At 39.4% G+C, this 120,949-nt stretch overlaps 1 protein-coding gene across 2 annotated transcripts; it reads right to left on the bottom strand.

Moving 5' to 3' along the window:
* Positions 1-46,514: 46,514 nt before the first annotated feature.
* Positions 46,515-105,982, bottom strand: LOC139465032 (probable G-protein coupled receptor 139). Of its 2 annotated transcripts, XM_071246707.1 has the most exons (3): positions 105,839-105,982; positions 52,791-53,004; positions 46,515-50,396 (listed from the first exon to the last, which is right to left on the bottom strand). In XM_071246707.1, the coding sequence occupies exon 3, from the start codon at positions 49,692-49,694 to the stop codon at positions 48,633-48,635; it is 1,062 nt and encodes a 353-aa protein (XP_071102808.1). In that variant the 5' UTR covers positions 49,695-50,396; positions 52,791-53,004; positions 105,839-105,982; the 3' UTR covers positions 46,515-48,632. The 2 variants fall into 2 exon arrangements, with proteins under 2 accessions (XP_071102808.1, XP_071102807.1); XM_071246706.1 differs by having other exon boundaries at positions 49,702-53,004.
* Positions 105,983-120,949: the final 14,967 nt, after the last annotated feature.

The raw sequence follows: 120,949 nt of genomic DNA, 5'->3' as shown, positions 1-120,949 counted from the left end.
CTTGCACATTTTAAAACACGTATCATGAGTGTTGTATTCATGTGTAGGGGGTGATATTTCATTAATGGGCCCCATCTGAGGATTCCGGGAATGATAATGCTGAATCACTGGTACAATTCAGTTAGCGAGCACATGTCTTGTAAGTCGGCTGCGGCGGCGCTGTAGTGAACCACAATAGAGGGTTTCACTGACGAAGATGCGATACCATCGTCACAGCGATATTTGTATTTATCCCAGGAAAAAGAAGGGATTTATTTGTACGTCTTTGTATAGCGTATCGATGACGATGGAGTTCCAGCGCGTACTGAGAAACGTTTTACTGACCCTGAAGGTGATGGCATTAACAGAAGTGACGATGAATTGGTTTATATAAGATCCCAAACTTAAGAGTTGGACAATGCGATTGAAAACCCGGAAGCGTTTTGGGAATGAAAGAGTGATGAAATGGATCTGTGTACTGCATCTCAAGAGATAGAAAATGAGTACGCAAAGAAATCTGGAACAGAACGCTTTCATGAACCACCGAGTGACGACAAAGTTGAATAAATGGCTTAGAAAAGTTTACCTACAAAGACACGGAAATCTATAAGCTGGGCATGTCGGTTTTTTGAAGAGTGGATGATTTGCAGGAATTGTAGAATAAGAATCGCTGGTACTGGCGGCCAAAGGCTAAGTTTGATTTGTCATAAGCCGAGTGATCTCAATGACGATGAACTTAATTACTGTTTGTGTTGATTCATAATGGATGTACAGAAAGAAGATGAGAGCGATTATACGCCTAAAACCCTACGACACCTAGTATTGCTCATTCAGAACGCTTAATTAATTAATCAACACCGGCAGAGAGATTCAATTCTTATCTGATGCTGTGTATGCCGAACTCCGAAGCACACTGCATAATGTCTTGAAGGCAGGTGCCAGGAATGGACTGGGTTTACGTGTCCGTCATTTCTATTGAACACGAAAGAATACTGTTCTCGGATCGTCAGGCCCACAGAACCTGCTTGATACTGTGGTGTTTCTAATTGGATTGAATTGCGCATTACGTAGAGGCGATGAACACAGGATTCTCGTCGTAGAGCAATTTGAAACTGGGACAAATGAGCGTGGGAGATACTTACGCTATATGGAGAATATAAGCAAGTGCTTTCAAAGGGGCCTTAATGATTATAAAGTTCAACCGTCAGACATCGCATATTCCACTGAGAACAAGAATAGATATATTGTGAATGTGTTTGAGAAGTACTGCAGTACTAGTCTAAGCACCGCTGACGCTCAATCTGCACTACATCTGCGCCCACTGGTAAAGCCACGCCCAAAACGGTGGTATTCGAAGAGTACCATTGGTCAAAATAATTTGTCGAAAGACCTTATCGAAGTTGTGTTCAGTTACATTAAAGGTAAGATGAATATTTCTAAAATACGTTTCCGTAAGAATTCCTTTCACCCCCAACACCCCGAAATGGAATATTATATATTCAGATTATAAACAAACCAGTAATCAATGGATATGTCAACAACTAAAACGCCAAATTAGATCTAATAAAACATATATATCCCCGCCCCTGTTGCAGAATTTATGACATAATTAAATCTAAAAAAACACAAACCTTTTTTAACCGAGGTGGAACTTGTCACGGAAATTGGAAAAAAAATAAGAGTTTGGAACCTAAGTCCATCTTGTTGCTATGGAAACGTAAAAAGTAAAGATTTCTGAAATTTCTAAATAGCAAAAGGCAACAGTTCAGCATGTACCTGACAAAAGTTTGATGAAAAAGTATGGAACGGTTTATGAGTTATGCTCCGGAAAAGAACCCTATCCTCACAGAACCTAAGTCCACCTTGCTGCCATGGAAACGTAAAAATTTTTTTCTAAAATTTCTAAATAGCAAAAGGCACCAGTTCAGCATGTACTTGACAGACCTGCAAAGTTTCATGGAAAAATATTGAACGGTTTATGACTTATGCTCCGGAAACGAACCCTATCCTCACCCTGTCCATCTTGCTGCCATGGAAAGTAAAAACATAAAAAATTCTAAAATGTCTAAATAGCAAAAGGCACCAGTTGTACTTGACAGACCTGCAAAGTATGATGAAAAAAATATTGAACGGTTTCTGAGTTATGCTCCGGAAACGAAACGTGACGGACGGATAGAGCCCGTTTCTATAATATATTCACCGTAGCAATGCTGTCTTCCATTATAAGAGAATATGTCCAAAGCAGGAGTCGGCTATCAGTAAGATTGTCCAGGGACACACGTCACCTCTTTCTCGAGTTATCTCACGCAAATGAGGTGGGACACCCAAGTAGGAAGCAATAAACTACACGAATTGAAACCAACAATCGGTCATACGCCGTGATATTGCTGGAATATTGCTAAAAACGGCGTAAAACCATACTCACTCACTCACTTGACTGTGTGGACTTTGCAATCGCAAGGGATTCACATTATCAAAGTGTAAATCTAAAAGATCTCTTCTCCCATCTCATCATAAATGTCTTGAAGCAAATCTGTCTGTATAATAAATTTTAAATATGTATGTGAATAATTACATGCTTGTTTTTAACTTCGGTCATTATTGAAGGCTCTGTCCAGGAGGTTAAAGTACCGTAAATCAAATCATAATCAATGTAACTATCATCAACCAGTGTTTTTAAGCCAAGTAATTGATAAGTATTTTAAATATTGGCTAGGATTGTGCACAACCGCCAGTGGCTAAAGTGATGACGTAAATCCTGCTGGGGTTTCATGCAGGAAGCAGAGGTACTGTAAGTCCCCATGATCCCCAGCGAGGTGGCCTAGCTTTGGTTACTGGTGGCCTATAGCCCGTGTTTTAAAACTGTACGTCATCACTTTAGCTACTGGTGGTTGTGCACATAGCTAGCCAATAATAAATAATACTCGAAATTGAGTTGGCTTTAAAACACTCAGTCTGGTTGATGATAGTTACATCGATTATGATAGGATTACGTGTCACACAGGAGATCTTTCAGATTTAAGCAATGTAGGCTTGACGGAGAACCTTTCATCACAAGGGATACACTTAGGAGGGGCGTCCTCGTCTGTCTTAAGCAGTTATTCGTGGGTAAACCGACTGTGACCAATATGACATTGTCGTAAAATGACCTCGTCATGTCTTGACTGACAACCCAAGTTAGTATGACTGAGTGTAGGTTTTAATTCGTGATGTTTATTGCTTCCTACATGGGTGTCCCACCTCTTTTGCATGAGATCCCGAGTATAACTCTTAAAGGTTGGTTTGAAATCACTGTACGGGATAAGTAGTGGAGATAATGGTTTGACAAGGGCCGGGCATCGGCTTTCGAGTTAACTGTTACGCCTACATGACTTGGTAACCAGCAAAAGACGATGTCACATTGGCCGTAGAAAGATCATCATAGTTCTAAAATGTCAAGGATAATAGGGTGATATGATGAGACACTTTTAAGTGCCTGAAGGCAAGACAACGTATCAAAGAAGATGATGACTCTTTCATCTTCATCCGATGGAATAGAAGCATCGGTCGATGAAACAGAAGCATTGGTTAAACGATTACGTACCACGCACGGACCGCTCGACATTTCCTTGAATATTAAAATCGCCTCTTGTAATTCAAAAGATTCTCGATTGCCTTGTTCGGTGTCTCGCGGTATGAACATCGAAAACAGTAATAAAACGGTCTGTTCATCTTTATTTTCTCAAATATTGCGAATATGCTGCTGATGATGTCTATGGCTTTGAGGAAGATGTGTATGCTTGTTGTTTAAAGCCGCACTCAGCAACATTCGAGCGTTATGACGGCGGTCTGTAAATAATCGAGTCTGGACCAGACAATCCAGTGATTGACATCATGAGCATCTATCTAAGCAATTGTTGAAAGAAACGTTAAGAGTCCTCCCAAAACTATTTCCGGCCGTGGTCTAACTAACATTTAGGTTAGTTAGTTAGGAGTTATGGTTTAAAGCGGCGTTAAACCCAATTTACCCTCTCTCTCTCCCTCTCTCTTACACACACACACACTCGTGTATGGGAATCTTTCCATTCTCGTAAAAGAATTTAGCTATCGTTTAGGCCAGTCACCATTCGAATATGACGACATAATCTTTGATGTGATGTCGCTTGTTGGTGTGTCCGATATTTTTTTAGATTGATGGTCAAGCTTCAAGTCTGTATTTCTGTACTGAGGTCACAGGCCGATGGTACATACTATTATTATGCGATCTCAGTGCTTGAGTTCATTACCTTCCACAAACAGATTTGTAATTAGCTGATGACTTTAACGAGAAGAGAGCAACGTAAGACCTTTAAGTGAATATGTATGGTTTAGCGCTCTTGAAAGTATGCAAGTTGTGTGGAATACACATTGTAAATGGTTGGAGAAAAGGTGATGTGACTGGTTCATGATCAATCGCGTGTACTACAAGTTATGGATCAAGACTAGTTGATTCTCTACCAGCAACTACTAACTGTTTCCAATCTTTTATAAATATCAGTGTTTATTCCAGAACGGACTCGGATCATATTCCTGCTGCAGGTTTTTACAAGATAAAATCAAATTTAAGTGCCGTCAATGTTATAAATGATGTCGGTGTAATATGTGACGATGTGTTCAAATATAAATTGGCTGATTTAGGACGTTGATGTTTCAAGGGAAGCTGAAATATCTGAAGTTTGGAGTAACATTTGAATGAATTTCTACAAATACTATATTTCAATGTTAATGCTGCCACTGAGAGGCTAGTGGGGCTCTTGCAACATATGGGGAATCATCTTTAAGTTAACTGTAACAATTGACAGGGTTTAAAGCGTGAACAACCTAAATGTTCAAAGAGAACGAAATTTTGTCATCAAAATACGTTTCGTAGATGGCCAACAAATGATATATAATGTGACTAGGTACGTATATTCAGTCTTAGGTACACTTCGTATTTTGTGTAAAGAGAAATGCAAACATTTCAACAATGCGATCCCTGACGATATCGTAAGGAGTTTTGGTTTTAAATAAAGGCACTACTGCAGAACCGTAATTAGAAGATGCATATCTTGTCATAAAAGCGGTTTATCTATTTTAAAGATTTACTGCACCCGACTCGTTGTTACAGTAGTGATGGGTTTGATGATACTATACTGTCAATGATTATATGACGCATCATGATGATGAATGTAGATATTGTAAGTTTGTATAATCTGTCTGTTTGTTTGTTTGTTGCTTAACGCCGCACTCAGCAATATTCCAGCTATATGACAGCGGTCTGTAAAATAATCAACTCTGGACCTGACAATCCAGTGATTGACATCGATCATGAGCATCGATCTACGCAAATGCTTGGTATCAGCGAGCCTGTCTACCCGATCCCGTTAGTCGCCTTTTACGACAAGCATAGTCGCCTTTTACGGCAAGTATGGGTTGCTGAAGACCTTTCTACCCTGAAATCTTCTAACATGCTTATTCACTTATTCCATATTTAGAAATATTATTCATTGATGTATTGGATAGCGGTGTTTTTTACCGATAGTTGGAATGTCGGCATGATTATCCAATTCCATGAAAACGGGGATGTTCATGATCTAAATAATAACGTGTTATTTCTTTGTTAAACATACTGGACAACATATGCACATCTAAAAATATTTGAGAAAACTAAAACACAAATTCTACACAGCTTTCGTAGATATTCGTAAGGTTTTGAATTTGTTGAAAGAAATAAGTTATTGTGCAAACTTCTTATGGAAGGTGTACATGAAAATATGTTTAGGTGGCAACTTGTGTTAGAATCGGAAGTTCGAAAACTGAAATATTCAGATCATTTGGATTAAGCGAAGATTGTATGTTGAATCCTGTTTAAGTTATGTTTTTTATGAATGAGCTAGTGGATGAAATGAAGAAATGTGAACTGAGAAGTGTTTTTGTCAGAGAAGGACTAAACAATATAATGCTGCTGTTATTTGCAGATAACGTAACATTGATTGATGACACCGTAATAGGTCTACAACCAAACCTTGAATTGCTAAAATACTATTGTAACAAATGGGGCCCATGTATTGTTGTTTTCAGAAATGGTGGATACCTAAGAAATACAGAAAAAATGAAGTCATTAGAGTAAACATATGAAAGTAGTATCCCACTAGGAATATCAAGGTATGGTCTTACAACCAGATTAATTTGGTCAAAAGCGTGTGAAACATTAACACTACACGCTAAAAAGGCTTCGTTTCCTCTTCTAACCTTGTTAAAGGATTATACAAATATTTCTCTAAAAGTAGCGTTTACAATATTTGACAAAACAATAGCTTCCATTGTTATATGGTTATATGAGTTTTTACTTAAAACGATATTATGTATTAATAATACATCTCCCAATGCCGCACCAGGCGAAGTACATGTATTTAGAACCTACTTATGTGTTAATTATGTTAGGCGTTGCATAAAGTTTTGATGCATACCGTTGTATACGAATAATTATCGATAACCAAAACCATGTGATGATTTGTTTAATATCACAGGATGAAAGCAGCGGCCACAACTGGGTAACGGACGTTTGTTTACTGCTATTGGAAACTGAATTTACATGTGTTTGGATCGCAGAGGATTGCGACAATATATCCAATTTTATAGAATGTTTTAAGCAAAGATGTAAACATATAGCGATTCAGAATTGGCAGGATGATTTTTTCTGCATCATTTCTAAACCATTATTCTACATATAAGTCTGTACTCGAACCAGAGATATATTATATTGAATTATGTCCAAATAAATATCTTATATGCATCTTATGTCGGAGCCATAAATTGGGTACTATTTAACAGTTTCATTACAAAGTTAATACTGATTTATTTAGGTGCAATACATGTAATCGTAATATAATTGAAGATGAAGACCATCTCTTTTACATTATATTTTTAAAAATGAAGTACGGTTCTTTTGATGATATAATATCGCTAACTTAAGATATTTTCAATTGAACAGGAAACATATGATAAAATCAACTAACAGGTATAATTTCCCTTTCTCCTCAAGTAACTTAAACACTGTCAGGAGCAGTGAAAATAGTCGTTTATACAAATCTTGTGTTTCAACAAATTTCAGGTTCAAATTATATTAGAGAACGAGAACTTGTAAATTTACACAACTATTGTGTCCCAGTTTACGCTCCATTCCCAATAACTTCCCCTAAGGGTTGACAATCAGAAACTTCAGAACTAACTGGGCATAACTCTGATCACTTCGTTTCGTGACAGAGATATATCTTCGGAAAGTTACTTCTCCATCTAATCGGAATGAGATTTATTTGTCATATAATGTCCACTGGTTCCAGCTGGCACCGAACGATTATCAAAAGACTGCCACTACTACCTGCTAACCTAACAATCTGTTCCTGTTTGTGTAAAATATGTTTCCTACTTGAAATTAGGTTAATAGTTCCCCACATTAAGAGAACGTTTACTCAGTCAATAAGAATAACAAGAGTCATCAGAAAGATGACATATCACCCCCCCCCCCCCAAATATCAAATGGCACCAGCTCAGTATGTATTTTATATATAGACATGCAATGTTTGGCAAGGAAACATTTAACAGTTTATTTGTTATACTCCATAAGTGAACCCACCCTATATTAAAACTTAAATCCAACTTGTTACCATGGAAACGTAAAAAGTAAAAATTTATAAAATTCCTAATTAGCAAAAGGCACAACTTCAGTTTGTGACTGATAGATTTGCCAAGTTTCGATCAAATACACTGAATTGTTTTCAGTTTGAGTTCTGCCCCGGAAAAGCAAATGATTACGGACGGACAGACAGACTGGCTGATCGCTATATCCCCCGCATTATATGCCGGGGGGATAAAAATGGAACAAACCCAAGGCCACAAAAATATAGAGTTTAGACAAGGGCCAAATAAATCGACCTTATCTAACCTCGGAATGTGTACATTAACAATCTATATGGACTATACAGACCACTGCTCCAAGACAAACTGTAGAAATTGGCATGACTCAGCCATTTCACTCTTTGCACGTATGGCTGTACCTGCTACTCGTTATGTCAAGTGTATTATCAGCATTTGTGACATCAATGTTTATTGGATGCCAAAAAATAGCTCGAAAGGGTTATTCTGACATATATCAACACCAGTAACGAATATGTCGTATACCCAAGAGAAGAGAAATTAACTGTAATGCAGTGTCCTAAAGTGACGAAACTGGCACAAGTCACGAGAGGATTCCGGGTTTGAATGGGTCCCAAGCAGCCTATGCTGACCGTAAGAGGTCACTTCATGAATAGGGCGGTCAGGCCCCGAGAGTTGGTTGGTAGCGTGTAATCGTACTCTGGCGGCGTGAATTGTCTAGTCCTGACTCGATTATTTATCAGAAATAACAGACTGGATGATTTACAGTGCACCATGAAATAACTTGAATATTGCTAATGCAGCTTCCTAAAATGAAGAAAGTGGAAAGTACGTTTAATAAGTCAAAAATTAATTCATGGCTTAAACGGGGACTTGGCGTCGTCAATTTGCCAGTCCTAGCAAATTTGATTAAAATTGTACCACACCACTGTCACTATTCAGCTTAAACATTATCTAGACCATTCCGGCAGTTGAATATGTCCCTAATTACATACAAACGATGTCTACTTTCCACATAGGGTACAACGTTTGGAATAGGATCTTGTGATCACATTTTTTTCCGTATACGACGCAACAAACCAACCAAACCAACCAACCTTCTTTCAACAGATATCATATACGGAACTATGCTCACGTGCACTGGATGATTACGAAACATTCTCGGCATTATTTAAGTTAGATATGTTTTGTACTTTTCAAGTAGTTAGGTTAAACCACAGAAGAAAAAACAACAACATTGCAGTTCCATAAAAAATGGGATCAGTTTCATCACATTGATACGTCATTATTTAAGATCAAAGAATTGTCTAAATCTGCAATATAAGAGAAAATCTTTGCGTCCTATGGTATCTGTGTTTTGAAAAGAAATGCGTATCCTCCATGCATGGCTCAAGAGGATTATCGATACAAATACCACCACTAAGACGCTCCACATGAAAGCAACTGAAGGCAAGCCATTTTCATGTTAAATAAACATTTTATGGTTTGTCAAATAAGATTTTTATTTATAAACAGTTTGGTTGTTATATTGTATAACGCCGCACTTAGCAATATTACAGCTATATGACGGCGGTCTGTAAATAATCAGAATCTGGACTAGACAGTCCAGTCATTAACATCATGAGCACCGATCCACGCAATTGGGATCGATGACATGCATCAACCAAGTCAGCGAGCCTGACCACCCGATCTCGTTAGTCGCCTCTTACGGCAAACATGGGTTGCTGAAGACCTATTCTAGCCCGGATCTTCACGGGTCATTTATTAACCACTATCAAATAACTACATACACATAGCCTTGTATTGGTCAAGTACGTGAGCATTTGATCAATATACCGATGACTGTAAGCCGAATCTTCATGGATGTGCTAAAAGTAACCATCGAACGGCTTGCGTGTATCTTTGTGTTAAATGTTCTATATACTGTTCACCAAATAAATAGCTGCTGACGTATAGTTCCAGAGGTTCACACATAACCCACGTGTTACTTTAGATCTTTCAGACGGTAAGTATGTCTCGATGACTATCTTTAAGTGTTTCTGCATCGTGAATAAATGGCAGGTATTTCCATCGCATGTGATCATTCCGAGCCAGTGATCAGGTGAAATCTTCAGACCCGGCGATAGAAGGCCCTAACTAGAAGCAAATTAACAGATGTAACTATTTCTATTATACTGGTAAATAAGACAAGACATCCCAATTATGGTGTGTTTAAGTTACGACTGAGAAGTAAAGATGTTTCCAGTATTGTTGCTATTCCCAGTGCTTAATATACGTGCTTAATGTCAGTCACGACTATTACGAACTGTTATGAATAGCTTTGAGGGGACGAAGCATGTGTGCTTTTGGGGTGTATGGATGAAAGAAGATAAAAAACCTTATTAGAACAGATATAGTTCTATATATACTGTCCATAAAACAAGATATACGTTCCAGTCTCAATCGTTTGGTTTGGTCTGTTGTTTAACGCCGCATTCATCAATATTCCAGCTGTATGATGACAGTCTGTAAATATTCGAATCTGGACCAGACAATGCAGTGATCGATATCATGCGAATCGATCCACTCAATTGGGATACGATGACATGCATCAACCACGTCAGCGAGCCTGACCACCCGATCTCTTTAGTCGCCTCTTGCGACAAGCATAGTCGCCTATCACAGCAAGAATGTGTTGCTGCCCCGGATCTTCATGGGTCTAAAACGTTTCATACTACTTATCAAAATTATTGTTTATGAAAGGACAAGCTTAATGGCAATACTGTCCCTTTGTCCACAAGGTCTGGATGATTGAACAAAATATGCATCTAAATCTTTATTTAGGTTATCAGACGTGCTCATGGCTAAACAGTGTGAAAAGGTCATATCTGAAGTTTTTTCAGGAATTGATTTTTGAACATTTGTACTTGACAAAGTCTTTAAACACAGCTGATCTGTTTTTAGAATGTCTTGATACATTTACCCCTTAAAGTTATGTTATGTTTTTCATTTTGAAGCCTTTCAGGTCCCGTTAGCCTACATATTTTTATGTACTTGATCGTGTCAGAAGCCCGAAACATGCTTGCGTAAGGAAGATAGCAAATGGCTAGTTGTCACTCATATGAACTGAATTGAAATATTCCAACCAAAACTTGTAAAAAATGTCATTTTTCCAGTTTTATATAAAAATGTATCATTGCTCACGAAGAGGTTACTAATAAGAGGATGCATATGCATATTAGGTCAGGCTCGTTGACTTGGTTGATGCATGTCATCGTATCACAATTGAATGGATCGATGCTCATGATATTAATCACTGAATTGTCTGGTCCCGACCCTAATATTTACAGACCGCCGTCATATAGCTTGAATTTTTGCTGAGTGCGGCGTAAAACAACAAACAAACAACAACAACTACATCGAGTCTGAATGTGGTTTATTTATCATATATTGTACACTGGTTCCTGGCACTGAACGAAAAGCCCAGTGATATTCATTATGCTAACGCTTGTTACATCCACCACTACTTGCTTAAAAATTGCTCCTGTTTGTGTGAAATATGTCTCCTGCTTCAGATTAGGTTAATTGTTCCCAAAACTAAGAAAAACGTTCAGTCGGTAAAACAAAATCAAAATGTAACCAACCCATGTAAAAAAACAAGGTTGCATATGAACAGATGGTAATGAAGGTATACTGGTTTCAATAACACTGCTATCCACCCTGAATTATTAGTAGAGATAATAGCTCACAATTATGAAGATACTGCTTCGTGAGCTCGCTGGAAATAAGATGTGAGAAAAAGAGACATTTTCACAAGTATTCCAGGGTTTAGACAATGGCCAAAATGTCGACTTTATCTTGTTTGTTTGAATGCTGTTTAACGCAGTACTCAGCATTTTTCCGGCTACATTACGGCGATCTGTATGTAATCGAGTCTGGGCCACACAAATAACACAATCATGTAATTGATATAATGAGCATCGTTCTACACAACGGGGATACGATGTCATGCATCAACCAAGCCAGCGAGCCTGACCACCCGATCCCGTTATCAACATATGTGAGAGCCTGGCATATCAGTGTATCTAGTTCAATTGTTTCATATATGCTTCGTGATATTGCTTATACATCATGGGTTTCTGGAGACGTATTCTAAACATTCTGAAACATTGGAACATCTGGCTTTACCTGCTTCTCGTAATGTCAAGTGTAATATTAGCATTTGTGACATCAATAATTTATTGGCTTCCAATATAAGCTCGAAAGGGTCACTGTGACATAAATCAACGCGAGTAATATGTCGTATACCCAAGTGAAGAGAAAGTATCTGTAATGCAGTTTCCTAAAGTAAAGAAAGTGGCACAAGCCCCGTGAGGATTCCGGGTGAGTCCCCAGCAGCACTTCATGAATTGGGCGGTCGGGCCCGAGAGTTGGTTGGTAGCGTGTAATCGTACTCTGACGGCGTGAATTGTCTAGTCCTGACTCTATTATTTTTCAGAAATCACAGACTCGATGATTTATAGTTCCCCATCAAAATACTTGGATATTGCTTAGCGCGGCGTTAAACAACACACACACACAAAGAGCACTAATTACAACGTCTAGACCTAGACAGAAAATATGCACTAGGCCGTGGAGTACAGTCGTCGTTTAAGACGCATCCACTCAAGCTTTCTTCATGAATAGTATACTCTGAAGATATTCTAGACTGATAACGTACAGAATGATTCCGCTGTGCGTTCTCTCTAACATCTTTCTGATTTTCTGAATAGATATGGTTCAAACGTATGGTATTCTTTGCTTCAAAGAATTGCTCATATAATTCCTCTTGATGTTTTAGCCATATCTTCGTCAGAATCAAATCAGATGTCCTATAGGTGTCAATGTGTCAACGCTGACCATTCCAACGGACCAGGAACGGTCAATTTTGCATTCCTGACCCCTCAGGGGTATACAGAAATACATCAATTCTATAGTACTAATGAGCTCTAGAAATGGTCGATTAGGTCTAAACACGTTGAAAGATCATTTCCTTGCGACTATTGACGCTGTCCCGGGGCGCCAAGAAAATAGTAAGAGACAGAAGCAAGGTGATGGGTCGTACATTTGTCCTCAGAAAGACGTTTATGTTACTATCTTTCGAGGCTTTGTCTGCACTTCTTGCTTCATATCCTGTCTTGTCCTTGATGTGACGACAGTTCAAATGGTACCGATAATGCTGGTCGATTTTTATCGAAGTATTTATTGTGGATCAAAGAAATGTCTAAATCCCCAAAACAAGAAAAGTCAATGCATTGTATGGCGTCACATCAAAGCAAACGGAGGCTGGCCATCTTCATGTACAATAGACATTTTATGGTTTCAGTCAAATACGAAAATGTTTATTGAAAGAAACAAACTAACTATGTCCCAGTTTTGCGTTCACAATTATTTTCCCGCAGGGCTTACAAAGTAAATCAGAAACGTCTGAACTTGACTCTAATTAGGCATAACTCTGACTTCGATTCGTGTCGTGGACATTTGTTCGTAAAGTTACTTTTACATCGAGTCTGAATGTGGTTGATTTATCATAAACCCGTGAAGAAAAGGTCTTCAATAGCAAGACGACTCACGTGATCGGGTGGTCAGGCTCGCCGACTTGGTTGATGCATGTCATCGATCCCAATTTCGTGGATCGATGCTCATGATATTAATCACTGGATTGTCTGGTCCAGACTTGATTATTTACAGACTGTCGTCATATAGCTGGAATATTGCTGAGTGCGGCGTTAAACAACAAACCAACCAACTAAACAAGCATGCAAGCACATGGCATGTTCTATTAGTGATATTACGTTTCCTGTCTAAGTTTCCGTTTAATTTTAATTCTAAAAATAACATCATTATTCATAAACATACCTCAACTTAAGCGACTTTTGACTATTTGTTGTTACGCAAAAAAATGATTTTAAACACACATTGAAGGGGAAGGGGGATATAGGAATAGGTGCTGTCTGTCCGTCCTTCCATCCATCACGTTTCGTTTCCGGAGCAGAACTCAAAAACCATAGGAGATATCTTAACTTATCTTGATAGGTCTAGTGGTAAACTGGTGCCTTTTGATAGTTTGGGATCTTTGAAAAATTTATTGTTCGAGATTCCATGTCAGCAACTTTGATTTAGAGTGAAAATTGCGACATTGTCCGTTTCCGGGGCAGATCTTGAAAACCATACAATATATGAAACACAGAAGCCGCTGAGCCGAGCTGCGTCCTTAGAGTGGGCCTAAAACCTCGATCCTAGCTTTTTCAGAAACTTACGCCGTGCTCGTCTTTTTTCACCAAAGTGGAAAACGCCTAAGACTTTTTCCTACTACACCCAGGTGACCCGCTAAGATACAGGAAGCAGTAATGTTGAAATTGACATCTCAGTCACTCACTCACTCCTTTGTCGTTGGGCTTTTCTGGCCCATCGGATCTTTGTGTGCTTAGGTCTATTTCCTATTTAGCTGATGTTAAATGTTAGACTTAATGCAAAAATTTTGTTGATTGAAAATTGATGAGTGAGTGAGTGAGTGGGTTAATATGCAACGAGTAAACAACATAAAAGAGGAAAAGACCCAACCATTTTTCAGTACTGAAAGAAATTGACGAATTGAGTTTGTCTCACAAGGCACTGAACAGTAGTTCAGTGCTATATATATCACTGCGTGTAAGCTTGATGTTGTAAGTCGTACTCCATTGATGAAGTCATGACCACGAGTTTGGGTTGGTGCTGACAAACTACGAACCATAATCTGGAAATCGAATCCACAACCACAGGATTTTGTTATGCGTCGGGCACAACTGAGCACAACAAATTACGGCGCCTCGAGCAACTTTGCAACTGATGCCCTTGCATATGGATGCAGTATGGTGAGGTCGAAAACACCATTTGTTCTGGCTTTGTGACGACTGTCATAATCCCAGACAAAACGCCTGAAGAGAGTCCTTCATATCGCCCGTGCAAGGTCAAATAAGACACTTCTGGCATATCCATTTGCCACGAGCTGTGGTGTTCGTTAAGCGAATAACAACTTCTGTCAAATCCAGCAAGAAGGACACACTATGTCTCATACTTACATGCAAGTGATATGACAAGTTGTCAGTGTACAGATAGTTGGTGAAGACATGTATTCGGGGACTGTCTGTTGGTGTGTGACAACTTATGTTTCCCGCGAAATGAGCTATATTAACATAGTCTGTGATCTGACACATCTAGTCGTTTCTAACACAACACAGTTCTTTCTCCTAAATGTGTTTAAAACAATGACCCAGACGTACCTATTTATACAATCTAGATTTGTTTTGATCAAGTTAATGCCGATATTCCACAGTCGTGGTGCAGGACAACAAATGAACCCTAGTTCTAGTGTTTCCGTAATGCTTGGTTGGTTGGTTTGTTGTTAAACGCCGCACCCAGCAATATTCCAGCTATATGACGGCGGTCTGTTAAATAATCGAGCCTGGACCAGACAATTCAGTGATTGATATCATGAGCATCGGCCCACGCAATTGGGATCGATGGCATGCATCAAATCAAGTCAGCGAGCCTGACTACTAGATCCCGTTAGTCGCCTTTTACGACAAGCATAGTCACCTTTTACGGCAAACATAGCAACATATATCCTTGACTTTTGGTATTTTAATTGGGAAACAGTAAGTATAGTATACATTGTAAAGTCAATGAACATTATTATTTAATATTTATGACCTAATTTTAGAATTGAAAAAAACCTTGTCTCTTCTGATATATTATTATTGTTTTTGAGAACATACAAATGCATTATCTACAATATGTCAACTATGTCATATCATCCTGTAAATTATTGACATTATTGGCATACCAGGGGTTGACTGTATTGGCAAAGATTGGCGCGATATTCTGTTCACCCGATTAATTGTTGCTGATGTATGAAGAAAGATGAATCCATTGGTCTACATTTATGCAACGTGTCACGTTAGGTCTTCCATAAGGTAAGTGTGTCTCCATGACTATCTTTACGTGTTCATGCATGTAATGTGTAACTGGCAGGTATTTCCATCGCATATGATGATACCTAGCCAGTGATCCGGTGAAATCGTCAAACCCGGCGATAGAAGGCCAGAAATAGAAGCCAATTAACAGATTTATATATAATTAATTATGGTGCTTCTAAGTTACGACAGAGAAGTAACAATGATCCCAGAAGTGTCGCGATTATTACCGACTGTTATGAAAATCTTTGTGGGACGGAGCATGTGTGTTTTCTGGAGCTATGGACAATAGATTGAAACCTAATCAGAACAGACGAAGCTCTCCACATACTGTCCACGAACGAGATATTTACGTTCCAGTCTCAATGGTAAAATGATGTAATCATGGACTGTTTTCCATTTCGTTTTCTTTCATATGATATACATGTATGGTACTAATTAATTAGCGTGTATAAGTATCTCCAAATGTATTTTTCTCATTGATGAAAAGGGTTAACAATTTCTATCAGAATAGGAAATGACGACGTCAAAGTCTCTGCTTCAACAAGCAACCTTTGGGCTTCCGTTCTATCGAAAGTCACTCGAGGAACATATCAAAACCCTCTGCAAATCATGTTTCTTTTACATTTATAACGATCTTAGAGATATGGCTGTTATAGCGCTCATGTTCCAACATAGACTTACTATCGTCTTGCAACAAGATTGCTTTGTTGAACACTTCTCGAATCTGGTACAGCCTACAAAAGTTCCGTATATGCTTTTTTGCCTGAAATGCAAACATCTCTCGTTGAAACCCGCCAATGCAACGTTTTGCTAAACGATTTCCTGCGAAATACAAAGAAAAGGAATTTAAGAGGCATATGTAAAATCCACTCCCGTGGCAGTTTTTGTGCATGAACTGTTGATCTTATGCAGCAGAGGGCCCTTTCAAACAGCAATTCATGTGATCAATCATCAGGTCTTCTGGGTCATTTAGGTATTTGTCGCCGAGGGAGGATAAGCTGTAGATCCCTGCTGGCCCATAAAGGGACAATGTGACAAGCCGTCTAATGATTACCGTCAGTAGAGATACGCCTTGGTTCCTCACATGTTACAACTTCCCGGCGTGAGCCCGATTAACGTCTGATCTAACGCAGAGATTTGATTATGACCTCCCTGTTCTGTCGAAGAAGTGCATTCCATGTGAACCATGAAGTTCTTTGTGAAGCAGCTGGAATACTGCTGAAGCATGCATGAAAATAATAATTAGGGTTAATAATTTAAAGGTTGTCTTCGATTTTCGTGTACATGGCAAAACACACTATGCTCACAGCAGGCATGTACGTCAATGCTTTGTAGGTAATTCCAGAAATGTTATGGAAGTAGACATTCTTTAGGTATTTCACAAATTCGACAACAAGCACGATACTATCCCATTCTTTGTCCTTTTCACACCTCCTGACATACTGCAACTCATTTCAGCTCACCTTGGCCGAAGCCTGAATGCTTGTGGGTGAGATGGTCAAGCAAGGTAGTATATACCAAATCGCAAATCAAATATGGCAGCCAGTGGCCATATTGGAAAATCCAAAAAATTCTTTTTCTCTCAAACCTATCTTCTTATTGGAAACCACTGCACCAATGTAGCTAAAACTACACATGCCTGTTCGCATCAATGATGACCCATACATTTATGTCAAGATGATCGAATACGATTTTCAATATTGATCTTGTTTTGACCATGCACTTCAATTCTCTCATGAAACACACTTAGCTTTGTATACTTCTTCCTTAAAATTGCAAGACAGACGGAGATGACAATAGTCCTCAGTATTCATTAAGAAAATACTTGAATGTAAATGTTGACAGCAGCTTCTTATAAGTGACATCTCAGTAATATCCACAATTGACTTTATACTTATTCCAGGATACATGCGAGGTTGTATGGAGGACAATCGAACTGAACAGAATGTTACATTTGAAATATCAGACCACGATCCAATTCAGAGCAATATTCACGTTCTTCAAAATAGACTAAACTATCCTTGCATAAAAGACAGGAAAACAGCTATCAAATGGTCCAAAGCGGGCCAGGATGATATCAAAATGCACAACTCTATGAACTATATAGATACAATTCTAGTATTTGAGGTTGATTCTGAGACCAGTGGAAATACGGAAACATATGTATATTGACTTATACCGTAGGAGTAAGACGGCGACACAGACGCTGTCAATTTACGATGTTATGTGTCGATCAGCTCTGACTACAATACCTGAATTGTTTGACTGCTCTCTTATCCTTCCAAAAATAACTGTTCATATACCATGTAAAATAGCTATAGCCTATGTTCATCACCAATTCCAATTAAAATTAGCATCTGTTAGCATGAAAATATGTGACAGACATTGTGCATTTTGTAACAAATACGCGCAAAACTGTGAAACACCCAATTCAGACAGGAATAGTGTCTTCCTGGCACTGGTAAATCCTATCAGCACAGAATACTGTCACGAGGAAATCACGAACTTTATATTAATTGTGGAACTTAATCACTTGGACTGTCAGGTTTTGATTCAAGTCATTTTAAAACTATCTGGATTCATACACAAATGTAGGGCATAAATATGTCCAGACCTCAACCTGTCGTCTTACCAGTATCATGTACATATAGAAAAGTTGATATATGTAGTATATTTGATCATACCAGCTTTATCACTGACTGATTATTTTGTATTTCGTGTTGATGATGTTGTGTACTGCCCTTCGTGACAATGGAGGAAATAAAGTATGTATTATATGTATCAACAAGTGTCCATATTTCAAAGCCTTCTATGATTAACAAATTTGGCAATTCCAGTGGACCATCAACGGTCACATTTTATTCATGATGCATCTGGGTGTACATCAATTCTTTACTGTTAATGAGCCGTAGAAAAGGTCTTTAGGTCAAGACACGTAGGAAGATAATTTCCTTTCGACTATTGGCGCTGTCCGGGGCGCCAAGAAAATAGTAGAACACACACACAAACACCAGGCGATGGGTCGTACATCTGTAATTAAAAAGACAGTTATTCTAGGACGCAGACTGTTTCGAGGCATTGTCTGCGCGTTTTGCTGATATCCAGATTGGTTGATGAAACTTTGACATACCTTGTCAGTGTATCAGTGACTTGGTATTCATTGTGTGGTGTTTCATGTCTGTGAGGACAGTTAAAATGATTCCGAAAATGCTGGTACATTGCAACAAAGGCGGCTGTGCAATGTACATGTACGTACCCCGCACTAAGACATCGAACATTTAATGTATCCGGGGAGGGTGTGAGTGAAAATATTGCTTAAAATAAGTTGGTATAATGCACGTGTAGAATCCTTGAAAGTAACCAAGGCCAAGAAATGGGGGAACGCATGTGCATTTCAATTTGCACGGAACTCACGGGCATCGGGTTACTATGGCCGTTGCCGTGATGCGTTCGGGCGATCGGTTTTATTGTCATCTGCTTTGTCTTTTTATCATCAAATTTCATTTTTCCGGACAAAATAATTATAAAAATTCAGAAACTTTGACAAAAATTACCCAGATATTTAAATGACAACTTTTCATGCAATGTTACATTTCTTTTGCGGTTCAGTATATATACGTTAATTGTAGTCCACATTTCCATATGCATGTACAAGCGAATGAAACTGTAATATCCGTACATTATGCAACAGACCTCTTGTTTTTCTTTGAACAGATGTCAGCTTCGGAACACTGCCCTCGCCCATTGGATTGTTACTAAACATGGTCGGTATACATTTATGTCAGATAAGTCTTGTAAGTGTAAGGTGGCTAATTACCTAAGTCATCCTCAACCACATGTGAAGTATTACACAGAAGAAAAAACATTGCAGCTCTTCATTTCCGACACATAGACATGTCATTTGTAAAGTGCTGTTTGTCAAGTGTATCATGGACAAAGAAGCATTAGTATTTACTTTAGATCAAAGAATTGTCTAATCCCCAACATAAGAAAATTCAATGCATTGTATGGTATCGGTTTTTGGTGAAGAATGCCTTTCCTCCATGCGTTCAATGATGTCTCAAGAAACTTCTCGATTTAAATACCATCACAAAGACTCTCCATATCAAAGTAAACGTAGGCCGCCCAACTTCATATTCAATCATTGTTTTTACGGTTCCTGTCAAATAAAATAGGCATATAACAGTTAAAAAAAAGTTTTTTAAGATCTGGAGAACTGAATGTATTGAACAATATGGAATGACTTTTGTTGCAGGAGAATAGCGGCAATTTCAAACTGTGTCTTACATAAACATCTGCATCCTTCTTCTCGATTTAAATACCAACAAAAAGATGCTCCACATCAAAGCAAACGGTGGCTGTGGACGTTCATATTCAATGAGAATTTCCACGGTTCCTGTCAAATAAACTACGGCAACGTAGAACTATAAAACTGGCATAAGTCAGGACAACTACAAGCAACCAGACACATGTGTATGTACGTCGCAATAAAAGTGCAATAATCCCCATTTCACTTCACCTCAAACAGCAAGGGGATGGAGGCTTTGTAAGTTGACTTTTGTCAGAGTGATGCAGATGCTCTGTTTGAGATTGCTCTAATCTGAGCACAAATCATATGCATCAATAACATCACAAGTGCTCGGTCATGACATGCAAGAACTGCTTTTGACACCATGTTAATTAATTTGCATAGAAAACAGATCAAGTGTCCTTATCTGTTCTTTAAGAGTGTTTACACCATGCAGGTACATGTACATGGCTCATCAACCCGAGAGTTGTTGTATTATAACTGTTTACAAACATCTTTATCCATAAACATACCTCGATTTAGGCGACTTTTGTCTAATTGAGTGAGTGAGTGAGTTAAGATTTAACGTCACATCGGCAGTATTTCAGCCATATCGTGACGAGAGAAGTACATTAAAAATACATATATTTAGACCTGACGACGATGGACAGTAAAATAACGAGAATTATCCCAGATTATATTTAAAACTAGTAGATAACCATAAAAATGTAACACCACATGTAACAATATAAGATAAGAATGAACTATAGATCGCCAGCCACTGAAGAGAGATCACCATGCTAAGCTCCATGGGGACTTAAAGTACTTTTGCTACCTGCGTGGGCCCCAGTCGGATTTACATCATCCCTTCAGCTGTTGGCGATTATGAACAAATTTAGAAAACATTAAAACAACACATATGCTACGATCAAAAAAGTGGTACAAACAAATATACTTTGAAAGAAGTGATCTTACATACCCTCTCAGGGGGACAATAATTTTACACTACTTTAACCCCCTTCGAGGATACAGCCACTAACAATCTCAGTTATTAAAATTTTTTCAACCAATTCTAAAAACACTGATTATATACAGAATATATCATTCAAAATTTATGTAATAATTCCATTTCCTTTAAAAACCGATGAATAAATGAGAACTAAGATTAAAAAGATCCTTTAAAAAAATGATACTTTGAAAGAGTTATCACTTGTGATGGAAAAATCAATACAGTTAAGCAGGACATGCTTGACTGTGATTCTTTCATCACAAGGGACGCAAAACGGAGGATCTGCACCTTTCAACAAATACTCGTGTGTAATATCTGCTATGGCCAATACGACATCATCGCATAATGACCTCTTCAAATCTGTACTGACAACTCAAGTAGATGTAACTGATATTTGGTTTAATTTCAAGTAATTTATTGATACCTACATTTACATGTACCTAGGTGTCCCACTTCTTTTGCATTAGATCTCGGATGTAACATCTAATACTAGTATTATAATCACTGTATGGGATCAGAAGTGGTGTCACAGATTTGTTTTGCGCCAGCATCGGCCATTGTGTTACCAATGATACCGACAAGGCTGGGTAGCCAGTAGCTTGGCCAGTAGCAAGATCAATGAATAATTCAAGAATTTGGATTAAAAGTGGGTGCTTAAATGACATATTGATAATTGTCTGAGGGCACGAAAGAGTATCTGAAAAAATAAATAAACTGTTTATATGTAGATTGGTTGTTGATATTTTTAGTGCAGTAAAAATGGATTTCGCTTCTGCTGTAAAGATGGAACTGTTATCAGGTAATCGTGAGCACCACCATCCTTGGAATAATCAGTAAATATAGATTTATAAGTGTCATAATTGTCTCGTAATTGATTGTATTCTTGTTGGTAAATTAGTTAATGTCTGATTTCTTTAACTTGGTTAATGTGAGGTCTACCTGTAGTCTTACCAATTGCCAAGGAAGTGATGAAACAGTTGAGAGGGAGCTATATCTTGCAGGTTAGTATTAGCAGCAGACATGGCAGACTGGATTCTGCTTCCAAGTGGTGGAACAAGAGATGATTTTTTGTTGTAAATATCTTGGTAAAGAGGATTAAAGACGCAATTTAAAGCTGGATTTGACTGATTAGAGTATAAGTTAGTGATGTATTGGAAAGATAATTTCAGACAGCGGTGTTTAAGAGAACGTTCATCCGCTTCTTCACACAGACAGTGAATGGGAGTCGCTCTAAAGGCTCCAAGGCGAAGCCTCGGACCCTGATGATGGATAGATAGTATCTAGTTTTTTAAAATTACTTTTGCAGGCTCCACCATAGACGATGGAGCCGTAATCGAGTTTTGAACGGATGAGTGACCTGTACAAGTCTAAGAGGGTTGTTTGATCTCCTTCCCACTCTGAATTAGAAACTACTTTCAATAAATCGCCCTCAGACATTTATTTAGCTTTAGGGTATTTAATATGTGGAAGGAAAGTTAAATGGCTATCGAAAATAAGGCCCAAGAACTTGGCCTCCTTTTCAATTTTGATAGGGGTGCCATTTAAAAAATAGTTCAGGGTCCTTATGCGGCTTATGTTTTCTGCAGAAATGTAGACAGTTACCTTTTGATTTGGAAAGTTTAAACCCGTTTTCAAGGGACCATTGAAATTTTTTATTAAGACTGATTTGTAACTGCCTCTCAATTGTATGCATATATTTTCCACGACAAGAAACATTAAAATCAAAAAGTGATCCATCTACTGAATCACTTAAAACCTTTGAAAGACTCTTTATTTTTATACTAAATAAATTGACAGACAAAATACTGCCTTGTGGGACACCCTGATTCTGATGATAATGATCAGACAGGGTAGAACCAACGTTAACGCACACCTGAAAACTTGGATATTAATTGTGGAAAACGGCCTCGCAATCCAAATTTTTTTAAATCCTTTAAAATCTCGTGTTTCCACGGAGTGTCATACGCTTTTTCTAACCCGTAAATGATAGACAATGTAAGCTGGTTATTAATTATTGCATTTTTCAAAAATGATTCGAGCCAAGCCGAACCAAATGGTCAACAGTACTTCGATTCTTACGAAAGCCACACTGAATATTTGTAAATAAAAATTATTTGATTACAAGTACCATGTTAATCTATTGTTGACCATGCGTTACATGTTTTTGCAACTGGTAAATGAAATAGGTCTATAATTTGAGGGATCATTGTGATCCCGTCCACGTTTCTGTATGGTTACAACTATGGCATCACGCCAGGAAAAAGGCAATTTACCTGATGTCCAGATATCATCAGAAATTAACAAAAGGGTTTCTAAACACGGTTCTGATAGGTGCTTCAGGAATTGATAGTGTCTATTACCAGCTCCTGTAGCAGTATCATGAGCTTGTCCAAGAGCAGTATGAAGTTCATGGATCGAATATATTTCATTATAATCTTCCCCATTATCTGATTTAAAATGTATAGTTTTCTTTTCTTCTTGTTTTTGAAATTGAGGGACATAAGTTGAGGAAGAATAGTGTTTGGCTAACGTTTCACCTAGTTTATTTGAAATATACGATAGATTAGTTAATAGTTCATCCCCATTCTTAAGGTGATGGATGCTACATTTAGAGCCCTTACCTTTAATTTTCTGTATCATGTTCCATTCCATGGGCGTTCGTGAGTTTATTTTGGAAACATTATGTTGCCAATATTGGCGTTTATTTTGTTCAAACGTACGCCTGGCTTTAGCATTTAAGATTTTATATTTATTCAAATTATGGACCATGGGATGGCGACGGAAATAGTGCTCAGCCTTTTTCCTTGCCTTCCTAACCTGTTTGCAGTCATTGTTAAACCATGGTTTATGTATGTATGGATTTGTAGAGGACTTTGGAATACATTCATCAGCGATTTTGTTTAATTCATCAGAAAATAATTGTACAGGGTCAGTAGCGTCAAGAAACAGATCAGGTTTTAATTTATTGGATGCAAGCATTTCAAATAAAGTCCAGTTGGCTTTAGTGAAGTTCCATCTTTTTTAAGGAGGAACATCTGAAGGTAAGATGGGTTTTAAACTGGTTGGGAAATGATCACGGCCACAGAGGTCTTCGTGGACGGACCATTCAAATTCGTTTAATAAATCATAGTGAGTGAGTGAGTGATAAATCAAGAGCAGAGTAGGAACCTGTACCGGGATGCAGATATGTGTTTGAACCATCATTATGGATAATTAACAAGTCGTTGTTCGAAATGAAATCTTCCAAAACTTTATCCTTGTTATTTGTCTGAACACTACCCCAGAGCGGATTGTGCCCATTTAAATCGCCCATAATACAGGGCTTGGGGAGTTGATCACAAAGAGCTTGAAGTTCAGACTGTTGAAGGGAAGACGATGGTGGAATATTGTGAGAGTGAGTGAGCAGTTGGGTTTAACGCCGCTTTCAACAGTATTCCAGTTATGTCGCGGCGTCAGCTTAATGTGGGAGGAAAGCCTGAAGTGATGCAGGTCTCGGACGTTTACCACTTCGGTGAAACCCACGAGCACGGGTATGGTGCTGACAAACCTAGAAACATAATCGGGGCGAACCGGGATTCGAACCCACAGTCATAGGTTTCTGGCGTGCCCAAGTGACACAACTCTGCACAGCGAATTGCGGCGCCTTAGACGACTGGGCCACCCGTGCCCCCGGTGGAATATAGAGCAAGCACAAAGTAAAAGCTATGTGTAAGGTTACACGGGCGGCATCAGCTTTCAGATGAGTAGCAAGAAATATTGAAGAACCTCCAGTGGCTTTTGCACCTGAAGGTGAAAAGACATTGTTGGAGGTATAACCTCTTATATCGAATTGATCAGTGTCTTTGTAATATGTTTCTTGTAGTCATATCGCCGATGGTTTGAAATCCTGAATTAAAAGTTGTAAATCATTATAATTATTCTTAAATCCTTTACAGTTTCATTGTATTAAATGTGATGATGGAGTCACGATGGATCAGTGGGCGAGCTGTCACGTGAACATGAGGAAGAAGAACTCCTACTGCTTCTATCTGACGATGGAGTCACATCCATGTCTAAAGCACCTAAGGAGTTGTGGAGAGATACTTTCGCAAGGAGACGGGGTACTGAGCATCTGATTTCTAGTTTCTTTTTCGTTTTTCTTTTGTTTTTGTGATAATTGGCGGTGCAGAACAACTGGTTCTTCAGGAGGAGTCTGAACACTATCGGATTGACTGTCAGTTTCAACGCGTTGAACAGAAGTGACGTATGTCAAATCGGTTTGACACTGAACAGATGAAGTTGTTTTAACAGGCTTTGAAACAGCAGCAGAGTAACTAAGAGTTGAAGGGGATCTTGACTGATTGACAAGCTTCCTTGCATCTGTAAAAAGATATGTATTTTTTCACACTTTAGTTTCAGAATTTGTGTTTCCGTTTGATACACAGGGCAGGATTTGGAATAGGCCATGAGTTGGCCTTTTACAGTTGATACACTTTAGATCTAGACTACAGTCTGTGATGTCATGGATGCCACAACAGCGATCACAAACGATAGAGCGTGTACAAGTTTTCAAACCAAGTCCAAACTTTTGACACTTAAAGCATCGGAGTGGATTGGGGACATACATCTCAACTCCGATGTTGAAATGACCAGCTTTAATTGAGTTCGGAACCGTTGGACGGTCAAAAGTGAACAAATATGTGTTCGTGTTAACGATATGTGGTTTTTCATCCTTTCGGGTGAAACGTTTGACTGACTGAACTCCTTGATTTTGAAGTTCTGAAACAATTTCAGATTCTGACATATCAGACAGTGAACGTGTCCTGACACGGACAATGCCACGCAAGAGTTCAGAGTCCGATGTGCAGAAACCTTCACATTAGCAAACTGGGTGATTGATAATAAATTGATAAATCGCGCACATTCCACGAAAAGAGATCCACTGCGCAAACGTGTCACGTTTGTTACATCACGGCAATAGCCATGAACAGCTTTAGAGAAAGCGAAAGGGTTCGATTTGATTGGTTCATGATTTGCAGCTTCGATCACAGGGAATCGAGCCAAGGAATCAACGTGTGTATCAGTCGCAGACGAACTTGTAATCTAAATGCCTTCGTTTAGAACCAGAATGATTTTGAGCCATGGTGAAAGAAATTAATTCAGCAACCCTGCTCCTACCCACCATGGAGTGTCAACGAGGACATTGTTAGATTGCATGGGATCTCCAGGATGCAAACTCCAGGAATACCGTGCTGTTAGTTAAACGCCAGGGAATATGACACAAATAATAATATTTGCATACCAAATTAAATGCCAGGCCGGTTCTGCCCATGACAAGAAAATGGATACATTTTGAATTTGGAGGTCAACAATACCAGATTGGCCCATGAGCTACCGCCTTCCGGCATTGGACTCTAGACAAAAAATAATATCCTAACCTTTTCATTAACAACATTCAATTGCAGCAATCAAATAACGCAGAATTTCAACATGGATGTTTCCCATACACAGGGCATGGCGTGACCAGCCGATTGATAAAACTGGGCCCATTCTACCACCCGTCTAGGTGAAGTTAGGGTCGAAGTGGTGTGTTGGGCAAAAGAAACACCGGTTCCTGGCTCCAGTGCCCTCAACCACCAGAATCTCTTCCTCCACCGACACAGGGGCGCAACCCACGGCAAACACGTAGCCCAATTTTATCGCCTCTTACGACAAGCAATGGGGTGCTGAGGACACATTCTATCCCGGGTCCCCGGGAAGAGCTAATAGCGTTACCCAGCACTCACGACGGCGAGGTTGCTCTTCACGAGTGCCTTTCACGAGTGCCTTTGACTAATTGTTTCGACGCAAAAGCTGAAAATCAACACTCAATTTAACGTCAGCGTGGGAAGTGGAAGAGACATCAATTAGAAAAGCATTAATTTTACATGCTAAGTTTTACAAGTTGAGTCACTGAGTCTCCTGGCACATTCAAGTGTAATTTCTCACAATCGTAATTGTTCAGGTGATATGACGGCACTCTTTTTATTTATAATCTTCTTTAGGGTTTTGCAGGAGCTCTTTTCGTGCTGTAGGCTATAGCTAAAAGTAGAAATCCATCTTCAAAATAAACTGAATTAAAATCGTTATAGCTCCTGAAGCAAACTTTCGTTTGGCGCTGAGTGTGTGATTAGACGATATTTATAATTTTAATGGCAAAGCGTCTTTTTGCAAAACGTCCATGTTGGTTCCAGCGTTCCTAGGAGTGTAGGCTCTATCGTCAGATTGTTTCTGGTGGTTAAGTGTGATTTAACCTTCCCTGAATAAGAACATTTTTTAACTCTTGTCATGTGGTCAAACGTGTTATTTCTTAGTTTTGTGTTTTGTGATGATGTATCAAGATTCACCTACAGTACATTATGTACGATTTATTAATATATGTGTACGACAGAATATTTCGTGAGGCAGAGGTTCGTCGTTTTGTGCGTTTTGTGGGTTTGAATCCAATATTTTCTCTGATTTTGTTTCTTGGTTTTTCAGCACTATTACCGTGCTCGTTGGATTCAAAGTGGTAAACACCTAACACCTGCATTGTTTTTGCTTTCCTTCGATATTAAGCAGACACGTCAAGATACGACCAGCTCGCTCAATCCTGCATTTCGGATCTTGATATGCGCGGTGAGTAGGTCTACTTCCGATCGAGCTGACATTTAATGTTTAAATTACCGCAAAAATGTAAATCAGGATTGCATATTGAGGAGTGAGTTGATATTTAACATCACATTGGCATTATTTCAGTAAGTGAGTGAGTGAGTTGGGTTCAACGCCGCTTTTAACAGTATTACAGTTATATCACGGCGTGGCAGCTTAATGTGGGAGGAAAGCCCGAAGTGATGCGAGTCTCAGACGTTTACCACTCCGGTGAAACCCACGAGCACGGGTCTGGTGCTGACAAACCTAGAAACATAATTGGGTCGAACCGGGATTCGAACCAACAATCATAACCCACAATCATAGGTTTCTGGCGTGCCCAAGGGACGAAACTCTGCAAATCGCGGCGCCTTAGACGACTGGGCCAACCGTGCCCCCGGCAATATTTCAGCCAAATCGCGTAGAACTATCAGTAATGTATCACAGGCCGAAGAACAGTAGTTCAGTCGAATCTCGGCTTGTCAGCTTGACGATGAACGAAAGTTCTAAGTCGAGCAGGTCTCAGACGTTTACTCCTTTGGTAAAACCCACGAGCATTGGTTTGATGCTGACAAACTAAGAATCATAATCTGGAATTCGAGTCCACAATCATAGGATTTTGTCACGCATCAGGGACACAACTGGGCATAGCAAATGACGGCGCCTTAGGCAGCTTGGCAATTGATGACCTGGCGTATTGATGCACTGTGCTGAGGTCGAAAACTTTTGTTCTGGCTGTATAATCCCAGACATCTCGCCCGAAGAGAGTCTTCAATATCGCCCGTATAATTTGCCACGGACTATGGTGTTCGTCAAGCGAATAACAACTTCTGCCAAACACAACAAGGAGGACACACGTGGTTTCATTGTGACATGTTGTCAATGTACACATAGTTCGTGTAGACATATATTCGAGAACTGTCTATTGATGACTACTTACATTCCTTATGAAGTAGCACATGATATATATTCACACTATGAAATCGTTCTTACACAATACATTTCTTTCTTCTAAATTTGTTGAATTCAGCTACCTGGACGTAGATATTTATATTGTATACATTTGTTTGGTCAACTTAATGCAGATATTCCACTGTCATGGTACAGGAGTACAAAAGAGCCCTTTTAAAGTTTAGTATATTTCCGTAAAACTTATATGAATGTCACAAACAACAAACATATCTCCTGACTGTAGATAGTTAGTAGACGCGTGAAGATTCCGGGGTAGAATAGGTCTTCAGCAAACCATGCTTGCCGTAAAAGTCGACTATGCTTGTCGTAAAAGGCGACTAACAGGATCGGGTGGTAAGGCTCGCTGACTTGGTTGATGCATGTCATTGATCCCAATTGCGTGGGTCGATGCTCATGACATTAATCACTGGATTGTCTGGTCCAGACTCAATTATTTACAGACCGCCGTCATATAGCTGGAATATTGGTAAAAGCGGCGTTAAACAAGAAACAACTAAACAAAAACAAAGATAGTTAGTATTGCAAATTGGGAACCATTATGTAAAGTATATATGCACATTGTAAAGTCAATGAACATGATAATTAATAATTATGATTTAATTGAGATTAAAACAACTTTATGTCTTCTAATAGTATATTACAATTATCATTGTTGTTAAGATCATGCACATGTATTATCTACAATATGTCAGCTATATCACGCCATACTGTAAATAACTGAACCTCGTCCCGGCACACCAGCTGTTTGATATATGGGCAAAGATCCACACCGAAGGGGCACGGTGACAATCAGCAAGGCCATTCATTCAAAGCATCCAGTCACTTCCGTCGGCTCTTACACAAGCACAGGAGAACTAGACAATTCCTATTCCTGAATTCACAATTAATGTTTACTAACTGAAATGCATCCAGGCTAAAAGATAATCACATTAAACAGCCTGGCATTGGTCAATTAGGTGAGGCTTTGATAAATATACCGATAACTGTAAGATCAATCTGCACCCGTGTGTTAAAGATAGCTATCGAACGGCCACTTCACAAACGGCTTGAGTGTGGCTTTTTGTAACATACACACATGGTTCTATACCCTGTTTACCATATAAATAGCTGCTAACGAGTGTAGAAAGAGGACTCCGTTGTGCCTCACTTAAACCATGTGTTACTTCAGGTCTTCTAGACAATATGTATCTTTACATATCTTTCGTCACTCGGGTATAGCTGGTAGATATTTCCATTGCCCAGGATCATTCCTCGCCAGTGATCAGGTGGAAACGTCGTCAAACTCTGGCTGATTATGAACGTTAGTTAGAGACACGCGACGGTATATGTCGATTGGAGGCTCGAAAGAGAAGCAAATTAACAGATATAGCTACCACTTTTATTCTGGTATGTAAGACAGTCTTCCTAATTACCGTGTTTCTCAGTTACGGCTGGAAAGTAATGAATGTTCCCAGTATTGTTGCTGTTCCAAATATGTTTACGTTCATAAATACAGCAAATTAGATTTTCACGATCTGTTATGAATATCTTTGTGGAACAAGCATGTGTGTTTGGTGATGGTATGGATATAAGAAGATGGAAACCTTGTTAGAACAGATGTACATGTTCCATGTATACATTGTACTGTCCGTAAAAAAGATAATTCTGTCCCATTGGTAATAAGATGTAATCACGGAATGTTTTCTCATCTTGTTTTTTTCATGCAAATAAAGAAATAATGAAATAATCAACATGAAGATTTATCTCCAAATATGTATAGGCCATTGATAAAGATTCTCCTTTTATGTCAAAATAGGAAATGACGACATCAAAGTTTCTGCTTTAGAAATGCACCTTGGGGTTATCTTTCAATCCAACGTTACTTGAAAAATACGTCAATTTACTCCGGAAAACAAATTTTTTTCACATCCATAACATCAGCAAAGTCCGTAGAACTTCTTGTCCAAACACAAATTATTTCAAGACTAAAATGGGGGCACGGGTGGCCCAGTCGTCTAAGGCGCCGCGATTCGCTGTGCAGAGTTGCGTCCCTTGGGCACGCCAGAAACCTATGATTGTGGGTTCGAATCCCGGTTCGCCCCGATTATGTTTCTAGGTTTGTCAGCACCATACCCGTGCTCGTGAGTTTCACCGAAGTGGTAAACGTCTGAGACTTGCATCACTTGGGGCTTTCCTCCCACATTAAGCTGCCACGCCGTGATATAACTGGAATAATGTTAAAAGCGGCGTTAAACCCATCTCACTCACTCACTCAAGACTATAATATGCAATTCACTCCTTTTCAACATCTCTAAACCACTTTCAGAAAATTCCGAACTCAGCAGCTGGTGTTGTCTCTAAAACTCGAACTGAACATATCTCTACGATTCCTTCATTGGCTTTCAGTGAAGAAGAAAATTGACTTCCAGCAACTTCTTCTGGCGCATAATTGTATATTTGTTTATAAAGCATCAGATTGTCTCAGAAATTCCCGCGCAATGGAGCTAACGATTGTGTTAAATCAAATTAAATCTGAACAACTAAACATGACTCAATTTTTAACTTATGACGCTTAACGTGTAATCTATTTGTGGTGTGAAAAGTATGGACGATTAAATATGGACTAAACTTGATTCTCGTATGTATATGGATTAATATAAAAAGAACAATCTTGATGAAAGGGTAAAGTAAATGCCTGATACTATCTGACTGTGTGAAACTGGCCATCTAACACCTACGGCTGTCTGAGGCTAACTTTAATCGTTTGCCATCTTCCTAAACCTGGCAAATAGTCTCGCATTTCATGATCATGTGCAGTCCTAGGTCATGCAATGGCGCACTCTAGCAACCCAATTTATAAATAGGATGTGTTTTGGGGGACAGTTTTAAAAGTAAAACCAAGCAATGGCTCCAGAACATGTCCCAAATCGCTCACTTCAATGAGTATACTCGTAAGACAGCCAATAAGAGCTAGAACCATAATGGGAAACAGTGCTTTCACTGTCAACTCTAGTGAACAATCTTCCTCTTTCCACCACGACAATACCCTCACGGGGAGCTTTCAAGACAGCACTAACGAACCCATCTCTTAATGATTTTTCTGCTGGAATGGTACATTATCACGTTTCACTGCATGTTCATTGGTTGACATGTGTGATCACAGCGATTCCTGATCACCAGCACCGAAGTGTAAACATGTTTAGTATATCCTCTTTTCTGTATACATATTGTACATCTTGTCAGCGCCGTTGGAGACCAAAGAATAGAAACTAGGCGCTATATATATAAAAATCACTTATTATTTGTCATATTATTATTTCGTACCGACAAATGGGATGTTAATGCATACAAATTTAATGCCTACAAATATTCGGAGGTTCTGAAGTTTGGAAAAAGTCAAGGTCACAAAGTTCAGCATGTTTTTGTGAACGAATATTGATAGATTTATTGTAGTCAAGGGAGCAATAATGCATATAGATCTGTTTGTGTCACACCTAAGTTACAACATAAAATGTTTTCGACCATGTTGTAATTCGTGAGTGATGGTAATGTCATTATATTTATTACTTTTCGTTCTCCGTGCGTTACTACTGATGTTTTTTGTCAACATTATAATATGAATCATATTCATGGATCGCAGTGTGATTCAAAATATGGGATATTGCGATGACCTAATTTTTTGACTGGTTTATTTGAAAGGAGAAGATAGGATATGGGTCCTTTTCTGCCCACCAGAAATGTGAAATCCTAAAGTGAAAATATTGGTATGAAGGCTTTCAGAAATGTTTAAATGACTGACAACTAGACATTATTCTTTCTTCCACTTACCACGTTTGACCTTCTGGCGTGGTCAAATACATGAATATGATTAACTGTTCACCCACTCACTTACTTTATCGGTTAGTTAAGGAATGGCAGAATAGTAGAAACTCATTTATGCTGATAGGGCACAACCTCAGTGTCCCTTCTTGGATGTTTGGTTTCTTGGTTTCTTGCCAAGTACTAATATTCGATATGTTGTCAAATACGGTTATCGCATTACAACTCACATCAGAGTCATGTACAACAAAGGTGTAATAGAACAGTCTGGTCAAATAATGTGTAAATAAAAGCGACAAAAAACTTAATATGTGATGATACCATGTGTTGGTGGAAAGGTCAGCGTATCCTCCCCTACTGGTGGCATCACACACACATGCAACGGCACGTCATTTCTTTACCTTCAAAAACACGGGAACACATGGTACAAGTCAAACTAAGAAATTGCACTGGGCATCATTTCTGTCACTGATGCATCGAATTTTGAAATGTCCAAAAGTCCACATGTCTACCATAAAAATTGTTTGAAGGTTTATTGAGGCCTTGAATATTGGAACCCTGATCAAACACCTTATAAGCAAGAGACGTATGACGCTCTTTGAATTCATCGTAGCAAGATCATGCTCGATTTTAATTCGAAAACTGTGAAATGTAGACACCAAAAGGTTGAGCTGCTAAGATATTGCTCCGCGTGAAAGGACAGTTGATAGCTTGACAGATAACGTCCTCCCTCATGTCAAACAGTCTTGTGGATATTTTTTGGAACTCGGAATGTTTATACACACATGTCGATTTAAATATGAAACTGATGAGGTGGTGTCACTGGTCTCTTTTATTTCTAGCTCTAGCAGGTAAATCAGTAGAAGGGAATTTTCTATTTGACCATTATTGAATGATATCGGATCATCAATATACGATATATGATATACCATATACGAAAATGAAATTGTGAGAAACAGATCAGAAACGAGGGAATGCCGGAAGCACAATTGGTGTCCATTGGGGTTCCTTTTTTGCCTTAATTTCCTATCCCTAAATTTCACATGATTTTTATCTATGAGGAAGCCCAGCATTTAACATATTGTTTAAAACTTCAGACAATTTGTCTTTCATTTTTGACAAATTGTCCTGAATCTTTGAAGAGTGTAACTATATCTACGATCACCACCTTTATTGACAATTCTACGATGAATTTGAAATTTACTCGATTCTGATTGGTCAATCAGAGGCTATCAAATCACAATATACCCCCTCTGATTGAAACAGATGGTTTGACGGCCGCATCACCGAGGAAGCAAATAGTCATAGAATAGTACTATTTTCAGTCATTGCCGGTAGGCATATTTAAATAATTATATCTACAATACAGGTTACAAAATGCACAGATGCGGTTACTTCAATATTCAAAGGATGTGAGGCAATACATTTCGTGCAAAACACACGATAGAAATCTACAAAGGGACTGGACTCAAACCATGCCGCTTCACTCAGTATATTTGCTAACACCAAGGAGTTCGCGTTTTATTTAGTCATGGTAGAATGGAGATGAACATACTGTGTTTTCAATGTAGAGCTAGGTTAACCGCACTAAATTTAACACTTGAAAAATTCAGTCTCCTAAATATCCAATGGATAAAAAAACCGAAGTTTTTTCATACGTGTATCGTGTGGGACAAGTGGTGTACAAAGTTGAGATTGCAAATTTGGTTTTGTGAATCCAATGGTATTAATTCCACATGTCTCAAATTCTCTCTGTGAATAGAAATATATACGTTCTTCCTTGATTGTAGTAAAGAGCGTGGTTAACAGAGTACGGATGCATGGTTTGGCAGTTTTCTTTCTCAGCTTAATAACATACTAGCCTTTACATGTGGCATTATCTGTGGAATGGGGTTATTCTTATTCTTTTTTTTTCTCTTTTTCCAGTTTGAACATTCTACTCATGACAACATCACGCACTGAGTTTAAACGTCACCGTCAGTGTATAACCGGTCTCGAAATAACCCTCTAAAATATATTCAACAGATTCATCTTCTCTTTTGGCCCATTTTGGGCCATTATTTAAAAGCTTCCAATTATAGCAGGCTGTTATATTTTTGTCAACGGACGAAGGTTGTTCGTCAACAATAGAGTTAGTAGCAGTACGATGAGTCTTGGCAGCCACAAATAGTGGAAAGTATGGGCTGATATCGGAGAATGAATCGTGAAATGCCTGAGCTCTATTTCAAAACCCTGTATTAACCTTAGCACATGTTAACTGATTTACAGCATGTTCGGTACCATGCTTTACCTTGGTTGCACAAATCTATTGAACCCCTGGGTTGCGGTATTCTGGTTAGCAGCCTCCAAGTGACGTCATCGTTAATGCTAGTTAGCTTCATTTATTGATTCAATCATGAATAATTGTACGCATATTCTCATTCGGAGGATATTCATTGTTGCTATTTCAGCACTCATCCAGATCAGGAACTATTACATGATATTTAACGTTCATCATATAATTTCTTCATTAGCTCAAGACTACGAACCTCTAATGCTCATTTGTCTGAAGACTTAGGGCGTGTTTAACTGAGACATTACTCTTGCTTCCTAGTCGTAATTCATGCTTTTAGAATGGAATATTTCAGTGAGTAAGATGCAAATAGGAATTTTCTAAGAAATAAAACATGAAGTGTATTATTATTAAACTTAAAAGTGTTGCAATATATTTGGTCAAGAAACTGTTCGCAAAGGGTGAAAGTAAAGTGCGCATGACATGTGACGAGTATTTCGCTAAAGAAACAATTGAACGCTTTTAAGAAACCTGCCAAATGTCACCTTGAAGATAAATCAAAGGAATACTTGATTTTTTACAGTGTTTCGCTTTCCTGTCAACGCATCCATTTCTAATGAACTAGAGAGGATCGATTTCGTAACCGTACATCAGCATCATGCAGTATTTGGTTTTCTTTGAGTATTGAAACAGTTCATTGCAAGTCATTATTGCGTAAAATGCGGATTTCCTGGAGGTGACATTTAACTTTTTTATATTCTTGTAAATATTAAAGGTTGTGATGTTTCTTGGTTAGCAAAAGTGACCATAGTTGAAGATGTGATGAGACCAAAGAACTGATTTCAAAGGCCACCAATTCACCAATTGGTTTCATGTCATGTCTCCTAAATCATGTTTGGGATGTTGTCTTAAGGCCCAGTGTGAATATATAGCTCAGGGAAAGCAGGCATGACGTCATGTCATTATACAGCTTAGTTTATTTATTATGGCAATGCAATGTTACGCTTTGATTGACCCACCGTTGTCCGTTTCGAAGTGCTGAATACCCAATATATGGACTTTGTTATATACACATTGTTAAGAAGTATTTTTTAAACTAAGAAACTGGGCTATTACCTGAGACCTTAGGTCTTCAGCAACCCATGCGAGCCGTAAAAGGCGACTATGCCTGTCGTAAGAGGCAACTAACGGGATCGGGTGGGCAGGCGCGCTGACCTGGTTGATGTATGTCATCGTAACCCAATTGCGTGGATCGATGCTCATGATGTTAATCATTGTATTGTGTGGTCGAGACTCGATTATTTACAGACCGCCGTCATATAGCTGAGCTATTGCTGAGTGCGGCTTTAACAAACAGACTAAAGCAAATCTATTCATGGAACGACGCTTTCAGATTCATTCCATCTGTGTGACGACGGAATGTAAATATTCGAATCTGGACAAGCCAGGGTTTGATATTTTGACCATCGTTTCACAAGATGACACGCAATCAACAAAGTAACAGAGTCTGACAACGCGATCCATGTAGTCGTACAATGATATCAAATATCAACTCAATTCATAAATGGTAAATGGTTAATACTAAAGTTAACGAACGTATTAACATTAACTATGTTCCCTTGTTCTTTGGAAACATGACCGTATAGTTTAAAAAGATATCGTTTTAGTTTATTATGGATTTGTATTTCCTTCCCATGCTCTGAGTATACAATCTGTTACTTGTGTGTGAGTGAGTCTGCTAAAACGCTAATCAAAGGTCTTTGCATTGAAGTGTTCAGTTTGTTGGAGATTTATGGGCTAGATACTTCGCGATATTAAACTGTTCCAATACCAATCAATGTTATTCAAACTGTCTCTACTCTTTTAATCAACGAGCCAACATAATTAAAGGACTTGAAAATACCACCATGAATTAGATTTATTACCTGAGTGAGTGAGTATAGTTTGAAGCCGCTTTTAAAATATTCCAGCATTATCACGGCGGGTGACACCAGAAATGCTTCACACATTGTAGCTTTGTGGGGAATCGAATCCGGGTCTTTGGTGTGAAGATTTATTAGGACTGTTCTCTCTCTCTCTCTCTCTCTCTCTCTCTCTCTCTCTCTCTCTCTCTCTCTCTCTCTCTCTCTCTCTCTCTCTCTCTCTCTCTCTCTCTCTCTCTCTCTCTCTCTCTCTCTCTCTCTCTCTCTCTCTCTCTCTCTCTCTCTGAATGATCATGAGAAAACGCGTCTTATTTTAAATCTTACTGCACACTTCCCAGTTTTATGATTTCCAAAGTTTGGATTTTGGCAAAATCAAAACAAGGTAATTTGGCCAAGAAGTTTAAGATGATTTATCGATGATCTGATATCGTTCAATAGCCATATAAATAGCCATTTCCCTTTCATTGATTTAACCACCTGAACTAGAAATAAAGGGGTCTAGTGAGACCGCCTCATGTGTTTCAGATTGTATTTATGTATAAAGGTTCAGAGTGACAAATTTAAAACACTCTCCACAAGACGATATGACAATGAGAGATGACTTCAAATGACAAATTTTCTTTCATAACTTTTGAGGTTTTATCGAGCATGCTCTTTCGTGCCACACGATAGCGACTCTTGCTCAGAAGCTATTTGATCATAGTTACAACATTGAAGTCCTCAGTAAAGCTTTCAAGAAGTTTTATGTTAGACCTGTGAAGGACTTTTCCAAATTTGACGCATCAATTAATTAGTTTCTCTATTCGGTAATTACATTTGAACACACCAAGTTCTATTTAAACCGTGGTCGTCGTTCGGTTGAACGTTACACAGATGAAACCAAAGCTAAAAAGCACATCTGTCGGCTTAGAAGGAAACCTTTAACAGCCTTAAGTGGAATGAATGGTGTCATATATCATAAATACAACACGTAAATGAGCAGATGATACACATTGCTTGAAGTGCGGAGAGCCTAACAGAGTAGGAAAATTGTTTGCCCGCTGCCTTCTAACAATGATTATGAGCTATAGATAATGATAATAGTGGGTAACTTTTGACTGACACACCCGATTACGGCAAATGTGCAATGGCAGGACGTTGATTACCACGTGTAATGGCAGGAGGTTTATCACGAAAGTGTATAAAATATAAAATGAAAGAATCTATTTGCATCTCCTTCACAAAACATATAAACGTTAGTATGGCAACGAGAGCTATCATTATATAATTCTTCCATGTGCTTCTTGAGAAAGCAATTTACCGTGATATGGTTACATCACGATAATTGGAAAAAACAAGCTACTGAAAGGGTAAAATAAAGTAAATGAATGCTACAGAATTTAAGACCATAATTAATAAAGTAAATATGACTGACTGAATATAAACGTCAAACTATTATCACACACACACACACACACACACACACACACACACACACACACACACACACGGAAGGCGACTAAATGGAACGTGGTCAGCCTTCCCGACTTGTTTAATTCTGTGACATTGTATCATTGTTTATTAAAAACAAAAAACAAAACAGAACATTTTCTTTCAATATAAGAATTGTTTAATTGTTTAGCTATCTTGATATGGAATTATGATTGTGAGTTTTAAATATCATATTTAACATTGTCAACAAATGAAAAGTTCCTTAAATGACTATTACTAATTTACGTCCTTGGAAGGCACTTTATACAAGCGACCACCTCCGTGGTCTAGTGGAAGAGCGTCCTCCCGGAAAGCGGAAGGTCTTGGTTTCGATCCCGTCGTGTATCATACCAAAGGCGTTAAAGTATGGTTCTTGTTGTTATCCGGCTACCTGGCGTTGCATTAAGGAGTTAAAACAAGGACAAGTCGGCTCGGAGTCAGTATACTTTGTCTGAGTGGGGTATTCATGTTAAACTGTGGCATGGTATCTCAGTTGGCCAGCACTATGAAACCGACATTAGCCCGGACTAGTACAAATAGCCACACACACAAACACATATGCTTGCACGTCGCTATATCAATGCAATAATCATAGACGCGCCGTTAAACCCCCTTTCACCTCACCTCACTTTATAAAGCGACAAACCCTTTCCATAATTAATCACAAGAAATGTCATGAGACAATGTCATAAGCATGATACGCATTTAGAGAATAGAGGGAATCATCTTGTCGTCAACCATATTCAGATTATGTCAGTTGTACTCACACTCTTCAGGATTAACCGGTAAAAGTACTGTAAGTCCCCATGGAACCTAGCGTGGTGATCTACCCTCAGTTGTTGGCGATCTATAGCCTGTTTTTATATTGTGTTGCAAAATTATAATATATTTTTTACATGCTCTGTAACTAATTTTATGTAAATCTGTGATATTCTAGTTATTATACTGCCCTTCGTCGGCAGAATTTCATACAGTTTAAAATATATTGTTAATGTCAAATTTTGTTTTGTCCGATATGGCTGAAATATTGCGACGTTAAACTTCAACTCACTCACTCACTCACTCACTCACTCATCCACTCAGGATTAACCGTGTTTTGTATAATGAGGTGTATGGCCTTCCTTGTACTTTTATGCACATATTTACGAGGGCATGACATATAGAAGACTTTATCTTCCTTTCCTAATTATTCAACACTCTTATAGGTCTAAATGTCTTTCCACAACGTCACCATTGGTAAGCGTCTATCTTAATACTAAGACCAATACCTCACGAGTGAATGATACAGACAGTGATGTATCCTTTTTATCTTCGTTATATTGTTATCTTCGTACATTAATCATGCCTTATGTATGTATTATATATAGAGTGTGTTCTTGGATGGTAAATATCCTGCATTAGGAATAAACATTGTACTTAGCGAGCCTTGGTGAGCTAATTATAAATAGATAGTGTTAATTCCCAATACAGGATATTAACCATCCCCAAACACACAAGCGTGATATAACCTCTTTATCATATAATGTTATTCTTTAATTTTGTGCTTGAAAATCATTTCCCTCCCTCACAAACATTACCTAAACATTGCGAGTTTTCCTGGAATGCGCGCATTGATATTTAATACGTCACAGGGTAAGTGATGTGTCAGTCGGACACTGACAGTAGCCAATATAGTTCCAACTTAAATCTGTTTCTTATACAGTGGCGAAGCAACATATACGCAAAACAACAACTGTTTTTTCTTGCATTTCGCGGCAATCCATCGGTCTGTCCGCTAGAGTAACTGCCCTTTGTCAAAGGGAAACTACTCTAACCCTAGCCTATGAGACATCACGGCCACATTCACACGTTGTTGACAGTCGGCCTGTCCTGTCACAACGTTAAGAAGTGCAATCAGATGTACACACAGCGACAAAACGAAACAAGGAAACAATTCAAACATATTTCGGCCAAATCCAACTATTTTAATTTCTGGAAAAGGTTTCAAGCCGTAGAGGTCAACAAGCACAGATATGGCTTCTGATCCCGCTTGGCTAGGCCTATTGCCATCGCACAATTGTTTCGAAATTTATACCTCCAAAGTTGCCAAAGCTTTAGCTACGTCACAGTTAGACACTGATTTTAAGTATATTAGGGAGTGGTCGGGTAGCCCAGTGGTTAAAGCGTTCGCTCTTCACGCCGAAGACCCGGGTTCGATTCCCGACATGGATACAATGTGTGAAGCTCATTTAATATGTCCCCCGCCGTGATATCGCTGGAATATTGCTAAAAGCGGCGTTAAACCATACTCACTCACTTAAGTATATTAGACTGTTCTTTTGATAATGATAGCAAGTATCCCTGTAGTTACACCAGATTCCCGATGGTTAATTCTGACTCGATTGCCGAATGACAAGGGCGACGCCATGTTTGTTTATAAACACTGAACGTCCCTACTTGACTTGATCTCTATCCGCATATGACGTTTTTATCCGTTGGCTTATCCTGCCGAGAAACCTATATAATAGTAATACACCGTTGTGTCGGGACCCGTGAAGATTCCGGGGTGGAATAGGTCTTCAGCAACCCATGCTTGCCGTATGAGGTGACTATGCTTGTCGTAAAAGGCGACTAACGGAATCGGGTGGTCAGGCTCGCCGACTTGGTTTGATGCGCACGTCATTAATCCCAGTTGCATGGATGTTCATGATATTAATCACTGGATTGTCTGGAATATTGCTGAGTGCGGCGTTAAACAACAAACCAAACCAAACCGTTTTGTCGAACTTGCAGTTGTCACGAAGTAAAGGTTTGGTCCCTGTGTGTTCATTCTTTATTCATCATTTTCATATGCGTGGAACCTGGTAGGATAACTCGAAGCATTTACACAGGTCCCTCAAACTTCGACACAACAGTGTGTGATTGTATATTTAACTGAATACGCATACTCGGTATTCAAAAGGGACAGGACGTAGCCCTGAGACGTCGTTACAAAGAAGTTGTCATCAATAAAACTTTCCTATCTCCATGTTCATGCAACTCCTAAATGTCTATAAAAGATTTCTTATATCCTTGGTTAGATGTCAACCTCAAGGTATTTCAGACAAATCCCAATTCATGGATATGTATTATAAAGCAGAGCAAATATTCTCTCAAAAAAGTCAATCAAATCAATGATTTCAGGAATACAACTGCCGTAAATCTAAAAATCGCTTTTGCTATTACGTTCATAAAAAAACGCTATCAAATTGTGGAGAGTTTGCAGATTGACTGATAAAATTGCCTTTGTGACTACTACCAAATTTCCTGTACAACGTCAAGTGTGAACAATATTACACATGGTATTACATGGTATTACAATTACACTTTTATTTAGTTAAAATATGTGTATTAAAAATGCATAATTTCTTGTCACGATATGGCTGAAATATTGCCGATGTGACTTAAAGCATTAACTCACTCACTCAATCATAACTTTAACTACTATTGAGCGCAAGGATTTTTTTTAACATTTTACACCTTACAGAATCCAACGTCATTTCATGTGATGTTACTCGATAGTACAGGAGTTGGAATACGATTGCGCATCTTTCAGTGATAGCTGCAGCCTAAAATCCTTCCTGTATGTTGTGATTCTTCTTAGTATTGATGATTGATTGCCGTTGGTATGGATATACGCCAAGAACGCCTTCGATATAGATCTACAGGTTACCAAACTTCATTAAATGGAGGAGAGTTGTGTACTGTATATTGTTGTCCACAAAGATTTGAAGTCTTATTTACTTTTTTTTTATTTTCCATCATTTAAGGCAATTTATCCCGACACTACATGTTTTTCAAAGAAATTGAATTTATGTCACGACTGCCAAAAGGTATTTCGAAATTTCAATATTTTATTCACACTTCAGTTTTTTTTATAAGATCAATCCTCCGTATTGCTATTTCTCATTTCAGTCCACACTGTTTAAAATAATGATTCCTCTATGAATAAATATTCGTTACCTTTTCGTTTGGATTATTTCTTTTGCGTCCAATCGATGCACATACTTAATTATTAAAATTCTCCACAACTCGTAACATTACACGTTGTATTGTTTTTCTTGTTCCACAAGAAGATGCAGGGGCAATGGCGTCACATTTGTTGAAGGCACCGCATTTAACTGTGCTGAGGTGCGGCCTACAGACTTTGATCATGGGTTCGAATCTGAAAGTCACCCTGATTACGTTCCAAGGTGTATCAGTTCTATATAATCTTTCCGTGATAGCTGCAACGTTAAATGCTTTCTGAATATTGTGATTTACAGATTAAAATAAACCCAAATGCAGCAAAGAGGTTGAGGGTTATCCTGGCCAGGTTCATCATGAGCCCAGGGCCCTACCCCCCTCTACACGTCAGAAGGGCTGTATTCCTGGCAGAAAACCCGGGTACTCTCCGAATGTCAGTCACCAGATTGGGAGGTACCAAACCTAAAGGCACCGACACCCAATGGGGTTTGTCATGTAACCGTATTCAAATATGATGAGACAGATGCCGCCAGTAGGAATATTCTTATGGGTACTTATTGAACGAGGAGAATAGGGGTTAAAGCGTCCCATCGCCATGCCGAAGACCTGGGTTCAATTACCCACATCGTGTGAAGCCCAGTTTTACTGTCCCTGCCATGATATTGCTGGAATATTGCTTTAATCAGCTTAAAACCATACTTATTCACTTATTGAACGAAAAAAACTTAGCGTCAATGTAGTATAGCAACTGTCTCAGTGTGATTAAGGGAGTACCTGGATAACAAGCTCTTTGTGGTATTCGATGTGACTGTATTGGAACGTGACAAGACAGATGTTGCCATCAGGACAGATCAATCTTAAGGATAGCTGTTAAATGAACACTCGGTATCAATTTAGTATTGCACTTTTGTATCTGGTGAACAAGCTTTCCACGGTAATCGATGCAATCGTATTCGAACATGGTGCAGACTTGCTGATCATTAAAAGGCCACTTCATGTGTATCATGATTGCCATTGCAAAGGTCTCAGTGCGAACCATGGCATTTGGCAATTTACTGACAAATTACCTGGTAAACAAAATCGATGTGACCATAATGAGGTGTCTAGATTAGATGTCGTAGAGGGTTTTCTGGTGTCTTATGAGCATGCATGGTATTTATTTGGGGAAAGGTGCGGGATTCCTTGAATTTGTTTCTATGTCATAGTGTGTCATTTCGGCAATGAGATTGACGACCGCATTCATGGTTTTAAGTTGATTTATAATAGTGTAAAAAGCGAATTGCTTGGCATGGCTATAGGAAGATTAAAAAGCATTCTTTGATGGGAGTCAAGTGACATAAATTGGAACATTACGCTTTGATTATTGCAGCACTTGAAACGATTATTGGTGGTCATAATTTATACATGCTTTTGAATGACGTATTGTCTGTAATGAAGTAAAGTTTTTCTTGCACATGCATGGTCATGCATAATACTTCTTTAAGGGTGGAACAGTCAGTTTTGATATGCAGACCGACATTACATAAGCTTTCCTCTCACATTAAGTTGACTAGCTTTATTTTCTGTGAAAAATGTGGAATGTCCATTACTTATCTTATTTTACTATCGGCACCCCAAACAATATTTGGGATTACCCACTTTGATATATAAATTTAAACTTGCTTCAATTCTGAAAATCACTCCATCTTTTTCATGAAAGGATATTAGAGAAAATATAACTATCCATCTAAAAGCCTTGCATGCAGTCTTCCTTATAGGATGTCTAAAGATAATCATTGGATTCGACTGTTACGCAGAGCAATTCAATAGGGGTGTAATGAATGTCACAAGAAAGGACGAAGAACAAATGAAACCATTGTTCTGAAGATTTGGTGCATCTCCTCCAGGAACCTTTGGGACTGCACTCTAAAGTAAATAATAAAAACGTACAACTTTATCGACGTTTCGATGTAGATTCTTACGCCGTGGATAACGGTGGATAACGGTGGATAACGGTGTAAGCCTCCAGCTTGATAACGATGTAAGAAATTACACCGAAACGCCGATATATGCAATAAACCAGAAGTTTTTTTTATGCATAAAGTTGTACGTTTTTGTTATTTACTCACCAACTTCTAGAATGCCAATCAAATAGTTACTACTAGGTACTAAGGACGACATTTTTCTCGTTGTCACTGAAAGAAATCCGCTGATAAACTTTTGCTGATAGATGGTTCTACAAACAATAAGAGAGTGCAGTTCGTAATATTGCTTTGAAGTTTTTGGAAAAGTAACTCCACTAAATCAAACAAAGTGCACATTTTCCTGAATTTGAAATCTGCTACCAAGGGATTTGATTGTCCAACAATATTTCAAATTTCAGGAACCACCAACAGTTTCATTTCCCAATGCGAACTCCGTTTCATCCAAGTTGGAAACATGTTGGAGAACGTGGACTTTTCAGCTCATGATTTAAATTCCATTTAAATTGTGGCTGCCAACCTAATGACATATTACATGTGACTTCTCTCCGTTGATAGTAGCACTCATAGTCTGTTGTTCAAACACTGACCAAAATATAAGAAGCTGCTGTCGATTGTAATTACAATACAATGCCAAATAATGAGCAAATAGAAACGACGAACCTGTTGAATGTCGTTTAGAATGGGTTATTTAGAGACTGGTTATTCAGTGGCGTTACCATTTTATATTACAGTAAACTACGGTTATAACGAACACGCTTATAACGAACTGACGGATATAACAAACTTACTTTTTTGGTCCCGACTATTTGCTGTAGTTATGCTGTATATATGCTTATAACGAACTACGGTTATAACGAACTAAAATTAGTAGTCCCTTTGAGTTCGTCATAACCGTAGTTTACTGTATACGCAAACTGAGAAAGAGGAAACATCATTGGAATAAACACATTCCGCCCCAGTCCGGCTGTCCTACATGAGAAATTTGTAGTTATTCTCACTGACAATGCCTCAGATAATATAAACATTATAAGTAAGCCTAACTATATTAACTGATACAATTGACATATCAATATTGTCACACGTATGGCCAATACTATCAACTGTTGACCTTCAACAATTCCAGACTTTCTTAATATTCAAAGAAAGTATTTGAAACAGGTGGAATTAATACCATGTGGATTCTCAAAAACACAAAGGGTTGCATGACTTTTTTCAATCTCAGAAAAGAACCAATTTCAATTCTGTGAAAACCATAGATTTTCAACTTTGTACTCAACCATCCCGCTCGACAAACTTAAGGGAAAACGTCATTCCTTGATCATATTGGAATTTGTTGCTAAACATGAAGACCATAGATATAGTTAGATCTCCATCCTCAGAGGTTCAGGACAATTTGTCTAAAAATGAAAGCAAATGTCATCTCTGAGCATAATATGTGAAATGGTGGACTTCCTCATATAGATAACATCTTTGTGAAATTTGAGGATAGGACATTTAGGCAAAAAGTGGGAATTCCCTTGGACACCAATTGTGCTCCCTTTCTTGCTGATCTGTTTCTTTATTGATATGAAACGTAATTTCTGCTCGGATTGGCAAAGTCAAAACAAGGTAATTTTGCCAAACTCAAGCTTCAGGTATATCGGTAATCTGATATCGTCCAATAAAGGTCAAATAACCAAGTCCCTTCTACTGATTTACCCACATGAACAAACAATAGAAGAAACAGTGGAACCGCCTTGGCTGTTTCATATTTAGATCTATGAATACAGCACTCACTCACTCACTCACTCACTCACTCACTCACTCAATGAATACAGACTGTATGACAGGAAGGTGACTTCAACTTTCCAATAGTCAACCTTCCCTTTAATTCAATCAGCCCCAGCCTTTGGTATTTACATTTTTTCAATCTTTCAGAAACAATCGGGCATGCTCTTTCTACAAAGATTTCAATCATCGTCCTACGACACTTGCTCAAAAGTTATTTGATTACAAATTGGTTACAAAACCTCGGCAATGCTTTCAAAACGTGTTATGGTGGACATGTGTTGGACATTTCTAAATTTGACGCATTCATGTCAAACATGATACCAATGCAATTCCTTATTTTCACTTGTATCATACGTCCCCATGTGCTTAGATGAACAGTTGCCTTGCCTTTGTATGCGTTTGTGACGGTACTACTAAACGGTCAGGATACCTTTTGGCGAACATCTGGTATCATCACTATTTGATAGTGAGTCAAATTCAACAAATTCGCATGATATAGTCGGAATCGTAAAATGGCCTTTCCTTTTATAATTAGCAGAGATTTCTGTTGAGGCTTTTATTGCAAGTATTCATCTGGACATACACTGTATGTTCTTAGAAAACACAATAAAACACACAATGAAATAGTCATTTTAATTTCTAAGGCCCCACTGGGAAATCAGAGAGATGTGACACAGGGTGTAATATTCACACAGCGACAAATATATACAACAAAGAGCAGCGACAGCTGAAATATTAACAATTTTCCGTAGAGCACCACTCGCAAGTTTATTTACAATACATACAAGTACCTACTACTGCAATACTGCAATACGACAGCTGACACGTACCATAATCAAAATAATCCATGAACTTCACTGAGTAATATAACGTAAGAACGAATTTGTAAAATTGAACAACTCATGATCCATAGTTTATAAAATTCCACATGTTATTTCAAGCTGGTTCATTATGGTCAGTGATGTCTATAAATTTGTTTCTCTACTTGTGACAATACCGATAAATACATTAAGACTTCCTTCGGTTGAAAGTTACTGATAGTTCAAACCTACACTAAAATAAGCACACCTGCAGGCTTAGATGAAGGAAACGTTATTGGATCCATGGACGAAAGTTAGACGTAATGAATGGTTTCACTAAATAATTATTCGCATGTGACGTTAATGAGCACACGATGCAAACTGCATTATGAGTGCTGATCCTGCAAAAAAAAGGGTACAAAATGGTCACGTTTTTACCATCAATAATGACTACTAACAACAGATGATAATTACAGTTGGTGACGAATGAACATTCGAATATGACTGGAATGGGGTAAAAGCATTAATGTATAAAAAAGTATCAAATGAAATAATCTGTGTTTATCTGTAATTAAAAAACAATAGAAGTTAACTACGTATACACGAAGATTGAAAGAAAAACGTTTTAAGATATTTAACATTCTACCAATACAGTAATTGTTTATTTTCTCGATGGTATTTGATAACCTTCAACAAAACCTCTGCAAGCAATAAAGAAACCGTCTCCCATACATATATCTACATGTTATGCATACGTACTCAACAAACCTACTGACCTGTTAATACACTCATTACGATACTATTTCTCTTATCACCTCCCAATCCGTTAGTTTCATTACAGAACATTGCTCCAGTCTGTATCAGAGGCAATGACTAGACAAAGGGTAATACACACAATCTGATCAACATGGCAACTGTATACAGCAGTTCTTATTACATCTAGGATTGCTCATAATAGAAATAGAATAATAAATGATAAATGTTGTGTACTGTCAACTAAGTCAACTTGAAGTTCATCTTCTGGTAATATGCTGAAACATGTCTGGCACACTATCAGAAAAAAATAGATGTTCTCCTGATTGAAATCTGTTCCCTGGCTGGAAAATATACATGCTATATTTTAAGTGCTATGCATCTACAATATGAAAATCCACCTCCCCATGAACGTTCTTCAAACGTTATTTCACCAATGTTACGTGCTATACGATAGCTGCTCTCGGGCCACTGCTAATCTAAATCAGGAGGCGTTTTAGTTTGTGAAAGAACAAAAGTGGATTACACAACAGAAATGTCTGCTTCCGCTAAAAATGACCTGTGAAAATGAACATAGTTAAACATTGATTTCTCCTATGACCTGCTCACAATACTGATGAATCATGAAATCTATGATGTATTTGAAATAATTACAAGTTAGACTTCTGAGATGTCTTGAATGACAAGTACAATATTGATTTTGTCAACGATTGATTGTAGTAATATTCATAACAAACTTCAGGCAAACTAAAACGCCTCTAAAATAGCATTGAAACTATACAACCATTTTAATAATGTACAAAATACATGGCTGAAATCTTATACAGATTATTTTACATGTATCAGTAATGACAGATTAATCATGTCAGTAATGGAAGGCATAAATAAATTATGCACCTCCACAAACAACGTGCAGTTAGATAAGTACATTCAAATTGGAAAATGATATATAATCATTCGACGCACAACTTCCCTTTGTGTAACGGTTCCATTTACACATCTTTTATGATATAACACTACCTTTACAATTCTCCAATAACATTTTCATCATCGATTAAAGTGTACACATATCTGGCAAATACATTGATCTGATTTTGACAAATGTCAACGATGCCACCTTAACCTGTTGTAGAGTACAAAAACACTGTCTCTTTCTCCTGAAGGTCGCAAGTACCGAGTCCTCTCATCTGATGAGAACAAGTAAAGGAAGCAATTGAAATGGTATTTAATTAACTATTAACAGTTCTAAAGCCATGCCTGTAGATAATCTGTTTCTGTTTCCTTATGTCCGGGGTAGAATAGGTCTTCAGCAACCCCTGTTTGCCGTAAAAGGCGACTATGCTTGTCGAAAGAGCTCATACTTCAAAGCTCATACTACAACTCCTTGACATGTCGATTTTCTAGATTGGTTAGCTTATAGGTGTGTAAGGTCATTGTTGTACCAGACTGGGACACATTTAAGGCCGTCATCCGCCGTTTCCGACACAGTACAATGTCCAAAAAGTGACGACGAAATTTTTTCCCCGTAGTGAAATACAAATAGAAGTTGATTGCGTGATTTGAGTCACATAGAAAGAAAGTTAACTGGTCAAGCAGATATTTCTGTGCATCAGCCATTGTCCCGAGTTGAACACTCCAATATAAGTGGACAATTGCATATATACATCTTGGAACCGTTAAAATAATAAACACGACGGCCACTGATACAAGCATCACAGTAATTTGTTTTTCTTGTCTCATGGATCGACTAGAGTTACACGATTTCGTCCCGTTCTTCATGGAAAGTTGGTTCCGGACGATGGTGGATTTTCTGACTGATTGAACTATAAAAAAATTCAGAGTTATAAGTAGAAAGCAAGGCGCCAGTGAATATACAGCGGCATTTAGCCAATACCACACATCTCGATAGAAATGTAGATATTGAAGAAATATCATACAATCTGGTCCATTTCCAGTAAATGTCCAAAATATGTGGCAATAAATAATCGTCACAACACACGTAAGGCCACCTACACTGACCACAGCTCGTGGGATCGTCCAGTACATTCCCACCTTTAGAGGTTTCCTCACAGCCACAAATCTCTCAGTGGCAATAAACACAAGAATCCAGTTTGCGAATGTCGTAAAAAATAAAGATAAAAAGTTGAGAATTTTACACCCCATGGAATCAAGCCACACTTGATGAAGCGTCAGTTGGTGATACAGAAGCTTGAAGACAATGGCACAGTTGTCGACAACAGCTAACACTGCTACATAAAATGTGGATGTTGTGATCCTCTGCATCCGAATGATTGTGATCACGCTTGCAACATTTCCAGGAAACCCAAAAGCAAATATTGCCCAAAGGTAGTAGTTGTTGATGTAGATGCCAGCGTTTAACACAGCTGTGACATCATCGTCGTATTCATAAACAGGGTAGTCTGTGGAGTTGTTCATTGCTAGGGATTGCCTACAAAGCACAGAAAACGAAATTGTTTTCCTCACAATATTCCTAACTTCTTCGTATCTGGTTTCATATTTCAGTGTATGATCGAATGTGAGGTTGCCAGTTAGGTGTGTTATACATCGCTCCTCTGTACCACATACTGTACCATCCTGCTTCGCAAATCACATAGTCACTCCTCAATGTCTTCCAAAGTGATTGATGTACAGTTATGGATTTCCTCAGCTGGTAGTTTAAAGGCCAATATCCGAAAGATGTATACGTATCAGGATTTCCCTTTAAAACTCCTTGTGTGCCCTATTCAACACACAGTATCAATGTCTTTCCACAACATGACATGGTAAGCATCAGTCTTACTTGTAAGACCATTGTCTCGGGAATTAATGATACAGAAATTGATATATCTTTGTTTTTATGTCATTCTCAGGCTATTTCAGATTAAATCCACATGCAGGATATTTATTAAAAAGCAGGACAAATATCATTCAAGAGGGTGTCTTAAAAAGTTGGCATGAATGTGAAGGAATGCTGTTATTGTACACTCGTTCATAATTTATATCGCTGGGATAGTTTTATAGAGAAATCGGCGGCGAATGAACATCTGGAGAGCGTCAATGATACATAATGCTTTTGCCAACCTATACAATGGAGTCAATGATCAAATTCCTCAAAGTCGCCCCACTGTCTGAGAACACCTAAAACACAAAAACCTCAAGTTAATCAAATGAATTATTTGCAGGGCTACAGCAAGTTGCCCAAATCGGGAGATTGCTCTTCATATTGCGTTCGTACTCATCGCACTCAAAATTGTGGATCGTGACACCCATAAACGTTCATTTTCATAAATCCAATTTCATAGTCCAGTTACTGTACGCCAACAACTTACCACTATACAATTTCAACGACAAAAATAAAATTGAAACCAAGGAAATTGTTAGTGTCTCATTGCTACTAAATATACCAGATGTACACACGCTTTTCTTAAATACCAATGGGAATAAAATGCTATTAGTATTGGCAATAACGAAGATGTAAATATCAAGATGGTTATATTTAATTTAAAATATCAATCCATACAAAAGACACTGACACTTTAAGGGTATATAGTCAGCGAAATTGATAATGAAATTGTTTCTAAACCTTCATTAAACATTCATATACAATAACAAAATGTACAGATTGAAGTAAGAAAACATGTTCCATTAAATTTCATCTTCCGTTTGACCTTCATCCAAGCTATTTGATTTATACTTTGTTTGCAAGGTCACTGTGGTTCCCGACTGCGACATATTCCTGGTTAACTTCCGAGGCTTCCGACAAAGAACCATATCCAGGAAGTTATTCCTGAACTTTCTTCCAGTGATAAAGTACAAATAAAAGTTGATTGCGTGAGTGGAATCACAGAGAGTGAAGGTGAGCTGGTCCATCAAGTACTTTTGAGCGTCTTCCATTGTTCCCAGTTTAACATCCCAGTACAGATTAATGATGACAAAAATGCACCTAGGAACTGTCAATATTACAAACACAATAGAAACGGAAATGAGCATCATGGTAATTTGGGCATCTTGTTTGATTGTGCCATTACTCGTCTTCTTCTGTTTTCTTTTCATCGATAACTGGTTCCGTAAGATTGTTGACTGCTTCACTGAATGTATAATGAAACAGTTTAACGTTGTCAGAATGATACACGGTCCTATCGAGTACACCACAGCATCCAACCAATACCACACATTTCGAAAAAAGTGGATATATTGACGGTGTATTGTGCAAAACACCCCGGACCCCGTGTATGTCCACAAGATATGACAGTAAAAGAGAGCGACCGCACATCCGATAGTTGCAACACTGATCACTGCTCTGGGAACCGTCCAATACATGCCAACCTTCAGTGGATTCCGAACAGCAACAAAGCGCTCAGTAGTGATGCACACAAGAATCCAATTTGCACATGTCGCTAAATTGAGCACGAGGAAATTTAACATTTTACACCCTACAGAATCCAATGTCACTTCATGTAACGTAAGTTGGTGGTATGCGAGTTTAAATACGATGGCACAGCTATCAGTGACAGCTAATACTGCAACGTAAAAGGTTGATGTTGTGACCCTTTGCATTCTAAATATTGTAATCACACTTGCGATATTCCCAGGAAATCCAACAGCAAAAATTACCCAAAGGTAGTAGTGGTTGATGTAAATCGCCACGTTAAACATAGTCTTTGCATCACTGCCGTTGTCATAGTACGGGAAGCTGGTGTTGTTGCTTTTATGATCCATTGTTGATGTCAAGATGATGATGGCAATGAAGATGATGATGCCAGAATTATGTTGAACGTTTCACTTTCACAACGAATTGACACTTGCTAAGTGGTATTGTTGATAATATATTCCATGATATTCACTTCTAGGGAGCCACACCTCAAGTTAGCTGTACGGATTATTCCTTTAGGAGCGCTCAGTTGTCACCACAAGAAATGTGTATAAACACAGAAGAGCACGGTATAGTGATATTCCCAGTTAGATAACCAAATCAGAAACTAATACATTTCGTTCAAAAATATAAAATAAATGTTTACTTTATCCATTTTGTCCACAAGATCTCATGTGTTATTACTTCGTTCACTTCAAACCACTCAAAGAATCTTCTCAGTCACTGCTTCAGGCACATGTTCTTCCAAGTCGTTTTCTTTTAATACAAATACTTAAATATAGTTTTGTGTTTAGCTTGTCAGGTGTTGTCAACATGTTACACTACTGCCCAAGGGTAAACCATCATTTCAATAATATATTCATTCCTCGAGGCTAAGTTTTTTTGGACATCAATCTCTTGTATTGTCATTTCTCATTTCAATTAACATTGGGGAAACAACGATTTTCGGAAAATGGATCTGTAATCGAAACACGTACTAAATAATTTAGATTCACCAGAACTTATGGCATTATCAGTTGTTTATCAGAAATACTAACCAAACTTGGTCGACTCAGCAAATGTATGTAGTCATATCCAATTGCTCAATAAAGATATTTAAGGGCTTAATGTAGCATGTTAATTAATTGAATAAAAACAGGCAACCGATCTAATTCACTAACCTGCATCTCATGAATGACAGACAAATTAATCGCATCCTTTGAAACCATTCTTTACATAAAGTTGATGATTTTGCCGAAAGCAAAACGAAGGGTGTTGGGATTATCTTTTCGATCACAGAGCCACAACTGATTATTTTGTGACCATGTGGTGACAGGCATTCATTGTTAGAGTTGGTAGTCAGTGACAGTTCTTCATTGAAACTTCCAAGAATACCTGAAAAATAGAAGCATATCTCGTTAATAATGGATACTGTTATCAATGCCATGCTGTTTCTTTTAACTAAAGATGTAATCCCTCTTGTCGTGGTCTACATGTTGATACGGGGAGATAAATGGAATGCAATTAGTATAACAAACACAGCTAGCGAAAAAGGTTATTATTATTATTATTCACAGATTAAATTAAAAATGCAGCAAAGAGGGTTTGGTAGACCCCGGCACAGTCAGTCTGGTCAGGCTCATCATCAGCCCAGGGCCCTTGCCCCCTCTACAAGGGTCTTGAGCTGATGATGAGACTAACTAGCCTGGCTGTGCCAGGATCACCCAAACCCTCTTTGCTGCATTTGTTATTTTAATCTGTACATAATAATAATACGCGAAAAAGACATTTAAAACCCTAACCATATAAAAACATAAGAAACCTTGTTCATTGTAAATTGCTGACTGTATCATAAGCATGTGTCTGTGAGTCACTATTAAATGGGGGTGGTGCCAGCTGTTCGCGAAAAGGTGAGTGCATCCTCAGCCACCGCTGGCACTCGTCACAAACACATGCAAAGGCAAGGCAATTGGTCACTGGTGAAAACACGGGAACATATATATAGTCAAAGTCAAAATGCGTCAAGTTTGGAAACGTCCTCAGAAAGTCTACCATAAAACGTTCGGAAAGTTTTCTTGACTAAGGCATTGGATGCAGTTACAACTTTTGAACAAAAGTCGAATGACGTCCTAATTTGAAATCTTCGCAGAAAGATCATGCTCGAGTGTACTTTGTGATTGTTAGTTGTAATATGTACACACCAAATGCTGGAGTTCCTGGTATATTGCATGTTCCCATGTGCGTATACTTTTTTCAAGAAACTGAAGAACACGGATGTTTTGTGTGAAACATGAACTGTTGAGTTGTCACAAACAAACAAAAATGCAGATGACATGTTATGCACACCACATGTACGAGTGCTATGTTTACTCATGTGTCATTGTTGTTAGGACACGACATAATTAATATTAGTTTCATGTCACGTCTTGTGGATTATCCTTGTATGTTCAACGTTACGGGCGTACTGCATCGTCATTAATGACTGCAAGTGAAGTGGTGTAAATGAGACTGGATGAAATGGTCACTGGAATCCAAAAGAAAACGTATCTTAGGAAACTACAAAATAATCTGTAAATTCTGAAAACATTTTCATAATTAAACAGCAAACATGAACTAAAGTATGAAAAGTCAACGCCAAAGAATTACCTGGCTCAATTGAATGATAACTGATAATCACGCCACTGCAGGTATTCGCGAACAGGGTGAGCATGTCCGGCACTACCAGTGCGCACCACCACTCACAATTTGCACAAAAAAGGTAACCGTTTGTTTGTTGCCTGATGCCGCACAGAAATACTTTTGCCATGCGACGGCGGCCTGTAAACAACCAGACAATCTAGCCAGCAATGTACAGAAGGTTTCTATCCCCGGCCATGATCATTTATGAGACGCTTCGTTGTATGCTTGCCAGCTCAATCGTTTCATTTCGTCCACAGATTTTGTATGGACACAGACACCAGATCTTTCCATATGTCATTTAAAAGTATATATTCTTCCATGTACTTCTTAATAATATAGTGTCACACACGTTTGGTGAAAGAAATATGCTGGTTACACTTCAAAGACTTGTGTGGTGAATCTCAACGTGCTATCGATTTTGTTTTGTGCGATTTCTTCACACGATCAAGGCAGAAGAACACTTTTATAGCCATTGTCGATGCCACAACACGGACAAATGTTTCGTTGGATTATATAAATATATACTTTATAAGTGGCCTTATAGTTGAGTTTCAGCGAAATTTATACTATAGTACTTGTAAGTGAACTGGTCAGAAATAATCAATTCTTGGCCAGGTAAACCAGTCATTGACAGCAGGGGCAACGATCCACTCCGTCGGTTACGATGACACAGTAAGGCGGTAACCACAGGATCCTCATTTTATCAATCGGTACCTTGGGCCTACATTACCTTGGAATCCATCATTATTATTCAAGTGGAACATTAAACAAGTTGAAGGTTTAAAGACGGAATGCTGCATTAAAGACCGCCTCCGTGGTCTAGTGGTACAGCGTCCGCCCGGAGAGCAGACAGAAGGTCCGGGGTTTCTTGTTTAACGTCGCACTTACCAATATTCCAGCTCTATGACGGCGGTCTGTAAATAATGGAGTCCGGACCTGACAATCCAGTGATTGACACCATAAGCATCGATCCACCCAATTGGGATACGATGACATGCATCAACCTAGTCATGATCAGCGAGCCTGGCCACCCAATTCCGTTAGTCGCCACTTACGACAAGCATAGTCGCAAGCATGGGTTGCTGAAGACCTATTCTATCCCGGATCTTCACGGGTCTAGCTGGCTAGTACTATATAAATTCGGCATTAGCACACACTAGCACACACACACACACACACTTCCCCGTCTTGATATGTCTGGAATATTGCTAAAAGAGGCGCAAAACCATACTTCCACACTCACTCACTCGCTCTAGTGTCAATTCTCTTTTACGCCGCGATGGACGCAATCGGTATCTCGGAATTCATCCCTTTCAAGAAAGTATGGGTACGAGGCTCACAAACCCAGAGAAAAATCAAGATGAAATATGGGTCTCGAACCAAAGATCAACAGATCAAGACGACTATGGAACACAGCGAATTCTGGCATCTTAAATGTATACTACTCAAAAGACGATAAGGACCACCTGATCCTTTTATATTACTATAGTTAATCTGTCATTAATCATAATTAATCTGCCAAGCCAGGTATACTACTAAAAACAATTCAGGACCATTTTACATTTTGCTATATCCGTCATGGAATGGCAGATTAATCAAAGTAATATGAAAACAATCTTAACTTCTGTTGACTAGTATAGATCACTGTTCCTCCGTGTCAACTGGTTTTCCGGAGCTGGTTTCTGATAAAGGAGGTCACTGATTACATTGCTCGGTGGAAGCTGGAAGGACCTTCCACGCCACAGCTTCGACATATTTTAATACCAAAAACTGGAGCAACATTTACATGTCATTAACTTAATCGCTAACAACCTATTTAAGCATGCTCCCTATACCCTATCTGGCATATCCATAACATTAGAAAGTGTAATTCGGACAGATTAGTCCTTGGGATTTCCATATGTCGAATGGTTCAGCCATATTTATCCCTGAGGGGAGTCCGTATTCGAATAAGTCTCTAGCAACATGAGCTTGACGTAAGACGTAAACAGATCGAGTGGTCATGCTAGATGACGTGGTTGATTGTTTGTCATCGTACCCCGACTGCATTGCAGCCTGCTCCAATATCAAGAACCGGTTCATCTGGTTCAGACTCGATTATTTAGAGACCGATGTCATGTGACTTGATCACGTCAAATAGCTGCGTGTGGCGTCAAAATAACATTTTCAGCTGGAGATCCTTGTATTTTTATCCATATTATTCCCAGATTATTAGTTTTATAGAATAAAATATTAATACCGTCAAAAGACCGATAAATCCAGTATCAGTACAGTGTCAAATTCATTGATAGAGTCCCTGAAAAACAGTGATGGTAAGCTGCGGTTCAGTCAACCTGCGTTTCATATTTCCATTTGCATTTCTTGTACGTACGTGTACACGCAGACCGCGAACGATAACCTGCACAGTAGTTGACCCATTTCAACCTTGACCTTGACCTATGGAAATGATGAACTGATCCCGTCTGGCGATGTCGCACACGTGCTAATGGCGATATGATGGCCATTAAACAATCCACCAATACAAGCGATTAACCAGACGCCAAGGCCGTACACAGACCAGGCGATCAGTAGCGGTATTGCTTAAGTCCTATCTGAGAATGAATCTCACACCCTAGCGTGATGTACTACAGCGAGGGGGGCGTGTTAGCCAATTTATCAAGCCGTGAAACGCGTTGAGGCGCATTCATCATCACTTTATCTGATGTCTATGACATCTTCTATTATCTACTTCCATCGCACCCGTGTTTGTTGGTTTGCCTGTGAGTTGTTTATCGCCGCGCCCGTGATTGATATTATGAACAATGACCCACGACGTCGCGGTACAATGTCACGCAATCAACCAAATCACTGAACCCGAACAACCGATTCATCCTATCTCTGCTTACGACCAGCAAAAGGTTGTTCCAACCCGGAATCCCCAAAAATATTTCCCTGCAATATTGTTGAGTGCGCCGTTAAGCAACAACTGAACAACGGATGATCATAAATGCATTTAAAAACAAGTGCAAAAGTGAGCGTGGCTCACTAATACCCCCGACCCGCCTAGTGTGTCAGGAGTTACAAATTAAATAGCTAGGATAGGGTTAGGGCTAGGGTTTGAAAAATTCATTAAAAAAATGGAAAATTAATGAAAACATTTTTTTTCTTTTGACTACACCCCTCCATATGACACAGATTATATGTACTAAGTTTGAGATGAATCCACTGAATAGTTTAAAAGAAATCGCGCGGACAAAGTTTTCGGACGGACGTTAGGGTCTGAAAAATTCATTAAAAAAATGGAAATTAATAAGAACATTTTTTTTCTTTAGACTGCACCCCTCCATATGACACAGATTATATGTTCTAAGTTTGAGATGAATCCCCTGAATAGTTTAAGAGAAATCGCGGGGACAAAGTTTTCGGACGGACGGACGGACGGACGGACGGAATCTTGGTATAACTATATACCCCCGACATTTTGTCGGGGGTATAATAAGAATTCACAGATTTGTATACTCTGTGATCAGTTGGCTGAGGGATGTTGTGTTTTTGCCCTTTTTTGAAGGTATGTACTGTGTCGATCATGAACTATCAAGTCGTTCCATTCAGTGGCTGCTATTGGAAGGCTAATCTGATATCTGAAAGCAAGTGATGACAAAATCTGAGAAATTGCCCAGAGACTCCAATGACTTCAGATACGAAAATGCAAGATAATATTATTCAACTGTTTGGAAGAAAACGTTTGCTCGTGTATTTTTTAAATTTGTATATTGTCTATTTGTTGTTTACGCCGTAATCAGCAATATTCCAGCTTTATGACGGCGGTCTGTAAAAAAATCGAATCTGGACCAGACAATCCAGTGATTGACATCACGAGCATCTATCAACACAATTGGGATAGATGACATGCATCAACCAAGTCTGACCACCCGATACCGTTGGTCGCCTCTTACGATAAGCGTAGTCGCCTTTTACGGCAAGCATGGGTTGCTGAAGATCTATTCTACCCCGGATCTTCAGGGGTCTTAATTTTAATAGAATTATGCAGCTCGATTTCTTCGGTTGATGAAAGAAATACTAAATCTTGGTCTGTCAGCACTATACCTGCGGTTAACGTTTTTGACTCATGTCATCTTTCCTTCACTCTAATTAACCTGACACTCCGTGATAGAACTATAACACCAAAGCAGCGTCACATCAAACTCTTCACAGACTCATTACTGGTTTTGCCAATGATTACACGGGTATCTTTATTTTAATCAAAGTATCTATTCTGAGGCATAAATTGGTGAACTAATATGATAAAAAAATCTGCTGTTGTTCTTTCATTGGTTTCATTTGAAGTTCAATTTTGTTGACAAATTCAATTGTCCAACCCAATCGTTTCATTTCTCATCATGTTGATGCATGAAGTAATGAATTGGCATTCGACAAAGGATTCATTGATGAAAAGTTATTGATTCACTTATGGAAGAGAAATATCATAAAGTAGTGCCTAACATTGGTTTGGTTGGTTTGTTGTTTAACGCCGCACTCAGCAATATTCAGATCAAGCTATATGACGGCGGTCTGTAAAATAATCGAGTCTGGACCAGACAACCCAGTGATTGACATCGTGAGCATCGATCCACGCAATTGGGATCGATGACATGCATCAAGTCAGCGAGCCTGACCACCCGATCCCGTTAGTCGCCTTTTACGACAAGCATAGTGCCTAACATTTAGCAAATATAAAACGTCAACGCCAGAGCAAAGCTTTTCTCGATATCCATTTAAACAAATTCCATTGCGAGTGAAAGGCAAAATAGCGACGAACATTATATGAATAGATCACTGAAAATCTGTCATGACACCAGGTGTTCGCGAGAAGGCTACGTTTGTCCTGCCCTACCGTTTGCATCCGCCAATCACGTAAAAAGTAAGTGTTTGCTGCCTGACGCCGCACAGCAATATAATACCACAGTGCTTACGTACGACCAGACATTCAAGGGATGGACCTGACAATCCATTTCCTCCCGTGTTGTGTATATGTGCTGTAAGTGTATGAGTAGCAATTTTTGTTCACTGTTCACTGACACTGCCTCCGATGTTGACTGATGCGAGTAACATGTGGGAAACAAGTTTCAATATCTTAGCGTCAAAATGCTACTTTTGAACAAGAACATGACATGTACTAGACAAGACATATTGCAAAGACCTTACAGGAAAATGTGTGCATTACATTTTCGATATGTCAAATGTCCGTTTTAACGTATTGTACATGTCCGTGTTAAAATTGATAAAACTGGGCTGACTGAGCTGATGGCTAGCTGGTTGATATCATTGACGTGTTAACGTTACAAAGAAATTGGAGATTTGGGAAATGACGCACAGGATGCAGATAGTTCGTATCGAATGCCGACCGCCTCCTTGTTCTAGTAGCCCACAAGAGAGGAAGATTTAATATGTCAAAAGATGTCTCACCCTGATTGGTCGCCTCGGAGTCAGTATGTGTCTGAGTGGGGTATCCATGTAGACAGGTCACGTTTGTATCATATAGGTCATGTAAACAAATTGATATTTCTATACTGACATAAGCAATGCTTTAAATACAGTGACCCCGTCGGGATTCCGGGTTTGAACAGGTCCCCGGGAATCGGCATTTAGCAATATTCCATGTGCATGACGGCGGTCTATAAATAATCGAATATAGACCCAATAATCCAGTGATTAACATTATGAGCAACGATCAAAGCCGTCGGGGTACCATGAACCAAGTCACCAATCCGAGCCATTTTTGGCCTCTTGCGACCAGCAAAAGTGGTTGGAGAACAAAACTAACGAGTACTTAATATATGATAGTTTCCCAAAGTTGTATTTGAGTACACAAGTCGTGTGTGTCTTCACTTGTTCTGTACACGAAGGGCGCGAGATGGCCTAGTCGTCTAATGCTACGGAATTTGCTATGAAGAGTTGCGTCCCTTTGGTGTCAGGATGCTATGATCGAAAGTTCGTGTATCGATGCTCATGGTTATCAATCACTGGATTGTCTTGTCCAGATTATTTACAGACCGCCATCATATTGTTTGTTTGTTGTTTAACCCCGCACTCCAGCTATATGACGGCGGTCTGTAAATAAACGAGTCTGGACCAGACAACCCAGTGATTGACATCATGAGCATCAATCCACGCAATTGGGATACGATGACATTTATCAACCAAGTCAGCGAGCCTGACCACCCGATCCCGTTAATTTGTCGCCTCTTACGACAAGCGTAGACGCCTTCTACGGCAAGAATGGGTTGCTGAAGACCTATTCTAACCCGGATCTTCAAGGTTCAGATTTGGCTTTGGATGAAGTTACTATCCCGACCGAGCGTCCTCTGACGTTTATCTTTCCCCAAACTCCTATCACACATGCATGGCTGTGTTTGTAACGCGCAGCGACGAGGTGATTGCAGTCGTCGACTCCTTTTTCGGGAGACCAGGGTGACGACATCTATTGGACAGGGATTACAAAGCTGGAGCATCGCTGGACCAAGTGTATTAAAGTCAAAGGAGGTTATATAGTAATTAATGTTGAACAATTCTTATTCTGAATGATTTTCTATGTGATATCACGAAATTATCGACTTACCCCCAAAAATCATTGTAAATCAAAATTGTTGTAAACTAAAACAAATACACATAATACTTATATATTTGAAATACTGAGTAACCTAATTACTTTCTCTTTCATAATAATACAAAACGTATTTAGGGATTGGCCATTTAATAAGCGTGATGGTCAAGAAAGAAATACACATCTCTATTTTTTCAAATTAACAAAGGGTGGCCCAGTCGTCTAAGGCGCCGCGATTCGCTGTGCAGAGTTGCGTCCCTTGGGCAAGACAGAAACCTATGATTGTGGGTTCGAATCCCGGTTCGCCCCGATTATGTTTCTAGGGTTGTCAGCACCATACCCGTGCTCGTGGGTTTCACCGAAGTGGTAAACGTCTGAGACCTGCATCACTTCGAGCATTCCTCCCACATTAAGCTGATACGCCGCGATATAACTGAAATACTGTCAAAAGCGGCGTTAAACCCAACTCACTCACTCAAATGAACAATGTATGACTTTGAGGCACCGGTAGGCACCGGTACTTTATTATAGGTCATGAAAGAATGTTACATTATTACAATATTATGTTTTCTCAACTGTTCACTTGCAGCCCTGAAGAAAGGTTTGTGGGTCCAAAATAAATTCTTTGGCTCCTCCTTTTGGTGAAAAACGAGGATATCTTTACGCTGGGACAGATATTCTGCCTCAAAACAAAAATCTACCGGTCGGTTAATTACAACGTCAAGGCCAAGTTTGAACTGGAGAACTGATCGTGGGGCACACAGAAAGTTAAAGTGCTATAAACCCAGCATGAAAAAGTTTTGTTCCGAAAACGATTTGAAACAATCTGCTGTAAAAAACCTCATACTTCATCACAAAGATTCGACATAATACAGACTAAATGGTGCCAAAGCGAATGAACGAATGTCCATTACTCCGTCTTTATTGAAATAAATTCGTTTGAGCCGATATCCTTTGTCATTTCCAGTCTCAACGAACTCAAAGCATCAACAACAGGTTGAAATGGACCATTTACAACATTAAAACACTGCTATATGTGTCTCGACATCGGATCAATCAGAATCAATATGAACAATACCCGCTGAGTTCTACGGTTGTCTTCCACGGCTTTGAAGGGAGTTTTCCTAGTTCTGGTCATCAACAGCAATTAATGCTTACTTTCATCACTCGAGATAGCAGTGATAAATACAAGGTTGCTCTACGTGCTGTGATTTACGTTGGTAGCGATTACCCCTACAATCCCCTTCACCGTGCAAGTACCACACGCCATGTCACTAACATTAGTAATCAATATGGATTGTATAGGGGCAGATTGGGCATCAAGCTAGCATCCACCTCCAGGTCCTTCAGATAATATGGTAGGACACAGACACATTTCTATTGTATCCCCATAAAGACCCAATCGGTGGTATACAATCAAATCAAATTGGGTAACCTGTGCCGTGCTGAAATAAAATTAAGCATTGTACAGTCGTGTGCTGCGTTATACCGGCTGAATAATTTTACACTATTTTTGCCCTGCCCTTTTGTTCAGGACGTTACGTTCTCCTATCTTATGCCTGCTGGTGAAAAGTTGTCATAGTGTTTGTATGTGGTTCATGAGGCAACAGTGTTTGTACTCGATTTCATTTTAATTCATCAGAATCGGTGGCATTTTGCTGCATTAAACGTGCGACCAACGTGTATATCATAGCACGTGTATCTTTGAAAAATGCTGTTACTTTGACTTTCTGACCCGTGAAGATCCGGGGTAAAATAGGTCTTCAGCTTGTCGTAAGAGGCGACTAACGGGATCGGGTGGTCAGGCTCGGTGACTTGGTTGATAAATGTCATCTGTCCCAATTGCGTGGATCGATGCTCATGATGTCAATCACTGGGTTGTCTGGTCCAGACTCGTTTATTTACAGACCGCCGTCATATAGCTGGAATATTGCTGAGTGCGGCGTTAAACAACAAACAAACAAACATACACACTTTCTTATATATGAATTACATATTGTTTTGCTCATGGCGGTTCTGCATGTTGACTTCGACATTTTGTTTGATTTTTCAAAATTGTTTACTACGGAAACAAATCTGGAATTATGATTTCAGCGTATCAAGTGCCGCGCGTCAGACACGACACTTAACTGAGAAATGCCATTTCAGAGTGAACCAAAGTTAATTGATGTAGCTAATCTGACAAGGAAACTTGATATGCGTTTCTCACATCAATAATGCAAGTAGCGGTTGTTTTCACAGAGTTAAATGAGACCAAATCAAAATAACAGCCTGTGAAAGCATATCCGTGATCAAATTGAGTTACTATGTTACATGTAGCCAGAATCGGAAACATAGCCGCTATAAACGAAGACATCTTTTATTTACATCAATACATTCATTGTTGCCATCATATGCTATATGTACGTTTGACATAAAAAATAGTTTCTTATATCAATTTGCACTACGTTACACCCGCGACTGAAATATATGACATTATCTTAAAAATAACACCCTGTCCGCAGAGGGGACGTTATTTTTGAAGAGTGGTGTACACCAGTTGCTAACGTGAACATGGAAACAAACTCGAAAATCTTGCGCGTCTGAATCATGCTTTTATCGTAGAGGTTTTTCAGATGAGACAGAAGGGGATGTGATGGAAAGTCTGGACAACAATGCGAAATTACTGGCCAAATACTCTCCCAAATGAAAAATCTAATTGTAGGAGCAGTGTAATTATTCATCAGTGCCAAAGTGTTTTCGCTCCAGTCTAATCATAAATGTTCTCACATTCGACTCAAGATATTTCTGGTAAACGCCTGAGATGAATGGCCGACCAACACAGTTGAAACACGCGTTGTGGTATTCACATCAAACGCATGTCTGCTAGCTGAGGCCCTTAATGCATGGAATGAGCTGCCTAAACGATCATGTCGACACGTCTTGTAGGGGATCATTAATCACCTTGAGCACTGTCGGGCAATGATGTATTGCTTCAAGGCTGCACAATTAGTGTTCCTGTCACCGCTACATATTTACATGTCCGGATGATTTGTTGGTACAATGTACACTTGTCTTATCATCTTTTATTCATTAACTTTGATTATTCCTAATTGAGGACTGGCTTTGTTGGATGACAAACGACAACAATTATATTAAAATAGTTTCGTTGTTTTGGCAGAGATATTTAATGACCGAAAAAGGTTATGTCGCTTTTATCAAATGTCGCTATCTGTAATATTCCAGCTGTATGACGGTATATAATCGAAACAAGTAACCAATAATATTAATGAGGAGCCACGGGGAATTATAGTAAAAACTACATTGAGAAAATATACGCAACTGCAGTTAACCATATTTATATCAAATGTATGTTTCCTACCTGTAGGTAATATGACATGGGCTTTAATCAACAGTTAAACATGTAGGTAATTAAATATATAATGAACCACAAAAGATACTTCATCCTAAGTAACATTGCGTGAAAAGTTTTCATTTAAATATCTTGGTAAGTTTTGTCAAAGTTTCTAAAATTTAAAATTCCCTTGTCTGGAAAAATCATGAAATTTGATGATGAAAAAAACAAAGCAGATAACAATATAACCGTTCGCCCAAACGCATCACGACAACGGCTATGGTAACCCGATGCACGTGAGTTCCGTGAAAATTGAAATGCACATGCGTTCCCCCATTTCATACCCTATAAAAATCCACCCAGCTTGGATAACATTCATTCGTTATTGAAATGCCCAAACATGCCAAAATTGACCAGAAATCAGCGACACCAAGCCCTTTGACGATTGCAAGCTGGACAAACCGCCCGGCATGTAGCCAATGCATTTCAAGTCCACTTAAGGACCATATACAAGCTCCAGCAACGGTACCAGACCAACAACACAACAGATGACCGACCACGTGGTGGAAGACAAAGGGTCACCACCCAACGTCAGGATCGTCAGATTGTTACTGCTGCGGAAACTGCTCGACAGACCATGGGGACACACCAGCGACACATTAGTGCGGACGCCCTGCGTCGATGATTCACGAGCAGACACCTCCACTGTCGCAGGCCACATCGAGGACCCATTCTGACACCACGTCATCGAGGGGACCGTCTTCGGTGGGCAACACAGCACCAGCATTGGCACCAGCATTGGCAGTGGAGAAGAGTCCTCTTCTCAGACGAGAGCCGACACTGTATCTCAACAGCAGGAGAGAGAGAGAGGCAGGCGACGCCGTGGAGAATATTATTTGGATGCTTCTGTTGTTAAGAGAGACTCGGTCATGCACAGAGGGTCGGCCCTGTGGTCTTCCAGAACATCGGTCCAGGGAGAGGCAATGGTGTCACAACAGCTCGGTACATTGATCAAGACTTGGGACCACGCGCCATACGTCATTTGGCAAGTCGCCGCAACAACGAGTTTTAGCATGATAACGCCCTGATGATCAGTTTTGCCAAGTTTCAGTTTTTAATATGTCTCGAAGTATGTTTACAGTGGACAAATAAGGTTCCTCATATATCTATCCATGGTGACGTTTCTTTTGCGGTTCAGTATATATAATCATATACTCTTTGGACGAAACTGTCATAAAACAAATCGTATATTTCAATAACTAATTCAAATGTGACACCTACAAAGCAAAACTAAAGACGTAACGTCATGCATTTTCGATGACGTCGTATCGAACTGATCTTTCCATACATTGATCTGACGTCATTGTGTTGGATCTGATGAACCAACTTTGAGAATCGCTAACAGCAAAAATCTGCAAATATCACAACTATCATCTTTTAATCCTTATGAGTAATATATAAAAATAATGTCTTACCTTCTGTGTAGATATCGATTATTAATCAGTTAATGTTTTCATTTGTTTGTTGTGAATAACATTGACTACACCTCCACATTGTTTAAACTCATGATAGCAAAGGCATCCAGAAATCAAAGCTCGCTGTTAGAAGTATGGTGCTGAAGTACTTATACGAGTTGGGATCGATAATATTTAGTACAGAAGACTTTGTTCTTTAACTGATGATCTATGATACAAAAGTTTGCACGAGGCTGAACCCTGTGGCTGATGGCCGAATATGTTGTCAATTACTGACGTGGCAGGAATCACCATGGTGCCGAAATACCAATAACAACAAGCTTTGTCTCGCTGAAAGAGACGTGTGTTGGAAATAGAATCAATTAATCTCTTAAGTCTGTATATATTGTGTTATATTTGCAAGATTTCTTCACTCAAAGTAGTGACACCGTGGGGATTCTGGGGTTCAAGGTGGTCCCAAGCAACATTCTGGTTGTATGAGCTGACTTAATGGATCCTGTGGTCAGGCCAGGGGACTTTGTCGATTGTACCACAACGGCTAGAGGTTAGAGGACTTGCTTGATTGTATGTATCACGACGGCACACAAAACCAATCACTGGATTGTCTGGTCCAGATTCGATTATTGTCATATCGCCGTCATATTTGCTGGACTATTGCTGAGTACGTAATTAAACAAATAAACAAATAAAGCAGGCATATGCGAACAGTTGCATGAGATAAAATATATTTAGAGATACAATGTGGCTCTAGTTGAGCCAGAGTTTGACTATGTAGAACATGTTAGCGACTTCTTTTACCGATTGTCACAATCCATTTAGTCGCCTCTTTTGAAAGCAGAATCCATTGAACGATTCCGACTATATCATAAGGATGTGTTTATTAATCACTATCAAATAGTGATGATTACCAGGTGTTACAAAGTGAGCGTATCCTCCTCCACCGATAGCACCCTTCACAAAAAAACATGCAAAGGCAAGTCAATTGTTTATCTGAAAAAAAAACCGCACGGGAACATATTGTACAAGTCAGATTATGCATGGGACATTATTTCTGTCAAAGATGCGTCAGATTTAAAAATGTCATCCACATGTAAAAAGTAAAACGTTTTGAAAGATTAACTTAGGCATTGAATGTGGTAATAATGATCAAACAATTTTTTGTCGTATGACGCTCTTTGAAATTTTCGTAGAAAGACCATGCTTGATCGTACATCAAAACTGGGAAATGTAGACACAGAAGGCTGGAACTGCAGGAAAACTGCTCGACGTATGACGGTATAACGTGATACTGAGAGCATTCACGTTGTTACCCGACGCAAAAATCAACAGTTTATGATTTATATACGTTGATGCAACATCAGAAGATAGGATCAACAATTCTAATTTCTTAATTAATGCCCAATGCTGTTGAAGTGTCTTCCATAAGCACTTGAATTTTCTATGTAATAAATTATAATATGTTGAAATGTGCACGTGGTTATCTGGCGGTGAAGGTAGCTTAGTGTACTCCCTCACTCATTCACGCTAACCCTAGCTAACCGCATTGGGTTGTTCCCTATTTACACATCAAAGGATGCAAGGCAAACCGCATCTCCAGCACTACACTTGACTAAGTGCCATTATCTAGTATTTTATCAATTATATGTATATATGCTGTGCTGTGAACAAGCACTTGTTAAATAGATAATAGACCTGTTATAATAAATTCTACCATGAATTTGGAATCTACTCGATTCTGATTGGTGAATCGGCGGCTATTAAACACATTGTTAGGTTTAGCTGTTCTAGTCACAATATATTGCTAGAGGCAGGTAGGCATTAAGAAACACCAAGGCCAGAACGTCTTTGTCCGTTTTGTATTGTGCCATATATAGAAACTGAATTCCACTTTTGTCTCGAGTGTCCATTCTATTCGAATTTAAGGGAACAGGTATTTCCTAAATATTATTGCATAAGTCCAACTCTGGATAAACTAAAACAATTATATAGCTGCAACCTCTATGTTATAAGAAGATTTGCAAAGTATGTATTTATCGCTCTCAAGAAAAGGAACACTCTTCTTAAAGATGTGCCTGTTATGTAGCACTATGCCATTGAAACAATGTGAGACTGGTTGTTGCCATTTTGTGTAACATGTGTTGGGACCCGATCCACGGGGCGTTTGTGGGTTATGACTGGCCTCAGTAACCTTTTGTGCATCATCCTCAGCACTCCGATGAGTGTTTGACCGCTTGCTCGTGGCTCGCGGGCGCTTTTGTGAATCGGTTCCCTGATGTAATAATCAGCGCTCTCTGTACATGTGAACTGACTAATCCAATGTACCTTGTATAATGGGCCGGTGGCCCCTTTACGGAATAAACTCAATTCAATATACTATAGTCTGTAGTCTGGTTACAGGTGTGTCCAAGGCAAACCGCATCTCCAGCACTACACATGACTAAGTGCCATTATCTTGTATTTTATCACTTATATGTATATATGCTGCGCTGTGAACAAGCACTTGTTGAATAGATAATAGGCCTGTTATAATAAATTCTACCATGAATTTGGAATCTACTCGATTCTGATTGGTCAATCGGAGGCTATTAAATCACAATAAACCCCCTCTGATTGAAACAGCTGGTTTGACGGCAGCATCACCGCGGAAGCTAATATTTATAGAATAGTACTATTTTCAGTCATTGTCGGTAGGCATATTTAAATAATTATATGTACAATTACAGGTTACAAAATGCACAGATACGAAAACAGGGCCAGGACCGGTAATATTTGTGTGTGACGGTCCCTATGTCCACGAGACATAATATTTGAAAAATTCAGTCTGCAACGTTTTATCAAAATTTGACTGAATTGTAAATTAATCTGAATCTCACACACAGAAAGGGAATCCAAGTTTCCTACAAATAACCTCGACTCGACTTGTATTCCTATTCGGAAGTGGTTTGTTTCGATTCATACAGATTGCATTGTCTCAACACAATACAGCTGTAGTAATCAAGTAACGGATTTAATCGATATTTCCGAATGCGTAGATGACCACGTTTACGGCCAGCTTCTTGCCATCGCATGACACCTTCGTAACGTAACATCGCGGAAGTATAGAGAGCTCCACCAACGGGTTCATGCTAGGAGGAACTAGCGTGTCCTGATATAATAATGGCGGGTAAGCAGACGATGCTGTCACCATATTTCGGGGCCAAAAATGTACGCTCAGGGGCCATTGTGCGGCACCACCATGCTGTTTCCACGTATAAAAGAAACTGCCATGGCGACACCAATGAATGCAGGAACGGAAACAACTGATGAAAATTGATTGTGATGCTGAGGACTGTTCTGTCCATGGCACATGAAAATATTGCTTCAAATAAATTTTCTAGGGCTCGTTGGTTCGCTGAAGTGAATGGTTAATCAGATTCCGTAAACGAGATGTAGCATGCATTAATCGAAGGCGCTATTAAGGATCTAAAATACAAAATACGTTCATTGGGTCAATCAAACGGTAAATGTTACTGTGGAAAAAATGATGATGTTCATCAGAGTAGTGCTCCATGCAAGGGAAAACCTTTGAGTTTTTTTCTGGGGAAGTTCAGAGAACACACTGGACAGCCGAATGTGTCACGGAGATGGTGAAAGAGGTGTTATAATTAGTACAGTGGAACATTCCTATCGAAAAGGTCTGGTGTCCGATGGCGCAAGTGTGATGACTGGACGGCGAAGTGGGTTCAGTGCCAGACTGCGACAAGGAAGCAACCCTTTCATGATTCATGATGGATCGTATCGTGTCACGGAACATGTGTCTGCGTTGAGGTATAAGGTTTATTTACTGGAAGTACAAATGTCTCTTGCTCTGGTCCTCATACTTTGGACCTTTTCACTGTGTGCTGCTGGTGATGTTTGCCGGTTGGTCTACCCTTGTCTTCTGTCTCGGTCAGTCGCCTGTCTCCTCTCTGTCTGGTGAGCATCTCCGTATTTAACTGGAAGTAGGACTGTGCCCTCTGGACCTGGCGGCTAAACGTTTACCTCGTTGAGGACTTCAACACGTTGTTATTGTTACTGCAAAGTGTACTTTAAGTCAAGTACCTAGATGGTATCTCCTGTCACTTATAATCTGACTGCATCTTTACACTACAATGATCCTGCAGTGGCACATGATGGGTTACCATGTCTTTCTTAAATTAGTGGTCATACCTCTGTGTACTTACATACTTCTGTGTGAAATAGCCTGTTCAGAACATAGATAATAAAATATACCAATGCTCATGGTCTACATACCCGCTTGGACAAACAAGATAGTTAACCTGTTTCCTTAGACTTGCAACCTCACTAGGAATGTGTGACTGTATTCACGGTAGACTGACTCTTGCTGAACAGCCATGATACAGTCGACCAAAGGGTGGCTTTGGCGTACTGAAAGTCCTCATGATCCCCAGCGAGGTGGATTTGGATACCTAGAGCCCGTGTTTTAAAACTGTCTAAAATGATATTGTTATGCTCAAATATGTTTCTTTTCTTTGCATAAATAACTCAATTGTGATTATATTAATTTGTATCATGATATCATCATATAATCCTCGACATTTTAGAATTTTTCTACTGGCCAATGTGACATCGCCTTACACTGGTTGCGATGTCGTGTAGGCATAACAGGTAACTCAAAAGCCGATGCTGCAACTGAAGTAGCCCTTGACAAACCGTTACCTCCACTACTTATCCCGTACAGTGATTTAAAACCAACAAGTATTTTGGCCACAGTTGGTTTACCCACGAATATCTGCTTAAGATAGATGAGGACGAACCTCCTAAGTGTATCACTTGTGATGAAAGGTTCACCGTTAAGCATATATTGCTTGACTGTGTGGACTTTGCAATTGCAAGGGATTCACATTATCAAAGCGTAAATATGAACGATCTCTTTTCCCGTGTCAGCGGACATCTCATTATCAGCTAATTGAAAGAAATTGGCCTGTATAATAAAGTTGAAATATGTATGTAAATAATTAAATGCTTGTTTTTAAATTTGGTGTGACGCTATTATCAACTGACATTATTGAAGGCTTTGTCCAGGAGGTTAACGTGGCGTAAAATAATTGCCCCTGTGTGACATGTCATCCTATCATAACTATCATCAACCAGTGTTTTTAAGCCAACTCATCGCTCAGTATTTTTTTAAATATTGGCTAGTATTATGTACAACAACCAGTAGCTAAAGTGATGACGTAAATCCTGCTAGGGTATCATGCAGGAAGCCGAGGTACTGTAAGTCCCCATGATCCCCAGCGAGAGGGCCTAGCTTAGTTACTGGTGGCCTTTTGCCCCTGTTGTAAAAATGTATACAGGATATTGTTATGCTCAAATATGTTTCATAAATTGTTTTTACATATAACTTTGCATAAATGACTCAGTTGCAAACATATATACTTGGTCTCGTCGCTGAAATAATGCAGATGCGACGTTAAATTTTAACCCTCTCACTCATTAGCGTTCGCTGATGTTGCCGAAGTATCCAAGACTATCGCTGATTATAGCCAGATGCTGAATAACATTTAGAAACTGAACAGATATTCAGCGACGTGATACATCAGATTCCGTGAATGGTCCGAGGTTCTTTCTGATTCTGATTTGTCTTGTGTAAAACGACCGCCTACGTGGTCTAGGGGCAGAGCGTCCGCCCGGAGAGCGGAAGGTCCGGGGTTGGATCCCCGGCCGCGTCATACCAAAAGACGTTAAAATATGGTACTTGTTGTTACCCTGTCTGGCGCTCGGCATTAAGGGGCTAAAACAAGGACTGGTCGGCTCGGAGTCAGTATACTGTGTCTGAGTGGGGTATTCATGTTAAACTTCGGCATGGTATCTCAGTGGGCTAGCACTATATATAAATCGGCATCAGTCCGGACTAGTACAAGCAGCTACACACACACACACACACACATGTTACACGTGTATGCACGTCGCTATATGAGTGCAATAATCTTGGACGCGACGTTAAACCCAATTTCACCTCACCTCACCATCTTGTGTAAAACAGCCGTGCAGTGCGCGTTGGCTGTCCTTTGGGTGGAAGAAAGACTAGCCGGCACTAGTCGTGGCAAAAGAGGAAGGGTCAGAGCGAAATAATGGTGCTGCAGTCAGGATAAAAAAGTACTCGTTTATTTACAATGGGGAACAGGGTAAAACGTGTGCTCAAAAGTGAGCAGGCTGCCTTTCTACATACTATTGGATGTGTTGTATCAAGTTGACAAACTCGTCAAAATGTTTCAGCAAGACAATTTGAATCTCGGCATGAAAATGCCAATTTTGAACTCAACCTGCAACACATTGCAAGGCTAGCTAGAAACACCTGTAGGAAATGATGCATTCTTTAGTGACAATATCACAAACGGTATGTTTCGCGGTGCGGAAGTTACTTATGCAGGTGCAGGCTTCATCAATGAATTGTGCAGTACATTACATTTCATTTCCTAAAGACAGTATGCCTATCCGTACTTGTCTTCGACAAAGTACTAAACCTTTCTCACTTCCCAGATTCTCGCGAATAATTACATGACTGGAAGGGATTTCGTAAATCAGCTGATAAGCTATTTTACCGCTGTGATTCGTCCAATAAATAATAACGTCACACATATCATAGATGGCCCACCGGGATTTGGCATACAAAATTACAGTCGCGGGACTTGTTGCAGACACAACAGAATTGTCGTGGTATCATGGCTGATTACGGAGATATTTATCCAGATTTTTTTGGCAGTTATAGCCATGAATATACCTGTTAGCATTGTACCAGCGGCATCAATCTGCAAAACCGCACACAACCGGAAGATTGTACTATCTGATGATCTTAAAACATGCACTCTGGCGTTCAACAAATAATAGACAATGTAACATGGGGGACTGTCCAAAAATGATAAGGACGACGGTACTATGGCATGCATAAATTATATTAATGATGATGATGATGATGCTAATAATAATAATAATATTATTATTATTATTATTATTATTATTATTATATCGCTGCGTGCAGAGAGAGAAAGGGCCCTGAGCTGATGATGAGCCTAACCAGCCTGACTGTGCCAGGATCACCCAAACCTTCTTTGCTGCATTTTTTATTTTAATCTGTACATACTACTACTACTACTACTACTACTACTACTACTACTACTACTACTACTGGGGGCACGGGTGGCACAGTCGTCTAAGGCGCCGCGATTCGCTGTGCAGAGTTGGGTCCCTTGGGCACGCCAGAAACCTATGAGTGTGGGTTCGAATCCCGGTTCGCCCCGCTTATGTTTCTTGGTTTGTCAGCACCATACCCGGGATCGTGGGTTTCGCCGAAGTTGTAAACGTCTGAGACCTGCATCACTTTGGGCTTTCCTCACACATTAAGCTGACTCGCTTGATATAACTGGAATACTGTTAAAAGCGGCGTTAAACCCAACTCACTCACTCATTCACTACTGCTATTAGTATTATATACACAAAAAAGTGTTTTTATAAGTCTGCACGTAGTGTAATTTTGAGCTTGTATTATATCCCGCATAGCTACAAAATGCTGATGCTGTATATTTTGCCAAACACAAAAGTTTGTGCATAACAATTCCTGAATCTCGGCGCAGATCTAATTTTTTTATATATGACAGTCTCTCTGTGCGGCCCCTTACAGATGCATTAGGATATGCGTGTATTTGGTTTTTCACGCTATTGGGCACCTCCAGTGTTTTGTATGTATCTGTCATAGGGTTATGAAGCAAACGCTAAGAAGTGAGTGAGTTAGTGATAATGGTTTTACGCCGCTTTTAGCAATATTCAAGCAATATCACGGCAGGGGACACCAGAAATGGGTTTCACACATTGTACCCATGTCGGGAATCGAACCCGGGTCTTTGGCGTGACGAGCGAACGCTTTAACCACTAGGCTACCCGACCGCCCCCATAAGCTAAGAAGGTAACTATGCAATATCTCATGTTCTGGGGAGGCCTGGAATTTTTGTTAGACAGGAAATATATTAACAGTTAAGGCTTCTAACTGTTCTAACTTCTGCTGCTGTCTGAGCTGAACAATTTAATTTTACACCTAGCGAACGGCTACCCCACCGCCCTTGCTTGAAGGTGTTCATTGGTAATAATTACAGCTTTGGCAAATGACTTTGGTCACACATTTCAATCTGATACCACTATGTTCGATCATAATAGTATGGATCCGCATTTACACATTCATTTAGATTTGTTGGGTGTATCAAGTTAGTGAGTGAGTGAGTTGGGTTTAACGCCGCTTTTAAGAGTATTCCAGTTATATCGCGGCGTATCAGCTTAATGTGGGAGGAAAGCCCCAAGTGATGCAGGTCTTAGACGTTTATCACTTCGGTGAAACCCACGAGCACGGGTATGGTGCTGACAAACCTGGAAACATAATCGGAGCGAACCGGGATTCGAACCCACACTCATAGGTTTCTGGCGTGCCCAAGGGACGCAACTCCGCACAGCGAATCGCGGCGCCTTAGACGACTGGGCCAACCGTGCCCCCTTATCAAGTTACAAGAGGAGGAGATACATGTAGCTATGTATTTTTACATCCCATGTGGAGAGGCATAGGGTTCGGAACAGCATTCAAGCTTATGAATGTGTCAACTGTCGTGTGACAGGAATGTGTGAGGCGATGCAGTTACACTACTGCCTAAAAGTTCATTCCCCTAACACGCGTTGAGAACGCGTGTAACACGCATGTGACACGGGTGCTCAACGGGTTGCACACGGGGTGAGCACCCGTTGGACACGGGTGTGCAACGGGTGTGCGTCGCGTGTGCAACCCGTTGCACACGCGTGTGCCACGCGTGTAACACGGGACCGGGTTCCAGTTGAAGTTGACAAATTTATCAAATGAATAGTGAGATAAAACAAAACAGTGAGATGTGAAATTTGAGTTAATGAGCGGCCATTGAGCTGTGCTCACCAGACCGTAAATACAAGGTCGGCCCATCTTAATTAGTGTTCGGTTGCTAGACTTTTATGGCATGAACCATTCCACTAGGGTCCAGTCTAGCCATTGTGGCTAGCCGACAGTAGAACAGTAGTGAATTTAGATGCGAGTTTATTGCTAGGGGAACCCCCGTGTTGACACGATTGTCGCGGGTTGGTAAATGTTCGCCATTAATAAAATGATTGTTTGTGGATTGCAAACATATTCATTTGCCCACACGAGTCATTCCATTTGATTGCAAATATAACGTTTTTCGTTCGCCAAATTTATGCTTTAGACAGTACAATTATGATATAGCCGTCACCACTACTAATGTCTCATTATTTCACGTAGGAATATGTCCCATTTCCCCACACCCCACTTTCTGTGTTGTATTTTGAAAGAATAAATAAAAGAAGGTTTTGTGTGGGACACTTTTATACTAATTATAAGAGGATGTTGTAAATGAATATGAACAGCCATGCTGTCTGACAGTTGATAGAATTTGAGATCTTCACAATCACCGGGTGTGACCATGTTGACAGAATCTCGTTAGGGTTTGTGATTTTTACATTTGCCCAATGACCATGGTGAGTATTGCTGGGGATACCAAACGTAACAGTTTATTATTAGAGGTTGTGAGTACCTATACCACGTAGATAGGATATCTTTAGGATTTTAATCCTTCTTTGAGAGGCATTTAGAGGTTGGAGTACTACGTTAGGAGAAGATTTATGGGTGACTTTAATCCTTTCTTTCTCTGTGGGTAATCCTTTCATGTTGATTGGAGGAAGTCACTCAACCAGGTCATGACAGGTCGTGAGTTTACTCACTAACTACTGTGAGCGTTTTTGGCATGACATCTTTTCTTGTATAAACATAGAAACGATGCTCACTCACTCACTGTTAATCTTCTGCAGTTTGCTGGCAAAGTGGGGATAAACCTCAGTGTCAAAGACGATCAAATTTAGTTCGAATCCTTGTTTATATGTGACATCTTCATAAACTTGGCAAGTGATGATGAATTTTAATATTGATATTATTATAGTTTATGAAATTGTTAATAAAACTTTAATAAAATTGTGCTTCACTCTCACGAAAAATATATTGTCTGTGAGTAAATTTATATGTCACGTTACATCGGCATTTTTCAGTGATATTGGGACTACATGAAACATGGCTGGTTTTACATTTCTGATACAGGTGCTTGACTGACTGAGTAGTTCATGATCAATAAGATATGTTTAAATCAGTCAAGTTTGCAACAATAGATGAATAAGTTGATACATTTGGACCGCAGTTACCGATTACCAGCTTAAGACATAGAGACAGGGAGGAGATATATAACCAAACCTATGATCCTGTTGAGACAGTTGACAGTTAGAACGTTGGATTAAATGACAGTAACTAATTTGAACATTCCCCAGTTATATCATAAAATACATCATAACTCATAACAGTCCGAGAGACAGCTTCCAGACTTATACTAGTATTGAAGGGACAATAGCTTTTGACAGTTTAAAAGTAAACTCACCTTAAGGTGCTTGGCAAGTCAAAACTTACCTCCCTGTATATGTTTTTTAGGTTTCACAGCAACTATGCTTGTAGATTTCATAGATAGACATGATTGGTTAGCTAGATGTTATTACAATAAGCGAAAATGTCTTAAAAGTCCACAGTTTGTTTAAAAGTACAAAAAGTGTGTTATAGATCTATCAACGTTTTCTTTTATTGAACATAATATTTGCACTATATTGCTGTAAGCTGTAAATAATGTAGCCTCCCCATGTACGTAACTTACATATATTTATGTATGACCAGAACAGCAAATAAAGTTCTGGTAGATAGGTACCTCGGAGATTTAACGTGCGCTTTCCGACTTTAGCCTATCTCGCACACGGGGAAGCACTTATACTATTAGGGTAAAAAAGCGTAATGATTAAATAAAGAAGTGCAAACACCACCCCCACACCACCCCCACAACCCCCCCACCCCCACACCCCCACCCCCCCAAAAAAAATTAAGTTGAGTCCTTGTAGTAGTCTCTTGGTCAGCTTCTCATCCTGGGGGTCGGGATTCTGGTAGAGACTCTTGGCAAGGAGGGCGGCGGTATTGGCGACGAAGTGGTTTGAGGTCGGTTCGCCACTACTCTGGAAGAAGTGGTACAAGTCTGTGTAGTTTGTGATGTCTTACTCGATGTCCTGTCCCCCCTTCTTGTGCACCATGACGAAAGGGACTCCTTGTTTGGCGTAGAGATATTCCTTTGGGGTGTTGATCTGGTCAACCTTGAGATCCGGCCGGGGCTTGTAGTGGTTGATCGGAATGTCTGATTTTTCCACAAGTAAATAAAGTTCTTTGGTATGACCTCTTTTATCCCTGCTGACGTTATCCTAATGTTCAATTTCAGTCTGCCTCACCAAGCGTAAGAAAGCATTGTACATGATAAACCACACTGATGCAATTTTCTATATATATATTTGTAGATATGAAGCATTCTAGTTAATTGTGGATACACTGGGCAGACAGAATTGTGTTTATTTCCAGGCCATCCTGATCGTCGTTTACTACGATAAGGTGTATGGTTGGAGGCAAGATCAAAGGCGCCGCACAGCATTTATTGGATAACAGACGGGGTCGTCCGTTTCGCTTTGAACAACCACCCCACCTGTCTGTAGGAGTTATATAATCAGTGCGCAAATAACCGTGTCAAGTCCACTGCCGGGCTGATGCGGTGTCAGTGTCAGCGATGAACATGAATGCCCAAATCATAGACCTGTAGCACTCACAAGTTGCTTGGCCAAAATATTTGAAAAGTGTATATTCAATTCTCTGATAACAGCAAATATAACCTTAGAAAAAGATTCAACATACAAACAATCAAATGTAGAACACAGACCTATGCTTATTATCATTTCTTCTGGATATGATCAACCTGCGGAACCCTCTATCCGATGAAGTAACTAATGCTCGCTCATTAAAAGAAATTAAATCCTTAATTAATCGTTCTGATGCAATTATTAATAATTTTGACTTCAAATATTTTCATAGATCATGCCAAATTGTCCACTGTCGCCTTAGGCTCGGCTGCAGTGACTTAAACGCTGATAAGTTTAGACGACATGTATCAGACATACCAGACTGCACTTGTGGATATCACCTTGAAGATGCAATTCACTTTTTCTATAACTGTTAAAAAATACGATAATATCAGAAACACTGTGTATTTCTACACACATGGGTATGGTCTAAACATGATATTACATGGCAGTAGTTAAGCAGTTCTACAAACATGACTCTTCTTAAATCAGTTCATTACATCATTGTCAAAAGCAAAAGGTTTGAGTAGCTTAATTTTATTCATGTAGTAAAGGAAAACTGCATTACCTTATTTCACAGACACCACTTGCTTCAGTGTACTGGCTTCGTGTATTTCATTTGTGCATTTTGTATGTTTATGTTCATCACTCTCTTATATATATATATCCAGCTGTTGTTAAGTTGTTACCTGGAGAGGTATTACATGAGCAAGTATTGCTTGTTTACCGATCCAGATTTCTTTTGAAATAAAAATACGTTTAAGCCAACACAGCTAACCCTAAAACACATGATTGTAAACTATTCAAAAAGGAGCACTAATCTCTGGCTTTTTCTCGGGTGTCGAACTCAAACTCAAACTCATTTATTCTTAGAATAACATGACATACAATTATCTACAATTTTTATTATGTACAATTTCACAAAAATAATAAAAATAGGATACGTGGATACTAATACAATTTACCAATTGTATTGTACACATTGTTAAGGAATTTAGATAGGCCTTTTAGATTTCTTACACTGTTAGTGGTCATAATTTTCTTAAATGTTTGGAAACTTAAGATATTGCTTATTTAAGAGTACATATCGCCGTTGGTGTAAAGCTTCACATCGGAATGAATAATGCAATTCATCTCCCACAGCGATAGAATCACAGAGTGGTCACTGGCTGTCTTCCCTGGGAATGTTCAGCCATCGACCAGTTTCAACTGGTAATCCTTGGTTAGAAAGTTCTGAATTTTAGTATTGGGAGAAATATTGATTTTAAGAGCAGTAGATATTTCGCAAATGAAGGTTGATTCTTCAGGTAATACGACCTTTGGATTTCCGCTTGGGCTTACTAGCTGCCGTGAGTCAATTTGCTCGTTAACGCAACCGAGCGTGACAAGAGACTGGGCTACCAGTCTGCAAGGACAGCTAAATAAACTTACGCATTTTTGAAAACTGATTGGTTACCCGTGATCTATGAAGATTTCAACAAAGGGCGCATGGTAATTAATTTCTTCAGCCTAAACAAACAGACAAATAACGGCGAAAGCTCATCGGATGTCGTTATTTGGTAATACCCCTGATTGTTACAGTTTGATAATAAAAAAAAGTATCCCTGAGTGAAAGCATTTGCGGATTTCGGATTGCGTGGATGATACAATTACTACTCCCTTGTTGTCATCCACATTTTCTGGTATAACCCTACACTTCTGTATTTGTCGTAATTCACATGCTGCTCAGTTAATGAATTTATATTATGTATACTCAGTTGTAGCACCACTCAGATTACCGGATAAAGGTTCAAATTTGGTCTTTCTTGTACCTGGGGTAATTATTTAATCTAAATCCAGGTTTGAAGTGAGGTGGAATGTGAATTATGCACGTGGCAGCCCAGCAAGAGATGTATGATCAGTTGATTTACTTTTTTTGTAAATCAACTGATCATTCCCAGACATCAAAGGATCAACAGGAAATACGTTGATTGATTAATTACTGTTATCTTGCACAGTGGATATGTCAAAAGTAAGTGTTTACATGTGAAGGTAGGGTTACTAAACCTAGGGAATACACTCATATCATGGCGTGAAGTACAGATGTAAAAACAACATACTTTGTTCAAAGGGTAACCGATAATACACTGACTGGTTGTTCATTGTTATCTAACTCAATGTATGTTTTTAAGAACCGTGGACATTATAAAAATAGTTGTCACGTGGGCTTTCTCAGCTAACTTGGCATCTATGTGAAACAATTGAAACAAACTAAGTGATCAGTTAAGAAACAGACACGGGTTATAATATTCGATACATTTAAATAACGTTTAAAAACGATATATTTAAATATTTTAATATATTTCATATATATTCCAAATATTGTTTCCAAATAATTATTATTAAAGTATTTGATTCTCACATAGACATTTGACATCGAATAAGTATTTTTGTACAGCTGCAGACGCAATGGATATTGTTCCTTTATGTTGATATTCCCGGATACATTATAACTTTGGTAGGTTGTAATAATGATATTTGCATTTTGTTTTCATTCATTCGCTGCAGCTTTGAACAGAATCATTCTTGTTCCTTTCCGTTTGGTTGGGAAGTTTTTCGATGCGCGATAGACGTTGTTTTCATAAGTATTTTCTTTTGTAAGCGTGTATATGTTACAGTCAATGTGTAAAATATGATTCACTCAGGCAATTTATTAAATATCTAAATATTTCAGTCATTTTACAAACTGACTGAATAATCCATTCATTTATTTAACCGACTGACTAAAAATGATAAAGACGACCAAAAGAGCTTAAACACATCACAATATATTAATTATGCTAAGAAAAGAAGCCAAACAATACAGAACTGTACTTGGTGATGATATTAAACATAAACAAATATTTGGAATTCGTTATCATATTAATAAAGATGGACATATTTTTCAGTTAATTTGTGAAATAAACTGAATATTTAGGCGTTTAATACATTTCCTTAGTGAAATCTGTTTACATTTTGAATGTAAACATATACACACGGTAAAATAAGCAATGTGCAGATGAAATATGTAAATAGTGTACACGAAGATCGCACAATTACCAAGCAAGTGACTTATCAAAACTGCATCACCATTACCGATGCTCCCCACAAATATACCTACATTTCAAAAACCGTATTTCATTTTTGTTGATCAGTGTGACCATATGTCCTTCTACTTTCAATAAAAATGCGCTTACGAATGGCGAGCACAGGTCGCGAACAAGTCTAGATTTCTGCTATATCATCCGGGTACTCACTGAGAAAATACAGTAATGCACAGGTAACAACTACTCCCGCGGAATTGCTTTAGATCAGTGCTCTTTTGTACGTTGAAATACTATATATTGTGAATGCCAAAATGATGTATCAAGGATCAAGTAGAAGATACATTGACCGTTGCACTGGGAGTTTGTTCAACAGACCGTGAAAATAACACTGCTGTATGTTATTATTTATTTTAGATGACGCAGTCAAAGCTCACTTCTCCTGGCGGCCATTATCGAACGGCCAGCTAAAACACAACCCCGCGCTTACGTCTACAGGTCTCTTCCTGTAGTACGGTAATTAGTATTCTCTCCCTCAAGTGTATCCTCAATGATATAACCCACCCTCATTAATTACATGCTGCTCTTTTCCAGCCTCACGGCTATGGAGCTGTGATAAAGAGTCCAAGTCATCATAAAGTAATTAGGGTCCAATAAAAACAATGCGCCGCCAAACCTCATACATATTATCACTGAAAGTCGTACTACAGACGGTTAATGTCAAATCACAATAAAAGCATTTCAATTGCAATAACATGTTCCAGGACCATGTATTCTCTTAACACCATCGGATTTAGAAGCAATGGTCGTATAAAACAAAACACATCTATTTGATCACAACAGTATTCATGTTATTCCCACAAAATCACATAAGGAAAGGAGACATTAGGAAATACATGTGCATTATCATTTTTCGTCAGGATAACAAAATGTTCTCTCCTTGTTACCACCTCCAGGTTCAGCTTAAGACGGGTCCTCCTTTGGTCAAAAGTTTGTTCCCCCTCTAATGAGTGTGTCACGCGTTGCACACGAGTGGCGGACGGGGTGCACACCCGTGTGCAACGCGTTGCACACGGGTATCACACGCGTGACCAACCCGACGCACACTGGTTGCGTAACGCGTTGCCCATGCGTGTAAGGGGAATGAACTTCTAGGCAGTAGTGTACCTCGTGTGCATGTGTTTCCGTTCAAAAATCATCCACGTTATATAGCTGTTTCAGTCGTGGCAGGGCGCATTCGCTGTGTTGAACGTAGCCCTCCCAACTAGAGACTTTTCTCAACATGTATCCTTTCGTACCGAGAGACGATTGTCTTGTTTAAAAGGATTTAATATCTATGTTATTTAGATCAGAACTTATCCAGTTAGCGCTTGCTGCGTAGGACGATAGCGTGTAGTTTGTGAACTCAAAGGGAGCTGAAAGTACACAATAAATGCACAATGATTGTACAGCACGTTGTGCTGAATTAGCGTTAACAAAATATTGAAAATGTAGGTATTATTATCATTATTATTATTATTATTAGTAGTAGTAGCAGTCTTAGTGGTGGTAGCAGTAGTAGTAGTAGTGGTAGCAGTAGTAGTAGTGGAAGTAGTAGAAGTGGTAGTAGTGGTAGTGGTAGTGGTAGTAGTGGTAGTGGTAGTGGTAGTGGTAGTGGTAGTGGTAGTGGTAGTAGTAGTGGTAGTGGTGGTGGTAGTAGTAGTAGTGGTAGTAGTAGTAGTAGTGGTAGTGGTAGTAGTAGTGGTGGTTGTAGTAGTAGTAGTGGTAGTGGTAGTAGTAGTGGTAGTAGTAGTAGTAGAAGTGGTAGTAGTAGTAGTGGTAGTAGTAGTAGTGGTGGTGGTGGTAGTAGTAGTAGTGGTGGTGGTAGTAGTAGTAGTGGTAGTAGTAGTAGTAGTGGTAGTGGTAGTGGTAGTAGTAGTAGTGGTTGTAGTAGTAGTAGTGGTAGTGGTAGTAGTGGTAGTAGTAGTGGTAGTAGTAGTAGTAGAAGTGGTAGTAGTAGTAGTGGTAGTAGTAGTAGTGGTGGTGGTAGTAGTAGTGGTAGTAGTAGTAGTAGTAGTGGTAGTAGTAGTAGTGGTAGTAGTGGTAGTGGTAGTAGTAGTAGTAGTAGTAGTAGTAGGTGCCGACGGAAGCTGACACATTTAGGTACATATCTTATTTTGATTGTATGTTTACACCGTTATAAAGAATAGTTATCTACCAGCAATGCACATGTGTGAGGACGCTTAAGGAAACAAAAAAAACACTTTAACAAACAACACCGACCGATTGTACATATCCATCCCCTGATGATAAACCAACTTCTAAGTTGTTGCACTGAAGCAGCACGTAGAAACACTTTTACATTGGCGTGTTCCCTGGTGGAGACATGTTGCTAATTATACGCCACGTATAACCCCATGGCCAGATACCTTACCCCTCAGTACGGCTTTTGGAACTTTAATGCTGAACGTTCTCATTAAAGAGACGTTGCGATAGGTCGTTAGGCTTGATAGTATTGGGTGCAACGTGGATATGGTTGTTGAACTCTTACTCGTCTCTGAAAAGAGTTTTAAAAACGCCTGTTATCTATAACGTTCTTTGATAGTTTATTACCATTTGGTATTTCATCGCAGTCATAAGCTGATAAAGCAGACTTTTCCGTGTAACGATCCACGGGAGGGGTCATTGATGATGTGTTAACTGCAATGTGCCATAAGATAATATTTGCCCTAGCTGCAGGAGTGAATTTGATCTTAGACGTGTACCACTTTGGTGAAACCCACGGGCGCGGTGGTGCTGACAAACCGGGATTCGAACCAACGTTCACAGGTTTCCTTGAAGTGAATTGCAGGCGACTGGCTAATCGTAATCCCTTCAAACCATTGTTTACTTACAGCAGGCTTATTGCGTCTTGGGTGTGATATTATAAGGGTAACGTTATTTTTCAGGGCATTATCATTTGCAGCAGCCCGAGGTCTTCCATTAACTGCCCGACGAAGGAGGGCAGCTGAAAAGACCGAGGGCTTCTGCAAATGATAATGCCCTGAAAAATAGCGTTACCGTCATTATAGCTAAAATGGATGGAATTTGTTATGAAATAAAAAGAAACAACAATATCGGTTTTGAAACATTTACTGCAATCAACACGAATGTCACTGACCCAAATTTACAAATAGGAAAACGTCCTAGAACAAGCCAGATGACGTCACTTTTGAACTTGACGTCACCTATCCCTATCCTTTGACGTCACCCAACAACTTGCGTGATAATGGCCCGTCGTCAAGCAATATGAGGGCATTATCAAGTTACAGTGGCCCGCTCATTTCTGATAACATGCGGGCGGTTTAATGCTAATTCTATCTATTTTAGCTATAATAAACCAGAGTGAAACTGTGGGTGCTATAGATTTGTAAATGAGTGAGTTGGTATGAGCGCAATGTTGAACACTATGTCAGTTATATCACGGCTTCCACGCGTGAGGCCGAGGGAAGGTCAAAAGTGATGAAGGTTGGAGATGCTTACCACTTTATTTAAAGATTCATATTCATGCCGAAACTGGAATTCGAAATCAGGACAATAGGAGTTTGCCGTGTCCAAGAGGCACAACTAGACACAACGAATTCCGTCGACCTACACGACTGGGCCATCTGAACATACTGATTTAGATGTAAACAGTTGAACTATAAGCCTGTGCCTCCATTTACTGAATAAACATCTTTAAGATTGAAACGTTCAATACAGCTTGGTGAAACTGCCCAGTAGGTCATAGCTGTTGGCAACATCCCTGTACCAATCATCATTGTAAAAAGTAATCAGAAGATCCTCTTTGAAATATATGTACCAATACATCGTAAATACTATCAGCTAGATATAATTATATGATATTATTTTCTTTCCAAATGTATTGTTTCAAAACACCCTTAGCTTCAAAGGTCACGTATGTTTATTGACGTAAATATGGCAAAACAAAAATTAATACGATATGTTTTTGAGACAGATACGTTTTTGACATGTAAGACTTCTATGAATTCATATATTTGCGGTTAATTTGACACAAATAAGCGGTCTGTGTAGTAGAGGTTACGGCGAAGCAGGAATGTTTTTGAATGCATGCCAGCGTAAATACTATCCTTGACATGATATTGACGTAATTTTTTCTTCTAACGAATGACAGTCATGAACACCGAGGAACGCTGGAAATCCATCTTCGTATGATAACAAACGTCGTCTTTAAATTTCATGAAAAATTTAACGAGGTACGATTTGTTGTTTTTCAGGTTAAGTTATAGTGGGATTCGTCCATGATACGACTTTGAACACGCCAGGCAAATTTTAGGATAGATACTAAGCCACTAATTGATGCACAAAATAAAATAATCCATACAAATGGAGAACCCAAACCAATTGATTTGAAATTTGCGATTCAGTTGGATGTCCTCCAAATATTTCCTCTATAAAACCCAAAACGTAAAATTTAGTTGAGGTAATGAGAGTTCTCTTTTTTCCTCCAACAGCCGTTGATACCATTCTGATATTGATGTGTGTCAATCATTGCTGGCATCAACTGAAAATTTCTGCGTTGACATAGCCTTCAGCATTGAAAGATGCTGACAAAAGAACTGTTTAAGCTATTATATCTTAACTCCTTCACCCAATTTGCTTCTAAAATCTCAAGTACCAAGCACTTTCACCAGTACTGATTATAAACATGGGTCATACGAATGACCCGATTAGCCGTGTGGCCAAATAATCGTGCTGCACATGACTGTAATGTGTTAGGAAGCCCATGTAGAGGGATTCAACTGGATGTGCTGTGTTGTATGGCCCATACACAGGGTTTCACCTGACAGTGTTGTGCTATATTGTCCATACAGCTGTGTTGTTTTACCCACACGCAGGGTTTCATCTGACAGTGTTGTGTTATATTGTCCATTCAGCTGTGTTTGTTTTACCAATGCACAGGGTTTCACCTAACAGTGTTGTGCTATATTGTCCATTCAGCTGTGTTTGTGTTACCCATACGCAGGGATTCACCTGGCAGTGTTGTGCTATATTGTCCATACAGTTGTGTTTGTTTAACCCATACGCAGGGTTTCAGCTGACAGTGTTGTGCTATATTGTCCATACAGTTGTGTTGTATGACCCATACGCAGGGTTTCAGCTGACAGTGTTGTGCTATATTGTCCATTCAGCTGTGTTTGTTTTACCCATACGCAGGGATTCACCTGACAGTGTTGTGCTACATTGTCCATACAGTTGTGTTGTATGACCCATACGCAGGGTTTCACCTGACATTGTTGTGCTATATTGTCCATACAGCTGTGTTGTATGACCCATACGCATTGATTCACCTGACAGTGTTGTGCTATATTGTCCATACAGCTGTGTTGTTTTACCCAAACGCAGGGTTTCAGCTGACAGTGTTGTGCTATATTGTCCATACAGCTGTGTTGTTTTTCTCACACGCAGGGTTTCAGCTGACAGTGTTGTGCTATATTGTCCATACAGCTGTGTTGTTTTTCTCACACGCAGGGTTTCACCTGACAGTGTTGTGCTATATTGTCCAAACATTTGTGTTGTATGACCCATACGCAGGGTTTCAGCTGACAGTGTTGTGCTATATTGTCCATACAGTTGTGTTGTATGACCCATACGCAGGGTTTCACCTGACAGTGTTGTGCTATATTGTCCATACAGCTGTGTTGTATGACCCATACGCATTGATTCACCTGACAGTGTTGTGCTATATTGTCCATACAGCTGTGTTGTATGACCCATACGCATTGATTCACCTGACAGAGTTGTGCTATATTGTCCATACAGCTGTGTTGTATGACCCATACGCATTGATTCACCTGACAGTGTTGTGCTATATTGTCCATACAGTTGTGTTGTTTTTCTCACACGCAGGGGGGCGGTCGGGTAGCCTAGTGGTTAAAGCGTTCGCTCGTCACGCCGAAGACCCGGGTTCGATTCCCGACATGGGTACAATGTGTGAAGCCCATTTCTGGTGTCCCCCGCCGTGATATTGCTGGAATATTGCTAAAAGCGGCGTAAAACCATACTCACTCACTCACTCACTCACTCACACGCAGGGTTTCAGCTGACAGTGTTGTGGTGTATTGACAATACGGTGATGTTGTATGGCCCATACGCAGGGATTCACCTGAAGGTGTTATGCTGTATTGTCCATACGGTTATGTTGTATGGCCCATACGCAGGGATTCACCTGAAGGTGTTATGCTGTATTGTCCATACAGTTGTGTTGTATGGCCTATACGCAGGGATTCACCTGAAGGTGTTATGCTGTATTGTCCATACAGTTATGTTGTATTGCCCATACGCAGGGATTCACCTGAAGGTGTTATGCTGTATTGTCCATACAGTTATGTTGTATGGCCTATACGCAGGGATTCACCTGAAGGTGTTATGCTGTATTGTCCATACAGTTGTGTTGTATGGCCTATACGCAGGGATTCACCTGAAGGTGTTATGCTGTATTGTCCATACAGTTATGTTGTATGGCCTATACGCAGGGATTCACCTGAAGGTGTTATGCTGTATTGTCCATACAGTTGTGTTGTATGGCCTATACGCAGGGATTCACCTGAAGGTGTTATGCTGTATTGTCCATACAGTTATGTTGTATGGCCTATACGCAGGGATTCACCTGAAGGTGTTATGCTGTATTGTCCATACAGTTATGTTGTATGGCCTATACGCAGGGATTCACCTGAAGGTGTTATGCTGTATTGTCCATACAGTTGTGTTGTATTGCCTATACGCAGGGTTTCACCTGAGTGTGTTGTGTTGTAGGACCCAAACACATGTTTTTACCTGACTGTGTTGTATTGTTTGCCATACCCAGGGTTTCACCTCACTGTTGTGTTGTACGACCATACAGGTTTCACCTGGGTTTCATCTGCGCCGGGTTTCATCTGTTTGTTTGTTGTTTAACGCCACACTCAGCAATATTCCACCTATATGAGGGCGGTCTGTAAGTAATCGAGTCTGGGTAATACAGTGATTGACAACATGAGCATCGATCCATGCACTTGGGATCGATTACATGCATCAACCAAGTCAGCGAGCCTTACCACCCGATCCCGTTAGTCGCGGGTTTTCATCTGAGTGTGTTGTGTTGTTCTGCCAATACCCAGGGTTTCATCTGTGTTTGTTGTGTTGTATGACCCAAACACATGGTTTCATCTGACTGTGTTGTATATTGTTGCCCATACATGGGGTTTCATCTAACCTTGTGGACCACAGGCAGGGTTTTCTCTGATCTGTCGGGACTGACGGTAAAAACGAAGCTGTTAACAAACTCATTTCTGATTTCGGGGTAAAGAAATTCCAAATAAACATATTGACAGGATATGAACGCTAAGAAAAAGATCTAGAGAAGCTCAAGTTGGCCCGTTAGTTGTGGCAATAACATGCAACAGGAAAATATGGATTCAAAACGGTTTTCTCAAATTATGCATGTCCCATTTATAAAGTTTTAATCTATTGAAAAACGAAATCATCTGATTCGGTCTTTTTGTGTAGGAACCGCTCCTTATTCTGGTAACAGATTGATGTTCCGTACGTGTCAAAATACACATATTAGATCAAGTTTATGTCGGCACCCGTCAGTTATTAAGTCAGCATTTCGGCTGGCATAATTTCAGGATTATGTATCCAGATTTCACTTTGATGTTCGAAAGGTCCACAAAGCACGAATAGAAGTAATAACTCGTTTGAAGAAAGTTTGTTATCTTTGAGGACGGCAAGAAAAGTTGTCATAATTTGGGCTTTTCCGATTTCTCTGTCAAACATGCATGTTTTATCGCTTGTCGCGCGGCTAGTTTTGGTTAAATCGTTTCACGTTTTTTTGCCGTAATATTGTGTAATATACGGACAATACATGAATGTATCCTTTGAAGTTATCTATGTTTCGCAATTGAAATTAGGGAAACGGCTCTTTAATATAATGTGCGTATGCATATATGTTGTCTTCGCAACATCGTCTGAGGACGTAAACGTATGTTTTCAGGAAATGGGGTTTGTTTTCAAACGTTGTGATAATACTATACATTTCAAGAATAACATGTACATTTTTGCTTCGTGGCTCAACTGCTGAATAAATACATGTAACTATATTGATGGAAGCCAGAAGACGACTATGATCAAGAAGATTTAAATGCTTAACATTTCTTTCTGGAATCATTTATAAATTGTTCACAAACACCTGGTGTCATCACTGATTCTCAGAGGCCTATTGATATAAATTGCACTACTATTTTGCCTTTTACGCCCATTGGGATGGAATCGATATTGGTTAGTGGATTTTTTTTTATTTTGCAATTACATGTCCTCAACAGATATAGTTAGATATATCTATTTACGAGTGGTATGCAATTATTTAATCCGTGGGAATCCCACGGGAGGTTCTAATATGTGTTGCGTATTATATGTGTTATATGAGTCAACTCTTGGCGATTGTCTCATTGTGCAACGACTTCGGACACTGTTGCACATACTATCAACCACTTATTTGCCTGACTATTATGTAATGGCGTCGTGGTATACTTAGACTATTGCTGACTACGATGTAAAACAACATTTATTAACTCCATTCGCAGATACTAAGCACATGTTAGGGGTGGTTTAATGTGACGGGAGAGGGTCGATTAACGGGAGCCAAGGAGAAACCCTCCATGTGTCATGTCACTTTGTTTGTTGTTTAACGCCACAATCAGCAATATTCAAGCTTATAACGGCTGTCTGTAAATATTCGAGTTTAGTCTAGACAATCCAATGATTGACGTCATGAGCATCGATCTACATATCCGCATTTTAGATCCGATGACATGCAAGCAACCAAGTCGCCGATCCTGACCGCCGGTCCATCTACTCGCCTCCTACGACAAGCATAGAGTCTTAAGTATCAATTCTAACCCCAAATCCCCACAGATCGTGGTATCACTAGCGGAGAGCAATAGCCTCAGAGCCCGTGGGGTCACAGGTGTTCAAGTAGTTTACGGCACCGCAATTCGCTGCTCAGAGTTGCAACCTGCATGGGTTCTCGGTTGGCCCTGATTATGTTTCAAAGCTGCTCATCGCCATACCCATGGGGTTCACCGAACTGAACATCTAAGACCTGCATCACGTGCTTTCCTTTCACATCGAGTTCATACGAATGAAACACTGTTCAAAACGGTGTTAGACCAAACTCAGTCACTCATCCAGAACCTTCAAACAAGATCAGAGACTTTCCCCGTGTTGGTGAGCTCCTCGTCATTATTTGTTTCAGTTTTTAAACTACTTTTAAAATTTACTGGAAAATGAAGAGTTTCAACAAACTGTCACTTCGTGACACACAGCTGCCGCCACTACAACTCTCTAAAGGTTAGACTCGGAAACAAGTGGTTTTAAGTGATCACGTGCTAACAATCTTTTCCCCCTTTAGTTATTGAATTTCTTCTATCATTTCCGCAGAGGCATGTGACATTCTGTCAATTAGCAAATTTGAAGAATATACATCATAACACAATTGCGGTGTTTTGTGTGAAAAAAGACAATTTATCTCTGACATGCCTTTTGAGGCCAATGAAATTTGTATTAATAGTGTCAGCATTGACAGTATTCCAAATCCCTAAGGAAGAGTTAGAAACAATGAGATTGGCAGGAAGAAAAGTCTTCCCAATGAGTAACACATATTTACTTTACATTGTGAAATACAAAAGTAGAGATCAACTGATGAAAATGATTTATATACTAGTAGACCATTTCATCCATAAAACCAGCCATAAAGATAAGTACATTAATATACAAACTTATCGAAAACGATCAATACACTATTGCCATACTCCAAATGCGGTGTAATACGTCATTTAAGTACGTCATTGACAACGTTGTCAATGTCTTTGTATTTTATATCATTTCTACGCATCCAGTGGTGTTGATTAAACCACGTGAGTGGAAAAAAACGTTTGCTATCTTAAAGAAATGATAAAGTATGAACATTTAAAGAGACACTCAGCACTACTAGGAAAAGATGTATTTTTTTGGAAAGAATCAGAGCATGATTGCCTTTAGCTCCGGAAGAGATATAGACTGGTGTTTGAGACAGTTTCAGGAAAAAGACATACGTAAAACATTCCAAAGATTGAAACCGATATGTTATCGACAGCTTACCGTGTGGTCTTTCTCATCAAGGAAAGCCTGAGAAAACACACACGGGAGTAATTAGAAGTCTTTGCTTATATGAAAGGTTCGGTGCAGCCCTATATCTAACCGCTGAAAATTAGACTTCATTATCGTATTTACGCAGGAAGAGTAATTAAACACGAAGAGCTGATGCTTTAGGTGGAGCAATATTCCAATAGCACCAAACCTTTGGTGTTTAAATGTTACATCTTTTGAGGTACATACTAGAGCATGCTCTTTTTAAGAAGATTTCAAGTAGCGTGTTGCGCAAAAGTTGTTTTAACCATGATTACAGCTCTCAATGCCTGAGTAAAGTATTTAAAAGGTTTTACAACAGACATGGAGGACATATTAGAATTAAATGATTTCGGATGCAATTCCCTTTCCTTGTGTCTGTTGACACCTAATCTGCAAGGTCGCAAATTCAAAACAAGAGATCGGCTTTTAGGACATGTTTTATGTACTGGCGACCTGATCGTAGTCCCCAAAGAGTGATACCATATGTTGTTTGAGTGAAGTATTTATTCAATATTCAATAATGATGTGACAGCATCATCTGTACAGCATATGATGTTAAGATAGTTAATATATACACTGTAATGAATTCTCAAAAACAGAACCATTATCCCATGCCATATGCATGTTGTGATGATGTGGCAGTAAAATAGACTATATGTATCGTGGATCTTCGTCAGAAATATCCTCCACATGTCTATCATAAAACCTTTTGAAAGCTTTATTGATGCCTTAGATACTGTAACCCTGTAACGACTGAGCAAGAGTCGTATGATACTTTTTGAAATCTGCACACAGAGCATCCTCGATTGTAGCTAAGATGTTGCAAAATGTAGACACCTAAGCCTAGAAATGGTGGAATGTTGAGGATTCCTATATAATGATAATCTTCCCCTCTAACATTCACTTTAGAAAGTGAGTGAGTCAGTTGGGTTTAACGCCGCTTTTAACAGTATTCCATTTAAATCACGTAGTGTCCGCTTGATGTGGGAGGAAAGCCCGAAGTCAAGCAGGTCTCAGACGTTCAGCTCGTGAAACCCAAGATCTCGGGTATCGTGCTGACAAACCTAGAAACATAATCGGGGCGTTCCGGGATTCGAACCTACAATCATAGGTTTCTGTTGTGCTCAAGGGAGGCAACTCTGTACGGCGAATTGCGGCGCCATAGACGACTGGGCCACCCGTGCCCCCAACTAGAATAACGCGCTCACATGACTACGTACGTATGGCATATCACTACAAGAAAACTTCACACGAATTTTACAACCATCCTCGTTTCTTATATAATTTTGTTTAAGAAATTTATAAAAGATATTTTTGACATATATGCGTGTATCGATACTCATGATCTCAATCGACCCGTGAAGATTCCAGGATAGAGGATAGAATAGGTCTTCAGCAACCCATGCTTGCCGTAAAAGGTGACTATGCTTGTCGTAAAAGGCGACTAACGGGATCGGGTGGTCAGGCTCGCTGACTTGGTTAATGCATGTCATCGATCCCAATTGCGTGGATCGATGCTCATGATATTAATCACTGGATTGTCTGGTCCAGACTCGATTATTTACAGACCGTCGTCATATAGCTGGACTATTGCTGAGTGCGGCGTTAATCTACAAACCAAACCAAACCATACCATGATCTCAATCACTGGATTATCTGGTCCAGACTCAAATATTTGCAGACCGTCGTCATATAGCTTTGATATTGTCGAGTGTGGCGTCAAACAACAAACAAACTCTCGATACGCTTACACCGGAGGACCAAGGCTACTAATTGAACAGCGCTCTGCCAGGCAAAGTGCGAGATGAACACCTCGGGAACACCTCGGACAAGCGCCGAAGAAGCCATAAAGCATCTTAATACCTCTGCCAAATTCATCCCATCATCATGTTTATATACTCTGGTTCTCATACACATCCATTAACGCTGAATAGTTCGAGTCAGTAGGTGCAGCTGTTTGTTTTATGGAAATCCCAGATATCCCAAAAATGGGTCTTGGAACTTTAAAAGCTGTTATACACAAGCATAAGAACAAGCTTGATCATTATTCCAGCTGCCCAGGCATACGCGCCCTTCACAACGAGTTTGTTATTAGGTGTGTCTTATATAATCATGTCAACAACATTTGTATTTTTCATAATTTCGAGATTACACATTGGTTCAACATTATTTGTTGTGATGGAAATGCCAGTCCACACGTGTAAACATACGAAAACTTAAAATGCTGCTGCAGATATATTCAATGCCATCTTTTTTTTCTTTCAAAGCACGTGTTACCGAAGAATTAAAAGTATTTAACTCACCCCACCCCTTCACAAGTGTTTGAACTGACACAATTAGTACAGCTGCTTCGTGGGAATTACTCATTCAAGAATACCTGACAGCAAACGCCGAGTGGTGGATTTAAAAAAATAAAATGCCAGTGCGCCAGTAGTTTGATTGCTACACAAATACAAATCGTAATGCACTCGTTCTTCAAAATTCTTTGGGAAAGAGAGTCTGTAGAGCGGGTGGTCGGTGTTCGATCCTTGGCCGAGTCATACCAAGAGACATTAAAGATGTTTGGTATTAAGAAAATAAGACAGGACTGGTCGACTCAGGGACAGTGGACTGTGTCTTAGTGGGGCTTCCATGTCAAACTGCAACATGGTATCTCAGCTTCAGTATTCTAGCCCTATAAAACTGGCATTAGTCCAGACCAGCACAAGCAACCACTCTACGTGCATGCCTGACGGTATATTAGTGCAATAATCTTGAACGCGACGATTTCACCATTTCACCTCACGTCATAAGAGCCATGGTTCTCTTTTTGACGAAAGGAGTGAGATTATGTCATCGAGAACTCTCCGATCTAATTAGGATCTGGTATTCGTCATCGCGATATGCGGTGCATTTTCTAGGCGTTTAAGGGATTATATGCAAGAGAGAAATTCAGTTAATAGTCGAATAAATAATATCACTATACCCTTCTCAATGACTTAAATGTATATACATGTAAACCACACGAACAACCACAAGCACGAAAAAGCGTTTTTCCCCGTATTGTCAATGAATACCTGGATCGTTTTTCGACGCTTTTGAAGCGTCCATGTTACGCCAAAGTAACATCGAAATTTGACATCGAAATTTCCCCAAGGCAAGCATCGATTTAAACCACGCCTACTTGCATTTTTGTTATGTCAGTCAAGCTATTGCTTTCCAGAGCCGACCCATTTTCGAACCGCAACTGCAGGACCACATGTGCATTGGCGTGTGCGTCGTGATAGTGTCAGGTTTCAACTGACGCAACCATTATTATTGTCGCTATAATTCACCCTACTGCAGCAATGTTTTATTGTCATCTATTATAAACAATTAATTAATCCAAATCATATGTTGTTGAACAGCATGATAAACCTCTGCAAGAAAAACCGAGCCTGCTGTCACCGAGCACTCGAGTTATAACATGAGATGGACCGCGAATGCTGTACCGGGATGAGTACAGAAACAGTGTCTTGCACACATAGTGAAGACTAACGCTGTAACCCTGTTGGGACGTTGACACAAGGTTAATACGAGGGTCAAGAACATCTGTATGCTTTTTTTTAACCATATTAATATGAATACTTTTCTTCAGCAAAGAATATCACTGATACACAAGCCATCATTCATCAATTACCATTTAGTAACCATGATTTAACACATTGTACTGTATACCCGGTGACCCAGTGATTCGTTTCACACGCTTACCCTAAAACGATCAAAACAAAACACGTGCAAGCTATTTTAACGAATTGTTTCCTTAAAATTTAAGCCAAAAATGAAGAGATTTTCTGGACACCTATAATATTATTAAGACAAAAGATTATTCACGAAATATACTACTCAAAAGAAGTTAAGGATCACCTGCCATTACCTATCATGCCATGACAGATTAACATTACCAATATGAAAGAATCGGGTGATCCTTAACCTCTTTTGAGTAGTATATTTGGATATCAGAGAGTGGAGTGAAGTCGACTAACCAGACACATATCGTTGACCCCTATGTTGTAACCACTGCCAGCGCAATATGAAATGCTGAGCTTTCGCTCACATCCTGCCAGCATTAAGAGCCCATATGAGATTTGTATATGATTTACTTTTCCTGTTTCACTGATACATGCAATGTATTTATGCAATGTTATGCACGGCAAAAGTCAGTGAATTGCAACCACGATTGACAATTATTATGTTTTGTGTTTGCTACCATGCCACTAAATAATATTTACAGTAAACTATGGTTATAACGAACACGCTTATAACGAACTGACCAATATAACGAACTTATTTTGTAGTCCCGTCCATGTGTTGTATTTTTGCTGTATATATGCTTATAACGAACTACGGTTATAAAGAACTAAAATAAGTGGTCCCTTTGAGTTCGTAGTAACCGTAGTTTACTAGATTTAGCGGAATGAAATAGAACAACGAAAAGGTTTTAATACCAAAAAATTGTCAATTGCTCATTCAAGATAACGAAATAGTCCTTAGTTTTGAGTGTGTCGGTCAATTAGAGAAGCTTGGGGCCCCTTTGACAGTATTCCAGTTATTTCCCGGCGTGTCAGCTGAACGTGGGAGGAAAGCCCGAAATGATGCAGGTCTCAGACGTGTACCACTTTTGATGAAGCCCACGAGCACAGGTATGGTGCTGACAAACCTAGAAACATAATCGTGGCGAACCGGGATTCGAACCCACAATTATAGGTTTCTGTCGTGCCCATTTGAAATAATCATTGGATGTATCAGTTTCACTGGTATCAGTAGCAAACATGCAGCCACCCAATGCGTTTTTTCGCAAATCGGTGAATCGCGGGAATAGGGGCGGAACGTTCCGAAGTTACATGCTTACAGCTTGCATCCTACCGTACGCAATTTGAACAACTCATATCAATCTAGTTTTGCAGACTTAGTATGTCACTGTTTTGATTCATTTGTAAGATTATATTTGTTGATCAATAAAGAATGAGATGAACATTGAATTATCCACACAAGTAGTGAGTGAATGTTGTTTTACGCTGTATTCAAGTCCATCGTCCACGTCTCGTAACTGACTACCTCCAATAGCAAAACAACCAAAATACAATGGCCAGACCTGATTCCTGACCTCTTCCCCATAGAACACGTCTGTGACATGACCAGGAGACGTGTACACCGACGTCAAAAGCCACCCGCTACGTTAGCCGAATTCGACCAGCTGCCGCAAGGGTAGTGGACAAGATTCCCTCAAATCAATGTCATTGGGTTATTGATTCGGACTATGCCTCACCGTATAAACGAATGTTTGACCAATCATCGGGGCATGACCTATTATTGATCAAGTCATCGCAAACGTTCAAGCTTTTAACTATACACCCATTTTATCTTTCTTGGTTGGTTGGTTGGTTGGTTGTTTTACGCCGCACTCAGCAATATTCCAGGTATAAGACGGCGGTCTGTAAATAATCGAGTCTGGACCAGACAATCCTGTGATTGATATCATAATCATCGATCCACGCAATTGGGATCGATGACCTGCATCAACCAAGTCAGCGAGCCTGACCACCCTGATCCCATTAGTCGCCTAGTCATTGCCGCATTTTACGGCACTATTACTGTATTCTGAGTATCACATAGGTCTATGTCAGAATTTATTTGCCAGTTATTTGATGCTACGGCATTATGAAATTGTTTTTGTGTTTTCAGATTTTCTAGTCAGAGGCAGGCTTAGCGTTATGCCGGCCTCACCTAACCCTGTAATTCACCAACCTTCCTGGTCTTTCTTCTACGAATAAACAGACATTAAATGGAAGTGATGTCTGTGTTCTAACTATAAGGTGGACCTGGCCAAATTACATTCAGTTTCCACGAAGGTAATTACAGGATTTTAGCAGCATTATCAGCTTTTGGCGAACACCTGGTATCATGACTCTTTGATACCATTGGTCCTTAAACATATTCTTTGATACAGTCGGAATCGCACAATGGCTGTGCTTTTAGCCTAGATTTCTTGGTATTAAGGAAATCGTGTTTGTACATCAATCTGACACAACCTGGTTTGATTTTCAGTGATCCATTCATACAAGTATCACCGCTATAATGCGTTTTACGCCGAATGGAATCTGTTTCTCGGTGGATAGAGAGTGGTTATTATCTGGTATTGACGCTTTAAAGTTAACTGAAATTGTGTTCAAATCAGGTTAAACTGAACCCACACTGGCAATCATTCCTTTCCTGTATTAAAGGACCGATAGCGACTGCAATATAAGAATTAGTGAATAAGGTTTTCTTCCACTTTACATCCTTAGCCAGGCAAAAAAACGTCGAGTTGCGTCCCTTACGCTTGCAGAATCATGTGATCGAATACAGGTTTGTCCTGTTCATCTTTCATGCTTTGTCAGCACTTAGGACCTGCACCACGTCGGACCTGAATATCCGGGTTAGAATAGGTCTTCAGCATCCCATGCTTGCCGTAAAAGGCGACTATGCTTGTCGTTAGAGGCGACTAACGGGATTGGGTGGTAGGACTGGTGCATGTCATCGTATGCCAATTGCGTAGATCGTTGCTCAAGATATCGATCCCTAGATTGTCTGATCCAAACTCGAGTATTACCAGACCGCCGTCATATGGCTGGAATACGGTTGAGTGCGGGGTTTAACAACAAAAAACAAACAAACGTCGGGCCTCCCTCCCACATAAAGCAGACATAACGTGATACAAAATGAAAAAACTCTTAACGGCATTAAACCCAACATACCCACTCGCTGCATGTACATTACCGACGTAAAACGACTGCAGTGAGACTTGGCAAAAGTTTAGAATTATGCAGCATAATTGATCACGTAATTACCTCACAGCTACACTAAACGTTCTATGCAAGGGATATGGTTATTACCGTTGGCATTTATTCAATACACATGACCCTTTTAGGCACTGGATAGCATAACGCAATGCTTTTTCTTGGCGTATTTTCAATATCTGCTGCATCAAAGAATGCCTGGAATCGATGAAAAGAGACACGCTCGTCTCGGTGTGCAATGAAAAGGTCCGGACACAAACATGTGACCTGCGCGCCAATATTCCAACATAATTGGTCAGTAGTCAACAATCACTTGAACAGTGCCATGGATACGTGGCTGACCCTTCATGTATCAGGCGAAACATCTATGGTTCGTCGGACGTCATAGTGTTTGTTTGTTGTTTAACGCCGCACTCAAAAATATTCCCGCTATATTATCTGTAAATAATCGACTCTGGACAAGACAATCCAGTGATTGGCATCATGAGAATCGATGCACGCAATTGGGATACGATGACATGCATTAACCAAGTCAGCAAGCCTGACCACCCGAACCCGTTAGTCGACAAGCAGAGTCGCAAGCATGGGTTGTTGAAGACCTGTTCTAACCCGAAGCTTCACGTGTCGTACGTGAAAGAGAATATATGTTATTGTTGGGACACAGTATCCTTGAACTTACTGTGATTTTATGTTTGGCGTTGTAATACGATAGCTTTAACTAAAGATGTTCACTGGTCGGTATTTTAACTGTAGCTTTTTCTGAATTAAGTATTTTGAAAACTTTTCATAGATTTAATCTGACTTTGGAATTAACACACGAGGGGGGTAAGTGTGTCTTCTGTTGCGCAAGAGGCGCTTAATATATACTACGCCAAATTCACCCTTTACTATTGAGTGATAAACCCAACTCACTCACTCACTTAAAAAAGCTTTACTTTAGTGGCATACATGAAAATCACTCACTGACCGTGTTAATATATAATAAGTTGTATTTAACTTTTTAGAATAGTAAAGAAACCACTGTGAACATCGTCCATCTAAAGAAAACCCCCACAATGTCCAATGTTTGGTTGAAATGGATAACTACGTTATCCTTTACCTCAATCTCTAACGGGCAGCGAAAATCCTAGTGGTGTCATACAATGCTATGGCCTCATGCAAGTTTGTCACGCAGCTTTGTCACTCGGCTATGTCACGTAACTATGTCACGCAGCTATGTCACGTAACTATGTCACACAGCTATGTCACGCAAATGTCACAAAACTATGTCCCGCAACTACATGTATGTCACGTAACTATGACATTCAGCTGTGTCACGCAACCATGTCACGTAACTATGTCACGCAACCATGTCACGCAGCTATGTCACGTAACCATGTCACGCAGCTATGTCACGTAACTATGTCACACAGCTATGTCACGTAACTGTCACGCAGCTATGTCACGTAACTATGTCACGCTCCTAAAAGTTTCGTTGCTACTCTCATTCATTTGTGACGTAATAAATACGCGACCTGTTGAAAATGAAAATAAATTCACATTTCCTTTGATCTCTTGTGCTGTATCTTTGACAATGTGACTTATAGTCTGAGACTCTTGGCTGTTTTGCTTAATCTTAGCGATGCATAAACTTCAAATCTGTCGCAAAGCACTCCCGATTCACAACACTTGATGTTGCGCTGTAAACGTAAAATCACACAAGACATCCTTAAATCAAGAACAAATCAGCTTCACAATCAATTGATGTTCGTGACCAACCATCTTTAGTTGCTGATGTAAGACAAACATCTGCTTTGTTTAGAAATCGGTTTCGAGACGGTATTAGGTGAGGGTTTAACGTCGCGTTCAAGATTATTGCACTTATATTGCGACGTGCATGAACGTCGGTGTCTGTGGCTGATTGTAATAGTCCGGTCTTATGCCTGTTGTATTATGATGGCCAACTGAAAGACGATGCGAAGTGTTGGTGATTTTTGCGATACCCAAACTATACTATACATGAATCCGCTAACATACCGCGGTAATTCTACGTACGTGCCACTTTCATAGCGCAAATGTAGCGCGTTATTTCCACAAACGTACGCGTTAATTCCACTAAACTTCGGCGTTAGTTCCGCCCGCGTACCGAGCTAATACCGCGTCGCTATCGCGGTATTTCCGTGGCGCGTCTCCGGAACTGTTCGGCGTTAAAGATGGAAGTCGTTATGAGCAGTATATATATATATATATATATATATATACGTTTGTAACCACATCATAAACAAATCACACAGACCATCAGTTCTGACTAAACACTATAACTATGGACCTTCTCTTTACTATAGAATGTGAAGATATATCATTCTATTTTAACACTTTCGCAGCACTGTTAATTACATACATTTCGGATATACATGGTAGAACATGATCGACCGCTATTCTCATTAGTCCATGCTCGCACATTCCTAAATCTGTATATCAGTGTTATGCTTTTGAGGTTAATACAAAAGTCCATCAGTGTGATCAAGAAGCAAGATTCGCTTACAACAAAAATGAAAGAAAGCAGAAAGTGATCTTCTTTTGCGTTTAGGTACGGCCACTGAGCTACTCCTGCTTCTTTAACTACTGCAACCCTTGGTTACGAATAATACCCTACATACAATCACAATTCTGCACAAAAATGATGATAAATTCTGCTTATATTCCACAGACATACCACGTAGCAAGTTAATTCCGGCCATGGACCGAACCGGGTTAATTCCGCAAAGGTTCTGCGGACGTAGCGCAGTTCGTTTTCGGAACTGTACCCCGATAATGTGGTATTTGTGAGTAGTAGTCATCCAAGGGGATTCTTGGGCAGAACATGTTTTATTTTGTCGATCACTGTAGTGATTGAAAATTCGGGATCATTTTAGCACCAAAATGCACTACATAATAGAACGACTATATCCTGTTTTTGTGTTTGTTTATTGCTTAACGCCACGCTTTATATTCTATCTGCATGAAGGTGTTTTGTAAATAATCGAGTCTGGACCACACAATCCAGTGATCGATATTGTGAGCAACGATCCACGCTTTCGGGGTACGAGGACACGCAATCAGCCAAGTCACTGATACTGGCCAGCTGATCAATTAAGTGAGTGAGTGAATGAGTTGGGTTTAACGCCGCTTTTAACAGTATTACAGTTATATCACGGCGTGTCAGCTTAATGTGGGTGGAAAGCCCGAAGTGGTGCAGGTCTCAGACGTTTACCACTTCGGTGAAACCCACGAGTACGGGTATCGTGCTTACAAACCTAGAAAGATAATCGGGGCGAACCGGGATTCGAACCCACAATCATAGGTTTCTGGCGTGCCCAAGGGACGCAACTCGGCACCGCAAATCGCGCCCTATACACACGCCCCACCCACACCACACCCGTTCAATTAAGTCGCCTGTTACAACCAACACAGGTTGGTTGGAACCTAATCTAATCCGCAATCACGACGGTATATACAGTTATGTCATTTATAGAATCCCAAGTACACGAACTCGCGAACTCACAAAATAGTTTACCACACAGCTGTTGAAAGAGATCTATAAGGTATAATTGCCAAAACATATAACCACACATGTATAACATTACAAGACATACGCGTCGGTGGTCGGTCAGGTTACTCGTGGTAACGTATCGGCTGAAGAATGTTGTTTAATATTTTGGATATTTACTATTTACCAGTTGCTGTTTTAGTTCAAAATCTTACATCATAAGTAGCATTGACATCTTTCAAGCAATCCAAATAAATGCACATGTAACGGAAATACAATTCAGAACTTTCTCACGCTTCGCGAAAGCTTAAGGAGAGAATTAGTTTACCAAGGTGACATTTCCTTCACGCAACAGTGACACGCGACATTCCACCATACAATTTTTTCTCATCTTGGTGCAGTTTCAAGTTGAATTTAAAAGATTTCAAGATGACTTGCGAAATTGAGGTCATGCACGGAAATACGAGATGCACGGAGATCTGAAATCTAATCTCATAAATTGTTCCCTTCAAGGTCAAATGCTTACCCAATGCCATTGCAGAAGAAATTAGAAGGGAATTGGCTATATATTCAGTGATAATTACACACATCAATTCTACATTACATAGAAACATATGCCATGTAGCATTCACTGGGGTTGTTCTCTGGTTAAAGAGCATTTGCTCGATACGCCGAATGCATTAGTTCGATTAACCACATACAGGTGCCACGTGTGAAACCCATTTTCTGGTGTCCCGCCATGTTACTGCCCGAGTATTACAAAAAGCGAAGCAAAACAAGCGAAGAATTCATTCGCAAAACGAAAGACGAAACTAAATTTCTTTAGTTGATTTTGAGGGAATAGTGAGTGAGTGAGTATGGTTTTACGCCGCTTCTTTTTGAGGGAATACACTCTACGTATCAACAACACATACACATCTACTTATGCAGTTTTCACGCTACATTTTTGCCGTTTGTATATAGAAATGTTGACAAGTGAATGGTGACATGGTTTTTTTCTGTAATCAAATTGTTGTTCGTGTGCAGTAATTATAGAAATTGTTGTAATTATTGATTGCTCAGCCACGAAATAATTGAGCGACTCTTGTACACTGAAAAAGGTCACAATACCGCACGTTTCTAATGATACAAATTAATTCTGGTAGTTGATCTTCCTCTGAAACGCAATAAATACAACACTAAGCGTGAGAAAGCCACAGTCATTAAACAATGGTCATTAAATATTGAGCAGAACCAGTCGGGTATGTCCGCTGGTGGAGGCTGGGTTCTGTTGTCTGTATGTCAGAGATAGATTAAATATATGTCCGTATTGTCCCGTCTGTGACCAAGCGGATCCGAACAGAATATGAAGATGAAGATACCTTCTCAAAGAACAATGTGATCGTGCGGGCATGTCATGTTTCCATACATGAATTATACATAGGCGTACACAGGTGAGAGGGACACAGGTGGCCTACTCGTATTGGGTTGGCTGTGTTTGTGTGTGTGTGTGTGTGTGTGTGTGTGTGTGTGTGTGTGTGTGTGTGTGTGTGTGTGTGTGTTTAATTGGCTGTGTAGAGGTGCGTCCCATAGGCATGTCATCAGAAACCTATGATTCCTGGTTCGAATCACGATTCGCCCCGAGTGTTTCTAGGTTTGTGAGCAACGTACCCGTGCTTGTAGGCTTCACTTCTGGCTTTCCTCCCACGTCCTGTTGATATTAGTGCTCTTCTGTTCAAATTGGCGTGATAAACTGCATAAGGTCTCCATACTTTAACTATGGAATAAGGATGACATACATATACAGCTCACTGAAGCGCATTTCCCTGCTTAGTCCTGCACCATGACCGTGGAATATATTTATTTTATGAAAAAATAATAATCTAGAAATGCATACAAAAGCAAGTCTAGCCAGCTCAAGCTAGCTCTATTCCACAATCAGCATAGGGAATTTTTTTATTTTTAGAGTCAAGAAGGATATTGTGTAATATAAGATTTCAGAGACTAAATGTTAGTCTATTCCCTGCTAATTACTCCCTGTTGTGTCTATTCAATCTCTCTCTCTCTCTCTCTCTCTCTCTCTCTGTCGCGGTCTCTGTCTCTCTGTCTCTCTCTCTAGTTGGCTCACTAAGTCATTTCGATCATTTTCGTTACAGCCGATGTAAAATACTCTTCAAACCAACTCATGTATTTTATAACGTAATCCATCACACTGTACGTCCAGGCATTTGACAGAACTTGACAAAACTAATTTGCTCGCCTTTCCCTCTCTCAGCCCAGAAAGTCCCGTTCCGCTAGTCAACGGAAAATACCCCACAGACCTAATCAGATTCAAGTATCTCAAGGGGAATCCGTCAAACAATATATCAAGTTGTTTTAGCCTAGAACGTCCGCCAGACGAAGAGGCATTATACATCATTGCTTATTTACAGAGCACTGCAGTCAGCTTGAGCGCCGAGAAATGTTTAAGTGTGCTATACTTATCAGTCCGCATATTTCGGCAAACAGACAGGTTTATTAGGGAAGTTTACAAAAGACAAGGTTTCCCGTAATTGTTTACCTAAAGGTGTTCATAAGTACAAATTAAGTAAGTTATTTGGATAATACACATGAACCGTTATACAATTAATTTAAATGTAAGCATCATAAGTGCTTGCAATGCTCACTATGAGGACTTCGACACCGTTACTGCAATTGGAGTCCACAGATACAGAAAATCCATATAGTCTACTGGTTACCGCTGTACAAAGCGATCTTACCGCTAAGGTGATCGTAACTCCCATACCTTATCATAGACTTATGACAGTGGTAGTGCTAAGGTTGTTTTAACACAACGGCACCCTGGACCATAACGTTAAGCTGCAAGCATTCCTGGAACCAAACCTTAAGACAAATCGTTCATCATGTACAGTAAAGTACGGTTATAACGAACTCAAAGGGACTACTAATTTTAGTTCGTTATAACCGTAGTTCGTTATAAGCATATATACAGGGAATAAAAAAGTAAGTTCGTTACACCCGTCAGTCCGTTATTAGCGTGTTCGTAATAACCGTAGTTTATTGTATATGTATATATTGACATTTGACTCAGTTACATTAATAGTCACGGTAGGAGTCGTCTTCATCTAGTGTATTACACTTAGTTGTGAAGCATATGCATGTACATGTGCACGGTATGTCCACAAGTCCCAGTCAGATGAAGTATTGGAAGGACTGGTTGTTGCCATTCATAAAAACCCCTCACATAAGGCCCCTAACTGATTGCATATACATTCTGCTTTTTGAACAAATAGTTACTATAAAGGCATCACGCATGTCTGTTGATTCGATTTATGAAAAATATTTATTACAAATCATTTACACAATTGTTGGAGTACTGCCGTGATTAATGGACCATTTTAGGTAATGGGGTAAACTGAAACATATAACAGTTCCGATGATCACACTGTATGGAGTATATGTTGACAATGTAAAACAAGAACTTCACTGAAATATTGTCATAGATAGTAAATCATTTTTTTATTCCCATAAAAGGCAAACATTCAAGCAAGCAACATCTCTCTGATGATTAACAAATGGTTGTTGGTTATATATACTTTACTTTCTGCATGTTTTATCGGAGATTCGGTTGTTTTAGCAAACTTATTCCGCTCCTGAAATTCAAAGGGAACTATTTGTAAATATATGTCGCCACGCTAGAGAAAAATCAGTTTGCCGAAACAGATTCAATTGTGTGAAAGGGACAAAACAGTGGTGAAAATTATGTGAATTGATCACTGAAAAGCAGTGACGACACCAGGTGTTCGCGAAAGGAGTAAGCATGTCCTCCCCTACCGGTAACACCCGCCACTCACACAATCTGCACAAGAATGTAAGGGTTTGTTGCCTGACGTTCCACAGAAGTACTACTACCATAGATACTCTCTTTGTACCTACCATCTATTCTACTACACGTGTATATGAATTAATTGCGAGGAAGGTACAGGGGCATTTCGATCTTTCTAGTTAGCACACATGCTCACACATGTTGTAAACTCTACGTCACCATCCTAACGGTCACATACTAGTATTCCTAGTCATAAAGCCGTATACAAGTAATATACTAGCGTCGTTGTAGGTTATCTACAAATGAGATATAAATGGGTGTTTGGAACCTTGCATAATCACAAAGAACATGATAATTTTATATTATACAAATTATGTATGTAACACTTTTCATAACAGGTGATTGTCGAATTACCATATGTAACAATTGCTTGTTTAATGTTGTCAATCACCTGAATTGTCTGGTCCAGACTCGATTATTTCCAGACCGTCGTCATATAGCTGGAATATTGCTGAGTGCGGCGTTAAACAACAAACAAACAAAACAATAACCTCAAGGAACAAAACTGAGTGCCAGCAAGTGATATCCTTTCAAATGAATCCTATCTGTGACAACAATAATAAACATTTAACAGGATGCATCACGCGTGATAGCATGGCCTTAACGTAACAGTGATGCTGTGATAACCAACGGCCTTACACAAAGACCGTAAGCTTCTCAGGTCATAGTAAGAGGTGAGTCCCCAAAATCTCACAGATTAGAATTTAACGTGACGCGAAGCTTGAATGAGGTCCAATTCCACGACGCCCCAAGAAATAAAAATGTACTAATGCAGGGTTTATACGACTCAACCTGTTCTTCGAGAAACCATACTGTTTCACTTTGTGTCATGAACTACTTTTCATAAAATTGAGGGTTATATATTTTAATCATACTTATACCAAAATAATCTTTGTAAATAATACCTCATGTTATTCAAAAAGTTTGCTTTGGCGATCAAAAAGAGTAATTTCTAAAAGAAAAACTTACCTAATCTTAATGGCCTGGTACGCTGTTACCTCTTTCAGATGACCAATGTTCCTGTATTACTCCGCTTTTTAGCCGCAAGTGTTCGAAGGATCTTGTTAGCGCGGTCTGTAGTAGAACTTAGGCTTCTATAATCATAGTGAGCTGGCTTCCTCCTCCAACATGTTCTATACATCATATCGACCTACTGCAGAACCAACGTTTCTTTGCACCGAGGCACGGTCATCCGAATTGCGCATCCACATTAGAAAATGAAACCAGTGGCGATGAGGACCTGTTAATTATGTGGCTTGACGCACTGGCTGTTGTATCTTGACTGTGAACGGTGTCGTAGATATCAATACTTTGACAAGAAAGGGTATCAGTGACATAAATTGACGTTTTATGTTTAATAACTGCAGTCCCAAATGCAACAACAATCCTATCATTTTGACAATTATTGAATGATGTGGGATTTGGGAAATGAAAACAGGTTTTTTCAGACGCTGTATCATATTAACAAAGTAATCGGTAACAGACACCTGCCGTTAATATATCTCACGTTTTAATAACGTGACACTTACATTACTAATTAAAAATTGAAATAGTCCAGGCTGTTATGAATTTAAGGAAAAATTGCATTTTTCAAATAACTGAACAAGCGTCGTTTGTCATACCAAAACAGTAATTATTTAACTTCACGCTTGGCCAGTTCGTTTATTCAGTCAGTGGTCCAAAGGCGTATTATTAAATAATATATAGAAGAAATAATATGATATGCGTACATATGAAATGCTTTGATATTTTTATAACATTCCTAACTGTAAATTATTACACTAAACGTGTTTGTGTTATTCGGTACAATCATAAGAGGCACGCTCTGTCCCAGAATGGTTTAACTGCCCTCCTTGAATGTAGTCGCTAGGAGGCAGGGTACAAATCTAGCTCTATCCGACGTACTTCCCCATGCAGCATTTTGCTGCGGTGAAACGTTGGCAATTTCTATGTAGCGGTTCTTTCTGTCGAGAGAACGGGACAGATCAACAGCATATCTCTATGTTGGAAACGTTGATCCATTCCCGTGTAGGAAGGCTGCTTGTCGAGAGGGACGGGAACAGGTCTACAGCATATCGCTGTGCAGGAAACGTTGACATGGTTTCCGTGTAACGAGATATTAGCACTTTTGGACAGTGTGAATAATTGACGCATCAGACCACAGGAGCAAACATATTAGCATTGGGGAAATAACTCTCATACAGAAGTATGGTTCATGAATGAAAAACGTTGTGGGTTTAATATTAACAATATCTGCACGTCTCCACTGATCTACTTTATTACAAAATAATATTACAACAATGTAGCTATCACTTGAAAAGATTAATTATGAAAAAAATATTAATAACGTTACCACTGTAGTTATATAAATGTCAGCAGTATCATGTACACTACTTTGTGTCAACTTAATACCACTTAATTGTTCCTTGAAAAAAATAACACATATTTCAGGAATTCATTGTTGTGAAAACATATTACCAGTTTTGTTTGCATATGTTTGTTTTCTACTTTTTTATTACATAAATATAAAAACGGAAATGTGCCATATTATCCTTCCTGATTCTGAAGGTACTGCATCCAAATTACAGTTTGTTTTACCTTCAGGGTTACATGTGTGTGATTTATGACATATAGGTACTTGCATCAATAGGTAGGTATACTGCAAAATTTACATTACAATTTATAACTAATAAATAATGGGGTAATTAAGTTTATACGCCGTTTTGAACAGTGTATCAGTTACATCATAGGGTGTCAGATTATTATCTAAGCCCAAATTGAATGTGACCCTGATCGCAGATATTAAGGTCTTTGGACATTACTCGCCAACAGATCAAGGGTCATAATCGAGACGATACTGTGATTTGGGCGCATGACCAGCAGATCCTGGATCGCCTAAGGGCGCAGCTTTACACATCACGGCGACAAGCATTTTAGCCCATATCATTAAGCCTATATAGTGTGCTTCATTGCTCATTAATTGACAAGGAAATTTATTGACGGGCTAAACAAAGTATACACCCTTGTTTGATGGTTGCTTAAATGAAACAAGCAAGAAATGGTTATTCGATGGTGATGATGTATTCGATGGTGACGTAACATGTGACCATGACAAGGGTTTCAGAGTTGTGTTTTGGACCTTACGTTTACACTGTTTCGGCGACTGTTTTCAATAACGTTTGGTCAAATCCAATTTTGATGTGGCTACTTTTTCTTTTACCCGGTAGTTTAGTTTCGGGATTCAGGCTAATATGTTGTAACGGAGAATCTGTTTATGTCTTCCGTTCAAAATTAATATTACTCACAACCCTACATAAATGACTTTTAAGCGAAATATTAAGGACGGTCTCGAATCTCAAGCAGATTAACTTATTCGCAGCAAATTCTCGGTCTTATAAACATTGCCCGCAATGAATAATATAGACGTGATGTCATGGTCCCGATGATGTCCTGCAGGTCATGGTGCATTTATACAAAATATATATTCGTCATTATTTCATGGATGACATCAGTAACTGTTGACAACAATGTCCTACAGTAGATAACAATGAAGAGCATTGCTAGTTGACCACATTGTCCTACAGTAGATCACTATGAAGATTGCCAGTTGACCACATTGTCCTACAGTAGATCACTATGAAGATTGCCAGTTGACCACATAGTCCTACAGTAGATCACTATGAAGATTGCCAGTTGACCACATTGTCCTACAGTAGATCACTATGAAGATTGCCAGTTGACCACATAGTCCTACAGTAGATCACTATGAAGATTGCCAGTTGACCACATAGTCCTACAGTAGATCACTATGAAGATTGCCAGTTGACCACATAGTCCTACAGTAGATCACTATGAAGATTGCCAGTTGACCACATAGTCCTACAGTAGATCACTATGAAGATTGCCAGTTGACCACATAGTCCTACAGTAGATCACTGTGGAGATCATTGCCAGTTTACCACATGCCCTACAGAAGATCACTGTGGTGATCATTGCCAGTTGACCACAATGGCCTACAGTAGATCACGATGGAGATTATTGTCAGTTTAGTGAGTGATGCAGGTCTCAGACATTTACAATCATAGGTTTCTGGCGTGCCCAAGTGACCCCCAACTTTGAAACTTTGTCATACAGTAGAACAACATCGAGATAATATCCTACAGTAGATCATTATGGAGACCACAGACATAGGACCTAATTAACACAACTACATAAGCTTTTAACGTCACCAGTAACAGGGTACAACAAATCAAACAAATGCTATCACTAACCACATAAAATGGAGTAGCGAAAGTCTGCACTTTCGTCAAAGGCCCATTTCAAATTATGCAGTCATGTGTCTGAAATATGGAATGTATATAGGAATATAAGCTATTTGCATCCATATTGAATCGCGTTTTCATACTCCACTTGCGAAACATAGATACATCACCATTATGGATTAAAATTAGTTCAAATACGCAATCATGTTCCATTCAGATAAGCGTATTTCATAAATGTATAAACGGTTGAACCAAATGGTATTCATGTGAAATACATCTGCCTACTTTGGGTGAATGACAACAGTGTTATGTAGTTTTGCATATGCCTGACCTTGTTGGAGTAACGTACATGTAGGGTGGTCCATTTTCTTGGACAAACATCGTGACACATTCATTTAAAAAAATAATAGGTTCCATTTTCCATAGTGTCTGTTTGTTGTTTAAGGCCGCACACAGTAATAATCAAGCTATATGACGACAGTCTGTAAATAACCGAGCCTGGACCAGACAATTCAGGAATTAAATGTACGCAGCATGGACTTTTAACATAATATTAAGTATATTAAAGAGGTTAAAAGATGTTACTTGTTGTTACCCTGCCTATCGCTCGGCATTAAGGGGCTAATGACTGAGTGGGGCATGGTATATCAGTGGATGTCGCATGTCGCTATGTTATTGCAATAATTTAATCTTGGACTCGACGTTAACCTCATTTCCCTCACTTGATATCACATACATAATGGATTCGACAAGCCTGTTAAAAATGTGCAGTGAATTTGTTAGCCATTGGGCTATTGTTTTGCGCAAACAAGATTAAAGACCGAATGATATTGTTTATTGCCTGTGTGTTGTGTTTATGACGCATTATGCATTCGTGATAGAATGCAACACTTGACGGTGGAAACAAGGTAACATATGACATAACGATGGACATGAAGAAGGGAACGCTTAGTTTTAGACACAGTAAAATGATATGCTGTCACGGGTTCCCAGCCTTGTCTACCAAATATGCGTTGGAAACAATGCCCACAAACACATCTCAACATTTGATTCTGACATGTGTTGAATTTGTATGCGCACTATGTCAAATGTACTGACAGCAAACCTTATTTTCCCTATTCTTTTCATTGTTCCCTTATTCGTTTCCATCAGTTTGTACCTTTTCTGAGCCATGTATGTTGCAGTGTACGAATATTAACTACCGAAAAAAGAACGTGTACTTATAAAGTGTGCCATTAGGTGAACATGTATTACCCAGCGTGGTGTCCTAGATGGTAATTACATGTGATTAAAGTAGATTGTGTTGATTTCTGATAAACAAGTGGCACTTTTTTTCCCTTATTGTATCTACATGTGCATAATGTCAACCTAGTTTGTTAACTCTTTACACCGTGTAAATATTCTATTCGATTAATGAAAATGAATGCATTTTACAAAAGAAACTTTACATGCAATACATTATGTTACAATATTTACTAGCCCATCCTCGGGTATCGGGTATCGGTATTGATTTCGTTAGGGCCCAGTGTAGATCCAAGTTAGAATTGGTCTCCAGCAAACCATGCTTGTCGTAAGAGGAGACACACGTGGTCGGGGTGGCAGGCCTGCTGACTTGGTTGATGCATTTTATCGTATCCCAATTGCGTAGATTAATGCTGATGATGTCAATCACTGGATTGTCTGGTTCAGGCTTGTTTATTGACAGACCTGGAATATTGCTGGACTTAGCTGGAATATTGCTGAGTGTGGCGTTTAACAACACATTATCGTTGTGTGCGTGAATTCGTAAGGTAAGCCACCCTTGCCATGCATTAAGCTCGTGTCTTTGGTGAATATAAAATCACAAAATGCCATCGCTATATTTTTACCATGATGGTGCCTGATCAAGCAACACCTCTTATAGCATATCGCATTTACAACAGTATACAATAACAGTGTAAGAACTGCAAAAATGTATGTTCAAAAAGTCTGCTTGAATTCATATTGTTGAGAAAAGAAGATGATAATTTTTATTTTGAAAACAAATGCACGATGCAAATGTTGCCTTCTACGATATCAAGGTCACTCAAATTTAGATACAATGTCACAGCTCTGATTTATTATTCTAAAGTGTACTGAGCCAGTCGGTTTCATTACTGTTTGATACGATAGTTTTGATAGCTTCTTTTATGCATACTACATGTATGAACCCAATAAGTGAACACCTTCAACAAAGAATCATTGAGCAAAATACAATTAGCAGTCAACATAAATTGTATATGTTTGGACTGGGGGACAATACTAAGTAGAGGAACTAAATTTGGTGATAAGTGGAGTGATCGGTCACACACGCTGACGGGCACGTTCATAGTTCTGCTGCCCATACGTGTTTCTGGTCGTCTTCTACACATTGACCATGTTTACTTTCCAAGAAATATGACGCCCTTTCCTGCCTCTGGTCTTCTGAATGCTGAAAATGTTTACAGTTCCATATCCATAGAAATATGCAGTCCCTACTCGCCCTTGGTCTTGTGAATGTTGAATATGTTTACAGCCCGTATTCATAGAAACATTATGTTTCTGGCTTCTACTCTTCTGTAAGATGAATATGTTTTTAACCTGAATTGGCAGAAGTATGCAGTCCCTACCTGATTCTGGTCTCTGAATGTTGAATATGTTTACAGTCTGTATTCACATTAATATGCAGTCCCTACCTGCTTCTGGTCTTCTGAACATTGACTACAGGAAACAATGCAGCGCCGACAGGACGTCGACCATCACGAATGTAAATGGACATCCTCTCACCTGCACCAAACTCTCGGTGACATTTGGATTAAAGGATATCAGATACTTAATCAAGTCTCAAAATAGAGACATCCGCAAACCGACAAGAGTATAATTTGAACTTTCAAGAAGGTGGCTTTCATTTGAGTAATTGAGGATAAAGACGTTCACCGTATGTGTAGGATCTTATTGGTGGCTCTTTGACAGTTCTTTAATGCGACCAGGTGTGCAAATGGTATTTCTATGATGTACATGTAGCAGTTATCTTGCCTTCATTGCAGTGATGGGTCTACTTGTTTCTAGTATGAACTGATTGTTGTTGAGTACCATCTATTTTCATAAGGATTTGAAAAAGTCCAGCAAGAGATTCCATGTTTCAATCAGGAAATGGAATGAATGCATTACACGTTGTTTTAGATCAAGGCTTGGCGAACCCTTGTGACTGAGTGAGTTGGTTTAAAACCTCTTTGAACAGTATTTCGGTGCTTTTAGTTATATCACGGCGTGTGATCCTAATATGAGAAAGACGAAGTGATGGGAATATCCTTATGGAGCTGTAAGTTTACATTTTGCGTCACATGGCAAGTCTTATTAATTGGCAATACATACTTTGTTATGGAATTGTGGTTGAACCAAGACATTTACAGGAGTGTATGGTAATAACTGAGGAGAAATTATTTAACTTGAGTTGTATTGTTTGTGCACCCCAGAACGAGATTTTACTTAACTGTATTAAGTTCACCGAATGGCTGTATGTTAAGGAACGACCAGCATCCGAACATCAATTAAGAATGGATTTTTACTTTGTGTGAGTTCATTGGAGTATGAACCTTCAGTGAGGGCCAAACTGTATTGACGTCGGAGCTTATAATTTCATATATGACTAGTTTATGCCTTGAGGGATGATGTATTATACAGTTTCTTTTAATAAAGTACGTACGTCTGTAACGCGGAATAAACTAGTTCCTAAAAAGGAGACGTGACATTAGCATGTGTGTGCTCACCATGCTCTACGGGGACATATTTTGTAGTTTGGTTACAACAAAAAGACCCAAAGGGTATCTTAAGAACTACCTCAGTAAGCCAGTCACGGTGACAGCGCGTCGTAATTCATTTGCATCAAATACGGGACCTCACAATTGCCCACACGAAAAATGTCCGAAGCTGTTCAGGAAGCCTTGTCGATTATAAGTGTTTCAGACTCTGTCATCATTGATCATTCGGATACTAAGGTAAATTTATAGATGGCTGCACTGTAGGCTGACACGTGTCAGTCTAGACACTGATCGAGTCCATAGTTTGGATGTGCATGTCTTCGTTTTGTTCACTAGGATGGGTTGTAGAAGCATCAACTTATGCATAAAAGCCTCATAGTTCACAGTTCAAGATAAAAGGGTCTCGGTGATCACAAACAACGCGTCTGTATTTATTCGTGCTTGGGAATTCCCAGGGGTTTCCCCAGTAATGTGGAAGTAGTCCGTAAGTTTCATTTCAAGAATACAGTCTCGTGTAAAACGTATGAACGTCAAAATGTGTCGTTCATACACATATGAACGCCGATTACATGTACGTGGTCGTGTCCAATGAAAAACAATTTTACAGATTGTGGCACATGAATGGGCTCAGGCGCGGGGAATCGAAGTTGAACATGATGTAACAAGGTGCAACACGGTTCAACACGATGCGAGACTGTGCGAGAAGATGAAACAATTGCAAGACGATGCTCTAAACGCGACAAGAAGGTGCAAGGTGGTGCTAGACGATGATATAAGACGGTGCTAGTCGGTGATACAAGACGGTGCTAGACGATGATACAAAACGGTGCTAGTCAGTGATACAAGACGGTACTAGTCGGTGATACAAGACGGCGGGAGAAGGAGCTAGACGATAGAAGACGGCGCTGGACGACGCGGCACGGTACGACAAGGTGTAACACGATACAAGACGGTGCAACTCAGAGCGAGACGGTGCAACAAGGCGGAATGCAATGCATCGGTCGTTGATACTGAGCTGGCATTTCATGCAGTGACGAGAAGGCAAAAGACGTTGAAGATGCCTGTAAACAAAGCAAATACTACAAATGATGTGTCATGACTATGAATCAACCTATTTCCCATTTTAGAGCCGATCTCATATCTTATTCCTGGCACTATTGACTAATTCTGTTGCTGCTATTCTTTATGTAACGGAAATTAAAATCATGATTGATTGTTCTGCAGTATAGTATACAGCCTGTTTGCAGAGAGGTCCTGCCACAAATGTAACAGATGGGCAAATCAGCGTCTGCTTCAGGAAAGGCAGATGCCGAATGGCAGAAAGTGGGTGTATGGGGCACTGTATTAAGACAGGACTAACATGCAGACCGGATTATTGGATTGCGTAAATAGGAACACTGACTGCACTTAATATGATTGTCATACATGTTGGTCCAATAGTTAGGGGTGTTCTAAAGAGGCACGGGTGATCTAGTCGTCTAAGACGAGAGTTGTGTCCATTAGACGTACGAGACACTCATGATCGTGGGTTCGAAGGAATGATCGATTCCGGGTTAGCCCTGATGATTTTTCTAGGTTTGTCGGATCCATACTCGATGTTTCCCCAATGTGGTAAAAGTGATTTCGGGGCTTTCCAGGCTTCCCACATCAAACTGACACGCAGGATATAACCGAAATACAATTTATTGCGGCTTTAAAGTCAATCCTGGAAAGTATGATTCACATCGTTTATACCTGGATTTGCAATGGGCATACATAAGGTGGCTGAAAGGTTTTGTGCGAAGTGTGAGTAAGTTGGGTTTAACGCCGCTTCTAACAGTTTTCTAGTTATATCGCGGCGTGTCAGCTTAATGTGGGAGGAAAGCCCCAAGTGATGCAGGTCTCAGACGTTACCACTTCGGTGGTTTGTGCGTAGCAATGAAGGTTAGTAAACCCTTAGCAGTTTGCATGTATTAATACAATACTGTCCATGCTTACCGGCTGCATTTGGGCCAAATACACAAACAGGCACCACAGTTCTGCAGGCATCAAAATGATGTAGGTATCTTCTTTTCATGAGGAGTGGTCAGGTCGCCTGGTGGTTCAAGCGTTCGCCCCTGAAGCCAGGTTCGATTCCCGACATGGATACAATGTGTGAAGCCCATTTCTGTTGTCCCCCGTCGTGATATTGCTTGGATAATGGAACTTACTCACTCTCTTGATGAAAAGGGACAAACCGCGGTGTCCTCAGGTATCACAAACTAAAGGTTGATTCTAACAGCAATTCACGTGTTCCTTCCTTTGCCACAGTTAGGAGTGAGTGAGTGAGTGAGTGGGGTTTAACGCCGCTTTTAACAGTATTCCAGTTATATCAATCAATCAATCTTTATTTCAGAAATACTGAAAGGCCATAGGCCCATGGTACATATCTTTGTGGATAGTGGGTTGACATATGGATTTCTTCTTATTTAAGTCATTATCATTTCTAAAATTCATTGCATAGAATATATACGCAGTCAAAGGCTTCAGTACATTGATATTTGTAGAAGACATTAATTCATTAAACTTAAATATATTTGGAAATTGGAACATTGATGGGTGTAGGTATATAATTCGTAAATTCTGATAAAATGGCCAAATGATAACAAAATGGTACTCATCCTCTATTAGCTGAAGATTACACATTTTACATAATCTAATTTCCTTTTGGATTTTGAAATATCTTCCAGTTTAAATATTTAATTCATTTGATGAACATCTGAATCTAGATAATGCAATTCTATATTTGTACAAGAGTGGTTTCAAAAGATATTCTGCAGTTATGAAATGTCTTTTAAACAAATTAAAGTACTGGCATTTTGACGATAAAGCTAACAAACAATACCACTGTTGTATGTACGTATCTATGAGCCTTTGTGTACACAATTTCACAAAATTGCTTTTAATAGCGAATCGCGGCGCCTTAGACGACTGGGCCAACCGTGCGCCTCCCCCCCCCCCCCCCCCCCCCCCCCAACACACACACACACACACAGAGTTAGGTGGCAGGCAGTGGCGTTCAAAAGGGAAAATGAAACTGATGATCGAAGACACCAGACGTCATACAGCCAGTACAGTACGCATATCTCATCAGAAAGTTGTGAACATTCTGAGGAATCACCTAGGCATGACAAACCGTTTTAGCACGCTGTGTTCAAAGGCTTCGGACTACTGATCAGAAACGCTCCAGGTTCATCTTCTCTCGTGAGAATTGACGTCGTTGTGATGCAGACCCAGATGATTTTCTAACCATAGATGAGTGAGTGAGTATGGTTTTACGCATTTCGGGAATCGAACCCGGGTCTTCGGCGTGACGAGCGAACGCTTTAACCACTAGGCTACCCGACCGCCCCCCATAGATGAGTCTTTGGTTCACCAGTATCAGGCAGAGACTAATCAACAGCCAAAGAAATGGAAAAATCTAACGTCTGTTCCAGAAGCTAGCAAGGTGATATTTTCCAATATTATAGTAATGTGCAAATATAACTGCTTGAGAATATCAAGGCTAAACATCGAAAACTCATAAAAGGTGTGAGGTTCCACCAGGACAATGTATATGTGCAAAAACCTGTTGTCGCTATGACTACACTGTATGACTGTGGATTTGAAGTAAATGACCATCATCGGTATTTAAAAGATTTGGCACGGCGCGATTTCGACCTCTTACCAAACTTGAAGAAGGAACTGCCTGGAAAGCATTATGCAAAATGAAGACGATGTCATATCTGATGTGAGGACCTTTTACATCACCAGGAGGAAGACATCAACACCTGTAGGATCCAGACACTCCAACGTCGTTGGCTAAGGTGTGCGGAAGAGTTTATGTAAAATAATGATTCGCAACCAACTCCTTCAACACAGTCCCACACAGTTAGGCACAGATCATGTCATGCACCCCTCGTATTGTGGAGCATAGTCCTCCTTTAAGACAGTGACTGTACGCTCATCTTCCCGATGGACAGCTTGTAACACTATGCGATCAAACAAACCCGCAGGGACCTAAAGAGAAATTACTGTTGAAAATGTTTTGGTCTGTTTGACTTATATTAAATGACCATGGCTAATTCAATGCCTGTTCCCGTCATCTGTGAGCTTGATCGCTCTGTGGTGTCAGCCTGGATCCCCGTGTGGCATTAAGGGTAACATTCATATTTCATGAAACATCATCTATTGATTAGTCAATTAGCCCAATTGTCTGTCTCTTGTCTTGCCCGAGGGCACGTCTAGCTAGTCTCTCTTTCTATCACAAATGAGATAGCGACGTTTATGTGGAGGGTAACGAATGTAAGTGACTGATTGTATCTCGTGGCTGGTACCAGAAATATTCTTTAGGTTTCTAAGAAATGTTTCATGATGCTTTGGCGAGAGAGTGAGTGAGAGAGAAAGAAAGTGAGTGAAAGAGTGTGAGAGAGCAAATGCGTGAGTCAGGGAGTGAGGTTTGTTTGGAGTGAGTGGGTGAGTGAGGTTTGTTTGGAGTGAGTGAGTGAGTCACTGAATGAGTCTGTTTGTTTGTTGTTAACGCCACACTCAGCACTATTCCAGCTATATGACGGCGGTCTGTAAAGAATCGAGTCTGGACAAGAAAATCCAGTCATTGACATCATGAGCATCGATCCACACAATTGGGATCGATGACATGCATCAACCAAGTCACCGAGCCTGACCACCCGATCCCGTTAGTCGCCTCTTACGACCAGTATACTGACCTTTCACGGCAAGCATGGGTTGCTGAAGACCTATTCTAACCCGCATCTTCACGGGTTCACTGAATGAGATAGTCGATGATTAAGTGAGTTTTGGTTTGAGTGAGGAAGAGCCATATTATTCTCGCGCGAATCACACTGTTGGCTAAACACTAGTCCTGCACCATGACCGTGGAATATATTTATTTTATGAAAAAATAATAATCTAGAAATGCATACAAAAGCAAGTCTAGCCAGCTCAAATCAGCATAGGGAATTTTTTTTATTTTTAGTCAAGAAGGATATTGTGTAATATAAGATTTCAGAGACTAAATGTTAGTCTAGCTAAACACGTATTCGGCTTATTGAATTACCTACATAATACATCGGGCAGCAGTGTGGTACCGATATTTCACTGTAATTCCCATACCGACTGATCCCTCCGTACATACTTCGTACAACGTGTCTAACGTGCTTCTATCACACAATTTTCAGCAATTTTGTACTTGGTCATTCAGGAAATAAACATGCAGTGTTTTCAAGATAGAGCTAGGTGGATTTAACCGCGCTAAATCGAATTTGAAACCGAACGCGTAACTCGTCACTATTATGACGTCATGTCGCTTATCATGACGCAAACGATATGACGTCACAGCGGGATATAGAAAAGCGCCAAATAGCAAGCTCTCTGTTGTCCTCAAAATTTCACATACATTCTTTTTGTAGTTTTCTATCAGTTTTTTTGCACGAAATGTATTGCCACACATCCTTTGAATATGGTAGTAACCGCATCTTTACATTTTGTAGCCAGTACTTGTACATATCATTATTTAAATATGCTACCCGACAATGGTTGAAGTAAGGAGTAGTATTCTAAAAGTATAAGCCCCGCGGTGATGCGACTGTTTCAGTCAGAAGGGGGTTTATTGTGATTTATTACCTCTGATCGACCAAACAAAATCACGTATTTTTCAAATTCATGTTTGAATACCACATAATTACCGTCAGTGTTACCTGTGAAAACATCACACAATTATCAGCAATATTTTTTACATCTTCACATTTCACGCAATTTCGTACATGTGTCAATATCCAACATCTATCAGCGCTATTGGACTTGTGACAATATCATACAATTGTCAGCAACATTATACATATCACACAGTTATCAGCAACATTGTACATGCGCCAGTATATTTTTGCTAGTTTGCTGTTTAACTCCGCACTCAGCAATATTCTGGTGGACCAGACAATCCAGTGATTGATAACATGAGCATCGCTTAATCATTTGGGATACGATAACATGCATCAACCAAGTCAGCAAGTCTGATCACCCGACCCCGTTACGACAAGCATAGTCGCCTTTTACGGAAAGCATGGGTTGCTGAAGATCTATTCTAACCCGGATCTTCACGGGCCACATGCGCCAGTATCAAACATTTATGAATAATATTGAACATGTTCACATATCACGCAATGAGACAAGTTTAAATGTATTCATATCATACAATGATCGGCATTATTTTATACCAGGTCACCATAGCATGTAATGCTTAGCAACAATTCATGTGCCTATGAGGGGTGGTCGGGTAGCCTAGTGGTTAAAGCGTTCGCTCGTCACGCCGAAGACCCGGATTCGAATCCCGACATGGGTACAATGTGTGAAGCCCATTTCTGGTGTCCCCCGCCGTGATATTGCTAAAAGCGGCGTAAAACCATACTCACTCACTCACTCACTCATGTGCCTATATAAATCAATGATTGGAGTGAGTGAGTTGGGTTTAACCTAGAAACATAGTCGGGGCGATACGGGATTCAAACCCACAATCATAGGTTTCTGGTGTGCCCAACGGACGCCTTTGACGACTGGTCCACCCGTGCCCCCAATCAATGTTTGGATACAATAGTAATCACTCACTCCATGCCTGCCAACAACTAGGAATTTCAAAGTCGTTTTGAATCAATACACTTTGTCGGTAGTAAAACCCATGTAGAAATGGCTCTCACTATTGTGACTATAGAATATGATTTACATCACACGCGGAGAGATTCGTTGCCATCAATTATTTACTTGTTTCCCCAGATGGTCTCTTCAGAAAGAACGTTGTACATTATGAAACGTTGTGCGTGCATCAGGGTCATAAATACTGTTTCCAATTGATGTGGTATCATATTTGAATGACCTACAAATACGTTTGAACTTTAAGTCAAAAGTATCCTCAAGTGTGTGCAGTAATAAAACCACATGGTATGATAAAATAATAAAAAACTGGATGCTTTTATATACATGAAAAGATTATTCACTTAACATAATGGAATATGACTAGTCATTTGCAGGCGCTACATTGAAGTCATCAGTCCACATCAAAGGCCTGCAGTCGAATACCCTTCCTATAATATACTTGACCGAACATACATCTAAAACATTGATAATTTCATTTCTGTTCTTGATCAATTCTTACAGAGAGGGTAAATTGACTCAGCATTTGTCATGAGGCGCCATCATTCTCAAACCTTGTGGCAGAACTATTTTCATATATACTCCCAGTGAAATGAATAGGTCCAGTTGGGATGCTGTCTATTATCATAGCCTCATTAGAAACTTTTCACCATCGACACAAGCAAGCCGCCGTCACAACCAACCAGAAAGATAGAATTGTTACGTAGAGAGGCTCAATTTTCTCACTTATAGATCTTTCCGCCAAACGGTTTTTGTGTTACATATCTTAGATCACATATTTTAAGAGAACGACAAAATTATCGCGATATATTTATTCAGTCTTCTATCTCCCGTTACACTTTCATCTTGAGAGTTAGCTTTGTGTTAACTCCCTTTTGAATAGTATGATGTTATATGACGGCGTTTCTGCTTTAATGGGATGACAAACTGAAATTGCCTCTTTGTTTAAATCTACAAGTGCTCTTCTGGTGCTGACAAGACAAGGTTCATAATCAGGGCGAATCTGGGATTCTAAATGACGATGTCGTCATCAGGTGCAATCATCAAGTTGCGAGAAGTAGCTTTGATTTCTTGTCAGTCAGAACACGGCGTGTCAGCTCGATGTTGGGGAAGAGCCACAGCAGGTCTTAGTTATTTATCATGGGAACAGGGATTCGAACCAATGATCATAGGACACTGCCGCGCCCGCGGGATGTTACATTGCTGAGCGCACCAGACCTCTATCCCAAGATATAATACATACAATTTACGAAATTGATTAGTGGTGAATTAAATAAGTTATATTTACACCTCTCCATCTCTTTACTTCTCTATAAAATAAAATGAAGTTAGTTGTGGCCTAGTGTTTATTTAAATGCCTTGGAATAGGTTGCCTGGTGTTTCTTTAAATGCTTTGAGCA

This window comes from Haliotis cracherodii, unplaced genomic scaffold (assembly GCF_022045235.1).
Source record: "Haliotis cracherodii isolate W230 unplaced genomic scaffold, xgHalCrac1.p SCAF_17, whole genome shotgun sequence".
Taxonomy (NCBI): Eukaryota; Metazoa; Mollusca; class Gastropoda; order Lepetellida; family Haliotidae; genus Haliotis; species Haliotis cracherodii.
This window is presented reverse-complemented; position numbering and strand designations above follow the sequence as displayed.

Coding starts and splice junctions, on each gene's coding strand:
- LOC139465032 (XM_071246706.1), bottom strand. CDS start 51,977: ATGGATCATAAAAGCAACAACACCAGCTTCCCGTACTATGACAACGGC.